The sequence below is a fragment of the Barbus barbus genome (genome assembly GCF_936440315.1).
Source record: "Barbus barbus genome assembly, chromosome: 45".
Taxonomy (NCBI): Eukaryota; Metazoa; Chordata; class Actinopteri; order Cypriniformes; family Cyprinidae; genus Barbus; species Barbus barbus.
Window position 1 is genome coordinate 2,291,899 of NC_136723.1, and position 144,179 is coordinate 2,436,077.

The window sequence follows — 144,179 nt, forward strand, 5'->3', positions numbered from 1 at the left end:
ACGAATTCCGAGTATGGGTCACCATACTTGGCAGTATGTCAATTCACTTCACTTTATTTTGTAATTAAATTACATAATTCCCTTACATGTAACTGTTACTCCCTAACACTGGTAAAGAATCATGTCTTCAAATATTAAGAAGTCTTCAAAGCAGCAGCAGCAGTCGCACTCTTAAATACCCTAACACAGCTGTGGTTATAATTGCTAAATAAAGAAAAGCAGAGATTAGTAAAGCACACACTGTTTGTAATGTTGGAAATGCAGAAATCTGACACATTGAGTTGGTCCCGCCTCTTTGAGCTGTAAAATACACATGCTCACGGGGAAGAGTTTCTGTTCAACAGTTGGCTGGAGGGAGTCCACGTTCACACTTTGACTGACTGACATCTTCACAGAGCGGAGAAATCACAGACCTAAAGGCCATCATGTCTGAGAAGAATACAAATAAAGAAGGGAAAAGTGGCGTAAAGAAAAAGGATAAGGACCCTGAGAGATCAAGCAGGTCTGACAACTCCCCGCAAGGTAAAGCGCTGCTCCGCTGAGGTGTGGGAAACGTGTCAGGTTTTGGGTGATGTGAATGGATTGACAGCTTGACTATTGAGTAGGCTTCAATTGTTTCTGAGCTCAGCTCTTTGTACTCGTGAACTGTGCTTTTAGCTGTTACAGGTGTTGCAATCCACTTTGACGTTTGTTCGCCTGTGACTCTGTCAAAGGAGAAAGGGCAGAAATGTTTGTAACCATTAACATGACCCACCGGTCTGGTGACTTCATGGAAAGGGTTTCCGTTTATCGTTCAGGCTGCTTAACTTATAGATGATTTTATAATAGTTCAGTGGTGTTCAACATTTCTCAAATCGAATGCAAATTGTACCTTTACAAATTCTATTTATTTGCATTATATTTATCTAAAAACAGTTTGAGTGAAAGGTTGAGTTGGAAAAATGTACTTAAATGTGAGAAGGTCTCAGTATTTGGTCTGTCTTTTTTACTTTAATGACAGCAGCACTGGAGCTACATGAACTACACCTGATGAGCATGTTCACCAGCATGATCTGAGATGCTCCAAAGAGACCAAAGCAACAAAAAAAAAACATTCAATATCAGGTGAAATTCTGAAATGGAATATTCCAATATTCCATTTCAGAATTTCACTGTTTATTTTCAAATTTAAATTAGATTTAAATCAGATGCTGTCATTTTTTAACCATATTGAATGTAACTGAACACACACTCTTGGTTATTGATTATTAACGCTAAGTGTGAACGTTATGTGTGATATGAATTTAAGGTTAATTTATTTTATGGCAGCTGTGGCGCAAGGGAATAGATTATTTGAATGATCTCCTGGTGAAATATTAGGCAGAAGGCTTTCATTCATGTTTCTCAGCACTGATTCGGTAATACGCTCATGTTGAAACATGCTCGTGCCAGCTTTAGATGAAACTCGCTTGTAAAATGAGTCCTGTTCGTTGAGTTTCAGCACGGTGGCAGCGTGTGTGTGTGTGTGTGTGTGTGTGTGTGTGTAAACACATGCCAGGAATTACTGAAATGTTTGGACCTTCGAGTCAACTTAAAAAATGTCTGAATGTCTCTCCGTTAGACAAAATATCAAAGCAACTTTTATTTATTGTAAGAAATCTTTGAAATCTAAACATCTGACATAAAGACAAAATTATAAAAAAATAGATCTATTGTTTAAAATAAACAATTGTTTTTTTGTGGTTAGTAGTCCCTGGTTAATGTGATTCTCTACACCTGTGGTTTTTCTGCTAGGACACCTGTGTGAGGAGAACTGACTTTATACATCACTAAAAATCACCAAAACATCAGCTGATTCAAAACACGTTGAGTCTTGAGAAAAAAAGTGATGTTGATGAAGAAAGAATATCATTTAGACATGTCTAAGAGCGGCTGAAGTGTCCAGATTGAATACTGTATATGATAGTAATGTAAATACATCTATGTAATCTTTGTAAGGTAGTTCTATTTGGTTTGGAGTTTTGATGTAAGTTTGTGTGGTATACTCCTCCAGTCAAAGGTATATCACTAATGAATTTTCCCCCCTTTAATTACAACAGTTTTATTATTGTTAGGAAAAAGTAGAGAAAATAAGATCAGGGGCTGATCTGTCTGTCTGAATCTCATATTAGATCATGGAATTCTTCTCTCGCTGTACTGGAATGTGGACCCTGATCCGACTCGATTTTGCGGCCTAAGAAACAGTGTAGGAGTTTTCCCAAAGGAAACTGTCCGTGACATAAAGAAACAGCTGGATGGGCAGCAGCCTGGACACAGAGACTGCGCCGAGTCGAGGAAACAGAGATCAGACACAAATAAAGCTGCTCAATGTTATGTGTCCATGATTTCACTATGGTAAAATATGACATGCATTTATAACGCACTTAGTGGAGCGTGTTGGTGGATGGACGCCATCTATGTGAGGAAACCCAATAGGTGTCCCAGTAGAGATTTCTTTCAGGTCTGTCTGAATTGCTGTCATCACTGTGCTATGCAAACGATTCCTGTTATTAAAAGCACCTTGTCAAGAGGAAATGTTGTAAGATAAGGCAATAGCCTCCTGCAGATGAGCAAGATTTTTGAGCTGCATAGTTTATCATTGGGAACTGGGGGCTTGGATTTATTCGGAGTTTAGTGTTACTGATGATTCACAATAAATTGAGCAGCTGTTCAGTAGAGATCGGAGTTCTTCTGTTAGATTTACCAGCCCAGAATTCAAGAATAAATAGCCAGAATATAGACAATGTATGCGGGAAATAGATGTGAACCTGTGCCATATGAGCTTCCCAGGTGAAAAACAAATGCACTTCCATAATGTACTTAAAGTGCGATATTTTCACGCACAAATTTTGTACTTAATATATAAAAAATTGTGCTTTAGTACTTTTTAAGATAGTCTTTGAGCATCTAAGTGTACCCAAATGTGCTAGTTTCAGACACCATGAACATGAAGTAAAATGTGCTTTTAACATACTAGCTCAGTATTACAAAATGTATTTAGTTACCACTTGTGGTCTATGAACTTGAACCCATCTTTCATACACTAGTAGGTTCACGTGCACTACAACTGGTAACTAAATGCATTTTTATTTATAGTTATAGCGATGTTAAAATCACATTTTAGTTCATATTCATGGTGTCTCAAAATAGCACATTTGAGTACACTTAGGCCCGGTTTCACAGACAGGGCTTAGACTAAGCCAGGATCAGGCCATAGTTCAATTAGGACATTTAAGTAAATTTAATATTTTTATAGAGCACTTTAAGTACATTTTGGAAATGCACTTGTTTTTCATCTGGGTTGTGCTGTCTGTGGGGCCGTTATTGTAATCATCCCTGTACCATTCTCACTATAATCAACACAGCAACATTAGAGGGTGAATAATCACAGAAAAAAACTCTCCAGAACATCTTCTCTCAATAAATGATAAAAAAATAATAAAAATGCTGCTTTAGTTATTACTACAGCACTGCTATCACCCCCTGCTGGTTTGGACTTATAGCTAACAGTATAACCAACAGTCAGAAACTTTGTGCTGTGACAGGAAGATGTTACAGTCTAACCCTATCTTTTAAAGAAGAAACACATGGAAATATTATTTAGTGTAGTTGTGAATCTGCCTTTGCTTAAGTCATGAATGAATGATGAATTTATATAGCGCTTTATTGTGTATTGCTGTACACCCAAAGCACTTTACAATCATGTTGGGGGTCTCTCCTCTACCACCACCGTGTGCAGTAGGGCTGTATACCTTGGAGAACCTGGCGATACGATACATACCTCGATACACAGGTCACGATTCGATACGTACCTCGATACAGAGCTGTCTCGATACGATTTGATACAATGTGACACGATTCGATACGATTCAATAAAAATACATGGGCCAGAGCCAATTAGTTAATGCTGAACACATTTACTCAACAAACAGAACTCTGCATTTTTCTTCAATTTAATGAAGACAAAAGTGCATTATAACAAAGTGCATTTTGCTTAAATATTTGCAACTAAGTGCTCTGATTAATTGTACACAAATTGTATTAATCTGGAAATTACCACAAGTCAACATTTAACTTTCCAAGGGTACAGTCTGAGCTCACACAAGCACAAAATCTTCTTCTTATTATTCTTAACTTCTTATTAAATCTTCTTATAATTCTTTTTTGTGACACCATGTACTGCCATAACATATTTCACTATGAAATCACTTAAAGGTGCCATAGAATGCATTGATACAATATTTTAAATTGTTCTCTGATATCTACACAGAAGGTATGTGGCTTAGGTAAGGGCAAAAAATCTCCAGAAACGATTTTACATGTCCATTTACAACCCTAGGATTTCTCCCTAGAATGAAACAGTCTGTTATTGGCTTATTTGGCAGGGTCATGAATAATAATGAGCTCTGCTCTGATTGGCTGTTTCACAGTACGGCTCATCAGCAAGAAGGAAGCACAGGGAGAAAAATATATATTTAAATACTTTCTCTCGCAGTTATATCGTCGGGTAATTATACTGTATATAAAACGCGGGCATCAGGGAGCCGTTATTCATATGCGAGGCATTGAAACTGCTTTTGAACGATCCATCGATCGCGTTATAGTTTCACTTTCAAGAGACGCGATCACACAAACTATGTTTACATTATGGAGCAACAGTACTTACCACACATTTCACAAGATCAGATGCTTGTCAGTGGTGCTCAGGATCTGTAAGTCATTCGCCATCATCCTCATCTCTCCTTACTGAGAGTGAAATCTTATGTACTGTAACAGGCTACCGCTAGCAAGGAGCTAACCATGTCCCTTTAGTGGCTCGCGTTATTTGCTTTCTGTGCCTTTCTGAATACAGACACCAACCCATCCCTGCACTTCACACCCCCTGCACGGCCTGGAACATAACATTTATTTTGTTATTTTCGCTGTTGTCCGCGCTTGTTTATTTACAATACCTGCAGAGCTTCTGATGGTTCGGCTTAGAACAAGGGCGGGTTTATGCAAATGTTGGGGGCGTAGTGATCCCGACTGTTGCGTCACAGTCGGTGTTATGTTCTGATTCGCCTGTTTTTCAGTGGTCTTTTTTAATCACGAGATTTACATATGAAGGAGGAAACTATGGTGTTTGAGGCTCACTGTATGTCATTTCCATGTACAGAACTGTTATTATTTAAATATGCCAGGGTAAAGACAGTTTTTCATTCTATGGCACCTTTAAATGCTACATCTTGCTTTAACATTTTCCATGAGTTTTTTTGAAACTCGCGGGCGCCGCTGCGCCCCCTAATGGCTGCGCGGAGTATTGATACTAAGGGCTAGAATATCGATACTGTATCTTTTTTTATTATATCGGTATGTATCTAAGAATCGATATTTTGAGCACACCCCTAGTGTGCAGCATCCACTTGGATGATGCGACGGCAGCCACACTACAACGGCGTCAGTGCTCTCACCACACACCAGCTACAGGTGGAGAGGAGAGAGAGTCATACAGCCAATCAAGTGTATGGGGATTATTAGGAGGCCATGATTGACAAGGGCCAGTAGAGGGAATTTGTCCAGGACACCGGGGTTACACCCCTATTCTTTACGAGAAGTGCCATGGGATTTTTAATGACCACAGAGAGTCAGGACCTCGGTTTAACGTCTCATCCGAAAGACGGTTATCATGTTATGATGTTTCTTTCTTTAAGAAAGATCCCATGACGTTTGTAGAATTTAAACAAAATAATGAAAGGATTACATGTGAAAATACCAAAACCATTGTTTTAGTCATTATAAACGTATTAATAATACATTTACAACTATATATAAAACGTGTGACAACATGAGAACGCAATTCAAACTTTGTTTAAATAAGCCTTAATTAAAGTATATTGTCTCTTTTGTGTCAGCATATATGTTTGGAATTGTCACTATATATATATATATTGAGAATTAATTCAAAAATATTTTTGTGTTTGAAATCTAGGTAACACTTTAGAATAGGGAACACTTATTAATTATTAACTACGACTTTTCCCTCAATAAACTCCTAATTTGCTGCTTATTAATAGTGCGGTAGTTGCAGAGCCGGCGCCAGCGCAGCACTGATGAGGGGGCGGCTGAGGTAACGAAAGGGGGCGATGATGTAGCACAAAGTAAAATAATAATAAAAAATAAATAAATAAAAACATATGTGGCCCATTCACGTATTTGTCAGACTGTAAACAAACCTGCCCGCACTACTACTACAACTATTAGAATACTGGGTTCACAGATAGTGTTTTGGTCACGAGACAGGTCAGTGGAAGGTATTTTATTTCATTTTTTATTTCATTTATTTATTTATTTTTTCCAGTGCAGTGTTTTATAATGATGTATTACGTGCTGAGAAACTGCTATAAAAGACGAGAGCGCAGCATTCAAATTCAAAGACATCCATAGCACCAGTGGCGGCTCCAGGAGTTTTTTGTTGGGGGTGCTAAGGGGGGCTTAACAGTTCAGAGGGGGTGCTAAATAAACTAATTAAATTTAGAAAATCTTATATATATATATATATATATATATATATATATATATATATATATATATATATATATATATATATATATATATATATATATATATATATATATATATATATATATATATACAGCAGCTTCGAAAAAGGCATATTTTACTTTTTTTTCCTGCGTGTGATATTAAACTTCTCATGTGTCACTGTCATTAGTAATATAATGCCAACTGCCAAATATGACACTTACAAAGTAATATAATTTATGAACGAATATAGAAAAAAAGAGAAAGTTGGGATTTTTTCTTCTTCTTTTTTCAATTCAATAAAAACTATTTCCACACGGGCACACAACCGCTCCGTGCTGATTTGCATGGTATCATGTGTCGATGATAGCCAGATGCAGCTTCAAAAATGGGCAATATTAAGAGGATTTATCATTTCCAATTAATGTAGGCTTGTTACATTCTTCTTACTATTTGGCATATTATTATTATTATTATTATTATTATTATTATTATTAGATTACTTTTATTATTAAATTACATGAAATTATTGCCCCACAATAATTTCTGAGGATAAAATAGGGTATTAGCTTACTCCTCATTGAAAATATTTTTTAGAAAGATTTTTTTTAAACAGGTTTGTTAATTTATACAATGAATATAGGCCTATAATTAAAATGATTAACACTGCAGTCATCAATGACAATTCAGCTTTACTTCAGGCACTGGTTTTCAAAAACAACCTGTTTAACACAAAATACGTTTCTTCTCATGTTTTTCACTACGAGCCAAAAAAATAAATATTAAGGGAATAATTTAAGACAGTTATATCTAGACTAGATTCGTCTCTCGTTTTCTCAGAGAGAATATGCGCCGGTAATGCCGTCAGTAGTTTTTTTTTATTTACTTTCACATTCTCTAGTGAATTGCACAAAGTTTGCACGTTGCTTGCTTGAGTTGCTTGACCCCTCCCCCATAATATCTTTATAGGCAACATATTAGGCACTTTTTTAGGTTTTTAATGTTTATTTTTCAATGTTAATGAGAGTGACACCGAGAGTTAAAAAACAGGAAAATCATTTGGAACTATTTGGAACTAAACAGACTGTCCTAAATATTTGCTATAGTAGCATCATATTAATGCTAGAAAGCCTATTCATTTGGCAACTGTTTTTTTAAATAAACCATTATATTTCATAAATAAATCTATTTTCACACTCATCGTGGCGCCGGCCCTGGGTAGTTGTTAAGTTTAAGTATTGGGTAGGATTAGGGATGTTGAATAAGGTCATCTAGAATAAGGCATTAATGTGCTCAATTACTACTAATAAATGTCTAATATTCTATTAATATGCATGCTAGTTAGCAACTAGTTAATCTGCATGCAAACCACTGCTAGAAAAACTTGAATTTGTGTGGAATTGAACAAGAATTGGGCTTGATTGATTAAAACCTTACAGTTTAGAGCTGTGTTTGTATGACATTCGCTCAAGTATTGTTTACAAATTCAAAAATGTGTGGCTTTCAGTTTATTAGTGTCTTCATGGGTAGTTATCACATATACTGTGCAACACAAATTATATTTATATAGCTCAGTGTTTATTCTGCTGAATGTCAAATCAAAGCATCACATTTACAGTAGCTAGACAGTTTCATGGCATCATAAAACCTCTCTGATGAGGGGACAATTATGCTTTCTTTTTTTGTCTGTGTTAGTGTTGTGGATGTGGTTTGTGGTTGAAGAGCTGTAGGGATCTATTGAAACAAATGTCTGGAATGATGTATTTCTTTACTGAGAGGACAGCAGTGTGTGTTCCAGAGAACATCTGAGTAATATTTAGCAAAAAAAGTAAGCCTATTTTCTTTTTGTATTTTTGACATGATTTCAGGACAATTAAGAAGAACTTCTCCTCAAATGCCTCTACAAAAAAATATATACTTAGAATGGGGTGAAATATTGCAAGATTCACCCTCGTGAGGGTTGATGGCTTTCTGTGAGTAATTTCTGTTTTATATTCTGTTCTTGTTTCAGCGGAACCCAAGTTAAAGGATCTGAGGAGCGTGACGGTGGAGGATGGAAAAAAGACCGTACTGAAGTGTGAGATTGTGGCGGGAAACCCAGCACCCAGCATTAAGTGGTACAAGAACGGAAAAGAACTCGCAGGAAAAAACAAACCCAAAAGCATAAAGCTTAAAAAAAAGAAACAGTAAGTTCCTATAACAGAATAATATTTAAGAAGAAACATGATTATATGTTGTTCATGCTGAATGAAGATTTTGCTTCATAAGAAAAACACATGATTAGCTCTAAGTTGTTGAGGATGAATGAAGATTTTGCTTCGAGTCAGAAATGTTAATGTTGTATTTACAGGAACAGATATCAGCCAGGTGTATTGTATGTGGGCAGGTGATTGTCAAATTTAACCCTGTGCAATGCAAACAGGCCTGTGCCAAGATACTGTAAATTAACACTATTACACTTAAATTCTCATTTTAAATTAAGTTCTTAATGATACAAGACTGTTGATTTGGGACAGCATTGGACGTTTGAGAAGCAATATAAAGAACCAACATTATGTAACTTTCTACAGGGGGAAAATATCTGAACTGTTGATCAGGAAGTCCACAGAAGCAGATGCTGGTTTATACACCTGTGAGGCAGTCAACAACCTTGGAAAAACAAATACTACAGCAAGCCTAACCATCAGGAAAAGTAAGAATGCATCCTTTTTACAAGTATTAAAATCAATGAGCAAATCATTGGTGAGGCTATAGGGACAAGAGCTACACCGGTCCACTCAGAAGGATGGCGGTAGCCTACCACACAATCTAGCTGCCAGAATATACTGGGAAAAACCTAATCAAAACTGCAAGATCATCCTAAGCGAACTACTCTCTCATATATGTAGCTTAGGAAAGTCTGATTCATGCTTATGAATCAGTTCATCCTCTCTTTCTCTCATACGGTATGCAGCTTTGTGAAGTCAGATTCATTCTGGTGATTCACCTTGTCCTAGATAGATCTTATGTAGCCTTGAAAAGTTGAAAAGCTAATTGGATTATATAACTCATTTGGCTATATAAATTAGGGAGTATTCAGGTTTTTTTACACTACCAGTCAAATGTTTTTGAAAAGTAAGGTTTTTAATATTTTTATAAAGAAGTCTGTTCTGCTCACCAAGACTGCATTTATTTGATTTTGAAATATTTTTACTATTTAAAATAACATTTCTATTTAAATATATTTTAAAATGTAATGTATTCCTGTGATTTCAAAGATTAATTTTTAGCATCATTACTTCATACACATGATCCTTCAGATATCATTCTAATATTCTGATTTGCTGCTCAAAAAAAACATTTATTATTAGTTTTATGTTGAAAATAGCTGAGTATAATTTTTTCAGGTCTCTTTGAATAGAAAGTTCAGAAGAACAGCATTTATATATAAATATTTTGTAACATTATAAATGTCTTTATAATCACTTTTGATCAATTTAAAGCATGATTGCTAAATAAAAGTATTTAATTTCTATAACCCCCCCCAAAAAATATCCTGACTCCAAGCTTTTGAATGGAAAAGTATATAATGTTACAATAGCTTTTTCATTTCAGATAAATGCTGATCTTTGGAGCTTTCTATTCATCAAACAATCCTGGAAAAAATTACTCATTTGCTTTAAATATTGATAATAATAATAAAAATAATAATAAATGTTTGTTGAGCAGTAAATCAGTATATTAGAATGATTTCTAAAGGATCATGTGACGCTGAAGACTGGAGTAATGATGCTGAAAATACAGTTTTGATCAAAGAAATAAATTATATTTTTTTAAATATAATCAAATTGAAAGCAGTTATTTTAAATAGTAAAAATATTTATTGCTGTAAATATGCTGTATTTTGGATCTAATAAATGCAGGCTTGGTGATCAGAAGAGACTTCTTTAAAAACATTGAAAATCTTACTGTTCAAACACTTTTGTCTGGTAGTGTATTCATTTACATTCTAAATGTATAGTTTCTCTTCTTTTCGATGTTTCGATGGGATTATTCATTCATTCAGAAGTCCATTTTGAAATAATTATAAATAATAAATAATATCATGGGATAGAGGCACAGAATAGGGGATTTCTGGCCTCACCACTGCAAATAAGATACTGTAAATATTAACAGGACTGCTCGGAGCTCTTTTGGCTGAATTGTAATGTGATGTATGAATCATGTTGAGCAGTGAATCACACAGTAAAGTTTTATAAAGCTTCAAAATTTCACATAATAGTTCAAACAGAGAGGTTTTATAAAAGCTAGATAAGTGGTTATTAATAAGCTGTTGTCCAGACTAGTGTTTCGTGAGCAAGAGCTTAAAGAAAGGACAAAGTTCTTCAAGTCAGGTGGTTTTCATCTGTGCAACACAAGATGAGCAGTTTTTGTAAGTTCAGGCTTGTTTAAAATCCCCTTAAAGCTTGTTTAAAATTGAAATACATTAATTCCACCCAATTTTATTTGCTTTCAGAATTTCAGTCTTATATTTATTGGCTTATTAGTATTGTTGGCTAAGTCGGTTATCACGATTACTAGTGCTCAAAGTGATGCAGTCATAGATATGAATGATATCTTTCTGAGGAGAGGTGTGCTGTGCTGTTAAATGATCAGGTGCATGACTTTCACCTGCTAGACGATAGAATGTGTGAAACACATCCCACTGACACACACTGAAGAACCCAAGCCACATCTGAAGACCTGGATATCACTGTAAGTGCGTCCCAGTTCATGTAATTGCGCCACTTTGTAGTATAAATAGCCTGAGTAGTGTGTTAACACTGAAAATTCCAGCAAGAAGAAGTGCACTCTAAACAATCAGATGATGCACTTATTTAAACAGAATGTTTGGACACTTAATGTGCTTGTTGCAGCTGTTCTTATGTAATGGAAACATGTAGTAACCATATAGCAATACACTAAACTCCACTTATGACACCATAACAACAGCATAGCAATGCCCTGGCCACCCAAGCATTGTGGTGAATTTTGCATAGGCAAACACCACTTTTCCTCAGTAAAATATGTAATCATTAAACTCATGCTGTCTGCTTTCTTGCATCCACAACTGTAATACAGCACAAATTATGATATTAATCAACTGTGGGTTGTGAGTCTAAAAACAGTAGCTCATAAATATCTTCTGAAAGCTAAATAGGGTTCCTCTAGCCCAGCTGCAACATTGCAAAAATGATCAGTTTTCTGATACCCTGTAATTCGGTTTCTTAATACCTTTTTTCAGTTAGTGAGCATGCAGTGCATTTGAATGATTGCCAAGAGAGAAAAGTATCAGCTCTTCCATGTCTCCCCTCAGACATTAGAACAGCAAGCTAATGAGTAATAACTTGAATGAGTTAGAGACACGCTGAGCTTTGTCCACTTTCAGAGCTTACAGTTGTATCCGAAGCCAGATAAACTCTGCATTCTCCAAAACCCTACAGCCATCTCCTTTCCAAAGGCTGTATGGATCTGCATTTATATTTATTGATTTGTGGGATTTTGTCTGAGTAGTTTCCCCTCAGGTTCCCCATGTAAGCGGTCCTCTCTTGTAACGTGAGACCACCGGCCACCATTAGACACTTCCTCATAGACTTCCACCAAATTCATCAAAGCTTCTCATTTGACCCATTCCAAGGAAACAGACTCTCTCCATTCCACTGATGCTTCGACTGGTATTATATTCCAGTTGATCACGAATCTTTCAGTATGTTTCTTTACCTTTTTTTTATCACAATTAAAGTTGAGGACACTGAGTTTTTGTGCTTCTTTCATTTTTTATTGGGGGGTGGGGGGGTTATATGCAAAGCTAAACATGGTTGTGACTCATCTTCTACAAGTCAAGTCACATTTATTAAGATACTCTTTATGCAATACAGATTAATGTTGTAAATTTAATCAGTTATGCTCTACAGAAGACAGTAGAGTCATTATTCTGCTCAGTGTTCTTTCAATTCAGGTCAATAACTGTCAAAGTTAATCAATTACCCTAGTGAAAAATAAATATACTAAAATGTATTTGAATGACATTTATTTTGAGCAAAGTATACTACAAGTATATTTACATGCTTAAAAAATGCCCTGCAATTATACTTTTAGTATACTAAACTGGTATACTTGAAGTCTGCTAAATTGGAACAACTAATTTTGTGCTTGATGCACTTTAACTGTGTGGAAGTAATGCTGAAGTTCAACTAAAGATATACTGAAGTATATTTGATTGTGCTGAACTATTGCACTTTAGGTATACTTTAACATTTGACAATATGATATTATTTAAAGATCATACAGTCTTATTAATAGTGTTAATAGCAGTTAAATGGATAATTTTATTGAATATTAAGGATCGGTCCCACTTTATATTAAATGGCCTTAACTACTATGTACTTACATTTAAATCGATCATTGCAAACAGTGCACTTGTTGTATACATACTAGGGATGGTAAGATTCACCGATTTGCATCGGTGCATCGGCATAAAAGCTTACGATGCGATGCATCGATTTAAATAAGCGTGCATCGGATACAGTTGGCATTTGTATCGCGATGCATCGTTTCTAACATATCTGCATCGGTAAAAACCGATTTATTCATATATAATTATTATTAGATGCGCTATTCTTTTAATATTTATAAAGCGACCAATATTTTATGTAACTTTTAGATTGATTTCTCCTTTCTGAACTGTTGCGAAAGCGCGTTCTCTCATCACCACTGCAGCTGCTACGTGATTATGACGTATCACAACAACACTACGTAGACCAGGGGTTTTCATTTTCAACCTTTTAGGACATGCGCCCCCCCAAGTTTGTCTAATTTAACTCGCGCCCCCCCCCCCCCCCCCCCCCCGCGTGCGAGCCCAAAGTGTGCGAACATCATTCACATATTGTTTGCTGCGTTTCCAGTGCGTAGCATTACTTACTTTTGTCATCTAGCAGACGCTTTTGTCCAAAGCGACTTACAAATAAGAAAAAGTAACAAACTAAAAGTTACAACTCTATAAATACTACCCACATATTTAAGAAAATAAAGAAATTAAATAAAATTGACACATGCATATAACAACATTTCAATAATAAATATATAAATGAAAAAACTAAAATAAAAAGCGATACTTCTATCCCTTGCCGGTGTCTCTGCCCGGTGAATTAAGAAACATAAACATATAACCAGCTTACCTGATTCAGTGTGATGGCTGAGCCTGTTTCTGAGATAACAACATGCCAATCCGTGGTTGGATTTCTGACATGACTAACCGTAAATCATTTTACACCATTCTCACTGTCGCCTAACAGCTGGAGTCAGATTGCCCCCTAGCGGATGGCTGAAGATTTGAAAGCTCGTATTCATAAATCTTCAAGGCAATGTCTCTGAATTAATTGATGCTCGCGCCCCCCTTGACAGGTGCTGGCGCCCCCCTGGGGGGGGGCGCGCCCCACAGGTTGAAAACCCCTGACGTAGAGCAAGAGGTGTCCTCGTTACCACCTAGAACGGATTAACATGGCAGACTCGGAACTCTTTCTTCCACCAAGTCATTTTAAATCCAGTGTTTGGAAATACGTTGGGTTTTATAAGCGAGATGGAAATCTTGACAAAACCCATGCAATTTGTAAAATATGTCACGCCGCTATAAAATATACAGGCACGACTAATTTAACAACACACTTGAAGTTACAGAACATTTCTTTATTGTTTATCCCTGAGCAGCATTCTTAAATTGTTTCACCTGTTAAATGTTTGAGCTGTTAAAAGTAACTATAGCGACAAGACAGGAAAATAATGTCTGTTTTTATTTAATCTTTTGGTTTTGTAAAAAAAACTAATCTTTTGTTTGTGAAAGAGCCATGTGTAAAAAGTCAGATGGCACTTAAGATACTTTAAGATAAGATTTCTGTCGGAACAAATAAATACAAATTAAATATCTACATATTGAATTGCACAGCATATTATTTTTCTCCATTGCATCGTATTACACTGAATCACATTGTGTTGAATCGAATCGAAATCGTATCGCACCGCATCGTAATAGCAGTGAATCGTATCGCATCGCATCGGTAGCTGCCTATATGTATCTTTAATGTATCGCATCGTTGGCTATGCATCGAGATGCGTATCGCATCGGCCTCAGTTATGGAGATGCACATCCCTAATACATACATATTTTTACATTTTATTTATATTTAAAAAAATACCTATATGTAATTACATCTGTAATTAATTTTTGTAATTACATTTATAATTACACTGTTGACTAGGGCTGAACGATATGGACAAAATTTCATATCTCGATTTTCATGCCAGATATCTCGATATCGATACGATATGACTACGGGTTCGGTGAAAACCAAGCATTTCTCAGAAAAATAAAAACATCATAATACAAAAAAATTTGGAAAGTGTAGTTTTATTTTTAAGAACTCACTGGTGGACGTCGACTCGTACGGCGTAAAGGCCCTTTCACACAGGACGCGGCATGCGCTGCGCTGCGCTATGAAACCCATTCATTTCAATGGCTTGCGCTGCGCGAGGGCGGTTAGTTGCTGCGCCGACCAAAGCGCACGCGCAGCGGAGCGCACCAGCGGCGAGCTTGCGCACGCGCCGCGGTCAAAGTTCAAAATAGTTCAACTTTTGCCGCTGCGCTCTGTGACGTTTCCCCGCGTGGCCAATAGAAACGGGGCATCCAAACAAGCGCCGAACTCAAAATGGATGAACAGCTGATTCTCTGTGTGTCTAAATTTCCAGAGCTGTACCATACAAGTTTGCGGTCGAATAGGGACCTTAGCGGTGCATTCAAGGGCACTCGTAAAACTGATGTTCGTTGTGTGACTGCCAGAGTTGTATGCAGGGCGGGGCGAGCACGGAGAGGGGAAATCTATATCGTCTATATCGTTGCTTTTTTCGATAGTAATATCTTGAAAGTTCAAAAATTTTTTTTTTTTTTTTCTACTTTTCTTCTCTTAATATTTGTATACTTTATAATTGCACTGTCCTTGGAGCGGACCTGACCTACATTTCACTGCTGGTTATACTCTGTATAATTGTGTATGTGACGAATAAAACTCTTGAATCTTGAATCTTGAAAAGTTCATATCTCGATATAGATACGATAACGATATATCGTTCAGCCCTACTGTTGACCCATCCCTTACACCTTAACCTACACTTAAACCTACCCATACCACCAAACCTGTCCCTAACCTTATTCCTATCCCACCTCAATAGCAGCAAATGTGTTTTACAATACAATATGACCACAACAAGTACATTGTACTTATTTTTTGATGTAAGTACATAGTAGTTAAGGCCACCTAATATAAAGTGTGACCTAAGTATCTCATCACAGCGGCCAGAGTGGGCTCAGGATTGACAGAACAATAATTTTGTAAATCCAATGTCATATTTAAATGCAGTTGTCACTCTCAGAACTTTGTTCACACACAGCCATAGTTCATTTCAATTCGAAGTCCTTGGTTCTCTGAAACAAGCTTTGTTTGAGCCAAACCAATACCTGCAGCAGTGGTTAAACAAGATTTACAAAACTCAAGACATTGCTCAGTTACATTACCACACAATGCTGCTGGATGTAAAAAAAAAGAGTTGGTCATTTGGCTGGGAGTTGGGAGGAAAAACACTGACATTTTCGTTATTGGATGGCAAAAAAATCACAGACTAGCACTGATAAACGCTGAAATTCCATCATGGCCCCATGTAAAACAATTATGAGTGACATTTAGGGCCAGTTTCATTTGTGTTTTGTCTCAGTGGATGTATGAGCTCTGTGGTCCGAATCAGTAAAGTCCAGCTGTACTGCAGGACAAGAAAAGATGTCATACGTGTGGAATTTGGGTCCAGTATCATTCATTAGATTCTCTGCATATGTCTGAATGCTTTTCTAAGTGGTCATCTGAACAGTTCAGGTTTTAATTACAGTGTCTAGACATGTGTAGAGGTCTGTGGAGGACCCCTGATTAACGATAGACCAAACCAGATCAGATTGAAATGCATTTTGGTGAGTGGTGCTTTCCTCTGCAAATCTCCAGCAGGCTGGAGTGCAGTGGGTGTTTGCCAAGGTCTCTCTGTACAGTCAATAGGGTGTTCTGCATCGCCTAGGGAGCTGCTGTACTGCGTTCTGGGTGGTTGCTTTTTCACCAACCCAAAGGATGAGTCAGGCCGGCTTTTAGAGAGCGTCACAATGCTGTAGGTGTGGACAGGAGTCGGTTCAGGAGGTGTTACTGCAGTGGTCTGCAGACTGTAGCGTGTAGACGAGCTCTTTGTCTGTAGTGGTCTCTGTCACGCCACAATCTTCCAACTGAAAGCCATTTGGGAAAAGCTCAGGAGTGAACACACCGCATGAATAATTACAGTATGCTGAGTGCTGCACACTGCACTGCAGCAGGATCAGGAGGGTTTGGCTCTTACAGAGACATCATTACAATGATAAATTGACTAATGCATCAGTAGTGTGACATTGAAAGGCTTTAAGATTGCAGAGCTTGGCAAGAGGATAACCATTTGTTTCATTTTTTTATATCTGTTTTGGCCTTGGACAAATAATATGCCGTATGTTCATTTCCAGAGTCAATTCCAAGTTTAGAAAAATAAATTAATAAAATCCCTGTAAATTTTCTTGGTTAATGTTGGGTGAGTTAATGATACCTGTTTCCTGTGTGAAGTGTTGTCTGATTAAAATTGTCGAGCAGTGCTAAATAACGATCAAGCGATCAAAACAATAATAAATAGGAAATACTGAAATGTACTAAAATAAAATAATGTTTTGAACTAGGGCTGTGCAAATAATCGAATGCAATAGTCAGTAAAGCCAGCTCTGTGATATTGCGTAGTTTGCCTGCGATCTACGGCTCTGAGTATTAAATGCCGCTCCATCTAAAAGCAGGTGATGGAGATTTACTACTAATCACAGAACCGGCTTTACTGACGAGATACGCATGATCATTGCATTCGATTATTTGCACAGCCCTATTTTGAACAAATAAAAAGATGAACTAAAAGAACAAAAAAATTTTTTTAAGATATGTGCAAGTCTCAATATCTTGTGCAGTTTTGTTCTCATGCAAAAAAATGAACATATACTGTTATTAAACAGTAGTTTACTGAACAAATTGCTTTTTCTTTAAATAAATTCAATAATAATTAATCTTCTTATGATAAAAATAAAAATCTACCTCAGCTTTATGCTCTAAACTATAAGCAGCCCTTTTACATTACTATAAGGTTACAATTAACAACAGAGTTCAAACTTAAATTTAATTACTCTACTATTTATCCTTAAATACAATCAACACTCAACTTAAAAAAAAAATTATGCAAACATGTAAACTGAACATTATGCAGTTTTTAAATTAACATCTTAATTATAAAAAAATTTATTAAATTTGTTGTTGACATATATTCTTTACACAGTGGCTGTCTTAACTTGTTTCATAACAGATTTATTTAAACATGCATTAAATAATTAAGACATCACTAACAGGTAAAGTAAAATATAATGAGTAGTCTATTATTTTGCTATTAATGCTCTTCACTAGACTTCACTAGATTTCTCTAGCAAATAATGAGCTGTGGACACTGATGACTTGCTGAGGTAAATGAGGTAAATGCTACATGACATTTTGTTTACAAGCTGTTTTATTGACGTCTTTCCGAGGGTGAAACGCCGATTGAGAGATTACATGAAGCATGAGATGTTCATTCATGTTTATTTCATGTTAAAACTAGTAGTAAAGAGAAAGTGATGATAGTGCTGCCGTTTGAATTGAGGCCTTTGTAAAAATATATATATCACTGTATAAAGTAACCTACTTGGTATGAAACATGAAAAGATGAAACATAAAAAGCATGGGACACCATTAGATGAGAAACAATGTAGGCTTGGATTTGATCTTATATTGAAGTTGTTTGAGAGGTGGCAAAAGTTATATTTTGCTGAATCACTTTATAACATTATTTTCTTTGGATAACATGCCCTAATGTACCAATAAGACCAGGAAGATGATTTCATGTTGTGTGAGATGGATGATCCTGCAGCTGCGGCACCAGTCGGGCGGCTGCTGGAGGTGAGGACACTAACACACGGTCAGACGTGACACAGCGTCTGACTCCAACGCCATGTCTCACTGCTCCGTGACAGCACAGGAGAATTTCTTTAAAAGCTCCCCAATGTTTGTGCATCAGCAGAGAAAGGCAGCGTTATTGAATTGCTGCCCAAGACCTTGTTCTGCGTTTGTTAATAAAACTCTTGCCTTGACGTGTTTGGCATGAAAAGCGTTTCATCTCCTAATGCACAAGTAACCCGTCACACGCCGAACCCATGCTGTTTCACTTTACTGATCAGAGATTATTCCAGGACAGAATTCACAATTGTTAGCCATTAATAATTAATTCAACTTCCTGTTAAAAGGATTTAGAATTTATCCTCATTTCACTTCATGAATACTTACAGTTAGCAGATCAGATGTTTGAATTTGTCATTGTGTTCTTAGTTTTTATTATACTGATACCATAGTAACTCTGAATACACTGGCCTTTATTATCTGAACAATATAAATTATATTTAATTATACCGTATAGACGTATGCCATGTCCCTTTTAGTATGTAGATTTTATCTATATATACTCAATATTAAAGGGGTCATGAACTCAGAAATCAAAATTCTCTTGATCTTTTGACATATAAGAGGTCGCTGTACTATAAAAACATCCTGTAAGTTTCAGAACTCAAAACTTCGGCTATGTGCACACTTGGTGTCTTTTTTGAAGCGCTCTTGTCAACTTTTTCTTGTCAAAAAAGACACCAAGTGTGAACACGCCCTCACCCGTTAGTCTAAAAACAGTAGAGCCCTGCATTTCGGCCCGGGCCCGACGGGCCCAACGACTTTTTCACGCCTCTAGGGCCGGGCTTCGGGGCAATTTCCACGTCATAGTTCAGATGCGGGCCGGGCCTCTGGCCTGTTTTGGGTTTCTCCTTATTTTTATATTGTAGACATCTATCGATTAGTGATGAAAAAAATTGCCGCGCTGGTGGAAACAACACGAGACCGTGCCGCAACTGAGAGCAGCTCGATGGTGTTTAGTGTCCCGCAGCAGCAGCGTGCTCAAGTGACTTCAGCGCAGCGGAATAGTTCTGCGTTCAAATGCACGCAATAGACTAAAGCTTGCTGCAAAACCCCAGCAAACATAAGCATGAATGTGTCTGCGGGAAATAGTAAGGGGATATTTGAATTATTTACTAATAGAGTCTGTGTCGCAAGGATGAAGTTGCTGATCCTAACTCGCCGTCTCCTCATTAGATGCGCCTTTAGAGAGAAATGCATGTTTATTGATTATGATTAAGATTATAATAAAAGAGTTTTTGTTTTTGATTTTTTTTTTATTTCGTTAAGTGATAATTTAAAGCTTTCTATAGATATATTTATCATGTCTTTGAGGCATGTATTCGCTCAGCTTCGGTTCATTTTTGTGAAGCGCTCCTGTTCAAGATGAGACGGCAGAAAGCGCATCATGTTTGTTTTCTTTGTTTTATAAAAGAACTACCTTTTGTTGGTATTGTTAGTGCACACAAATACAAGTAAACCCTTTACAGGTCCGAATGATGTATTACTCTTACCTTTATCAGAAAAATAAATAAAATGACGGCGTAGGCTATTTTAATTTGTTTCCACTGAAAAGAATCCAAGTGTTTGCGCTGGTGCCTCCATGTCCTGCAGAGCGCGCTTTAGCTTCCACTCTCCACACAAACTTAGATTTAGGCTAGCGCACATTATTATTATAGCACAGGTTTAACGTTTAATCATTGTTATATTCTTGAACTGTTTTAGTATATCTATAGATTTTATTTTAGGCAAGTCGTGATGATATGAGAAGGCTAAATTGATCAAACATATCAATGTTTGATCAATTTGGGGTGGTGATGGCGCAGTGGATAAGACACATGCCTTTGGTGTGAGAGACCCGGGTTCGAATCCACTGTGAGACACCAATGTGTCCCTGAGCAAGACACGTAACCCCTAGTTGCTCCAGAGGCGTGCGACCTCTGACATATATAGCAATTGTAAGTCGCTTTGGATAAAAGCGTCAGCTAAATGAATAAATGTAAATGTAAATGTAATGCAGTAACCTATGCGTACAAAATCCCTCTAAAGGCTTTGTGGGTAGCTTATTTTAAGGAGTAACTTTCTGAATCAAACTTGTTGTCCTACTTAACAAGTACATCTGGTGTAGATATGTAAACTAAGGGTAATAGTTGGTCTCTACGGGTGCTGTGCAGTGAGATACACTGTTTCACATCACAGCTGTGTTTGTAAACACGTAAACCTTCTTTTTATAAGGAACATGTATGACTTTTCTCTTAGTTGTTGCTGGTATGTCCAGCAGGACGTTAACATCTGTCCATACAATGAGAGTCCATTTCCTTTTCTGTGAGAGTGAGGGGTCACGGCTGTTGACCTGACCTTATGACCCTACACACATACACACACCCTCGTGTACGTTTGAATCCCAGCCTAATGGCAATGAGATGTGGGACAGCTTAACAGGCCTGAGGGGACTTAAACCCCTCCGTTTTGGCTTCATTTACCCCTGCAGGGGCTCGATGCCACGTGTTGTGAGGTCACTAATCCCAGCTCATCTGAAAATGGTGATAAGTTATCAGCCCACATCAGAGTTTGAGGGCCAGTCGAAAGTAATGTGTATGTTTGTGTGCATAAAAGAGTGAGTTTGAAGATCATCATTTAAAGATCATGTAAAAACGCAAATAGTGACGATGTCAAGGATGAGTCTGAATCTGACTAATCTGTTAAACAGATGGCCTCTGTCTGGGTTAACTCACTAGATTTTTGAGACTCTCATGTTATAAACGTGTGAATCTCATGAAACCCGTAAAGTCATATTTCACCCCAAAGTCAAAAGAAAATGTTTTACTCAAAGGATATTAAATACGTTTTTAGAAAAAAAAAAATTAATGACAGTTAAGCACATTTTAAGTCTAAAAACGCTAGTTACTGTAAATGAAAAAAAATGTATTTTGTTTATGGTAGTTTTAATTTAAGTTGATAAGATGCAGTAATAAAAAAAATTGTTGTATTACAGTAATGGAAATCTGATGATGAAATGTCATAGAAAGTAATGGGGGAAAATTCAAAAGCATTAAAGTAATGAGAATTTGTGTGTGTGTGTGGGGGGGGGGGGGGGGGGGGGCTTTATTGTCATGAAAACACAAAATGCTAAATACTCCATAAGACTGAAAAAAGAATCTTGATAAAAACACGTTTATTTTTTTTAATGACAAATATAATTTCTTGTTCTTCTTGAGAGTTTTTGAAATTGAATATGTTGAAATTCACCCAAACACAAATTTGGATGATTTAGAGGTTTAGTTTCAAGGTACGTTAATTTATTAACCTGTCTTGTCTTTGTAATATACTAGATTATGTACATGCTAATTGTAATATGTTAAATCATTCAACGATTTGTTATATTACATTTACACTTCCATATAATATTATGGCTTTAAAGATGATTCTCACTGTGTGAACAGTGAAATTAGCTTCATTTTGAGATCACTGAAGTGAATGAATCTAATGGCAGTGAAGGACTAGTAATGAACGTCTTGAACTATACATAATAGTGACAAAAGCAGTTAATTAGAAAAGCTTTTGTTCTTATATGATGTGTTTGCACAATTGAGGTGTAAAGAAGACGTCTCATTATATTAAAGCACGCTGATTTCCGGTGTGGCTGCAGTATTCCCTATGGAGTCTGTCCCTCATGCAGTATTTATTGGCCCTGAATGGGGGTTCTGGACCGCCTGCGATCTCTCGGCCCCTGAGTCAGCGTTTCTTCAGCATGTACAGGCAAATGTGATTATAGAACAGTAAAGGGCAGACTGAATGTACACCAACATCACTCAAACAAATCAATTTAGCCTTTAACAATCAGTTCTGTGATTTAAAAACAGCCATTTGATTGAATGATGCTGTGAGGAGATTGTGAAGCATTTCCATTCATGTTTTATCCTCATTTATTATCAGCACCACAGCAGCATTTTGAGAAAAGATAATACTTAAAATCTAATAACTGTGGTCGTTTAGTTTGTCAGTTTCAACATCTACCGATAGACATTTAACATGCATATGCCTATTTAAAAAAAAAAATTGCAACTACTAAATAATAATTAAAAATGGTAGGTCCCACTTTATATAAAGTGGCCTTAACTATGTAGTTGCATTTAAATTAATCATTTAGTACAAAGCACTTATTGTTTACATGTTTTACATTGTACTTTTTTTTTTAAATACCTGCATGTAATTACATTTATAATTACACTGTTGACCCATACCTTACACCTTAACCCACACTTAAACCTACCCATACCTCCAAACCTGTCCCTAACCTTACCCATATCCCACCTCAATAGCAGCAAATGTGCATTGCAATGCAATATGAGCGCAATGAATACATTGTACTTATTTTGTATGCAAGTACATAGTAGTTAAGTCACCTAAGATAAAGTGGGACCATTTAAATAAAACTTGGTAAGCCAAAGAGTGAGCAGCACCTGGAATAAGTGAAGTGAAAATTTTATTTTATTTTAAATCTCAAATCTTTAAAAAAAAGCGTTTGGACACATTATGCATCAACTCCCCATGCATATACATGGACATAATATCTGCCATCGCCCACCCTGCCTTCTAGATATCAGTATCAGCTTTTAGCCATTGAAAAAAAGCATATCACTCGACCACTAATAGAAACAATAGCATCCTATCCCCCTGAGAAATAGCCCATCAATGTGTGAGATACAACTCTATCCTCATCCACAGCAGAATCAATGCCTGAAAGATGATGAGTGAATGAGAGAGAGAAAGAGAGAGAGAGAGACTATCTCATTCGCTGCTGTTCTTCCTAATTGGATCAAGCGCAGACTTGCCCGACTCTGTGCTTAGTGTTCGCAGTGTGAGAGGATGGAGACAGTAGACCGAGCAGGAGACAGAACGTGTGTGTTGGTGTGATGGATAAAGAGAGAGAGAAAAAGGAGGGGTGGAAGCAGGGGTGTGTGTAATCCTTACTCCTATCTACTCATCCTTGCGTGCGGTTCTGTGCTCAAGTCTTTCCAAGAGTCGGTGCTTTGATCGGACATGCACCTGCTGCTGCTTTTGGATGATTCAGCCGTTTTCTGCAGAGCATGAACCGCAGCCCAGACGCTCCAGCACTGCCCCCAGGTGAGTGCAGCGCTCTCTCTGGGACTCTCTGAGGCGGGATCCACCCTCAGGCGGCCTCTGGAGCATATGCCTTATTTATAGACTTGCTGCCTTTGTTTTTCTTCCTGCTCTGTGCGAACGAACCCGGGCGACAGAAATCAGAGCCACGCAAGTCTTCCTCTTTAGTAACGAGGTTGAGCATCGTGTCGAGTCCCTTCCCCCTCACTGGTGATCTGATAATGAAAAGAAGACTTTACAAGGCAGCATGCCTGCCACAGCATTAGAGGAGTCCTGCGCAGCTGCTTCTGAGCAACCGAACCAGGGGCAGAGATGAAGTCGGAAGCGGTGGAGGACATCTCTGCCGGACTTGCATCTCAAGAGGCTTCTTCGGATCCCTTGTCTGAGTCGGCCACGAAAGAGACGCCCGAAGAAGCAGAGGAAGACGCGGTGGGGGACAGTGACGGCTCTGAGAGTGGATGCGTGCCTTTGCCTGTGGCCGCGTGCTGCGTGTGCCTCGATCTGGAGCGGGTGAGTAACTGCATCCGCTCGGAAAAAATCTGCATCTTGCCCATCCTGGCCTGCTTGCTAAGTCTGGCCCTCTGCACCGCCGGTCTCAAGTGGGTCTTTGTGGACAAGATCTTCGAATATGAGCCGCCGACCCACTTTGATCTCAAGCGCATAGGACAGGATCCTATAATCAATTCAGACTTCACTCAGAACTCTGCATCAGTCTCACCTTCCACCCCATTGACTCCGTCTGCCCCAGTACAGCCCAAGGTCTTTGTGGAAGGGGACTCCACAGCCAGACCCTTTGAGCTGCCCTCATTGAAGGTGCCCGTTTTTACGCCCACTGCAGCAGTCCACACAAACTCTGTGTCTCCAACCAGCCCCAAGAGCACCTTCAAACCCGTCCAGAATGCCACTGCAAACCAGTATCCATCTCAAACTCTGGAATCTAACGATATTGTTCCAAAGACCTGTAAGTACAATCTGTGTTCACGTCATAGTGTTCACATATGTGACCCTGGACCACAAAACCAGTCTTAAGGAGCACAGGTATATTTGTAGCAATAGCCAACAATACATTGCATGGGTCAAAATGATTGATTTTTCTTTTATGCCAAAAATCATTAGCATACTAAGTAAAGATCAGGTTCCATGATGATATTTTGTAAATTTCCTACCATACATATATCAAAACTTATTTTTTGATTAGTAATATGCATTGCTAAGATCTTCATTTGGACAAATTTAAAGGTGATTTTCTCAATATTTAGATTTTTTTTGCATCCTCAGTTTGCAGTTTTTCAAATAGTTATATCTCTGCCAAATATTGTCCTATTTTAACAACCATACATTTTAATAACCATACATCACTGGAAAGCTTATTTATTCAGCTTTCAGATGATGTAGACAACTCAATTTAAAAAAAAATTCCCTTATGGGTCCAGGGTCACATGTTTGACTGCATATGCATATTACAATTTTAGGTCTAGGTCTAGAAGTTGTATGATTAAAATGGTTACGCAAACCCCTGTCAGTACACTCTGTCCATTCATACAGGATCAAAGAACATTAATTGTTTATACATTTAAGCAATGTTTCATAGTGAGGCAAGAGCCGGATGTGAGTGCTTTTGTTAGGTCAAAGCAGGCGTGTTATATCTTGTCAGTTGTGCTGCACACTCCTGTGACTAAGCCCTGGACGCAACTAACTGAGATGGGCGTTGATAGTGACGCAGACGACCCTTTGAAGCTGCTTGATGATTGTTGTGTCAAATCTAAACACTGTTACCGGTTACCTGCCCACACGAGTTGCATCAGACCCTTGTCACGGCACATATCATGCATGATAATGCAGCAGTGCTGCAGTGAGAGGAGGGCACTTCCTGTTGGCTCTGCTCCGTTTCAAGGTCAGAGTCTCCACAAAGACTAGCAGATACCCTTCCAGAGCAAGATGATCGTCAGTAATACTATACGCTCTCCACCGTGACGTTGAGAGCTTGAAGAATTATAACAGCTGGAGGACTGCCAGACTTCCACTCTCGGATCTCGGATCTCCCTCCCTTCATTTAATTTTTTTTTTCTCTCCTGCTTTTTTTCTTGTAGCTCTGCCACTTTTAGCAGCGTGCCAGTGATGCACCGTCATCCTGCAAGAAGTTTCCTGAAGTCAGTCTGATAATGATGCTGCGCATGTATCTGCAGGTCACAGCTCATTATCATGCAGATATTATTGCTTTATCTCAGCCGAGCCCTTCAGTTCTCTGAGAGTGACATTTTCACTTTAATCCATTTGAAGGATTGGATGATCTCACCTTATCTGTCAAAGTTTAAGACGACTGCTTGTGATAAATACTGAGCAATTACAGAATCAAATCTCCCAGGCGTCTGTTAGGAAATCTCAAGTAAACCCCAAAACACAAAAAAAACTTGCACTTTACATATAATTGAGAAATATTTATAATAGAGAATGCACCTTAGTCAGGCTGAACATCATATTTATTTTGATGTGAATGAAAACAGAGCTGGACTACTATACCTTTATTGATTTTTTTTGTGTGTCTGCTGCACAAATTTCTTCTTCAATGTACACAACAATCCAACCCACTGTCCCTCACAGCTTCATTCTTGTTAAATTATGATTATTCTGACCAGACCATTTCTGCGCAGACCAGATGTGATCAATGACGCGATCTTCAACCTCACTTCACCTCAGAATTTTGCCCCATTTAGCTGCAGATGCACACTTTGCTGGAAGAAAGTGCTGCTGGGAAGCTCAAAGACCCTCCCTCTGCGAGCACTGTGATCAATCGTCCAGGCCTGAAATGGAAATGCGATCGGTTGTGTTCGAAATTTCAGTCTGAATCAATAACAGACAGCAGATCAGCTGACTAACAAGTAAGCTGTGATTCTGAGCCTGATAGAATACATGGCAGATTTTGTCAGATGAAAGAACAGGACAGAAATATTACGAGAGACATATGCATCATGGGCACATTCTGTATATGTGATTGCATTAGTACTTTAGTGTACTAGTAATTTACATTTACATTATCACTCAAAGCCTGTGATTCTATCAATCACAGGTAACACTGAGCACTGATCTCTCTGTAAGAGCCTATATGATTGATGTGAGGAGAGAATAAGCAGATAGCTGGTTTTACACTCTTAAAAATAAAGGTGCTTAAACGGTTCTTCACAGCGGTGCCATAGAAGAACCATTTTTGGTTCCACAAAGAACCATTCAGTCAAAGGTTCTTTAAAGAACCATCTCTTTCTTACCTTTTTATGATCCGAAGAACTTCTTTTGCCACAAATAACCTTTAGTGAAACAGAAAGGTTCTTCAGATGTTAAAGGTTCTTTATAGAACCATTTAGGCAAAAAGGTTCTTCTATGGCATCGTGTAACTTGAAAATAGTGAATTTTGTAAATGTCATGTGCCAAACTGCAGTTGTTTACCTGTTGTTTTTTAGAGTATGCTAATGACTGTAATGGTTGTAAATAGTAGAGATACATATGTGGACCAGCCCAGTAACCCTGATTCACTGTATTATAATTAATGTCAGTTTTGTGTTGTGTGGAAATTTGAGGTTGCTGATTGGTTGTTTGGAGATTAATTAAGTTCTTGGTGTTTTTTTAAGGTTCTTTAGATCAGTTTGTTGGTATCTGGGTTCTTCCAGTTCATAGATGATTCTCTACAGAACTTGAGAATAAAAAAGTTGTTTGTGACTGTAAGTCGATGGCCTCACAGCTTCATCAGTCTGCTTGTCGTGTCCTTGAGCTCAGGGACAGTTCAACCTTTCATGTAGTTCAACATCAGAGCTCACTACTGAGCTGTTTTATAGATATAGGCAGCAGTATCCGTCTTGGATCTAGAATATTTTGAGATGCTTTGCACGAACAACCTGACTCATATCTTACTGCAGTATTTCAGTGGGAGTAAAGCCAAGAATCAAACTTGGACTTTTTTTTTTTACAATGCTGAGTATATTGATGTCCTGTGTGGTAACAGCACTATAGTAGCAAATCTTTCCTGTGGAAGATTAGTGTTATAGATTAAACGACTGGGTCCTCTGTCATTTCTTTGTGGATCTACGTTTTTACTAAATGTAAGGAAATTCAGGTGTAGCCTTCAAACAATAAATCTGTGCTCTTCTGTGATATAGGATTCATGAACCAGCTTATGCGAACACAGTGAAATGGTACGTAGCACTAAGTACATGACAGTAAACATAAATAAGCCATAGGTCTCTATCCCGTAAAACATGCTGCTGATAAATGCACAGCACTGTGAACTCATTAAATAATGTATAAATAACTTCCCATGGACTTCTGAGCTGATGGCATTATCGATCAGTGATGCACGCCTCACCAACCTTTTAAAAGGTCTTCCTCATGATGTCACAGAAACATTTCACATGTTCATTGCCATCAGGATCTAAAAACACAGTGTAGATGAGTTATTACTTAAGCAAGCAAAATTAAGAAGCTTCTTTACTGTGATTTTGTTCTCAATCTTTCTTGAGCATTTCATATTTGGAATCCACTTACTGTTGTTTCCACTTTATCCTTTTTAATTAACGAATAATCTGTGAAGCTGTTCATTTCATTATTGGGTCTGTTCTCTTGCAGCTTTAATTCAGCATAATGAGGTTCACGCAGAGTTCATGCCCCGCTTTCAGTAGATGAGTTCCTCCCATCACAGCGCCTTTTACCTCTAATAATGAAGGTCCTGTCCTATGGATTGTTTTTCATCGTAGCTAGTTGGCAAAGGTTTTACCTTCTTAATTGCAGCCGCCATTGTAAATGTCCAATTGACCATGTGATGAAAATACCAGTAGTATGTTTCTTCAAATAGCAAACTCACTATCATAGCACTTTTGAACTGATTCAAGGATCTATTTTACATAAACACATACGTAACACAAACTTAGTCCTTAAATTCAAAATGTTGACTTGTACTACTTTTATCACAGAATTTGTGGTTTCTCGCTAATAACAAACCATTAACTATGACTTTTGCCTCAGTAGACTCCTAATTAGCTGTTTATTAATAGTAAAATGTGCAGTAGTTGTTAAATTGAGGTATTGGGTAGGATTAGGGATGTAGAATATGCTCATGCAGAATATGTGCTTTATAAACACTAATAAACAGCCAGTATGTTATTAATAGGCATGCTAATAAACTACTAGTTAATAGTGAGAATTGGTCCCTATACTAAAGTGTTAGCGGATTTGTAGACCCAAATTATGCAAATATATTAACATGACTGAATGTAGGAAAATTTGTTTACAAAATGTCATGCTCTCAATAGCTCACAGCATAAAACAGAAGCACCACACTAGTATATTAGGTGCAATCCAAAAGCTAAACCCAAACTAAATGCAAAACCTGTGCACCAAATGTGAATTAACAATGAGCATAATGATAATGTGCAAGCATGCATCATCTTTTATTAGCCGTCACTCAGGCATTTTCTGTCCCATGAGGCCCATCTGCACGTGGACTTGAAGCTCATAAAGTCTCACACAACACCAAAGGACACAGCAAAAATGGGTTTCAAACAACAGAATGGCTTATTTTTCTTCATCAAGCTCGTCGCATAATCTCAGAGGAGCTGTGTTTGTCCTTATATGAAGGTAAAGTTAGGTTAATCAGGGCAATGCACATATTATTGATCACAGCATGTTCACCCTTCCATTACTGTACCAAATCCAAATCTAAATCCAAACAGTGTATGGAGATGTGATTGTGAAATGGAGCCATGGGGTTGATGAATTCATTATTGTAATGGAGAGAGACCAGCTGAGGCAAACATCTCTGATTTAATTATGCTGGAATGAAGTGACATCTGGCAGTTATGAGGAAGGTAACGGTGCCGTTCTGAACAGAATCCTCTAATGGTCCGACATGTTCGATCCAGTGACTCAGCACATAAATAATGGTCTTATTTATGCTAGACATCCATCCTTAAAGTCATTTGAGTCAACAGCTTCTGTCTCACAAATGTCTTTGCATTAGATTTTGGGTGAAAGTTTTTAATCTACATCAGTTTTTCCTGGCAAAATTTGAGCAGCACACTGAATTGATTGTTAGATGTGATTTGTCTCAGACACACAGACAGATAGTCTGTTCGCTGACTGATGCATACTGCTCACAAAACGGGTCAATTACATGGGGTGGGCATGAAGGAAAACATTTTAGGGCGATACAAATTTCCTGGTTTGATAATGAAAACAAACAGAATGAGATTCTTGAAAAGAAAACCCTTTTAAGTACTTTGGCATAATGTTTATTCAATTTTAATAGGAGTAAGAGAATAATATTTCACAATACATCATGTGGTGCAACTAACATGCAGAATAAAAAACATAAAACAAGTGTCTCAAGATCAGTGTTAGCACAGGATGTACAGCTCCCCAAAACAATAATTCATAATGATTTTTACTTTGAAAAATATATATATTTTTATTATTGTTATTATTAGAAAATAAAGTTTAAGATGCGCACACAAATATATTCAAGTTGTAAGGAAATGGTTTTGGATAGTCACACCACATGACCTTTTAAATGTAATATTTTCTTAAAAATTGTACAAAAAAGTTTTTCAAAGCCATATTAAACCAGTACATATGAAGAGTTTGAACTAGGCGGAGATTTGACTAAAATATTTTTCTTCATCATAAAGTGGTGGCCTAGTGGATAGAGAGTTAGACTTGTAACCCGAAGGTTGTGGGTTCGAGTCTCAGGTCCGGCAGGGATTGTAGGTGGGGGGAGTGAATGTACAGCGCTCTCTCCACCCTCAATACCACGACTGAGGTGAGACCCTTGAGCAAGGCACCGAACCCCCAACTGCTCCCCGGGCGCCGCAGCATTGGCTGCCCACTGCTCCGGGTATATGTTCACTACTGAGTGTACACTTGGATGGGTTAAATGCAGAGCACAAATTCTGAGTATGGGTCACACACCACTTCCCTTCCTGGACAAGGATCACACAGTGATTTTGGGTGATTTCTGTTCAGTAACTACATGTTTGATGTCATGAGCATTTAGATCATTTAGTTTCTCAGTGATATTGAGATGTTTGATAATGGATTTCACAGCGCAATCGCGTCATGTACATTTTTCAGTGCACATGATTTCTGCTTTGCCTTGTCTTATGGAGCCTTTGCTATCTGCAGAGGAAAATAATTCAGTCCATGTGCTATTTGGCCTTCTGCAGGCCCTGGATTGATTGCAGGAAATTTTCATGAAACGTCATGAATATTCAGATATCACAAGTGTCTTCATGACCTTGTTTGGTGGGCGGTAACAGGGTTTGAATGGAATGCCAAAGGCATTGTGGGTACAGCGAATATATGATACACTCCTGAGAACAGACCTCCCTTGAGTCTCTGCTGCATAATGATATTGGTGAGATGCACATCAGTCTTATATTACAATGCACATGGACAAGGTCAGCGAGACAGGAAACACTACGCCAGCAGTCGCTCATGATGGCGACTGTTCATTTCATTGCATATTATTTAGAAAAAAATAAAGTTCATGGAGCAGAAATAGTGTTTGCTAACAGAGAGATGTTAAAAATAAATGTGTGCATTCTGACTGTCCCACATCGTCTGCTACACCTGTGAATCAGTGTGTGTCTGTGGAGAGCTGAGCTGGGTTTACCTAATGATCACCTTCAGAGTCTCATTAACACCACACACACACACACACTGAGTATCCTGGCCATGTATGTATTGTGCCAAAGAGTGGCATGCGTGTGAGAGTTTTCTGTGTTTGTTCGTCTGTCCGCTCTGGAGATCGTGTGGAAATCACATTCCCCTCCGAGCAGCGTCTGATTTCCCAGCCGTACACATAACACATGTCTTTCTGTTTGTTTTTCCTCTTCTGAGAGTATAAGCAGCATAATGAGCATAGACAAAAACACATCATGCTTCTCTCCTGATTACTGCATGATGAACTTTGATGTGTGTTCTTCGTATGCTTTAAAGACACCTCATTTCTAACACTTATTATACAATGACCACAAAAATATTTGGACAGTCACAGTTAGATACACTACCCACACAGTTACCCAGACTTTACAAAGAAAATATTTGACAAAAATATATATACAAAACAATAGACAAAATGTCACTTTTCAGTTTGTTAAACATGTGTGAACTTCCTACAGCCACTAAAAATCCACAAAACTTCATTAAAATTCAAGTTTACTACAAATACTTGTCCGTATTTGGCAGTACACTTTAACCATGTTTCAAAGAAAAGAAAAGTAAAATATAATACCTTTTTAATTTGATTTAACATGCAATTAAGTATCCATAAACATTGCTTTGCACAATTCTTGTAAAGTGCGTTGTTTCTGTGATAACTATTCTTTTTATAATGCTTGATTTGGTGCAGTGTTTGGAGCAACACCAACATATATTTATAAACAACCAGACTTTTTTTTAGTTGCTGGTCCAAACTCTAATGAGCCCTAATGAGCAGAAAACCTGACAAAAAGCACACTGCATACTTCCATCTGAAATTGGCGATTAGTGCTGAAACTGAACTGCTGATGATCTGCCTTAAATATCCACAGCTGCTCGCTGAATAAAAAAAAAAAATTATATATATATATATATATATATATATATATATATATATATATATATATATATATATATATATATATATATATATATATATATATACACACATATTCACTCTTTTAAGCATGTAAAGTATGATACGATGAAAAGTACTGTAAAAATGAGCCTTTTCAATTCCAGAAGAAAAACAAGAATAAGTGCATTACAAAAAATAAGTGCTTGTAGTAATTATTTATGCTGCAAGCTAAATTTGGGCAGGTGTGTGTTTTGTCAAGGTGAGATTGTAAGTGAGATTGCTGCTGTCATTGTCATGTTGCAGGACATGATGCTGTGTTTGTTTGTCCATTCTCCTTCAACAGCTCACAGTGAAGATCTGAAACCCAACAGAGAACAACACACACACACACTGGCCACAATGACCTGCTCAATGTCACTCAGTATGTCTACACACATAATGTTCATTGACTGAGTTTAAAAATATGACACAAGCTCCAGTTTCCTGTAAAAAAAAAAACAAACAGAAACATTATGTGCCCATATTTTATTTTCTTTGGGAATCAGCACTTCTGGGTGTTGTTTTTGCTCATTGTCATGGTTGACTTACTGAATTTAATTGCCGTTCCTGAGTAGATGTGTGTAATTGCATTAGTATCAGAAAGTAAGCTAGAAGAGCACATGCTTTACTATTGGGGCTTACAGAACAAAAGTCTCCCGTTTTCATATACTTTTTATATAATGAAGAAACAACGGGCTGTTTGCATATATTTCACTCCTCAGATAAATCACATTGTATTTCAGACATCAGCATTGATATAGTGTCTTGTTACATTGGGTCATTTGTTACCACAATATAGTCCATTCTTTCCTTGGATTGTCTGAAATGTTCAGCAATGACAGAGACACTGGATTGTTATGTCGCATCGGTATGTCGATCACTAAATCTGGCTGAACTTGTTTCATTACATTATGGGATGAGTTTTCTTCCTAGAATTTGTTGTGTGCCAGTTTGTGCCCAAAAAACAAACTATTTTAGGTAGCCATAAGGCTTAAGGAATCATGGGTAGATGCTCTTCAGAACCTACTTGAGTATTCTCAACCTTCACATAATTTAAATAATCAATTTGGCCATTACAACCATTAAAACATTAAAACATTTAGCCAGAGTCATTATATTTTGTTCTGTTTTACTGTGTTTGATTGGCTGCAATGCAGACTAGTTGCATCACCAGTCTAACAGACAAATGTGCAAGCAATAAGCAGTGACGCCTTCTTACCAGCTTTGCAGCAAATCAGTTGTGCCTATACTGGGCGAACATTGCTTACCTATTTAAAATTCACAGAATAACCTGCTTTTATGCATGTTTAAGAGTCTTAAAAGCAGCGTAAAATCAACCTGTCTCAGAATCCCACAGCAGGTTCAGATCTGTAGCATTGATCAGAAATGAGCATCAAGCATTTATCAGAAATGAGTTTGTGCAAAATAGAGTAAGTATTATTAGTTAAATATTTCTTTCCCGATTCATCTTGTGCTGACGACTTTACAGTCTGTGAAATGGAAAGCTGTTAACAGAAGTGTAGCTGGTGTGAAGACTTTTCTTTAACATTTCTCTCTGTCTAGGCCAGTTAGATGAGGTACGATCTAGATATGGTCTCCTGTAGATCAGGATGCCTGCGGCTTTACAAAAATCATCCATTAGACCAGCAAGTTCATGCACATGTGATTTAAGATGTACCTTTTACAGATTACTCATCTTTTCACTGTTTGTCACTATTATAATAGTGAAGCCATTAACAGAAACCGGTGGTCAAGTGAGACTTATGACCTGTTTCCACAGTACTATCATCAGTCTGTCCTTCTGCACAGCCCAGGTGCGACTAATTATTTTGAAGATGTTGGAAACAAAAGGGTTTTCCTCACACCATCTGTCTCATAATCCCAGTGGTGTGCATGCTAAGGCATAATTAACTGGTCATATGACTAAAAAACAGACATTTCCCCAACTCTTTTAGATATGACCTTACATGCTCTCTATATGTTGCCTTCATCTTATGAGTACTTTATCTTGTGCTGTTCAGACCTGACATTATTAGTGCTCAAGTAGAGTATCACTGTATTGTATTTTGTTAAGTCAAGTCAAGTCACCTTTATTTATATAGCGCTTTTAACAATACAGATTGTGTTAAAGCAACTTTACAATATCAGAATAGGAAAATAGTGTCAATAATGTAAAATGACAAGATTAAACACTACATTTTCAGTTAAAGACATTTCATTATTGAATTCAGTGATGTCATCGTTCAGCTCAGTTCAGTTTAAATAGTGTCTGTGCAATCATGTAGACGGATATCTTTGGAAAATAAGTGTCCCCAACAAAGCAAGCCAGAGGCGACAGCGGCAAGGAACCAAAACTCCATCAGTGACAGAATGGAGAAAAAAACCTTTGGCGAAACCAGGCTCAGTCGGGGGGCCAGTTCTCCTCTGGCCAAACGAACCAGCAGTTCAATTCTAACTGCAGCAAAGTCAGATTTTGTAAAGGACTCATCTGGTTCCCGTGGTCTTGTCCCGATGGCCGTCTAGGTGACAAGGTCTTCAATGGGCATCTGTCTCTGGGGCTCATCTAGGTGTCCTGTCTCCGCTGTTGTTCAGGGCTGTAGAGGTCATCTTTAGGTGCTGATCCACCATCTGATCTGGATACGGACCGGATCGGGTGGCAATGGTGACCTCGGAATAAGAAAGAAACAGACTAATATTAGCGTAGATGCCATTCTTCTAACAATGTAACAAGTACATAGGGTGTTTTGGGAAGTGTTCCCGGTTCTAGTTGACCTAATTAATGCAGCCTTAACAATCCTTTAACGGATTTGAATTATAGAAATGCGATAGTGTATTATGTGTAAGCCAGGTTAAAGAGATGGGCCTTTAATCTAGATTTAAACTGACAGAGTGTGTCTGCTTCTCAAACAGTGTTAGGTAGATTGTTCCAGAGTTTGGGCGCTAAATAGGAAAAGGTTCTGCCGCCCACAGTTGATTTTGATATTCTAGGTATTATCAAATGGCCAGAGTTTTGAGATCGCAGCGGACGTGAAGGACTATAATGTGATAAGAGCTCGCTCAAGTACTGAAGAGCTAAACCATTCAGGGCTTTATAGGTAATTAGCAAGATCTTAAAATGTATACGATGTTTAATAGGGAGCCAGTGCAATGTTGACAGAACCGGGCTAATGTGGTCATACTTCCTGGTTCTAGTAAGAACTCTAGCTGCTGCATTTTGAACCAGCTGGAGTTTGTTTATTAAACGTGCAGAGCAACCACCCAATAAAGCATTACAATAATCTAGCCTCGAGGTCATAAATGCATGACTTAACATTTCTGCATTTGACTTTGAGAGCATAGGTCGTAATTTAGATATATTTTTAAGATAAAAAAATGCAGTTTTACAAATGCTAGATATGTGGCTGTCAAATGAAAGATTGCTATCAAATAGCATGCCTAGGTTCCTAACTGATGATGAAGAATCGACAGAGCAGCCATCAAGTGTTAGATAGTGTTCTAGGTTATTACATGTGGGGGTTTTAGGTCCGATAATTAACACCTGTTTTTTCAGAATTTAGCAGTAAGAAATTACTCATCATCCAGTTTTTTATATCGACTATGCATTCCGTTAGTTTTTCAATTTGGTGTGTTTCACCGGGGCGCGAAGAAATATAGAGCTGAGTATCATCAGCATAACAGTAAAAGCTAACACCATGTTTCCTGATAATATCTCCCAAGGGTAACATGTAAAGTGTGAACAGTAACGGCCCTAGTACTGAGCCTTGAGGTACTCCATACTGCACTTGTGATCGATATGACACCTCTTCATTCACTGCTACGAATTGATGGCGGTCAGATAAGTACTAATGCCAACAAAGTTTTCTAGTCTATTCAAAAGAAGGTGTTTTCTCCTGGTGGACAATAAAAGAGTTAAACAATCCCTCAGACTTATACTGAAGGAAGGACATGAGCCAGATCACAGAGACTTGAGGTTGAATAGTCTATGAGACTGCAAATAAAGAAATCAGACTCTTTGCTTCTGCTCTGCTTCTGCTTTTGATATTCCTCCCTCTGGTCTATTCTGGTCAGAGTATTGTCATTTTTTCATTAATTAAATTAATATTATGCTATAATTATGGGTCTAATGTTTATAAATGGCATGTCAAAAGGTTTAGCTATTTCCATCCTCAACAGAAGGCAAGATGATCTTCTCTTTCATGAGCCCAAAACAGATTTTACAGACTTATGTGCAGCATTGCAAGCAGCCAAGTAATGCGTGCATGAAACTCCAACTTATTCTGGACTAAGATAATACAAATTTGTCGGGATAGATAAAATTATTTCAGAATCGAAAGTTTGAAAGTTTATCATAATACCTCATGAGCCCAATATTTAACAGCCAATATGTTAATAATAGTCATGCTAATAAGCAACTAATTAACAGTGAGAATTGGTCCCTAAACTAAAGTGTTACCAACATCCCTAATGATTTTCATAAAGTGTTCTATAGATTTATCCTAAGGATTATTATGGTCTGGAGCACATCAGACAGCCCTTTCCAAGTAGGCACCTTGGTCATTACATAGATAAGGAGTTTTGCTAAATATTAACTAGTAAAGTGACACTGCCTTTTAAAGAATGTGGATATGATTATTACTAATACTAATACTCTCAGGAGTATGCTGAGAAATTAGAGACTAAAATGATGTGCCAGTGAAAGTACAGTTGTGTTTTCTCTAACATCTGTAATCTTAATCAGCAGGACGCTGAAGTCTGTTTAACAACTGTCTGAACTCTTCATTCAGTTTTTTGTTTAAATGTAAAAAATATCTACACTGAAAAAAGTGCATATGCCTTGTCGTTATAATAAAGAACATTTAATACTTGATCCAACTTAATAAATGTACTTTTTTGTCTTGTCTTTGAGCTAAAATAAAATATTTAGTTATCTGGAAGTAAAACTAAGTTTTGTTGGTGTAATTTACACTATTTGTTTCAAACCAAATGACAAGTTTGCATTCTGTAAAAGCCACGTGATCACTGACATCATCAAAGTTCGGTTTGAGAATTGTTCCCAGCATGCTTTGCTATGGGACTTAATGAGGAGAGTAAAAATGTATGTATATACACACCGCACAAGAATGTCTTGGCATTTTGCAGCCCGAAGGTGTGTTCTCTACACACATTACACAAGAGCGCTCTGAAGCACACATTCATTTCCTGCTGGTTATGTTGAGTGAAACACGTAGTTATAGATCAACAGAAATCTCATCGCATTGCCGTTATGTGAAATGAATCAGGTAAACGCTGAGAGATTGGAGGGATGTTTGATATGATCTTCCTGCCACACCAGAACCAACATTTGAAGAACAACTTCAGCTTTGAGTTCTGCTAGTTTAGGCTTTCTCTGGTGTTTAAGCAATAGTGTGTCATGATTGAGAGTACACTGAAAAAAATAACTTGAAAGATTTACTTTTTAAAAAATCTTAACAATTTGCACTAACACATTTTAGATCAATTTTACTGCTACTGCTCTGTACAATCTACTTACTATTGAACTTAACATTCATTAAGAAATGTAATAAATAGTACATAATTATATATAATTTCACATATAGTATTAAATAAAATCTACTTACCTGAATTATGTAAATTTAACGAAGAAAATTAGCTTTGCCAGTAAAAGTTTGAGTAATTTTTATTTAGTTAAAGCCTACTTGGCAATACTTTGATTTTACTTATTAATATAGAACCTAGCTAAACATTTCTTAGAAGTAAATAATACAATAGATATCATGTAGACACCATATCTATATATTTAATAACGCAGCACTCGTCTGAACAGAGACTTACTTGGTACACAATACACGATGATGGTAACATTCTGTGGTTCATTTTTGAGTATGGATGTCATTTTGAGTAGAAAATAAACTCCAGATGTAACAAAATCACAAGTTACTAAATCTAACAACAAAAGCAATGATAAAACAGTGTAAATACAGCTGGAAAACAGGACAAAAAAAATCTATCTCATTAATTAATTATTCCTGCCCCAGTGCATGATGGGAACACCAGTATCAGAAAAAACTAAGCAAACCCCACACAATACCTACTTTAATATGTACTGTGTATTCTAAAACTACTATGTTTTAGTAGTCTAAGCCTGACTTTCTTTCTTCTGTTATACAGAAAGGGAAAATTTAGAATAATGTTATGATTGCTCTTTTCCAGAACAATACAATTTAATGCTTGAAAGCTTAGGGCACTGGTGCTTTTATTTTATAGAGCTTCTTTTTGAAGCTCGAATGCTCTAGTCCCCATTTTATTGTAAATGCAATAAGAATAGATAGCATGAACTATGTTACCCTGTAGCTGATCTATGTTTCATTTGTGCTTAAATATTGAGCTTATGTCCTCTGCTAACATGCTGTGTGGCACGTGATCTAGTGTACGGTTTCAAGTGACCTGATTCCAGGACTTTAAGTGAACAGAAGTACTGTATATTGCAGATGTTGTATCATACAACTTTTAAAGAGGAAAGACAGCCTGTGCCTTGGACACACAGCACTCACTGAGTCACCGATAAACCTGCAGTATGATTCAGCAGTCTGTTAATATGTTTTTACATATTAGATTAAAACCCATCTGAAAGAACAAAATATACTTCAGTAAACCTATGCTCAGATGGATTTTTCTCCCTGTGTATTTGAGTAAAGGACACAGGAAAATGCTGGTCCAGCAGTTGCATTAGGAGAGGTGGCACATTTGCACTGCAGCATGATGCAGTGTCTGTGCAAAGCCGGCGTCTTTGGTTTCTTCCCACCAGCAAAAAAAAAATGAAATGGAACCAAATCGATCCAGCAGTGCCCCTCAAAGTGCTCACGCAGAGAGAGAGACCCTGAGCGCTGCTGCATTGCAGTGGATGTGCTGCAGTGGCCCTGCACTGCTATTTTTAGGGAGCATTTATTTTGAGACTCGCTGCGTCTTACAGGTATTCTCACAGACATTAACTCCACTACATGGGACTAAACCTGCAAACTTTGCATTGGGGTAGTTGACATGAAATACATTTTGGAACTTGAAATGTCCTGTGTGACAATTTTCTAATCAGTTTATTGTTATTATACATGAGCACATAATAATTAAAGGCACATGAAATATTTGTATTTTCAAATGTCGATTTGTCATAATGCAGGACCCTTTTACTAGCAGAAGTGAAAAGGTGAATACGTTTCTAAAAATATACACTCTCCTTTTTACAATAGTTTCAATTTGTTTACTGTTTTTATTACTTTATTAATTGCGACTCCTTGACTCTGATGCTTGACTCAAGTTACAGCTGAATTAATTTAATGTTCTATAACTGGACAGCTATGCTATATTAATTTTAGTGTTATTTTATATACTATTGTAGTATATTAACATTTTGAGTTGGCTTTTATTTTTATTTATAGCTTGCATTTTAGTTTTGCTATGTGCTTTTGTCATTTTATTAGTTTTTGGATTGTTATTTTTAATTTCAATTTTAGCACTTATACTTATTTCAGACTTTTTAGAGCTGCTTTACAGCACAATTGAATTGTGTTTTCATCATTAAATCACTGTTTTCTTGTTTATCCCTGTAAAGCTGCTTTGCAATAATCTATATTGTATAAAGTGCTATATAAATAAAAGCTTGACTTGAATTTTTATATTCATATTAGTTTTAAACTAAAATCTCGATGGAAAGTCAAGTTATATGTCAACTCCATTTCAGCCACCACTTCTACAGTCACCACTTAACTAAACCTTGGGAATTTTCCTGGTAATTTCCATTTTATGACCAGGTCAGTGTTCATTAACATGTCAAAAGACTCAAGTACAAGCATGAAGGTTGCACAGCAATGCAATTGTCCCTCTTCTCCTTTGCTCATCACTCAGGTTCAGACTCTCACTCATCAACGCCAGACTTTGGCTGCATTGAGATGTGCTCATACGTGAGTTGAATGATTTGGCTCATGTCTCTCACCTTGAAAAGACTCAAATGCACTCCTGCTGTTTTGCTGACAGATCCACTTTACAGAGGAGCCCGTCACTGTGAGCGCAGAATGCCAAAATGCCAATAATGCATGAATAGTGTCTATTTAAAATCTTGTCATTCTACTTACAGTCTTTTGATTCTGCGTTTTCTTTCATGCGGTGATGGTCAGTCGTATGCAAATGCACGTCACTTTCCCGTCCTCAGAAAACACAGAACGTTGTTGTGATGTGACGGATGATAAAATGTGCCTGATCACTAATGCTGCAGGTTTAATGGGAGTGAAAAACGGCAATTAGATTAACGGGACAAAAGCAATCTGTTACGCTGTCAATTATTCATGCAGCGCTGGTTGTCTCAAACATCAGCAGTTCGGATGGTAAAGATTAAATTACATTGAGCTCAAAGGCAGAATGTCTTCTGCTTCACTGGTCACCTGATGGGGTCTGTGACCTACGAAGCTAACTCGATTATCTGTCAGGAAGAAGGCTGAGTTTTATTCTAATCTGCTCATCTTCATACCAGCAGCCTCGAAATATCCCCAGCCTTCAGTGGCTGCTGTCCTTTATCGACAGTGAAGAGGGGATGTGACGGGACGGCCGGATGTGGCCATGCGCTCCGGCACGTAAATGAGAGTAACTTGATGTCAGAGCTGGTCAGAGAAGGCTATCGATATTTCCTGGTGGAATCAGTTTGGTCCTAAAAGCAGAAAATAGAACCATTAGTATGTGAAATCATGAAGTAACTTCAGGAGGTTCTCGGTCAGTCACGCAAGGAATCGGTGGATCTCACGGTTGGGTTGTCATCAGTCCCTTCCTAGTAATGGTGACAGATCCAGAAGGTTTGCAGGTGTGTGTGTGTGTGTGTGTGTGTCACAGAAGGCCTGTTGTCCAGAACATGTGTGCTCTTTTTTTCCCTTGTGAAAAAGAAGTACAATTTAGCATACTGTTAAAAAAAAGTACTAACACTGTGAGCTGAATGTAATTTTTTGGGAAACTTAGTTACGTGTTACTTAGAATTAAAAGAAAATGTAGTATAGTTTATATTTGTATTAAATGCAAATAAATGTATTGTCTTTGAAATATGGTTAAAATATAAAGCCAAATTTTCCTCCCTAGTGAAAAATAAATATACTAAAAAGTATTTGAAATACATTTATTTCATGCTAAGGCTACTACAAATACATTTATATATTTATATACTTAATAACAATACTCTTCAATTGCACTTTTATTATACTAAACTGGTTTACTTAAAGTCTTAATTTAAATTGACTTAATTTTGTGCTTAATACACTTTAGTAATGCGAAAGTAGAAGTCCAACTGAAGAAGTATATTCACTATAGAATATATAGAAGTATAGATTTCTATATATTAAATATATAGAAGTATAGATTTGAACTATACTTAGTATGAAATAAATGTATTTTAAATATTACTTTTTTTACTTGGGTATTGTGATGTATATCCGAATTAAACGGATTCCCACATAAGAAAACAATGTAGGGTGGGACCTGACTGTGTCTGTCAGGAATTGATTGGATGGTTTGATCGCATGTCGTCTGCTGTTGCTGGAGGGAAGCCCCCGTGCTGGTGCCAGCATCATCAGAGAAGAGATGTTGTTGCAAGGAGAGGGAAAATTATCTTGAAAAAAGATTACAAGAAAATATGAATTTTTATATACACCGCCATTCAAAAGTTTGGGATCGGTAAGATTTGTATTGTTTTTAAAGAAGTTTGTTATGCTCATCAAGGCTGCATTTATTTGATCAAAAATACCGAAAAAATTTTAATATTCTGAAATATGATTGCAATTTAAAATACCAGTTTTCTATTTTAATATACTTTAAAATATAATTTATTTCTGTGATCTTACTGATCCCAAATTTTTGAAAGGCAGTGTATATGTAAATATATATATATATATATATATTCATTCATATATATATTATAAGAAACACTGCCATGTTCCACAAAAAAAGTAAGAATTGTCCATTTAGATTTTATGGTGACTTTAAAAGTGCCATGAAAAGTCATGAAAGTGTTCGCTATACACTTAAGCGACCTTTTTTCATATATTATCTAAAAGTACAGTTTTTAAAAATATACTTTTAATATTTGAAGTGGGCTATAAGTACACATTCAATACAGTTAAGAGGGTCGGCCAGATTGTGACGACTTTGATTATTCAGTGCTGCATTGATGACGCATTAGAGACGCAATGCCAGATGTGACGTCTGCGGTGAGCACGTGAGCTGGTGTAGAGGTGCTCAGTTAAAAATGTTGATGAGCAGGGACTTTGCAGACCGGTGTGGCTGGAAGAAGTGCAGAGGAAGGCAGTAGATCCAAAGAGCTCAGGGAAACACTTTGTCATCCCAGTGGTTGTCGACTCACAGGAGTAATGCGCTTTCATATATCCAGATATTATCGAAATGTTACAGGTACGGAGTGATATTATTTGATGCTTTTCAGATTTCTAGAATTGGTATAAAATATCTGTGATTGCCTGAGTTGTTTTCGTTTAAAATCGTCACATGCTTAAAACTAAACATTGCATGATATTGCTGCTTTGTAAATGGATATATTTGAGCAGAAACATAATTATTTGAATGTTGCTCGTCTTTGACTCTGTGTAGGCTTGCAATGAAGTAGCTGTTTGGTTGAGAAATATTATCATACCTGTTCACTCACATTTTTTTTTTAAGTGAAATGTGATGAGTTTGCATTTATTTCGGTCTCAACAGTCTGATGTTCATTGATGGCCTTCTCCTACTCGTCTTATATTTAGCAGATATTTTGTGAAGGTCATTTGAATCAGACACCCATACTGTGCATGTCATGATCTAAAGCTCAGACGCTTGATCTTAGATTAGTGAAGCTCTAAACTAATCATGCTGTGCATTGAAGCTCTAACATAACTTGCTGTGCATAGAACTTCTAACACATTAAAAACTATGTTTCTGCATTGCAAATAACATTTCATTTCATATGTTAGAAACATATTTCATGTGGGCAAGCTTTACTCTTAGCATTGCATAAACCAACTTTCTCTCACTTGAAAAGAAGCTTTTCAGCATCTGTGGCCTTGCTTTCTCTTTATTTGCTTAGTTGCACTAAACACAGCATTAGTGTTCTTAGAAGCTCTAAACTAGTGATTCTGTGCATTGAAGCTCTAACATGACTTGCTGCACCTCATCATTGATTTTCTGCAGTAAAACTGTTCCCTGCTCAGTGCACTTATGTGTTGTGTTGATCTGTGCAGCGGCCACCAGCACCACTCCCCCAGCCAAAACCTCCAGTCATGTGACGCGCTGCAGCGAGAGCGAGAGGAACTACTGCGTGAACGGCGGCGAATGCTTCACGCTGGAGGTCACACCCGGCAACATCAGACGCCTCTGCAGGTACAGCTGCTCATCTGCACGTCTTTAACACTGAGAGATTCAGTCTGCCAGTTGCAGAGCCATTCTACTGTGAACGTGTTTTTCTCAAGTCATTTTAGTTGAGGTTTGATTCTCAAGTAGTGGCGTTTCCTCCAAGGACATGAGAGAGGTAATTCTTCCTCAAATAATTAAATGAGAAAATATCCACAGTACAAAAAAAAACAATGCCAATATATCACTCTTTAAATAAAAGGTCCTGTCCACCAGCTATGTAAGTTGCAGTGGGAGGCACTGTCTCTCTTGCTTCCTTTGAGCTCATTGTGTTTTAAACAAAAAAGCTAAGTATTAAGGGTTTGGTGGGTGATAATTGCAACATAGGCTCATTGGAAATGCGTGCCTCTACCTACATTTCTGCAAAACTAAAAAAACGTACCTATACACACGAATCGCTGCACTCCCACAACTTTTATTCCTTTTCACACATATTGCAGGTCTACAGTTTCGATTAATAAAGCCTAATTGTCGCATGCTTACTTGAGCAATATTATGTTATGAATTCAAAACAATTTTAATAACATGCTGCGAGATTTGAAAACTGATACTTTTGAACGTTGTCGTCACATATGCATGACTTTTCTAATTCAGTTGGTTTGCTCGGTAGCTCATGTGATACGGCGTTGCACTTCAGTGATGAAGCGTATGAACCCTGTTAAACTACGGTTCGAGCAAAACAGCTCAAATCCACATATGGCAATACACATACGTTTTTTATCACTTTTGCATTTGTTAACACTATCGGGTAGGTTTAGGGTGGGGTTTGGTGTAGGGGATATTTCCAACACGATAGAGCATTAACTTTTAGCGACACGTATCGGATATTCGAATTATGAACCACTGAAATACATACCTGAAGCAACATAACAAAAACATGCCAGGGTTACGTATGGAACCCACGTTTTAGCGCCACTCACTGGACGTGTCATTTTAAAACTGCCACGAAACGTTTTGTAAGGTAGTTAATAATGGTGTTGCAGAAATGTATTTAGAGGCACGTATTTCAAGTTCAAGTTCATTTTATTTGTATAGCACATTTACAACAGCCACCAGGCTGACCAAAGTGCTTTACAGATTATACCACCTACACAGAAAACAGACCCGACAAAAATTTAATACAACCCGTTTAAAAATGAAAAATGGCCATATCACAGTAGTCAATACACTAAGGAAAACAAATACGTTTTTAGCAGGGACTTAAAAACAGAGGCAGGGCATTCCAAAGTCGAGGCCCTGCCACTGCAAATGCACGCTCACCTCTACACTTAAGCCTAACGTGAGGGACTACCAACAAAGCCTGGCCACAGGATCGTAGGCTTCTGGACGGAGTGTAGAGATGCAGAAGTTCAGAGAGGTAGACAGGGGCTAGGTCGGGTAGGAATTTATATACAAAGAGGAACATTTTAAAGTCTATTCTCTGACAAACCGGCAACCAGTGTAAGGATTTAAGAACTGGGGTGATGTGTTCATGTTTACGACACTTTAAAAGAAGTCTGGCCGCAGCATTTTGAACAAGCTGAAGACGTGCAATTTGACACTTAGATATACCGCAGTATAAAGAATTGCAGTAATCTAGACGAGACGTAACAAAAGCGTGAACAGCCATTTCTAGAGTTTTTGGAGTGAAAAAATATTTAATTTTAGACGGTAAGCGAAGCTAATAAAAACTGGATCCGATAACAGAAGAGATATGTTTATCAAATTTTAAATGCTGGTCAACAAGAACTCCTAGGTTCAGAACCCGTGAGGATCTAAAAACGGATAAACTTTCTAACTCAGGGCTTATACACTGAGAGTTCTCATTGAGCCCGAAAACAATTACCTCGGTCTCGTCTTCATTTAGGTATTTCGAATGAGCCTGGGTTGGGTAATTGAGAACAAATGGGGAAAAGTCATTTGAGAGGAGGCGATGCCTCCAAACCGCTATGATTGGCCTTTTACACTGTTCATGCAATAAATCCTACCTCTGAATAGATTGTTCTGAATAAGGCTGGGCGATAATGCAAAAAAATTCAAATCTCTTTTCTCTATTTTTAACTAGTAAACTTGAAAATGTAACTACAACATGATTCAAGTAACTTTTTCTTTATTAAACCTCTAGTTAAGAAAATTCTATTCCAAGTGCAGCACACATGAAGTTGTTAACAGAATGCAGATGTTAAACAAATCACTTGTTTAATATATTTGCAGAAAAGATGCATGAACTACAACTACATCTTGCACAAACTTGTCTTATTATGTTCAGAAATAATACAAGGAAAATGCTTTAAAAAAAATCTCAAAAGTCAAGGTAGACACCAGTAGACTATTATTAACTATAAATGTTCTGTAAAAACAATGAACAGCAGCTTTCAGTCTGTCACCATGATGCAAGCATGAAACATCAGACATACAGTAGAAGTTCTTTACAGGTTTTTTATTATATTGCGCTGCTTTTCCCTTGTTTTTCTATGTAAACTAGGTGTTTGACTCATGCATGGAACAGCATTTTAAAAATGCGGTGCTTAATTTAAAAGAGGTTCACTCCTATCTTTGCATCTTTGTCAACACAAAAGCACATTCTGTGTGAATGGCACCGAAATATACGCTACTTATGCTCCTTCACAGAGCGGTTAATCACGTGCGGTTGGATCATTCTTTTCTCTTATATTATCATTGGCATATTAACAAAGTGTCTAATTCTAATGTAATGTTTCTCATTACTCGATTTCTAAAAATTTAAAAAACATTAAATTCGAATTAACCAATAAAATCGGAAAAATCGCCCAGCCATAGTTCTGAATGAGTAAATGTAATGCTTTTAATGGGAAGACTTGAAGTCTACTTACAAAGTAAACAACTTATATATCACTGCTTTATCACGTCAAAATAAAACTTGCAAGGATGGCAAATTTAAAGGTACATCTATGTGTCTGTGACCATTTTGAAACCTGCCGTGTTTACTGAGCTTTGATGACTGCTGATACGAAAATATTCTGACTATTAAAACTAACAGATGAACATCAATTGGCAAATAAAAATAGACATGAAATCTGAAAGTTGCTATAGTTACTATTTCGGAATAAGTGTAAAAATGCTTAAAATACTTGATGAGAGATATTCTTAGTTTTGATTAATAAAACATTTGTTATATAACAATACAAATTAAAATGGTTTTGTCTGTTGGTTTTTTGAAAGTTTAGGCAACATTTATTTATTTAACCTGAAAGATGTGGTAACATTGGAATTAATTTACATTGGATTCAACTAAAACATTAAAGGCAGTGAGGATTTTGCCTCCTCATTTCAGATCACATACTGCTAGAGAAGGTTTTTTGCGTGCATGACTCTCTGGGGTATTCATGCTCTTACTGTCCAATTCGGTGAATAAGCACAAACCCGAGTGCTGAAGTCATCAGTAAGCACTGCAGTCAAGAGGAGCTTCTCTCTGTCTCTCTCTTTACTGTAAATGCAGTAGCAGTCAGACGGCAGCGCTCCTCGGGGACTGTAGATCTCTTTCCATTTCTGCCATCCATCAGGGGCCACGTGACCCTTAACAAACACATGGAATTAGTGCCAAGTCAAAGTATCACTAGTAGTGATTTGATCAGACTAAGTAAGTATTAATGTTCAGTGTGTGCTCCAGACATGAGGGGTGTGCTGGCACTTTACTAAGTGATCAGACACACTACTTACTGGATGATAAAACAGGAGAAAAAGTCCCACGAAGAGTCCTCTTCCTGTCTAGCACAGATGCACATTGAAGGAGAAAACCAAGCCATATCTAGAGACCAGAAGATCACAGGTGGACTTTTTTCATGTTGGACTGTTAAAATGCACTCAGAAATTCATGAAAATCACCTAGCAACCACCCCAGCCCATCATCAAAGCAACTTTTGGATGTCCAACCCTATTCACACTGTCCTCGGGGGAAGCCAAACATCTAGTTGTTAATGTGTCCTCTCATTGGCTTCTTATTATGTAAAGGCACCGATATACTCAGTCTTTTTTGTTCTTCACTCAAGGATACAAAGAACATCCTCCTGACCATCACGCTGCAAGGAGTCGCCTTTAAATGAATAGGCAAATATTAGGGGTGTAACGGTACACAAAAAAAGATGTTTTGGTACATTTTCTGTACAGCAGGGGGAAAGCAATACATAAAATTGCTTCTTTTTTCCCTTTTTATCAAATAGTGGTTTACTGAACAAATAATGGCTACATACAACTAGGGAGCCCTGTTACTTGCACAGTACTATAATATTATTATTAGATATAATTAACACTCAAATAAAATATTTCTATACTTCTAAATCTAGTAAACTTATGTTCCTACTCCAAATCCGTGCTGCCTTGAACTGAGTCACCTATTTCTTACATGCCACATCAAAAAAAAAGCATCAAAACGGCATTTTTTGTTTGAATTTACAGATTAAATGTGTACCAAACTGAAAGACCAATACCAAAAAATGTGTGTACGAATACATTTACTGTTACACCCCTAGCAAATACACAGTAAGATTATTAATGTTTCTTATGCTCAAGGCTGTATTTTTTTTTTAACAAGAATACAGAAAAAACTGTAATTTTGTGAAATATTATTGCAAGTTAAAATAACTATTTTCTATTTTAGTATACTTCAAAATGTAATTTATTCCTGTGATCAAAGATGAATTTTCAGCATCATTACTCCAGTCTTCGGTGTCACAAGATCCTTCAGAAATCATCAATATGATGATTTATTATCAGTGTTGGACACAGTTGTGCTGCTTAATGTTTATGGGACCTGTAATGTTTTTTCAGGATTCTTTGATAAACAAAACGTTAAAAAGAACAGTGTTTATTCAACATAGACATTTTGTGTTACAATGTACACTATTATTCAGAAGTTTGGGGTCAGTAAATTATTTCTTTATTTTTTAAAGAAATTAATAGTTTCAGCAAGGATGTGTTAAATGGATAAAAAGTGAAGAAAAGAATAAAAGAAAAAAGTATCACGGGTTCCAAAAAATATGAAGCATCACAACAGTTCCAACACTGATAATAAATCAGCATATTAGAATGATTTCTGAAGGATCATGTGACACTGAAGTAAAATTATATTTTAAAGTATATTAAAACAGGAAACCAAGATTGGATATTGCAATAATATTTAACAATATTACAGTTTTTTCTGTATTTTTGATCAAATAAATACAGCCTTGATGAGCATAAGAGACTCCATTAAAAACATAAAAAATCTTACTGATCCCAAAGTTTTGAATGGCAGTGTATGTGCTGCACACTTTCCTCTCAATAGCTAAATAAACGCTGAACAAAAATGATGACGGTGAGATGAGCCAGAGAAGATTTCCACACTGAAGATGATGGAGCCCCAGAGCACACTATTAAGTAGTTCGAAGGTTTTTATCAGCTGGAGCAAACTTTTTCAGAAAGTTTGTTTTTGGAAAGCTGTTTCGAGCTCCCGAAATGAACTTTATTTTGGCCTGATTTTGTTTGAAATTACAACATACCAGTTCGATCTGTGATTTCATCTGAAGTACATGGAGGCCTTCACTCTCTCTGTTGAGAAAGGCAGCTGCTCCAGCTGTTCAGCTCCGTTCAGACGCACAGCTGGAGCTCTGTGTTTTTGAGCTCTGTCAGTGTCATCAGAGAGCAGCCGGTCAGCTGAATGATCAAGACTGGAACAATCTTAGCCCTGGATCTTTAGAGATTAAAATGAATAAATACTAACCAGAAAATAAGCAAAATGGTCATATTAATGTAGCAGCTTCTTTAAGTGACTGTCTACTGCTTTACAAACAATAATAATAATGCAACTTCTTGATAATTACATCATGCCATTTGTGTGCTTAATTTATGAAAGTGGTATATTTAATCTAAATGTGTAAATATAAAGCATTCTGTTAACTTCATCGCTCTCGCACATAATTACGCCGTTTACGCTTTATAAATGCTGATATGTTCGTGACAAGGTTTATCCACCTTTTTCCTGCGCCCCATGACGCTTTGTGCTAATTATGGGAGTAACTTCCGTTTACACTGTAAACAATCAGCAAAAGTTTGCTTTATGAATACAATAATAAGCATTTTCAAAAACTGGATGCAATGAGGTGACATTATTTGACTCACTCTTCAACCATCGATCATTAAAATGACATTTAACAGTGTAAAAGCATTAAAAAATTACTTTCAATATAGCATGAATAACTCCTAAAGATCCTCCTTCTATCCGCAGCAATATTACGGACGTGTTAAATATCATTATAGTAATATACACTCACTGGCCACTTTATTAGGTACACATTGCTAGTCCCGGGTTGGACCCCCTTTTGCCATCAGAACTGCCTTAATTCTTCGTGGCATAGATTCAACAAGGTGTTGGAAACATTCCTCAGAGATTTTGGTCCATATTGACATGATAGCATCACGCAGTTGCTGCAGATTTGTCGGCTGCACATCCATGATGCGAATCTCCCGTTCCACCACATCCCAAAGGTGCTCTATTGGATTGAAATCTGGTGACTGTGGAGGCCATTTGAGTAAAGTGAACTCATTGTCATGTTCAAGAAACCAGTCTGAGATGGAAGTAGCCATCAGAAGATGGGTACACTGTAGTCATAAAGGGATGGACATGGTCAGCAACTATACTCAGGTAGGCAGTGGTGTTTAAACAGTGCTCAATTGGTACTAAGGGGCCCAAAGTGTGCCAAGAAAATATCCCCCACACCATTACACCACCACCAGCAGCCTGAACCGTTCAGACAAGGCAGGATGGATCCATGCTTTCATGTTCTTTACGCCAAATTCTGACCGTACCATCTGAATGTCGCAGCAGAAATCGAGACTCATCAGACCAGGCAACGTTTTTCCAATCTTCTATTGTCCAATTTTGATGAGCCTGTGTGAATTGTAGCCTCTGTTTCCTGTTCTTAGCTGACCGGAGCGGCACCCGGTGTGGTCTTCTGCTGCTGTAGCCCATCTGCTTCAGGGTTCGACGTGTTGTGTGTTCAGAGATGGTATTCTGCATTCCTTGGTTGTAACGAGTGGTTATTTGAGTTACTGTTACCTTTCTATCATCTCTAACCAGTCTGCCCATTCTCCTCTGACCTCTGACATCAACAAGGCATTTTCATCCACACAACTTGGAAAACATGAAACACATCATTTCATCACTGGATATTTTCTCTTTTTCGGACCATTCTCTGTAAACCCTAGAGATGGTTGTGAGTGAAAATCCCAGTAGATCAGCAGTTTTTGAAATACTCAGACCAGCCCGTCAGGCACCAACAACCATTCCACGTTCAAAGTCTCTTAAATCCCCTTTCTTCCCCGTTCTGATGCTCGGTTTGAACTTCAAGTCGTCTTCACCACATCTAGATGCCTAAATGCATTGAGTTGCTGCCATGTGATTGGCTGATTAGCAATTTGTGTTACCAAGCAATTGAACAGGTGTACCTGATAAAGTGGCAGTGAGTGTATGTCTATATTTCGTAACAATTACATTTTACAGCATCCGTGTGAAAACAAACCTGGAAAGAGACGTGAGGATTTGGGGAGAAAAATAAAAGATTCTCAGTGCATTCCAGGGAATTATTCAAGGTTAATATCACAAATTAACTTGGGAGAGTAGACCACAAATGCACAAGATATGTTATTTTTTTTATTTTACTTAAATGCAAAGGAAACATGAAAATAATCAGAAGGAAAATAATGCAGCGGGCTGAAAAGAGCTATAGATATCGTTGTTATATCACGTCACATTAATATATCAAACGTAACGTTAAACAGCCCATATTCAGTCAAAATGACAGATAAGGATTATTTGTAGCGCAATCTTATGATCTGAAATTATTTGTTGCTGTCTTTGTAAGTGGAACTTCCCCAAACCGGAAGTGCGTCCCATAATTTTAAAACGCAGTAGGCTCATTAGGAAAAAGGTGGATAGATCAGGTGCAAATATATTTTGTGTTACATGAATGAATTCAATTGTGAAGAACGACTGGAGATGGACTGGAGATGATTTTACTTTGTGTTTTAAGCCATCTGCATGATGTATTTTTTTTTCAACGGCTTTCAAAAAGTCCCACCCGCAAAGGGCGCCGATGCCTGTGAGAGTGTTTGTGTGTTGTTGTGTAATGTTGTGTTGTGCTGTGTTCATCCTGTTTCTAACCCAGGTGCCTTCCCGGATACACAGGGAACCGCTGTCAATCCACAGACCCTGTGAGAGTCGTAGACCCCAAACGTATGTGCAGTCAGTGAACATCCCCTTCACCCCCAAACACTCACGCCATCGCCGCTGTTTCCACGCTGCCTCGCCACCTCCGCCACTCACAAAACAGTCTCTCTGTCACATTTAAACTGTGATTGGCTCTTGGGAGCGGAGACGTTTGCGAGACGTTCAGCGGGCAACACTGGAGACAAGCGTGTGTGCGGGGGACTTTTGGGTGTCAAACTCACTTCCTGTCTTCCTCTCTTTTCTCTCTGTGACTTCTGTCTTTCCCTCTCAGGTGCCCCAATGAGTTTACTGGTGATCGCTGCCAAAACTACGTAATGGCCAGCTTCTACAGTACGTCTATTTCCTCTTCCTGTCTGTGCTTGGATTGGAGCATGCTCAGTCAGCGCTTCCTCCTGTTGCTTTGTTTTTGTGTTCTCGATGGACGGGTCGTCAGATCAGACAGTGATCTAGTTATTTTGGGATTCTGTTTATGTTTTCCTTTACTTCTCTTTGCATGTTTATTGTTTATTAATCTAGTTTTGTTCTGTTGGATGCTAGTTAGCTGACAGTAGTTAGACAGGGTCGACATTCATTGATCTGGACACGTTAGATATTAGGGGTTTCTCTGCTTCACATCATCTTAGACTTAGACAGGAACAGACGAATCGAGCTCTGTCTGCGGACAAAATCACCGCAACTGGCTCACGATATGTTATGAACAGTGACTTTACTCTCAGCTCATCAACATGTTTTTTGAGCTAGTTGGATAAATACATCCTGTAAAACGAATAAGGGTCCTTCTCAAGAAACCGTGAACATTTGTGCTTTTTCTTTTAAAAAATACTGCTGAATTTTTTTAAATGTTTGGTTTGGAACAGTGTTGTTTTTGTTTACTATAAACAAAACCTATTACAAATAATTTTAATTTGTTAAGCTGAAATAAAATTAAATAGAAATATTAGATGAAAAACTTAAATGTAATGTTTAATTTGTTTAAATTACTAAAACTAAATATGAAATTAAAATAAATTAAAGCTCAATAGAAATATTTTCATAATTAAAAATATCAAATGCACATAAATTATTACAAAACTCGAACTAAAATGAAAATATAAAATAAAATAAGATTATTATTATTATTATTATTATACTATATTATTAAAAACAAAAATAGTATATACATAAAACTAAAATAACACTGGTTTAGAATTCCAATATTTTATAATTAATAATTGAAATATTAAGAAAAAAAAATTATCAAATGTATAAAATAGTATACGTTCAGTGCCCTGTGCACAAATTGCACTTTTCTCTGAGAATGACTCTATTAAAGTGGCCTACCACAGTAAAAAAGATCTGAAGGACCCCTTCTCAAACCCATCAGTACACCATGAACACTGTGAACCTTGCTCAAAAGAGACTTTAAATAGGACTTTTAAGGAGGTATTATGGAGCAGACAGAACATCTCCATCGATTTATTTACATTGCTAAAAATAAGGCAAAATTTACTGGAGATCTGCAGACAATCTATTCTCAGCTATTAATAGTGTTTGCTAATGTGTCCTTCATAGCATGACCTCCATCAGATGCTCTGGCTCAGTGTCCAGAGAGGTTTTATCACTGATAAACGACATGCAGGAACAATCAGAGATATCAGTCAATGGCTGAAACAACACTTAATTATTAGCTCAGCATTACAGTCAAACAATTGATAAGCAAGGGAGATTATTTTAAATTATATTTAAAATTGAAAAAAGTCATTTTACATTTTTGGCATTGTAATATCACTCCAGTTTATGGCTGGAGGGCCATTTTTATGCATTCTGTGTTTATAGCTAAGAATGACATTATTTTTTGTGTCATTTGATCGGAAATCCTTATGTGCATTTCTGAGAACCTAATTTTTTATTTCAAATGATATTTCTGGAATCAATTTGCTAGCATTATTGCTTTAAAATTTTGACTGGCTCAGGTATCAGCAGCAGCAGGTTTTCTTCTGGACGTTACAGATAGTTTAGGTGACCGCGATGTGCATGTGTTTAACAGCATGTTTCTCTAAAACATGTGCTGGCGTCGTGATGACATGAATAACCGAGCCTGACTTTGTCAGTAGTGAAATGTGGAGGGTCGGTCTCAATAATGATGTGAGCGCAGTGACATCTGCATGTGCATGTCCTTGTGTCATGATGACAACCAACCATACGAGTCTGTATATAGAGATGCACATCGCTATATACGTGTGACAAACCATCCATGTATCTCTTAATGAACTCTAAAAGCATTAAATGATGCATATTCATGGTGGGTTTAAAGTCAAACAGAATAGGCTTGAATGATTCCTTTTCCAATGTGTTGTGTGTCTGTGTGATGTACCATGCTGTACTCTACATGCTGAGATGATTCCAGTGGTTTGAGGTGGTGTTTGTGTGCAGTCAGTCAGATTTGACATCACCGCTCAACTGTTTTCTGTTTGTTTGTGTTTTGCTTTCTTTTCATCACCTTGTCTGCCTTGGCAGAACATCTTGGGATTGAATTTATGGGTATGAATCATTCTTTCCTCCTAGTTTGCAGATTCGTAGGTCTAGAAGCTTGAGCCTGTTTCCTTCAACTTCAGCTGGTTTCCTTTTGCTCATGAAGGGATCAAACAGCCATAACAAGATGATTGGAGATTGATATCATTATTACTCTTTATTATATTAATACACCGGACTTCAGATGGCTGCTCAGAGCCACTCTGCAGGTTTCTAGGGTTTTAGGCAAGAAAGTGGATAGCCGCTCCAAAGCATATGATGTGCAGGGGGGCATTAGGTAGGAAGGATGTTGTTAATTATTCATGAAGACCTCTGATATCTCCTATTCAAAGCAGATATGTAAGGCTCTCTCTCAAACTCACACACACACACACACACACACACACACAGAGGCAGCTAAAATAATTCACACACAGTTCAGCTGTGCAGAAGAGAAGCCGTACTGCAGTAGTTATGCTGTGTTTAGATCCCTTCAGCTTTGCTTTGCCCTCCATTCATGCATCCCTGTCTTCAGCATGACATTGCATTCCTCACTTTCTTCCATGTTTTCTCCCATTTTTCTGTTTCCTCCTCAGTGTTTTATCAATGTCTGTTTGTAGTGATTGCCATTGTGTTGTGTGCTTCAAGAATATGCTATACTTAGAGATTAAAGGTCTAAATCAAATAGGTGGTAGTGTTTACTCACATTCCTCAATAATGTTTATTGTGACAGGAACTTACAGTATTCTGTGCCATAAAGACCCTGTGAAGTCAAAAATAATCAAAATGATATTTTTTGCAGAGAAAATGGCCCAAAAATATTGATGACACAATATTTCACTCAGGGGTGTGTACAGATTTTTGTCCAATCAAATGCTCTTTGGAATAAGAATGCCACGCCCCCTTATACAGGGCTGTCTAAACCTGTTCCTGCAGAATTAGGGTGTGTTCACACTTGTATTTTGGTTCTCTTGGTTCGAAAATGATACATTTGGTCCTGGTCCGGTTAGTGTTCACACTGGCATTTTTGACAGCAAACCTAAAGATAACAAACCTAAAGGTTGAGTTGAATTACATATTTTGTAACAGAACTTACCAAATAATAGGTATGATCGATTTAAAGCGGCGCTGCGCAGACAGATCAGTGTATGATATCAAAGTACACCCATTCACTGATCGGTCTGCTCAGCGCCGCTTTAAGTTGAATACACCTAACGCCGGACTAATCGCACTCATTGTGTGTACATATGATTTGATTTCTTTACCACCTTCAAACTCACACAGAGCTCATAAAAGGCACTTTACCTCCTCGTTGCTCCACATTTGCCCTCCACATTTGCGTTCACATTTACTCGAACCGCATTAACATAGCAATCGCACCAGAGCTCGTTATAATCGAACCAAACATGACAAGTGTAAACACACTTAAAGTCCAGTAGAGTTCCTGAAGACCTTGGGCCCTGTCATACACCGTGCGACAAGGTGCAATGCAAGTGTGTTTTGCTAGTTTCAGCCCGCAGTTATCATGTTCACGTCCTGCGCCACGTTGTTTAAATAGCAAATGCATTTGCGTCCATTTGTGCTCCCATGGGTGTGCTGGTCTGAAAACGAGGTGTGTTCAAGCGCATTGTTGGCATGTTGCTATTTTGAGGCAACTGAAATAGACTGTGCCATTGACCAACTAAAACCTGGTCTAAAGTCAATGGCGCAGTATTTTTTTTGTTATTTAAAGAGCGCATTAGTAATATGCACCTCTGGGCAGGTCTCACTCTGCTTATTGCACACACAGGGCAGCACACAAACATGCCAAATATTACAAATTAAAGCATTACAATGTAAAAGATTGTGTAGGCTAAATAAATATAAAAATGCCTACATGTCATGATGGATAGTCATTGCATTTATCAGAATTGCTACCTATTTGCTCGTGCGTGAGCCGCTCCGTTTCCTCTCTGGAGACGCGTTCAGTCTTTGCTCTTGCAAAATCTGGCGTGTAAATAGCGAATCCGCCATGGCGCAAACACAACTGACTCTTAAAGGGAATGGGAGATGAGACTCTGATTGATTTATTCCACGTTGTGCCCAAAACACACCCATTACTCTTTAAGAGAATAGGGACAATCCTTTTAGACCATACGCCAGGAGCGCCTACCGTTTTTCCCGGCGTTAAACTAGCAAAAGTGGATTCGGACCTGCGCTGTGCACTTTAGACCATGCGCTTAGATTGTTCAAATTGGGCCCCTTGATCAGATGTGTTCAGTTAGGGTTAGAGCTAAATTCTGCAGCAAAGTGGCCCTCCACAAGCAGGATTGCACACCCCTTGACTATTGCAAGCTGCAAATGGATGTCATGTAAACTAAACCCAATTTATAAGAAATTTGCTATGACCCATGTCAAACTGTACTGTATGTCCACACAGGAAAGAAAAATATGCTTGTTAAATAATTTCACCGGGTCTTTTCAGCCATTCAGTTGTGTTACCAAACTGTGAGTTTACACCACTACCAGTTCATGACTTTTTATTAAAGCCTTTAGCATCCATATCTATTGAACATTCACAATAATACAAATCAAAACAGACTAACAAATGAACAATATTGAAAAAAAGAACACAACTTGCTGAAGGCTTCAATAAATTCAGTCTGTCAGTGTTGTGATTAAACCTCATAATGAAATGAGTGAAATGCATGACTGAGTGTTGAAGACATCTCAGAGGCCTCGGGCCCTGCAGAGTTTGCATTTCATGTAATTGTGATGACATGATGACTCTGAACTGACCTTGAATTAACACGTCCCATTGTCTCCTCCCCTCCCCTCTCAGCAAAACTACATCCTGAGATCAATAAGCATCTGTAGCAGTAAACTCTGTCTAATGAAACGCTCCAGCGTCACTGGAAACATACATGTGTGCTAGCTTCTGTTCTTACTTGGAAATCTGTTGACATAGTTATTATTATGCAAATATTCCAAGTAAGAATGTGACAGATGTGTGATGTGTGTGTGTTTCACCTGGAAGCTTCAAAAGCAGTCTGTCCTCTCTTCCAGAAGCTGAGGAGCTCTATCAGAAACGCGTTTTGACTATAACAGGCATCTGCATCGCTCTTCTAGTTGTTGGCATCATGTGTGTGGTGGCTTACTGCAAAACAAAGTAATTCACTTTTTGAAATGTCTTAGTTTGTACTAATGTTTCACTCAAAAACTAAAATGAACCATATAAATTATTGATAGTCGTTGAATGCGATCTCTTGCAGTCTAAGAGCTGTTCGTGTTTTTGCACATGTAGGAAACAGAGGAAAAAGCTGCATGATCGTGTGCGGCAGAGTTTGCGAGAGCGAAACGCTGCAGCCAAAGGCCCTCAGCACCCTCACCCTCCACCTGAAAACCTGCAGCTGGTCAATGTGAGTACCGTTACCGGAAACATTTTTAATCCTCTGCACTGCAGTTTGAAGATAAGAAGTTGTCAGAAAAAAAACTGATGCCATTTATGTTAAGATTAGTGGTCACCAAGTATTGTAACAAGCACCTAAAAACATCAACTTAAATTTATTTTGGTCCTCACTGACAACTTTTCACAATAAATAAAACTAAAATTATGCATAATAACCAAAAAAGGTGTCCGCCGAAGCCTTTGCTTATTATGTCTACCTTTGTACTGTACATATATTTTATACATATTTATCTGACGAGCTTCACTTTTTCACTGGATTTGATAAAACAAGATAAACAAAAGTGACATAAGACATTTCCCAAAATGTACATACATAATTACAAAAATACACATTCCAGATATTATTTCAATAGTTTAAGTATTGAAATAACATATTAAGTACAAATTATTCATATAGAGTCCTTTAATTATTTATCATATTATTTTTAAACATTTTCTTAAATTTGAAAAGTGAAATATATCATTTTCATTTTAATCACAGACACTTAATTTTTGTATTAGTTCTTGCATTATATACTTGTATTAGTAATTATATACTTATATACTTGCATTATATACTTGTATTTATTGTAATACTTGTATTAGTATTTGTATTTTTTTAAACATACTTATTCCTCTTATTTTATACTGACTTTCTCTTTTTTCAAACAGCCTCTGGATACAATTTTAAAAACCAATATTAAATGATGTAAAAAACAGTTAAAGTTGTTGTTAAACAAAGAAAACAGTGGTACTACAATCGACTTTTGTCTGATTTCAGCATTACATGCCGAAAAATAGCATCCCTCCTCATGTGCACGTGACGGACAAAGAAGTGGAAACATCTCTCTCTACAAACGAGTTTACTTCATTAACACATCCGTCCACTGCTGTCACTCACTCCTCCATCCAGTGGTACAGTACAATCCCACATAACAACAGCATACACACAAGATTACTAGCTGGACAAATCAAATGTCACTCAAACCATGCCCTATTTATTTGTATAGCGTTTCTTACAATAGCAAAAAGCAGCTTTACAGGAAGTTATGTTGTAACATTATATTTATACTGTAGTGTCTTTAATGTCTTTAAACTCATTGATCATTAGCTCCTATGGTTTTTGACATTGTTCTGTAGAATTGTGTGTATATACAGTATATATATATATGAATGCATATTCAATGCCGTTCAAAAGTTTGAGATCAGTAAGATTTTTAATGTTTTTTAAAGATGTTTCTTCTGCTCATTAATGATGCATTTATTTGATCAAAAATACAGAACAAACTGTAATATTGTAAAATATTATTACAATTTAAAATAATGGTTATATATTTTAATATACTGTAAAATATAATTTATTCACGTGATGCAGCGCTGAATTTTCAGCATCATTACGCCAGTCTTCAGTGTCACATGATCCTTCAGAAATCTTTCTAATATGCTGATTTATTATCAGTGTTGGAAACAGTTATGCTGCTTAATATTTTTTTGGAACTTGTGATACTTTTTTCAGGATTCTTTGCTGAATAAAAAGAACAGCATTTATTCAAAATATAAATATTTTCTAACAATATAAATCTTTAGCATCTCTTTTTATTAATTTAACACATCCTTGCTGAAAAAAAAAAGTAATTTATTTGGAAAAAATAAATTATTTGGTTTATTTGGACCCCAAACATTTGAAAGGTAGTGTATCGGTAGAAATCTTACAAAAGATCCACGAGGGACAGTCGCTGTTTAAAGATGAAGAATCGCTGTGAATGAACAACATGACTAGATGATGCGTGGCTTTGCCTTTGGCTTCTCACAGCTGGAGTAATGGGAAAGCAGAGAGCGTGGCTTCTGACAGTCACGCAGTCCTGGTCAAGCCATCGGTGGAGAACTGCCGGCATGGTACGCCCGGTCACAGGGGGCGTCTGAATGCTACCGGAGGAGTCCATCAGTTCAACGATCACCTGAAGAGCTCCAGAGAAACCCAGGGCTCCTGCAGAGACTCCCCCTACAGCGAGAGGTACCGTTCACTGCAGGATCCCATCTCTCCTCACTGATGATTGTGAATAAATATCCTGTCTTACATAATGAGCAGAGTTCTGTCATGACAACTCTCGGAGGGTTTACTATGGTAATGTACATGACAATGTTAATGTGTTTGGTCTTGGCGGACCTACAGATCTGCTACACTGCTGCGGCAGAGCAAGTATCAAGACTTGCTACTGCCAATACATCCACAACACGCTGCTGTGAGCATGTAAGAAATACTGCTGCTGCACATATAACATATATGAATAGCCCCCATAGAGCATACACGAATCCCCTCGTAGTAGATAGAGCCCTGCATGGGCCTCAAATTTAGGCCCTAGCCTGGCCCGTGTCTGACAGCTTATCAGAATTACCGGCCTGAGCCCGGCCATTTTTTACTGGCCATTTTTTTCAGTGGAAACAACTTAAAATACGCCATAATTTTTGCTCAGAAAGGTAAGAGTAATATATCATTCGGAACTGTAAAGGGTCTACTTTTATTTGTGCACACTCACAATATCAACAAAACATTGTGCTTTTATTAAATAAAGAAAACAAACATGATGCGCTTTCTATCGTCTCGGTCTTCAACAGGAGCACTTCACAAAAATGAACCGAAAGTCAGCAAATACATGCCTCACAGACATGACCAATATATCTATAGAAAGCTTTAAATTACTACTTAACGAAATAAAACAAATCGAAGACAAAAACTCTCATCATAATCATAGTATTTGAATGTTGAGCAGCAAGCTCATTGGCTGCTGATATAAAAATGAACCAATCAGCTGCGCCATGTGATAATGATATCATTATGTCCGATTGAGTTTGACCTATCGGACTGCACCATCTAAAGTTTCATGACAGAACTCTGGATTTAGGGAGGCACTAAGAAAAAGAAGCGACACACCTAACTTAACTACATTTTTGTGTAACAAGTAGTGTGACAAATTGACTTGTTTTTTTCACATTACATTGTGCATGCAGCCTTACTGGCATGTGAACTGAGGTAGTGATCAAATTCTCCTGAGATGTTCTGTCCCTCACGTTTCACTGGTAAGTCCGAATAATTTTAGTGAAACAGCTTATTCAGATGATTCAAGTAAGCAAATAGATTTAAAACAAACAAACAAAACATTTAAAGTTGGCCCCGTCAGTTATATTAGTACTTCACTCATTCAGAAAATAAAGTATTTTCACTTGTCCATGTTATGCTCCGTCTCACAGTCAGTGCATGTGACACAGTACGGTCCAATGACATCCACAAACACATCATTTGCTCATAGCCTGATTTTTCTGTAAACGACGACACATTTTTTATCTGACACACCTATTTCCATTTCAGTCTCTACTAACAAGTGAATGACATTGATGTACAAGCACCAAACACTGATTGTTGATTGGTTCTTCAAATCACTGATTGGTTCTTCAAATCTTATTGGTTAATCACAATGTTGTTCCAGGTTCAACAAAAATGTTGATCCAGGAACATGTCGCACTTGGTAAAATCAGGTTCTGCGGGATGGCTGTGATTTTGCCAAGACATGTTCCTGGATCAACAACTTTTGTTGATCCTGGCTCAACATTACTGTCCAAAAATATAGACTTAACCCAATCCCTACCCCTAAACCTAACCCTACCCATAATTTATTCCTAAAATCAGAGGGAAATGATAGCTGATTAACAAGAGTGTAGAAGCACCTAACCCCGGTCGTAAGCCTAAAACTGATATTTCCTGAAAAGTTATGTCTCAATTCTGATTGTTTGATTGGAATGTTGTTCCAGGATCAACAAAGGATGTTGATACAGAAACATGTTGTACTTGGTGAAATCATGTTCACCTTCTGTAAGGTGTAATCTGCAACCTGTAATATTTCCAATAGATACAGTAAAGTGAGCCTTTGTTTCTTCCACAAGGTATGTTTCGGCCATGACTACCCCCAGCCGTCTGTCCCCCGTGGGGCTCCTCTCTCCGGTGACGCCCTCCTCGCCTCCCTCCGAGATGTCGGCTCCTCTATCCAGCCTGGCGACCTCCGTTCCCTCCATGGCTGCGAGTCCCTCAGGGGAGGAGGAGCGCCCCCTGCTGTTCCGGACCCCGCCGATCCTGCGTGACAAATCCAGTTCGAATCAGTCAGGCCATAATCTCCGCAACTCGGCTCACTACAATCACGGCCTGGAGCTGCCCAGCCCTCCGGCCAGCCCTCTGCACTCTGTGGAGCAGGAAGAGAGTTCACAGCAGAACCAAAGCACAGCCGCAGCATTCGCCCCGAACAGCTCAAGAACTCAGCCGAGCGCCCCGATGGCACCGGAGCCGGTCAGCGGCAGTAACTCAGAGAGCAGCAGCTCGGAGAGCGAGACCGAGGACGAGCGGGTGGAAGAGGACACGCCGTTTCTGGGCTTACAGAGCCCTCTGGTCGCTGGATCGGTTGTTCTGGACGGGCTGGAGGGCAGCAGAACTAACCCCGCGCTGCACCTCTCGCCGCAACACGACCTGCAGAGCAGACTGACGGCCGTCATGGTCAACCAAGATCCTATAGCTGTGTGAAAGATGCATTGAAGAAAAAAATCACCACTAAACCTTTATTTTCTATAATTAAGTATTGCAAAAAGAAAAACTTCAACTTTTATTTTAGTGATGTAGTGAAACAAAGACTTTTATATATGTGTACGACGTGTTTGTGTCATGGAAAAAAAGTGCCATTCACATGTAGCTGAGGTCTCGGTATTTCAATGGCAGAACAGAAAAAATATAATCTATGGTGCCTTTTCATTTAAATTTGAAGAAAAAAGGATTGCATCATGACACTGGGCCATATATTCATGACTTGAAGGCAACAAAAGAAATTCTATGTGTGACCGAAAAAAAAAAAAAAAATTCCACCAGCACTCCGTCGGAATTCTTGCAATCGGATTAAAGTGTAAAAAAGCATCATGCACTCTTAAAAATAAACGTGCTTTATTGGCATCAATGGTTCTATAAAGAACATGCATGGAACCTTTCAAATGCACAAAAGGTTCTTTATAGTCAAAAAAGATCTTTAAAATGTTCTTCAAAATGGTTCTTTTAGGAACCAAAAATGGTTCTTCTATGGCATCACTGCAAAAACACCCTTTTGGAGCCTTTATTTTTAAGAGTGTGGTCTTGTAACCCCACGGCTTTCCTGTCGACCCGCTCTCTCTCTTATTTAACACACCTGAGTCATGAAGTGAACTGTGTCAGATAAGAGAGACATACAAAACAAGCTGCTCTGTGGGTCACTAGGACTAACCGTACTGTGGCAAAAAAAATTTTTTTTTTAATTACGTTAATAATTATTTATGCATTTTGATTTAAAATATCAAGTGTGGCTTCTGCAAACTGAAAACAAGACCATTCGAAAGCTATAGAAATTAAGAGTAAATGCTAAAAAAAATACAAGAAGCAAATCATGTACAATCAGCTGGTAATCAAACATAATCACTTTATTATGTTTTATTTTATGGTTGTCATGTATAGCAGACATTACTTCTATGAGACAGCTGATTGTTTTTCTTTCATATTAATGCAGAATGACTGAATATATGGCTCACTTTGTCGATAGTGCTCATTGGCTTCTCGAGCAATGCATTGTGGGAAAATTACAGCACCACTTTTATGATACTGACATCTTTTTATTTCTTATTAGTTATTGTCCAAATCATTTTTTAACATTTGTCCTTTGCTATCCATGTAGAATGTTACATTATATTCAAAGTGTTCCTTTGTGTCATGTTATTTTTTATCCTGTTTATGTGTATATGTATGATCATTTAAAGAACAAATCACCTGTTGTACAGTATTTTGCTATGTTTGCATCACCAGATTACTACAGTAACTTATGTATTCACAAGGTTTTACTGAAAATAGCCTCTAATAGTCTATTCAGCTTGCTAAACAGAAGGAACTGGTTACACAAACAACACTTTTTAACCTAGAGCTCACTATAAAGCTCACGGCTCTAGTGCGTGAAGGCCTTTTCCTCTAAGTTTTCATTTAAATTAAATGTGGCCCATTTTATTGTATTTATTTTCTTTATTTATTTGTTATTTATTTATTTATTGTCTGGGCCTTATGGAATCTCGCATCTATAAATCTATATTTTAATAGCAATGATAATAAGAGATATTTGCAGTCTTTGGGTACATCAACAATTGTTTTTTGTTGTTTTTTTTCTCATCACTCCATAACATATGTGTGTTGTTTTGCCATTTAGGCCTAGACTCTGTTATTCAAACTCACATTCAAAAACAATAAATGTTCACCATGACAAATATCCATGAACCTGATTATACAATTAAAATGAGCCGAACTGCGTCTGGGACACTTGAAAACAGCCTTTGTTATGTTGCTTTTAACACAAGCCTTTATGTAACGATTCAGGTCACCTTGAGATATTTGATTTTGGATATGATTCAACATGCAGACAGATCACCTCTTCCATCATCAAACTTGGTTTTGTTTTCAGAAATGGCTGATCATTTGCAGAAATATTCAAATCAATGTATGTACGTGAGGTCTAAATGCATCAGTGTTCCAGCATAGCAGATTTTGGCTTATTGTTTGATCTCCACAATGCCAGTGAAGATAAAGGAGCATACGCTCAGATTTGATCTTAGAGTGTGCGCACGCTTAAATCCATGCCAGCCCTCATAGTATTGCAGGTTTTTTCAAGTATAAGCTGTTCTAAATTATGATGATTGTTGATATTTTATGTTAATGCTATTAATTAGGAGGCGTTTACAAGGCAGATAGCTGAAACCATTCAATTGCGTGCAAGTTCAAGATCATTCGCGATTCATAGATTTCACATCTGATTAAAGCATTAAAGCATGCGTACGCTCAGATTTGATTGTAGAGTGTGCGTACGCTAAAATCCATGCCAGCGCTCATATTTGTAAAAACTGTCTTTGACGTGGAAAAGTGCTTAGCGTCATGTCAAGGTCTGAGCAGACATACGCACTTTTTATTGTCGGAGTACTGCAGGTTTTTAGAAATGTAAGCTGTTCTTGGGTAGTTGACAAATAAAAATTTGACCTTGTCCTATGGTGTGACACAGCAAAAATGTGGAAAAAAAACTTAACATAAATAACATGAGAAAAAATGTATCTTCATTCTTAGAGTTAGAAATAGCATGAGAGAGGTTTATATTCAATGTTAGAGTTTTTTTGTTCTGTTTTTTTTACATTTTTCCGTCCCACCATAGGACACATTGATACGTCAACTACCCTCTTGCAGCTCGCTGTTCTAAAATAAAGAATATGCATGATGACTGGTGATCCTTTACATGTTAATGGCATTAATTACCAATGACATTATGATTTTTGGATCACGTGTCATTTAAGGTGTGGTTATGAGTACATCACGTGAGAAAAACTGGTGGGCTCTCTCTAACTTGTAGAACCTCATTCTGTATCATCAACACAAGACACAAGTGTAATAAAATAGATTTTATTAGCAAAAGATAGACAAGAGTAATCAACAACTACTAAATGAATACCATGAATGAAAAAGAATAAAGTGCATAAGATGCATAAAATGCAGGTGATTGTGTTGGGCGTTGCTATGTCAAAGCTATGTTATCTGGAAAGATAAACTGTTGCTACTCTGAAAGAAATATGGTGAAAACCTTATTATGCATCAAACAAATACATGAAAGATTATTTGTTATCAACTGCAATCAGCTATATAAGATCTAACGTAAATTAGAAAATAATATACTGATAATATAAAATAATGCCAAGGTCTCTGGAAGAGGATTGAATAAGTGATATTTAAGTTTTCTGCGATCGAGTGAGCAGTCCGGTGGTGGTGACTTCATCCACTGTTGTGCTGGTAGCAAGCAGGAATACGTTTCTACAGCCTTGAACACGAAGAGCTGGAGGATGCTGATCTCCTGGAGCACCAAAGGGTCCTAAAATCTGGAACACGTAGATGTGGCTCTGGAGTAGGTGCAGAAGGTCCTTAGCCTGGAACATGCAAGCAAAAGTAATTAGCTTAACCTTGTTGCAAATGTCTGTGTATCTTCTGCCTCTCTGGGCTAGAGACTCAGAACTTGGTCAGTCCGCTTTGTCTCTCTAGGATGGAGACTCAGGACGTGCTGTATCTGTTGTTGTCTCACTGGGCGAAGACTCTGAACGTAGAATATCTCTCTCCTCACAGGCCTTTCATTGTCCTTTCCTTCACTCAGAAAGGAGGTGTTTCTGTCAGTGTCTCTCCCTTTTGGGACTCAGACTCAGAACGTTTGTTGATCTGTTAGTGTCTTTCTCCTTACAGGACTGAGACTCAGAACATGGATGATCTGTTTCTATCTCCCACCACGCAGGCCGGAAACTCAGAACAAGGAGTGTCTCGGAGGTACCTTTATCTCTTTCCGATAAGGAGGGGATTGCAATCTGGCGCTTCCCCATTTCCGAGCTGTGATTGGCTGTTTCAATCAGAGCAGGGGACACGGTGTGGCCCACCCTTCTTTCCTCCTGGGGAACTTATTTGCATAGTCCAAACACATTTAGAAAAAGTATTCACTAAAGTTTTAACGGTGCATTTTTCACTTACCAAACCACAACCAGAATACATTTGGCAATGTTACGAACACAATAAGTCCAAACATGATGGAAGAAGATTTAACTTTTTTTTGGCTAAATACTGATAATGTCAAATCGCACATTGTTAAAACAACAATTACGATATTATCGCACACCGTGCACCACTGTCTTTTTGGCTAATTTGTGTAAAACTTTTTGCTAAACTGTCAAAGCTTCATTTTAACCACCAATGCAACGATGCAAGTATTTAGTTTAGCTCTACATGCTTGCGAAGGGATGATGTCAAGATTTTATAATCTGCTAGTTTGGTCTCCCTAGACAAACACAGTTTAGACTGAATAATAGAGCATAAACATGGCCAAGGGTTCACTTCATTTCCTTCGAGTTCAACTTCAGCAGAATACGACTGGGTTTGGTTTTCAGCTGGGTCTGCATCATTAACGCCTGTCTTGTCCGTCTGCATCTTTCTTGTGATTTTTGCTTCAGTTTGTTCTCCTGCCCATTATTTACTGCAGCAGTTTCCAGGGAGCGATTTTTATTTATTTTTTTACTCAGTAATTAATGCGTTTTAAAATGTAGTGAAGTACAATACTTCAAACAAAATGTACTTAAGTAAAAGTAAAATTACAGATTTTAAAAATTACTTTAAAAAGTAGAAGTACACAAAAAAGCTACTCAATTAAATTCATTATTTTAAACCTCTGATGGGTTGTTATCAATTATATATTCGTGGGAGGTCGTGGCCTAATGGTTAGAGAGTCGGACTTGTAATCCAAAGATTGCGGGTTCGAGTCTCGGTCCTGCAGGGATTGTAGGTGGGGGGAGTGAATGTCCAGCGCTCTCTCCACCCTCAATACCACGACTGAGGTGCCCTTGAGCAAGACACCGAACCCCCAACTGCTCCCCGGGCACCGCAGCATAAATGGCTGCCCACTGCTCCGGGTGTGTGTTCATGGCGTGTGTTCACTGCTGTGTGTGTGTGTGTGTGTGTGTGTGTGTGTGTGTGTGTGTGTGTGTGTGTGTGTGTGTGCACGTTGGATGGGTTAAATGCAGAGCACGAATTCCGAGTATGGGTCACCATACTTGGCTGAATGTCACTTCACTTCATCTTTAGGAATTAACTGTAGTCCAATAAATAGTCCAATAAAATGATTTGTTCGCCCGCAGTACGGACAGTTTTAATCGTCTATTGACTCTAAGGAAGATGATTTCTTTGGCCACGAAAAATAATTTCCTTACTGATACATTGCTAACAAAACCGGAACGTTAAAGTGACCTTCTGTGAGCAGCAGACACAGACAACCAAGCGGGAATACATATGGATGTTTATTAAACTACACTACAGTGGAATATGTAACATTGAACTAAACACAAACATACACACATTAAACATAGATGACAACGCAAGGAAGGCATGGAGAGAGAGAGAGAGAGAGAGAGAGAGCGCTCGCGCACAAGAGAGTAAAGTGTAATGGCAGGATTTACACATCAGCTAAACACAACCTGTTAAGAACCATCAGAGAATCACATCACCTTAATTAAAAGGGGTCGAAGCCTAGAAGCGCATCTAACTAGTTAACAAGCAGTTACTTGCACTGGTTTTGTTGGTGCTGAGTAAAGTGTCCTGGTGCATGTATAATGTGTAGATTCTTGATGAATTCCTTGAGGAGTGAAAGCTTCATCATTCCAGCCATGGGTTGATTGGTCCGAAGTGAATCGACAAAGTTACTGGACTTAAAACTCCCCCCGGAAGGGGAGCCGCGAGATTTCCAAGGTGATAAGTGTGTCTCCAGGGCATACAGATTCCTTTATAGTGCAGAAACAACCATTTTTCTATTGTTCTCTATAGGGAAACAAAACTGTGAGTGGGTCAGGCATCAAATAAATCAGTGCCAGCGTAATATTAGTTGCTACATTACAGAGATGGGCACTCGAGTTAGTGACTCGGACTCGAGTCACATTTTTTATAGACTTCAGATTTGACTCAGACTCGACCTGAAATGACTCCAGACTTGACTCGACTCGAGGAAAAGGACTCACGAATATTTTAAAAGCAACTAGAGTCTTTTATCCTTAAATACTTATATAACTGATTTTCAAAAGGCAGACCGCATCCACAACCCGGCATCCATCCGGACTGCGAGCCGTAACAGCAGCACCATTTCAAGTGAGCGGCGCGGATCACATAACATTTATGTGCAAATATCTTTCAGTGCTATATACTCTAGTATTTTTATCTAAAGCCAAACGCACTTAATTCAAGCCCTTTCATCTCTGTGCGCTTTCTCTCTTTCTCTCCAGACGCACACCGATGCCAAGTTTAAGGCTGCGGATGACGCGGGTATTTTAATAACAACAGAAACTATGCTATCCATTTATCTCTCAATAATCTATGACTCTGACTGTTCAAACCAGCTGTGACAAGACGTTTCTGATCTACATTTAGCATTTCAAAAGAATCATGTAATTATAAATAAATATAATTGATAGAACTTAAACTTTGAAAAGATGAGAACGTTTTGATTATTGTAGACATTTTTAGTAGATAATGCTTATAATAGGCTATATTTAAATAGTATAGATTTCAGGAGGAAAACCCTGAACAGAAATGTATCTAAATGTAAAAGCACAATACATGTAAAAAAAAATAATATATATCTCACAGTAGTGAGTACACCCCTCACATTTAAAATTTTTTTTATTATATCTTTTCATGTGACAACACTGAAGAAATGACACTTTGCTACAGTGTAAAGTAGTGAGTGTACAGCTTGTATAACAGTGTAAATTTGCTGTCCCCTCAAAATAACTCAACAGACAGCCATTAATGTCTAAACCGCTGGCCACAAAAGTGAGTACACAAAAGTGAGTACATTGAGTACAAAGTGAAAATGTCCAAATCGGGCCCAAAGTGTCAATATTTTGTGTGGCCACCATTATTTTCCAGCACTGCCTTAACCCTCTTGGGCATGGAGTTCACCAGAGCTTCACAGGTTGCCACTGGAGTTCTCTTCCACTCCTCCATGACAACATCATGGAGCTGGTGGATGTTAGAGACCTTGGGCTGTTCCACCTTCCGTTTGAGGATGCCCCACACATGCTCAATAGGGTTTAGGTCTTGGCCAGTCCATCACCTTTACCCTCAGCTTCTTTAGCAAGGCAGTGGTCATCTTGGAGGTGTGTATGGGGTCGTTATCATGTTGGAAAACTGTGGCCCAGTCTCTGCTTCAGTATGTCACAGTACATGTTGGCATTAATGGTTCCCTCAATGAACTGTAGCTCCCCAGTATTTGCACTCATGCAGCCCCAGACCATGACACTCCCACCACCATGCTTGGCTGTAGGCAAGACACACTTGTCTTTGTACTCCTCACCTGGTTGCCGCCACACACGCTTGACACCATCTGAACCAAATAAGTTAACCTTGGTCTCATCAGACCACAGGACATGGTTCCAGTAATCCATGTACTTAGTCTGCTTGTCTTCAGCAAACTGTTTGCAGGCTTTCTTGTGCATCATCTTTAGAAGAGGCTTCCTTCTGGGATCACAGCCATGCAGACCAATTTGATGCAGTGTGCAGCGTATGGTCTGAGCATTCACAGGCTGACCCCCCACCCCCTTCAACCTCTGCAGCAATGCTGGCAGCACTCATATGTCTATTTCCCAAACACAACCTCTGGATATGACGCTGAGCACATGCACTCAACTTCTTTGGTCGACCATGGCGAGGCCTGTTCTGAGTGGAACCTGTCTTGTTAAACTACTGTATGGTCTTGGCCTCCGTGCTGCAGCTCAGTTTCAGGGTCTTGGCAGTCTTCTTATAGCCTTCGCCATCTTTATGTAGAGCAACAATTCTTTTTTCAGATCCTCAGAGAGTTCTTTGCCATGAGGTGCCATGTTGAACTTCCAGTGACCAGTATGAGAGTGTGAGAGTGATAACACCAAATTTAACACACCTGCTCCCCATTCACACCTGAGACCTTGTAACACTAATGAGTCACATGACACCGGGGAGAGAAAATGGCTAATTGGGCCCATTTTGGACATTTTCACTTAGGGGTGTACTCACTTTTGTGGCCAGCGGTTTAGACATTAATGGCTGTGTGTTGAGTTATTTTGAGGGGACAGCAAATTTACACTGAAGAAATGACACTTTGCTATAATGTAAAGTAGTGAGTGTACAGTATAACAGTGTTGTCACTTGAAAAGATATTCACACAATTTATTATCTGTAATACCATTATAGCCACTGGATAGAAACAATCTGTAACAATCCCTAGTTGCTAAGAAATTGTCATCATACATAAATTAATTTTTATTACATTTGGATTTGGATACATGTTTAGATATTATCATTGGCTACTTTTTTGTCTTTACCTGATTTTTGTTCAATTGTTTTGTTGTTGTTGTTATTTCAGTTATTGCATTATTTCAGTCAAACCTATAAAACCCCTTGCTACCCCAAACTACATATAAAAGCCTGATCAGTGGCATAAAAGTAATCAGAATGCATCTACTTGTTCCTTTGTTACTCATTGACGTGTGAACGTCCCCTTTAAAGGGATAGTTCACCCAAAAATGAAAATTAGTCCAAGATTAACTCACCCTCAGGGCATCCTAGGCGTGTCTGACATTCCTCTTTCAGACGAACACATTCGGAGTTATATTCGACATTGTTCTGTCTGTTCCAACCTGTATAATGAGCCTTTTTCACACTTCCGCATTTCTGGCTTCCGGATTGGCGCTTGCAGGGTAAAAGTTTTTCTGGTGACAACAGCTTGTTAAATACTTAACAAGAATGAATTCAAGAATCAAAGTCTTTTTTTACAAATTAGATCCTATGAAAATGCTTGAACTGCCAGTACTGTACTCTACAAAGCGCAAACATTTCACAATTGACTGTTTGGTCAGCTCGGGTCATCACAAATACAAGTTTGTTTAATTCTTAACGGCAGTTATAATTCAGTTAAAGTTAGCTTTGCCATTCTGTCCTTTGCTGGCCGTACATTTCGACTCTCCACATGATTTTTTTCGCTATTATTATTATTATTGTAATGTTGTATTTTCCACTTGCTCTCCTTTGCATTATTAATGTGATGGAGTAAATGTACATTGTAATGTGCCCTGGGAAATATATATTAAACAAGAGATGACTCGGATTCATGACTTTATTCCAATTCTATCTGTATTATGTTGTTGTGTTGAGTTTAATATGCTTCAACCAAACTGAGAATTGTTTAATGTATTCTTGGAAAAATGTGCTTCTGGTCATAAATGTTGTCATTTTCAAGTAATGTATCATAATGTGGTGATTCGAGGGAAATGACTGAGTAAATTGAGATAATACGCTCAAATGTACCAGAGATCAAAGACTATTTAAAAAAGGGACTTGGGAGTCTTTATAGATTATATAACAACAACTTGGAAAACAGACCAAACAGAATAGGTAAGAAGCATTATTTGAGAAAAGGGCACACTGATATAATAGGTGCAGACCTGTAACGGAACTAACTTTACGTTCCGATCAAAACATCAAACAGGTTCTCCCCACTCAGTGACACTGAGAAACCTGATGAAGGTGCTCTAGTTATTGGCGATTCTATTGTACGGAACGTGAAAATAGAGACACCAGCCACCATAGTCCATTGTTTACTGGGATCCAGAGCGCCTGAAATCTTGGCAAATTTAAAAGTGCTGACTAATGCTAAACGTAAATTCAGTAAGATTGTTATTCATGTCGGCGCTAATGATGTTCGACTTCGCCAGTCGGAGATCACTAAAAATAATGTTAAAGAGGTGTGTGAATTTGCAAGTACAATGTCAGACACTGTAATATGCTCTGACCCCCTCCCTGCTTACCGGGGTGATGAGATTCATAGCAGACTGTCGTCACTCAAGACCAGAAGTCATAGATCCTCTTTTAGCTATTATTAATTTGTCATTGTCATAAGGATATGTCCCCAAAACCTTCAAATTGGCTGTAATTAAGCCTCTCATTAAAAAACCACAACTTGAACCCAAAGATCTAGTTAATTACAGACCGATCTCAAATCTCCCTTTTCTGTCAAAGATACTAGAAAAGGTAGTATCCTCACAATTATATTCCTTCTTAGAGAAAAATGGTATCTGTGAGGAATTCCAGTCAGGATTTAGACTGTATCATAGTACTGCGACTGCTCTCATTAGAGTTCCAAATGACCTGCTCTTATCATCTGATCGTGGTTGCATCTCTCTATTAGTGCTACTGGATCTTAGCGCTACGTTCGACACTATCGACCACTACATTCTTTTGAATAGACTAGAACACTTTGTTGGCATTAGTGGAAGTACCTTAGCATGGTTCAAATCATACTTATCTGACCGCCATCAGTTCGTAGCAGTGAATGAAGAGGTGTCATATCGATCACAAGTGCGGTACGGAGTACCTCAAGGCTCAGTACTAGGGCCGTTACTGTTCACGCTTTACATGTTACCCTTGGGAGATATTATCAGGAGACATGGTGTTAGCTTTCACTGTTATGCTGATGATACTCAGCTCTATATTTCTTTGTGGTCCGGTGAAACACACCAAATTGAGAAACTAACGGAATGCATAGTCGATATAAAAAACTGGATGACGAATAATTACTTACTGCTAAATTCTGAAAAAACAGAAGTGTTAATTATCGGACCTAAAAACCCCACATGTAATAACCTAGAACACTGTCTAACACTTAGTCTTCTGATAGAAAAATAGAATATTATCAACATCTCTCGCTTATATATATCTATATATCTACATACAGTGACAAAATACTGAATACATGGCACATCAACAACATAGAATGTATGTTTGTGTCTCCATCTAGTGTCGAGACGGCTGCTCTGTCGATTCTTCGTCATCAGTTAGGAAACTAGATGTGCTGTTTGATAGCAATCTTTCATTTGAAAGCCATGTTTCTAGCATCTGTAAAACTGCGTTTTTCCATCTCAAAAACATATCTAAATTGCGACCTATGCTCTCAACGTCAAATACAGAAATGCTAATTCATGCGTTTATTACCTCAAGGTTAGACTATTGTAATGCTATTGGGCTATTGGGTGGCTGTTCTGCATGCTTGATCAACAAACTACAGCTGGTCCAAAATGCAGCAGCTAGAGTTCTTACTAGAACCAGGAAGTATGACCACATTAGCCCAGTTCTGTCAACACTGCACTGGCTCCCTATCAAACATCGTATAGATTTTAAAATCTTGTTAATTACTTCTAAAGCCCTCAGTACCTGAGCGAGCTCTTATCACATTATAGTCCTCCACGTCTGCTGCGTTCTCAAAACTCTGGCCATTTGATAATACCTAGAATATCAAAATCGACTGCGGGCGGGAGATCGTTTTCCTATTTAGCACCCAAACTCTGGAACAATCTACCTAACACTGTTCGGGAGGCAGACACACTCTGTCAGTTTAAATCTAGATTAAAGACACGTTTCTTTAACCTGGCTTTGCTTTCTCCTCTGTGCATCCGCATTCGTCACTCTCTCCCCAGATCTTACATTCGCCTTTTGTTACGCCTACGTCATACGCTAGACCGCCTTGTTGTGAACACGCCTGCTTGAGGGGGGAGGCCAAGATGGCGTTGTTGCAGGACAGGTTTGCAGGAGCTCTTGAAAACTTTGCTCAGACCCGGGTTTTTTTGGAGCAGTTCATGCTCAGAACTAACTGGAAAGATGTAGTTTGTATTGTGAGTTGAATAGCCTCGTTTAGTTATCTTTTTTTCCTTTGCATTTTTTTGCTGTTTGAGCTTTGATTGAGCTGATTTTTATTGAGCTAATAATAACCCACGTGCTTTTGCTATAAATTTCACCACTTTAAACAGCACCTTTAAAGTAAATTGGATAAAAAACTGTATCAATAAGCCCTCATCTATATGGAATCTGATCCCTAATGTTGTTTTTCCAAACTAGGTGTTTTAACTTTCTTAGTAATCTGTAACTATATCATCCCTGTCAAATTATCTCTTTTTCATAGGCAAATGTTATTAGCTTGGTCCCTCCTTTTTAAACACAATTTTACACCTCATTCGTATCTAATCTGGAATAACAAGAATCTACTGTATAAACACAAATCTCTCTTTTTTTGAAAATTGTTTTAAAAATGGTATTATTTTTGTGTCTCAACTTTTCAATCAAAATGGTTCAATCTGTAATTACTCTGAGTTTTTAGCTAAGCATGAATTCCTGTTAGTCCGAAAGAGATTGCAATTGTTGCTGATGCAGTGCCACGTGGAGTTCTCATGCTTTTTAGAGCTCTTTCTTTTCCAATCTCATGTCACTCAGTGGATCTTTGTAAAACATTTGTTGGAAAACAGTGCCTTTCGTCATCCAAGTCAAAAATCAATAAGAAAATTCGAGTTTTGTTTCAGATGGAGTCTATTTCTGTGCCTTATGTAATCTCGTATTGGAATGGTTTAATAAGTGATATTCCCTGGAAGAAAGTTTGGTCATTACCTCACAAATATTTCATTACTAACAAAATGAGAGAAATTACATTTAAGTTGATTCATAGAATTTACCCGGATAAGTGCTCTCTTAAAAGACTTAAGTACTTTAATACCAACTGTTCTTTCTGTTTAGAAAACAATGAAACCTCTTTACATTTATTCTGGAATTGCTCTTACACAACATCATTTTAGTGTGACATTCTTGACTTTATTAAATGTTATGTGAATCTTAATTTTGAGTTTACTTATAGCAATGTCATTTTTGGCTTTCATGAATGTGAAAAAAAAGTGAATCTTATTTTATAAAACTTATTTTCCTTTTAGCTAAATATCATATTCATAAATGTAAATGTTCTAAATGTAAACCTTTTTTTTATGATTCAAACTTGAAATGAAAACTTATTTTGATTCTATTGAGTTCTTTACGAACTTGAAAGCCATAAGAACAATGACTTTGTGGAAGGGCTTGGCACTTCCTTTGGACTGAAAGACTGAATGTCCCCGAGTGATTGTTGGATTGTTGTTTTGACGAGGACAATTGTTATTGTTTTTTTGTTTGTTTGTTTGTTTTTTGTTGTTGTTGTTTTTTTCTTTAAGCATTCAATAATAGAAGACAAATTAGTAAAAAAATAAAAATAAAATGTGCGCCTGCTTGAGAGACAGGAAGCTGCACATTTCAGTTTACAAAGTTTTAAGAATCTACATTTTTCTGGGTCTATATGGGACTACAGAGGTTGTGAGGGAAATTAATCATCGCACAAATTAAATCAATGTACCTTCTTTTTTCAGTTTAGTGTTCGGTTTAGAATTTAGTTTTATTCTGCAAGTGCCAATGCTGTTTTCCATTTGCCTGCTTTGCTTGCCATAAATGAACCTGCGTGAGGATGCGTTTTTGTAATAACAGTGGTTAAACAGGCTTGTTTCTCTCACAACCACTTATAATCAGAAGCACGTACTTAGAGCATCTGTGCTCAGGGCCAGCCTGCTGGACAAAGTAGGGAAGTTTAGAGTGTCCACTGAGGAAGAACAGCTTTGAAGGTCTAATGAAGTCCCCTGACCTACAATTCCCTAAATTATAGACATTACTGTTGTATCTTCTCTTTCGGTGACAGACATCTTTTGGTCTCTTGTTGTTTATGCCTTCTCAAGACCCCTTCCACAGCCAGGAAAGGGGCTGTGTCTTTATCCACTTTAATGGACGTCTCTGCTATTTTATGACTTGCTCTTATCATCTGATCATGGTTGCATCTTTCCATTAGAATTAATAGACCTTAGTGCAGCCTTTAATACCATTAACCACAACATTCTTTTGTATAGGCTCGAAAATTACATTGGCATTGTGGAATTGCATCGGCATGGTTCAAATCGTACTTCCCATTATCAGCTTGTAGTAATAAGTTAAGCGGTGTCATATCATTTACATGTTCGGTATGGAGTACTGCAAGGCTCAGTTCTCGGACCGTTGCTTTTCACCCTGTACATGCTACCACTGGGTGATACCATTGAGAAAAATGGAGTCAGTTTTAACTGTTACACTGATGATACTTAGCTCTATATTTCTGTGAGGCCAGACGAAGCGTACCATGGTTACTATAGTTAAACTATGGTAACCACAAATTAACCATGGTTTTGCTACACTAACCATAGTGTATGACCAAATGATATTTGTAGTAAAACTGTGGTTATGCACATGGTAGTCAATACGGCAAAATCTATAATTGCTACACTTTTAATATAATAAAACCATGGTTCATTTTCGTAAGGGTGGTAACCAAACAGTTGATGGATTTTTTTCTACTTCAAAATTTCATCTTTTATTCAGTGTATAATTGGGATTGCTTTTAATTGGAATTGTTTGAGGTCATGGCCATTGAGTCATCATGTGTCTGGATATATATTGCACTCATCACAGAAAACAGCACTCCATTCATTCTACTTGACCATTTCAACATCCAGATTGATGTTCCAATCCCACCTCAACAACTCACGTTTCCTTTGCCATCACTGCTCCGCTGACTGTGCTTCCTATTCCCACTGTCTAATCTTTGGTAATCTTTGCATCAGTCAAACATTCCTTCAAGCTGGATATCTACTCATCAGAACTTCATAACTGAATTACATGTAAAAACTCGCCAACAGTTAAAACTCGTAGCTCCAGAATGATGATTTCTGGACTAAACAAAGAAAAGTATTTGATGATTCATACTGTCTGCATTGTTCGGCTCTGTAGATATAACAAGTACTCACTTGTACTTGAAAAATGTTTGCAATTCCAGTAGCTTTTGGGTATCTAGAATATTTTAGTCTAAAATGTTACACTAGAGTGGTATCAGAAGACTATGTAAATCATCTGCAGACTGATGATTGTGTATCAGTGACTCACTGCTGTATAAGTCTTAAAACATTAAACATTTGAATTCATAATTTTGCTCCATTTTGTGTCAGATTTATCTTCCTGTATGAAAATACTGCAATGAATTAAAATAAATGTGTGATTTCAACCATAAAATAACATAACACAGATACAGTACTTAAATTTCATAAGTACTTTTGTAACCTACTATAACTTATAACTATACTAATCAACTTTCTATCGAAATTGAAGCTTACTGAATGTGAACTTAATTGTTAAACAGACAGTATCTACCACAAATTTAATCAAAGTATAATTTTCTAAACAGTAGAGCCAAATCCTTATTCTATTTTGACAGCCTATAAAAAAGGTAGTCTCTCTGCAGTAACATGAACATGATATAAAAATATATAACTTACTGCTGATAGAAAAATAGAATATTATCAACATCTCTCGCTTATATATATCTATATATCTACATGCAGTGACAAAATACTGAAAACATGGCACATCAACAACATAGATTGTATGTTTGTGTCTCCATCTAGTGTTGAGACGGTTGAAGAAGCACTACACAGAAGAAAACGGCAATAAAAGAGGGGATTTCATTTGAAAGACAGGATCCTATGAATTATATCCATACTACAAGGTGTAAAATTGTCATTTATTTCAAGTTTATTAGGCAACATCTACTGAACACTGACTACATGGATGAAAAACATTTGAATGCAAAGAAACTGCTTAGGAAACAAATATTAAAAATTGTGTTTATGTTTATGTTTTCTGTATTTTTGCTATACTGTAACTGAATTTATGAAAGTTTCCGGGGAAAAAATTAATTAAACATCTTTCATGTTTTTATTACAGAGTTACACAACAATCTGTGTGGAAAAAAGTGATTGCCTCTTATGAACTGGTAATAAAAAAAAATACAAATCCTCCTTTATTATTATTAATTATTTACTTAACATAAATGGCATAAAAACATAACCATAAAGTGCCAAAAGTGCATTTCAGTGTGTTTAAAGTAAGAAATGACAAGGGTGTCCAATCCTGATTAAAAAAAAAAAAGTTCTGTAGACATTTTTGGTCTTCAAAACACTTTAAAATAAATACCATGTTAACATTAGTCAACTACAGGTCCTTTTCAAAAAATTAGCATATTGTGATAAAGTTCATTATTTTCTGTAATGTACTGATAAACATTAGACTTTCATATATTTTAGATTCATTACAACACAACTGAAGTAGTTCAAGCCTTTTATTGTTTTAATATTGATGATTTTGGCATACAGCTCATGAAAACCCAAAATTCCTATCTCAAAAAATTTGCATATTTCATCCGACCAATAAAAGAAGTGTTTTTAATACAAAAAAAAAAGTCAACCTTCAAATAATTATGTTCAGTTATGCACTCAATACTTGGTCGGGAATCCTTTTGCAGAAATGACTGCTTCAATGCGGCGTGGCATGGAGGCAATCAGCCTGTGGCACTGCTGAGGTGTTATGGAGGCCCAGGATGCTTCGATAGCGGCCTTAAGCTCATCCAGAGTGTTGGGTCTTGCGTCTCTCAACTTTCTCTTCACAATATCCCACAGATTCTCTATGGGGTTCAGGTCAGGAGAGTTGGCAGGCCAATTGAGCACAGTAATACCATGGTCAGTAAACCATTTACCAGTGGTTTTGGCACTGTGAGCAGGTGCCAGGTCGTGCTGAAAAATGAAATCTTCATCTCCATAAAGCTTTTCAGCAGATGGAAGCATGAAGTGCTCCAAAATCTCCTGATAGCTAGCTGCATTGACCCTGCCCTTGATAAAACACAGTGGACCAACACCAGCAGCACTGACTGTGGGTACTTGACACTGGACTTCAGGCATTTTGGCATTTCCCTCTCCCCAGTCTTCCTCCAGACTCTGGCACCTTGATTTCCGAATGACATGCAAAATTTGCTTTCATCCGAAAAAAGTACTTTGGACCACTGAGCAACAGTCCAGTGCTGCTTCTCTGTAGCCCAGGTCAGGCGCTTCTGCCGCTGTTTCTGGTTCAAAAGTGGCTTGACCTGGGGAATGCGGCACCTGTAGCCCATTTCCTGCACACGCCTGTACACGGTGGCTCTGGATGTTTCTACTCCAGACTCAGTCCACTGCTTCCGCAGGTCCCCCAAGGTCTGGAATCGGTCCTTCTCCACAATCTTCCTCAGGGTCCGGTCACCTCTTCTCGTTGTGCTGCGTTTTCTGCCACACTTTTTCCTTCCCATAGACTTCCCACTGAGGTGCCTTGATACAGCACTCTGGGAACAGCCTATTCGTTCAGAAATTTCTTTCTGTGTCTTACCCTCTTGCTTGAGGGTGTCAATGATGGCCTTCTGGACAGCAGTCAGGTCGGCAGTCTTACCCATGATTGCGGTTTTGAGTAATGAACCAGGCTGGGAGTTTTTAAAAGCCTCAGGAATCTTTTGCAGGTGTTTAGAGTTAATTAGTTGATTCAGATGATTAGGTTAATAGCTCGTTTAGAGAACCTTTTCATGATATGCTAATTTTTTGAGATAGGAATTTTGGGTTTTCATGAGCTGTATGCCAAAATCATCAATATTAAAACAATAAAAGGCTTGAACTACTTCAGTTGTGTTGTAATGAATCTAAAATATATGAAAGTCTAATGTTTATCAGTACATTACAGAAAATAATGAACTTTATCACAATATGCTAATTTTTTGAAAAGGACCTGTATATTAATGAACATGAACAAAAAACTGTATCTGTTAATATTATTTAATATTACTCAATGAACAGTTGTTGTTTTTTAGTTTGTTTATATTAACAAATCGTCACCTTGAAATTATAAGGCTCTATCTGTATTTTTTTTTTTTTTTTTTATCAAAATTACATTGTCTGTTTGTTTTTTTGGCGGGGGGGGGGGGCTGATGTATGAAAGAGTCTTGTTCTCCATATCACTATATGAAATGCAAAAACTTTGAAGCTCATTATCTCAAAACTGTTCAGAATGCAGATACAACCTTATAATTCCATAGTGACACAATTTGAACAAAGATTAAAAATACAGTAACAAATGTAATCATCATTGTTAATGCATTAACTAACAATAAACTAATGGGACCTCATTGTCAAGTGTTACCGGCCTGTTGCATAGGATATTAAGGCTAGATATTAGGTTATATACTATAAAAACACGTTAATGCATATCCTGAGCATTGCACTGACTGTATAAGAGAAAATGTCATGTCCACATAAAGATTATGTTTCCACATAACATGAAAATAGCCCTATGAATTACACATCACTTTTGATGTTGTTTTCCTCTTGAAATGCAGCCCACAGGTCTACCATCCACATAAACATAATAACTGCATTTCAGTTATCAGTTTCCTTCAGTCAGTAAACACTTCTCTCCAGAACTGCGTGACCGTAAAGTTTCTGTTCCTGTGAAGCAGCAGTCCCAGCGTTCTCACCGCAAACTCAAACAGTTTTGGAGGCGGGCATGTGTGGTGGCTTTCTTCAGCTCGCCAGACTTTAGACGGCAGTTTCTGTCACAGACCGAATAAAAGAGGAGCAGTTAACAATATCGGTAACACTTTAGATTAGGGAACACTATTAACTAGTTGCGTATTAGTATGCATATTACTAGCATACTGGCTGTTTATTAGTACTTATTACTAATAGTAATACTAGCTACATGTAATGGAATTATGTAATTGATTTACAAAAAATATGTGTAATTAAATTACAGTTACTTATGAAAATGTTAATGATTACAAAGGGGATTAAATCTGAATATTTTTACATACATACAGATTTAATTTCTTTCCAAAATTACATTGACTTCTCTAAAATATGACACCAATGTTTCAGGAGTTTAGGACACAGAACATGCTTATTCTGTTTTATTTCATATTTGGGTTTATGCATGTTTATTTTTTAAGATGAACTTTTATCCAAGGCATTGCATAGTTATGACAGGAAACACTGGCATCTAACAAAGATTTGATTTCAGAAACAGCATCATAGCTATTAAACTATATCTTGTTATGATTTTAAATCTGTAAACTCAGATTTAAACTCTGTTTAAATCTTTTAACCTTAACCTTAAACCTTTAACCTTAAATCTGTATTTAGAATGATCTGAAAGTAAGTTTGATTTTGTGTTGGCTGTGCTTCCAAATTAAAATATAATAATCTTAATTCAAGGATTTTGAAAGTCTGACAGTAATCAGTGTTGAGGTTAACCCTGCCTGCTTTACATGTTTGAAAATGATTAACAGTTGAAAACATTAGAAATTTAGAAAAGCAATCAAATGTAATCAGTTACATTACTTTAGTATTAAAATAGTTACACTACTTATTACATATGATGCAATTTCAAGTTTTCGTTTCTCTTTGGAGTGTTACAAGCTGTTCGTGCATAGATAAGATCCCTAAAGTAGCAAAGACTAAAGTCTCAAAACCAAAGAGATATTCTTTATCAAAGTTAAGCCTTGTCCACGCCTTCCTAAAACGCCTCATTTAAACACGCCCCCACATGTCTACGTCACGATGTGGGAAGATTTTCATAACACCGCCCAAATGTTAACGCAATGAAAGGAGGAGGAACTATTATTCTGGCTGTAGTATTGTTGCTGCCGCCGACGCCATGTCCTGGAGACGCTGTGTTTCGTCGTGAAAGTGAAACTTTGTTTGGGTTTCCAAAAGACACAACTAGAAATCAGTGGTTAAGTTGTATCTACAACACTGTTCCAGAACAGTTTAACCCAAATACTCAGATGTGTGCAGCGCATTTTACGGAGGACTATTTCCTGAAGCTGGAAGAGTAGCCTACAATGCTGGCTCGCACAAAGGCTGCTTCTATAAAGTGGGGCAATTCCAACTTAGCAAGGACAGTCTGGCGCTTCAGACTCACAGCCTGTAAGTATGTTTTCTTATTTAAAGAATTTGCCACTGATGATTCAAACGCGAGTTTTGAGCAGTGTAGAGTAGCGCTTGTTGTTTGTCGTTTCTCTGATCACAAATGCAGACGTCTAATGTTTACACGTGCGATGTAATGCGATGCGTAAAAAGACAGTATAAGTCATTATAATCAGTAATTATCTCCCCACTGGATGCAACAAATGCCTGGTTTATAATGGGTTTTATTGTTTTTGTGTCGACGCACCAGGACACGGCATCACAATACTGTAAGACTGTAACATTTACGTCTCAGGCTTGAGGTATTCGGCCAATCACAACGCACTGGATAGCTGGCCAATCAGAGCACGCCTCGCTTCTCAGAATGATGAGCTTAGTAAAAATCGGCGCATTTCAGAAAGACGGAGCATAGAGGAGCAAAAATATTGTACAGTATGTGGAAAATGTGTTTTTTTAACATTAAACCACATAAACACATTGCATTACACCAAATACACAAAACAATGTTCTTTTTTAGCAACGTCATATCACCCCTTTAAATAGGACTTGTAATCTGTAATCTATTACTCTTCCCAACACTGCTTATAAAGCACATATTAATGTCTTATTCTGAATGACCATATCCTAGATCACCTAACCCACCCAATACCTAACATAACTACAACAACTACCTTAATTACTATCAATAAGCAGTAATTAGAGGAGTTTATTGAGGGAAACCTCTTAGTTAATAGTGAATGTGTGTTCCCTAATCTAAAGTGTTACCATAAGAGAATGGGAAGTCTAGTGAAATCCTCTCAAAATCATCATTTCATTACCTTTTCCTGCCGGCTGATATTCTCCCAGACTATGTTGCACACCATGCAGCATCAATAAAGTTATCCTGACCAATATCCTGAACACCTGAACATTTTATTATTAGCCGTTTCAACACATAGATGTTTTACCAGCTAAGAAGTTCAGCACTTTTATAGTTTCATCCCTCTATCTGATGTGAGCATAAGTATTGGAGCAGTTGCCTCACAGGTCTTTCTAAGTGATCAGCTGTGTCCTGTTGCATTAATTCTTCAGATATTAAAAGCAGGGAATGTGTCGTATCAGTTATATACATTACTTCTGTATTCTGATGACACACACAAACCAGGATGAAGACGAGGGAGCTGAGTTTGAGAGAAAAACAAGCAATTTGGATGTTAAAAGAAAAGAGGAAGTCAGTTAGAGCTCTAGCAAAAACAAAGGGCATGGAGAAATCAAGAGTTTGGAGACCACCAGCGACACCAGCAACCAACAACGACCTGATCGGCTGAGAAAACAACAGTAGTTGATGACAGACAAATCATAAAAGCTGTGAAAATGAATCCTAAAAGACGTGTCTGTAAAATCACTAACAACTTCCAGAAAGCTGGGGTGATGCTCTGACAATCTACTGTCCTCAGGAGACTTTGACACAGAATTACAGATGCTACACAGCAAGATGCAAACCTCTGACCAGCACCAAACATAGAAAGACAAGATTAGAGTTTGCAAAAAAGCACAAAGGTGAGCCAGAAGAGTTTTGGAACTGTGTTTATGGACCGATGAGACAAAGATGAACCTTTATCTAAGTGATGGGAAAGCAAAAATGTGGAGAAAAAAAGTGAACTGCAATGATCCCAAGCATACAGCCTCATCTGTAAAGCATGGTGGAGGTGGTGTCATGGCATGGGCATGCATGGCTGTCTCTGGAACAGGCCCTCTCAACTTTACTGATGACTTAATGTCTGATAACAGTAGCAGAATGAATACAAAACCATCTTGCCTACCAATATTCAAGAAAATGCCACCAGATTCACTGGGAAGTGCTGCATATTGCACCAGGACAATGACCCAAAACACCCTGCCAGTTCAGTCAAGGAATTTATAAGAGCAAAGAAATGGAAAGTCTTAGATTGCCCAAATCAATCTCCAGATTTAAATCTGATTGAACATGAATTTCAGCAGCTGAAGAGGAGAGTAAAGGCAGAAACTCCCCAAAACAAGCAACAATTGGGATTGGCTGCATTAAAGGCTGGGAAAAGTATTTCAAAGGATGAGAGCAAGAGTCTGGTGATGTCTATGGGTCACAGACTCACTGCTGTGATTGTGTGCAAGGGATCTGCAACTAAATAATAGCTTTTAATCTTTTATATCTGCCTTATGTTCAACTGTCCCAATACTTATGCTCACATCAATGAGTGGGATGAACTCTAAAAGTGCTGAACTTCTTAGCTGGTAAAACATCTATGTGTTGAAACGGCTAATAATAAAATGTGACATTCTGTAGTTTTGTCTCATATTCATCTTTTAATCATATTTGCAAATGTCTTGACTCCACAGCCAGCAGAGCAATTTTGTCTTTACTGTTCCAATACTTATGGAGGGCACTGTATGAAGGAGCTAGCAATGCGATGCTATACGATTCACCCCTATTAAGATGCAGTGTGATTCGATTTCGATTCAATTCAACACAATACGATTCGATGCAATGCGATGCAATGGAAAAAATATGATCACTTTTATTTCTTTGGTTCAGACAGACAGCAAATCATAAATTAACTTATGTGTCTTCTGACTTCTAACGCCTCGAGGCCTGTTTCATAAAACAAGTTTACCAAATAGGCCAGGCTAATTTTAGTTAGTCTGACTCACTGTCAAATTATTTGGTTCCATAAAGCAAATTTAGCTCCGTCTGTTTAGCGCGCAGCCCACTCCTGACAGCAAAATGGATATATTTGCATGACTTTCTACCATTTACAGATGAAAAATATACTCGTGACATGTCAGTTATGCAATAAGGAAAACAAAACGTCTCAAATGCATTAAACAGCACAAATATATTCGCTGTTTGCCATGCTGGATCGATTTGATCCATGATCGACATTAAGGGCTTCTTAAGAATAAGCCTGCACAAATTAGTTAGATTGTGTGAATTTACATTGTCGTTTATAACCGCTTTAGCCCCGATTGATTTGTTAGGTTATGAAATATGTTAGAAACGATGCATCGCGATATAAATGCCAACTAGTATCCGCTGCACGCTGTTTAAACTGATGCATCGCATCCTTAACTTTTTTTGCCGATGCACCGAGTGAATCGGGCAATCTTCCCATCCCTAGTACAGAACCAAATCAAAATTTAAATAGGCATACAAGTCTGGTTTAATTTGAGCCAACGCTTACGTAAATGGATGCCACCTTATTGGGACAATGAAGTCCTCCCTACTCCTACCCTAACCCTACCCAACTTTCTGAATATTTCCTTAATTTTTATTGAAAATAATTGCCATTGCCATGTGATATTGAAATGATTTGAAATTAGATTTTAAAAGGGAGAAAATTAATTCGGCGAAAGGCAGATTCGATCGCATCAAAAAGCACACGCCTAACCATCTACGCCACTGAGACTGTTGTTAGATGATTGTAATGTTTTGTAATGTTGACTACCCAAATCACATGTTGGTGGGTGGAGTTTTCTATTATTTTATCATTGCTGTTTAGTCTTATGATTCTGTGGTTTCAAGGAATATTTGTCTTCACGAGTAAAAGAGATAAGAAAATGCCTCCATTTCAAGGTTTTTAACGTCATATGCTTTGGTACTGTATAATAATGTAACACTTGTTGTATTTGTGCAGGTCAGACAAAGTCTAAAGATTGAAACATACACAACTAAGACCATTCAATAAACTCTGCTTATTTTTCATCCCTTCATCTCCTGCTTTCTGCTCTTCCCTGGCATCTTCTGTCTGCCTCTTGCGCTGACAAATGACTCTTAATACAGTTTTTTTTGAGTATCACACAAAATCCAGTAAAACATAACAAAAGGATATTCCGGAGTAGGATCTAATATTCCTGATGTGGAGACAAAATCTAACATTAATGATTACATTATTAAATACAATTTTTGTCATGTATTTTGGAATCAGTATTGGACTACAGTTTGTAAGTAATTTACCTACCACTCTCAGTACATTATGTTTTGATGCCTAAATTCATTTGTAGCATTTAAAACAACTAATATTAGTGTGGTGTATTTTATTTTTCTATGTAGACAAAACTGTATACAATTTTAATATTGAATTTGGAACAATTGGACTCACCATAGAAAAGGAAAGCTTTTGTGTGTGGATGGGAATGATAAGACTTGTTAACAGTGAAGAAACATCTGTTTCAGCCGCACTCTCCGAGACGCCCCAGTTCTCCGGTCAGAGGAGACCACCACACAATGGCAGGGTCCTGGAGCTCTGAGCCATGAGGAATCGTCTCAGAGGCCTGTCTCTGTGTTAACTGCTGTCTGAGTGCCTTCTGCTCAAACTCTCCAAGCTGTTCGATAACCTGCAAACACGGACAAGCCTGTGAATACATGACCACTGATACTGCACACATGAAGGATGGATTTACTGAGGAAGGTTTGGTCAAGACAAACATATGTGACCCTGGACCACATATATATATTTATAACAATAGCCAAAAATACACTGTATGGGTCAAAATGATCAATTTTTCTTTTAAGCCAAAAATCTTTAGGATATTAAAATCATGTTCTATGGAGATATTTTTTCAATTTCCTACCGTAAACATATCAAAACTTAATTTTTGATTAGTAATATGCATTGCTAAGAACTTCATTTGAACAAATTTAAGGGAGATTTTCTCAATATTTAGATTTTTTTGCACCCTCAGATTCCAGATTTTCAAATAGTTGTATCTCAGCCAAATATTGTCCTATCCTAACAAACCATACCTCAATGGAAAGATTATTTATTCATGATGCATAAATCTCAGTTTAAAAAACTGACCCTTATGACTGGTTTTGTGATCGAGGGTCACATATGAGTCGGCTGTTCTTCAAAAAAAAAAAAAATGCTAATATATGAGAGAGTGTCCACGGCGCTGAAACATGAGAGAGTGTCCACGGTGCTGAAACATGCTAATATATGAGAGAGTGTCCACGGCGCTGAAACATGCTAATATATGACAGAGTGTCCACGGCGCTGAAACATGCTAATATATGAGAGAGTGTCCACGACGCTGAAACATGCTAATATATGACAGAGTGTCCACGGCGCTGAAACATGCTAATATATGAGAGAGTGTCCACGACGCTGAAACATGATATATGAGAGAGTGTCCATGGCGCTGAAACATGCTAATATATGAGAGAGTGTCCACGGCGCTGAAACATGCTAATATATGAGAGAGTGCCCACGGCGCTGAAACATGCTAATATATGAGAGAGTGTCCACGGCGCTGAAACATGCTAATATATGAGAGAGTGCCCATGGCGCTGAAACATGCTAATATATGAGAGAGTGTCCACGGCGCTGAAACATGCTAATATATGAGAGAGTGTCCACGATGCTGAAACATGCTAATATATGAGAGAGTGTCCACGGCGCTGAAACATGAGAGAGTGTCCACAGTGCTGAAACATGCTAATATATGAGAGAGTGTCCACGGCGCTGAAACATGCTAATATATGAGAGCGTGTCCACGGCGCTGAAACATGCTAATATATGACAGAGTGTCCACGGCGCTGAAACATGCTAATATATGACAGAGTGTCCACAGCGCTGAATCATGCTAATATATGAGAGAGTGTCCACGACGCTGAAACATGCTAATATATGAGAGAGTGTCCACGGCACTGAAACATGCTAATATATGAGAGAGTGTCCACGGCGCTGAAACATGCTAATATATGAGAGAATGTCCACGACGCTGAAACATGCTAATATATGAGAGAGTGTCCACGGCGCTGAAACATGCTAATATATGAGAGAGTGTCCACGACGCTGAAACGCTGAAACATGCTAATATATGAGAGAGTGTCCACGACGCTGAAACATGCTAATATATGAGAGAGTGCCCACGGCGCTGAAACATGAGAGAGTGTCCACGGTGCTGAAACATGCTAATATATGAGAGAGTGTCCACGGCGCTGAAACATGCTAATACATGAGAGCGTGTCCACGGCGCTGAAACATGCTAATATATGACAGAGTGTCCACGGCGCTGAAACATGCTAATATATGAGAGAGTGTCCACGACGCTGAAACATGCTAATATATGAGAGAGTGTCCACGGCGCTGAAACATGCTAATATATGAGAGAGTGTCCACGGCGCTGAAACATGCTAATATATGAGAGAGTGTCCACGACGCTGAAACATGCTAATATATGAGAGAGTGTCCACGACGCTGAAACATGCTAATATATGACAGAGTGTCCACGGCGCTGAAACATGCTAATATATGAGAGAGTGTCCACGGCGCTGAAACATGCTAATATATGAGACAGTGTCCACGGCGCTGAAACATGCTAATATATGAGAGAGTGTCCACGGCGCTGAAACATGCTAATATATGAGAGAGTGCCCACGGCGCTGAAATATGCTAATATATGACAGAGTGACCACAGCGCTGAAACATGCTAATATATGAGAGAGTGTCCACGACGCTGAAACATGCTAATATATGAGAGAGTGTCCACGGCGCTGAAACATGCTAATATATGAGAGAGTGTCCACGGCGCTGAAACATGCTAATATATGAGACAGTGTCCACGGCGCTGAAACATGCTAATATATGAGAGAGTGTCCACGGCGCTGAAACATGCTAATATATGAGAGAGTGCCCACGGCGCTGAAATATGCTAATATATGACAGAGTGACCACAGCGCTGAAACATGCTAATATATGAGAGAGTGTCCACGATGCTGAAACGCTGAAACATGCTAATATATGAGACAGTGTCCACGGCGCTGAAACATGCTAATATATGAGAGAGTGTCCACGGCGCTGAAACATGCTAATATATGAGAGAGTGTCCACGGTGCTGAAACATGCTAATATATGAGAGAGTGTCCACGGCGCTGAAACATGCTAATATATGAGAGAGTGCCCACGGCGCTGAAATATGCTAATATATGAGAGAGTGTCCACAACACTGAAACATGCTAATATATGAGAGAGTGTCCACGGCGCTGAAACAAGCTAATATATGAGAGAGTGTCCACGACGCTGAAACATGCTAATATATGAGAGAGTGTCCACGACGCTGAAACATGAGAGAGTATCCACGGCGCTGAAACATGCTAATATATGAGAGAGTGTCCACGACGCTGAAACATGCTAATATATGAGAGAGTGTCCACGGCGCTGAAACATGCTAATATATGAGAGAGTGTCCACGATGCTGAAACGCTGAAACATGCTAATATATGAGAGAGTGTCCACGGCGCTGAAGCACGAGAGAGTGTCCACGGCGCTGAAACATGCTAATATATGACAGAGTGTCCATGGCGCTGAAACATGCTAATATATGAGAGAGTGTCCACGATGCTGAAACGCTGAAACATGCTAATATATGAGAGAGTGTCCACGGCGCTGAAACATGCTAATATATGAGAGAGTGTCCACGGCGCTGAAACATGCTAATATATGAGAGAGTGTCCACGGTGCTGAAACATGCTAATATATGAGAGAGTGTCCACGGCACTGAAACATGCTAATATATGAGAGAGTGTCCACGATGCTGAAACGCTGAAACATGCTAATATATGAGAGAGTGTCCATGGCGCTGAAACATGCTAATATATGAGAGAGTGTCCACGGCGCTGAAACATGCTAATATATGAGAGAGTGTCCACGACGCTGAAACATGCTAATATATGAGAGAGTGCCCACGGCGCTGAAATATGCTAATATATGAGAGAGTGCCCACGGCGCTGAAAGATGCTAATATATGAGAGTGTCCACGGCGCTGAAACATGCTAATATATGAGAGAGTGTCCACGACGCTGAAACATGCTAATATATGAGTGTCCACGGCGCTGAAACATGCTAATATATGACAGAGTGACCACGGCGCTGAAACATGCTAATATATGAGAGAGTGTCCACGACGCTGAAACATGCTAATATATGAGAGAGTGTCCACGGCGCTGAAACATGCTAATATATGAGAGAGTGTCCACGATGCTGAAACGCTGAAACATGCTAATATATGAGAGAGTGTCCACGATGCTGAAACGCTGAAACATGCTAATATATGAGAGAGTGTCCACGGCGCTGAAACATGCTAATATATGAGAGAGTGTCCACGGCGCTGAAACATGCTAATATATGAGAGAGTGTCCACGGCGCTGAAACATGCTAATATATGAGAGAGTGCCCACAGCGCTGAAATATGCTAATATATGAGAGAGTGTCCACAACGCTGAAACATGCTAATATATGAGAGAGTGTCCACGGCGCTGAAACAAGCTAATATATGAGAGAGTGTCCACGACGCTGAAACATGAGAGAGTATCCACGGCGCTGAAACATGCTAATATATGAGAGAGTGTCCACGGCGCTGAAACATGCTAATATATGACAGAGTGTCCACGGCGCTGAAACATGCTAATATATGAGAGAGTGTCCACGACGCTGAAACATGCTAATATATGAGAGAGTGTCCACGGCGCTGAAACATGCTAATATATGAGAGAGTGTCCACGATGCTGAAACGCTGAAACATGCTAATATATGAGAGAGTGTCCACGGCGCTGAAACACGAGAGAGTGTCCACGACGCTGAAACATGCTAATATATGACAGAGTGTCCATGGCGCTGAAACATGCTAATATATGAGAGAGTGTCCACGATGCTGAAACGCTGAAACATGCTAATATATGAGACAGTGTCCACGGCGCTGAAACATGCTAATATATGAGAGAGTGTCCACGGTGCTGAAACATGCTAATATATGAGAGAGTGTCCACGGTGCTGAAACATGCTAATATATGAGAGAGTGTCCACGGCGCTGAAACATGCTAATATATGAGAGAGTTGATATTTTACCTGAAATGTCATGATTAAAAACACAAACGCAGACGCGCAGAAACAAAAAGCACAAAGTTTTTTCACAGAGACTGGCCACGTCAAACCCGCATCATTAAAACCAAGAACACTTCCAGACTATTTATTGTGATGGTGTTTTTTCGCATATTTGCGATCTGTGATGCATGATTTATTCCTGTAAATATATTGATCTCATAGCTGCAGTCTGAATATTCTAGCATCACTTCCGTTCCGCGTCCCTTTAAACCACACACACTTCCTCTGCGAAGCGAAGCTAGGATATTCTACCACAGAAACACACACTCTTTAAACAAATGTTTCTTGCTGTTTGCTATGCATCATTCTCGTAGTGAATAAAAGAGGTGGCAAATGTTTAAAAATTGTTAGTAAGATGTATAATGTATGCATTTTTTCATCAAATTAACCCCAACATAATCAGCACACATTACTCTAAATATGAATCTCCATCATAAACTTGGTCTGAGCACCTATATTTCACTACTACACCTTGTATAAATGGTTTTTGATGTCTGTCTGATTAATAGGCTATTTATATTTGTTAAAGTGATGTTAATGTGAAATACTGTTCTGTTAAATGTGTTTTTGGCCAGCTGAAAAGGCAAAGACAGAATCCATTTTCATCTGAAAGGTACAATTATTCTATGTATGGGCATTTTAATAAATATATATTTCATTGCCCATATTTAACTGAGGGTATGTCAAAACAGCAACACTATGCACTCAGATTTAATCATTTTACTCATATAGGTTTTCATAAATAGCAATTAGATCTGAAATGTACATCTAACTGTGAGAATTATTGAAAAATAAAAGCACAAATTACAATAAGGACACATACACACTACAGATTCATTCAGAGTGATAGCAGATTTGACATCTTTCTTTGTAAGGCCATAGAAAACCTATGAAAACACAACGGGTCTGTCAGTGGTGGTTTGGTTTAAATTGTCTTTGGTCGATAATTTAGCAGATTCACATTTAAATGCAATTGTTACACCTGAAACTCTGCATTGTGTACATGGCCTAAGTATTAAATTAAAAAACAATAATAGTAATAACATGCCACTGAGTGCCAATTCTAGAAGGCCCATTTGACATCACAAATCTGAAAATACTAAATTATTACATTGAGATGCGTTATGTCTGCTACAACAACACAAAGTTCATTTGAATATGAATTGAATGTCAAAAAAGGGGAACTGTCCATAAGATGCGCACTGCTTGTGTGTTTTGTGCTTTAATAGATGAAGTTCACCAGGACAACCGTGAGTCATACCTGCTTGCTGCCATGGCAACAACAAAAATACTTTGAGTGGCCGTTCTCCTTTAATGTTTCAGAGGAGAAATCCTTCTCTTACAGCATCCTCTCATAGAGTGCATCACTAACACATTGCTTCACACTAAACTGTCAAATACAAAATCAATTTTCATAGTAATGCCTTAGATGTTTTTAATGTTACAACTGACTGTTGTTTAATATCAGTGTGTTGTTGTTTTAAACTATAGCCTAACAGACTGTCAGACAAATTCCTGTACATTCACATTTATTCATTTAGCAGACTCAACGGATTTAGCAGATTCAATAGATCAAATTGATTAGAATAGAACATTTCATGAATGATCAAGAAAGGTCAATAAAGCACATTTTGTACACAGATTTTTATTTAGTGAGTTTTGGTTTGTGGGCTGAAACTGTAAAGGCAAAGCACAGCACTAATTGCTCACTATTACATGATTTACAGATTTCCAAACAAAGACTAATAACAGCATCTCTCATCTAATGTCTGCATCTCATTGGCTCTCACTCAGCCCACTACTGATTCATGAATGATGCTGTTCGACTTTGAACAATCCACAGATGAGCCGTTTATACAGTTCCCACTGTCACCCTTAACTTGTGATGCTGAACAAAGATGAGAGGAAATAAAACTAGATTTATTAGTCAAGTCTCCTTTACAACAGTAAACACTCAATTTTCAGTTAAAGTCAGTTCATCATTGATTCAGAGATGCCATTGTCCAGCTCAGTTCAGTTTAAATATTATCTGTGCAATCGAGTTTATATGGCTGGAAATGAAATGTCCCCATTTAACATTAACATTTAAGGGTGTTTCCAAAGCTTGTGTGTTGTAGGGATCTGAATGAATTGCATATGTCAGAGGACAATTTCAAATGAATGTGAAGATCACTTTAACGGCAAAATTTTATGTAAAGCATTTATCTAAAGGACCTTTTCAACTTTTTATCAACGATTTCTGTGTGGCCTATTAACATGTGATGCATTTGAATTCTAATGTGCAAAGTTTTGTAGGACTAAAACTAAAACCAAAAAAACTTAATCATGTAATATTTTTGCACAAATTATAATATACAGTGGTACTATATAATAATGCAATGCAAAAATACTACACAGATTACACAAATTGACATAATAATTAAGACAACATATTAGAAGAAGTAAATAAATGTAATAGAATACATTTTTGGGCCTCAGGTGCTTCTGAGCTGGTGTCTGGTTATATGAGAATACGCCGTCTGTTTGATTACTTACACTATACTTTACTCCACCACAACATTAAAGTGTTTATATATTACATTATTGTATTATCTTAAAAGAGACTCCATTTGAAATGGACAGCAATATATTTAATTATGTCTGGCAGCCTGACAAATATGGCTTATTGGGGTAAAAGTTGAAACACTTAATGATCTGATTTTATGTATTTATTTGATTTATTTATTTATCCTCTTTTTTTTGCACTAATGATATGAAACTGTTCTGTCAGTACACCGTAATTATATAAATGAACAAGATCTATGCGTTTATTTCCATTCAAACTGATGGAAACTGACAGAACTAGAAGAGTTCTCATCATCCTCACTATCACAGCATTCATCTTTCATTTGAAACGGCTGATAGTTCTGCATCCAGAGCATAAGACATTAATGAAACTAAGCATGTTTGCTCAGAATGAATTGTTCTCCGTGTATGTACAAAAACTTTTTCGGAGGTCCTGGACATCTTGTTTAGATAAATGGCATCATGGATTTGATCATTTGATTTGACCTCTGCTAGAAATCTTATAATGGGCCATGGTTGGATCGTCCATCAAGACAATGATCCAAAAACAAGCATCAAAATCAACAGCAAAATGGGTAACTGAACACAAAACAGAGGTTCTGCTATCACATCCCAGTTCCCTGACCTGAACCCTGTAGGAGGCTGAGGAGAAGCACCAGCATGGAGCTGGGAATCTGAAGGATGTGAAGAGATTGAGTGTAGAAGAATGAACTCTGATCTCCAGCCGCATCAGCCTGCATGTGAGAGAAGAGCCTGTTGCAAAAAATATTGAATAAAAGGCCAACTTGTATTGGAGAAAAACCTTTATTTCGTAACATGTTTTACTTCAATGAAAGGGTGGATTTTTGTGAATTGAATGTGAATGTTTTTGAATGTAAATGCTGTTCTTTTTTTTCCATCACAGAATTGAACTTCTTGAGCAGCAAATCAGAATGATTTCTGAAGGATCATGTGACACTGAAGACTGGAGCAATGATGCTGACAATTCAGTTTTGATCACAGAAATTACATTTTGATTTTTAAAAAATGCAGCCTCAGTGAGCAAAGACACTTTTCCCCCAAAAAATAAATAAAATAAAAAAATCTTACCAACCTAGAACTTTTGAACGGTTCTGTATATAAACAAGCACAGTTCTCATGCCTATTTCCATCTGTGTACGTCCATGTTATTTATTAACAAATGTGTCAGAGGATTGTATAGCATTGCATATGCTGTTCAAAAGCTTGAGCACAAATGCATTATGATGTGAATGAGTAAAAGTGTAAACCAAACTAACAGTTATCTGAGAAACCTCACGAGAAAGAGCATGTAAAATATTATTCTCTGGAACGTATATGTGCAAGTTTATGGCTGCTGCTAATTATAACTACAGCAAATGCATGGTTTGGATTTGGTTGCTAGTGGCAACATGTGTAGGTGGCCACACATTTATACACTGAAGAAAGACACAAGAGTCTAATTACTGATAGCACAATTGGGCACTTAAACGAAGACCAGTGCTCTGCTTGACTTTGGTCATGGGTCTGCTGTTGACACACATTAAAACTGCCTTGATTTAATGGACACATACTGTTACTTAGCATCTTACAAGGCACATATGATTAGAATTCATTTATAACATCATTCACTTTGATTGCATGAATGACAATCCTAAATAAGACACTAAACATGACAGCAGACAATCAGAGCATTAAGAGATATGTTATGTAGCCTACTATGTAAATGTGATGTCATTCATACAGTTGTGAAACTGAAATACATGTGGACAAAAACCAGAACCGTATGTACAGACATTTAGTGGCTTTCCAACACATAAATGTCAAAGTGCTTGTGGAATGAAGTAAACCCACACAGATGTCCTTCCTGACATCACATGCTTCCTGTCCATTAGCTCCTTATCCGTCCTCGACTCCGTCTCCATCATCTGAAGAGCATCTCAGCAATCTGGTTTCTAAGCAACCGTTTCCAATCAGGTTTCATAAAACTCTCGCTCGCCTGTTTGAAGAAAGCGTGAAGCTGTTCTGACCGCACCAGGTGATGCAAAAGCCAAGATTAATGCTTCATTTCATTCAAATCTTTTGATTCTTCTTGTTAATGAGGAACATGATGATGACTCACTTTAAGTGCCTTTTAAAGTTGAAGCTGAAAGCGTATGAGATTCCTCCTCAAGATCTTCCTTTAGTCGCTGTTCTTCTCCTTTTGTACCTTCTGTTCAGCCCTCTGCTTTTGTTTCATGGTCTGTCTTCAGTTTGTTCAGATTAATTATGCTTCCAAATCACAATAATCTTTCATAATAACTGTAATGTACAATTAGATTATTAAGCATATTTTGGCATAAGAAAATACTGTGACTGCGAATGATACACTGAATGGGTTTACAGTGAATGATATTCTACATCTGCTGTGCTTACTGAGAAAACTCAATGGTAACGCCAAAGCTCTCAAAAAACAGAACTCAATTAGTCTTTTCTGTCATATTCATTGTTCGAGTTTGATACGACTTCATAATAAAGTACTGAATTATTTTCAGTGCCACATTTACTGAAAGCAAACACTGACATCAAACTACAGATTTGTTCTCTAATCATTACATAAGCGTTCAGCTGTTGACAAATACTCACTGTAGAAAAGGAATTGCTGAGAAAAATTCGGCACAACCTTTCAGATTGTCTTAAAAATGTTCTTAAGCAATACTACTTTTTGTTCATTTGAATTTTTGGTAACACTTTAGTATAGGGACCAATTCTCACTATAACTAGTTGCCTATTAACATATTGGCTGTTTATTACTTATAAAGCACATATTCTGCATGAGCATATTCTACATCCCCAATCCCACCCAATACCTAAACTTAACAACTACTGCACTAAATATTAATAAGCAGCAAATTAGCAGTTTACTAAAGCAAAAGTCATGCTTAATGGTTTGTTAATGGCGAGAATTGGACCTTAAAATAAAGTGTTTACTGAATTTGTTAATTCACTAAATGCGAAATGCCTTATTCAGCCTACTAATTCATCAAGGCAACCACATATATATTAAGTATAGCTGTACACTGACCTGTAAACCTCCAGAACGGTGGCAATCTAGTATCAGAGCCTCTGGCCATTATGACTCAAGCAGAATCAAACATTACAGGAGTAAGGAAGCAGAAGAAAAGATCTTACACAAATCAATGTTGTTTGCAGATGAGATTTTGTTGCTATCTTGTGACCTTCTCAAATCTTTACCTCCATTAATGAGTACAGCTGTATTCAAGTGTGTCAGGTTACAAAATAAATTGGGGAAAATCTAAAACATGTTATGCCCATGTGTGACCCGATTTGGCTTTAAATGGGTTCCAAGAGTTTGAACGAAATAATGATGTTAAACTATGAACCGTTGCTGACAAAGATAAACAGTAATGTAGATAAATGCCTCTTTGTGGGGCAAAGTTAATGGTGTCAAAATGGTCACTGTGTTGCAGTTCAATTATATAACTATGAAAAAAACTATGATTAAAAGATCAAAATCATCAAGGACTTTCTGTGGGCAGGAAAAAGGCCACAGATTAAAATAAAAAAACTCTGCTCCCCGAGGGATGGGGAGGCCTTGGATTACCGGACATAAGGATGTATAATCTTTCTTTTGAAAAGGCCAAATTGGTTAATCACTGGGGTGAGACAGACTCGGGATGGATTGGATTAAAACAGAACAGAAACTGGCATCACCATTTCATCCCATATTCTCTCACAATGCGGAGTGATACTCAAATCCAGTGACGATACATTCAAGATATGTATGGAGCAAAATTCATAAACTGGACATCACATTATAGACAGTCATATGCATCGCTGTGGAACAACCTGGAAATCTGTAGGCAAAGCAGTAGGGTTTTGGAAACAACAGCAACTCAAAGGAGTGACTGTAGTTAATGTTTTATATGAGAATTACATTTTTATGTCATACTCTGAATTGCTAAAAAATACATAATATTATGCAGTGTGTCAAGAACAAATGTGTCAGTCTATATGGGAATCCTGTGCATGCTTATCTACAGCTGCCATGTGTGTTACAAATCAATGCACTGTGTAACTTTAGTCACTTGTAACAATCTGAAACCATATGGCAGAGGAACTTGGGAACTAATATTTGTGATAATGGTAAAAGCATACGCAAAGCTAGAGGAAAATTCATTACATACATATTATTATACATTATTATGCCTTCTTGGAGATAAATCAGTGCTACCCAACATAGCAAAAAATGCATTTATTCTAAGATAGGTTGTATTAAGGCTGCCGGGATGATTTTACGCAACTGGAAATTTTGGTGCCCCAGAACACCAGAACTGAACGACTGGATTGATGGGATGGTTGAGCTGCATGCTGGGAACTCACAAACCCACATTTCAGCAATATTGCTCAATATCAAATTGTTCAATCAGACAACTGTGTTAGACAAGGTGAGACGAAATTTGATTTAAATGGGTTTTTATGTACTTTCAAGTACAGTAATTCACAAATCCTAGTATTTGTGACAAAAAAGGTCCCATAAACTGGAAAATATGTTTTTTTTTAAACAGTATGCAACTGGGTGTTAAAAAAACATTTATCAAAGTTCATAACAAGAGTTATTTGTCTCCCATATCTTTCTACCTCCTCTATTTCTTTATCTGTTCTCCTATTCCCTCTCTTCTTCTTCTACCCACTCGCTCCTCCTCAGCCTCCAGTGTTGGGCAAACTACTCAAAAAATGTAAACAGCTTAGGCAGAAAAAGATGTTTAAAAAAAAGAAAAGAAACCTCAATCCAAATACAACAGGTGCGTGAAAAATCAACATTACACCTCCTGTGTCTTAACTGTTACATTCTCTACATCCTCAAACACTTCCGAAGTAACCTGGTGGTCTGTCGATTTGTGTTACCCTGTCAGATTTTGCTACCTCCCATTAAAACAGTAGGTAGTACAAATCGACAACAAAAAATGCTACCTGTCAAATTATGGTTTATTAACGTCTACACTACCCCAACCCTAAACCTACCCTTACAGTAATGCAAATACAGTAATTATGAATTGTTCAAGGTTGTGGCTAGAAAGGATACAGCTATGGCCGGAAACCAACAATAAATACATTTTTCTACCTATTAGATTGTTTTAATAATGTCTACACCTACCCCAACCCTACCCCTTACAGTAATGTAAATACAGTAATTATCATTGTTCAGCGTGAGAAAAATGACGCAATATTGATGTGAGCAGTAAACCCTGGTAGGAAAAACTGATGGGTAGGATAAAATGTTAGGACACCGGCAGGCTTTGCTCCAAACATGATGCCAAACGGCTGAACTGTAGCCATGCATTTCAGTGAGTATGCACGCAATGTTGTGTACAGCAGCTTATATCATTCTCTTAATGTACATGTAGAGGATCTGCTGCTTTTTTGTTCTTTATTTCTCAGCCACATGGCCATGCAAGTTCCTGTTTTTCATCAAAATCCCGAAGAAATGTCTATTGTTCAGATCCATACAGTAGCCTCTGTCTACGTGATTGTTTGAAACTCTACTTTGCCAAAACGCTAGTTGTCAGGAGCAAAGTATAAACAGGTGATGTTGGTTGACTTTCATGTATACAAATGTGACCTTCTCTGTCCAAAGAGTGGTGTGTAATCAGGCTTCCATTAGGAGCAATCAGGCTCTATTACATTCATTTCCAGTGGATGTTCCGCAGCTACACATTTTTTCTGGTTACAAAGTGGTTACTGATCACAGCTGTTCACGTGCTGCAAAAGTTGGATCTCCAAAAGGTGCCATTGTCTTATTTGAAGGCAAAATATATATATATATTTTAATGTTGTCCACCGAAATCATGGACTTACTTTAAAAATGTTTTGCAGAAAAGTAGCTCATCATGATCATGCCTTTTGAGTTGAATATATATATAAACTGTGTTCTTACAGGTTTCTGAAGCAGGGATGAGCAAGACTATTTGACTAAATGGTACTGTTGCGGTTTATTGACATCAGAAATACTGTTTTACAAAGGCTACGTCTGAATTGCTGTCATGTAAAAGTTCCAATTGAAGTTTCCAATTTTGAAAAGCAAACCATTGATTTCACCTCAGACCTTCCATGTGTTTTCTCCGTGTGCCTGCATCTACACACAAGATGAAAACATTATGACAAGTACTCAACAGTTGCTGTGCCAGTGTCGTAATGATCAGAATAGCATTATATAGTTGCTAGTACATGTCAAGCTTTTCATGCGAACATAAACTTTCATATAAACAACACCTGCTAATTTAACATGTGTTGATTTACGATATGTTGGCTTTTGTTTGAAGAATTATGTTTATAATACGCTTGAACTTAGGTTCTGCACAGATTCAGCTGATTTTAATAAATATTCCTATAATAGCTAACACTGATTAAGGCAAGAACAGCATATAGTGCATGATCCATTTTTTAGGTGTTTGGCTGTTTTATTCATACAGAACGCTCTTTTTGGTCAACTTTGAGCTGATCAACTTTCAGAAGATGTGTGGATTAAAAATGAGAGCAGATGCAATGAACGATTAAATACAGTATTTTATTCACTGAAGCCAGCATTGTGTCCCTGAGCGTAAGACACGCTCATGCCAAGAGATCACAACCAACACATCCAGTCTTCTGAACACAGGGCAACAGGCATGTTTAACAACATTTACAGATTTAAAGGAGTAGTACAGGATCACAGCTAAAAAAGGTATTCACTAGATCTGAGTTTGGACACCAAACGGTCCAATGATGGCTAAGGCGCATTAAAACCAGCTGCTCTCCTTCAGTACTCACACAATTGCATTTTGAGAGGAGACAATACCTTACAGGGTTTGCCAAAGTAAACGCACAAAGATGACAAGGCTGGAGGAAAAACTGACAAGTCGTTATGTTTACAATCAAGTTCAGTCGAGTTGTGGCATACATCACATGAGCAGTCTGCACTCAGAGGAGATTCACAAACAAAGTGAGTGTTCCAGTCGAAATATTAGAAATACATTTCAAACCTCGTAACTGCTTGTAATTATGCAAGCCTCGCTTCTGAATGATTTTTCATTAGAGCTGTTGTTGTTGTTTTTATTTTGAGTGCCCTTATCTTTTACGTATACACTTCTTCTGACTTTTTTTTCTTCTATCATTTTCTGCATCCTATGTAAAATAATAACAAATGTAATTACTATTTTAAAGTACTCAGTCTGTGTAGGACGTGCGCTGTTAAAGGGTTAGTGCCAGAGTTACATGTCACAGGAAACTATTTGGTCTGGAAAAGCGGCGAACATCAAACATGAAACATAAAAGCACATAAAGGAAGAGTCCATCTCTTCATATTACCATTCATACCGATGACAGTTTTGTAGTATTCATTACTAAGTGTGTACTGTATATGCTGCTGAAAAATAATGCAGCTTTTGTTCTAAAAGTAGCAATAAATAAATAAAAATAAACATTATATAAGTGCTTCTGTGTTCAGAACTGGACAAGAGAAATAATACGTCCTGTGATTTCACAATGACAAAAAATACAATGCAGATATGAACAAATTCTTTCTATTTGTCAAATTCTAACAAAATAAAGTGTCCCTAAATATATATTACAAGTAAACAAAATGTCATAACAGACTGAAGGGACTCAAACTAATATCTGTAAATGTGAAAAGCTTTTTATATAGATTCCTTTAAAACCTTCAAAAGTTCAAATAAGTAAATAGATCTGGCTTTGTTGGTGTGTCGAACGTTCATATAGTGTTCACGTCGGGTTTTTATTCTGTAATGAAAATGACATCTTAGATTCAAAGTCAGCATCTGAAACGCTCTCAGTTCCTCTAGAAACCTCTGTATTCAAACAACCTAAACATGACGGCAGAAATACAGGAGCACAGACAAACTAACACGACTTTAATGTACCTTCGGCTCTGTACCTTCAATAAAACCAACCACAGATTTGGTTACGCTTGAAAAACCTGTATAATGAAGTAACATATCACTACCCTTTATAAAGCTCTCTAAAAGAGTCAAAAGAACTAATAAAGTGCACTAGAAATACTACTGTCATCTTTACAACAATAATGTTCTGAACTAAGAATTAAAAATTCAAATATAGAAGTATATAAAATACACAAAAGGAGCATTGGCATTTACACTACTGAAAAAGCAGAAGTATACTCTTTACTTCAACAAACAGATAAAAAAATAAATGGCACAAACTGCGCAGCCGATGACTTTAACGCGAACGTCATCTAATCCTGCAGTCTGAAATGCCGTAACTCAGCAAGTACCTCGAAATCATTATTAGAAAATAATCTATAGAGTTTCGGTCCATTGCTGCGACATGCTGGTACGATGCATTAACACACGCGCGTGTGAGAGTATATGTTACACTGAGAATTCGGTGGTTTGTTAGTAGGTGGTTAGTACATGGAAAACGAAAGGCATCGTGATAGATCCTGCATCATATCCATGCACTGAAATCCTGAAGGATCCTAAAAATGACCCCTCTCTCTGTGTCAGATCAGATCCACCGTTTATTCGTCTATTAAAATAACAGTTAACGCTCCGAGTGAGACTATATCTACTGCCTAGAATGTGTAAGTGGACATTTCCACTTGAAGAAAATACTTCTCTTGAAGGAAAAGCAAATTAGGGGAACAGCACGATCAAGAGACGCTCATGTTCTCAGAACGAATACAGCGGCACTTTATTTTACAGTCCTCTTACTATAGTAACACACTCTTAAAAATACAGGTTTTTGCAAGTGATGGCATAGAAGAACCATATTTGGTTCCCCAAAGAACCTTTCAGTGAACAGTTCCTAAAAGAACCATTTTGAAGAACATTTTAAAAATCTAAAAGAACCTTTTCTGCATTTGAAAGGTTCCATGGATGTTCAAGGTCCTTCATAGAACCATTGATGCCAATAAAGAACCTTTATTTTTAAGAGTGTAACTGGGTAATAATAGGGATAGTTCACCCAAAAATGAAAATTCTGTCATTAATTACTCATCCTCATGTTGCTCCAAACCCATAAGACCTTCGTTCATCTTCGGAACACAAATTAAGATATTTGTGATGAAATCCGAGAGCTCTCTGACCCTCCATAGACAGCAAGGGTCCTAACACGATCAAGGTTCAGAAACATAGCAAGGACATCAGTAAAATAATCCATGTGACATCAAGGGTTCAACCATTATTTTACGAAGCTATGAGAATACTTTTTGTGCGCAAAGAAAACAAAAACAACGACTTTATTCAACAATTTGTCTCCTCCCTATAGCGCCATTTTGGCGAGTATCCAAAATGCATCAAAAATATCTGAAGATGAACGAATGACAAGAGGCTGAGTAATTAATGACAGAATTGTCATTTTTGGGTGAACTAACCCTTTAACACTGAATCTAGCCCTAATACCTAACCTTAACCCATGCAGTTACCTAACATTACTCAGACATTTCCACAAACGTGCGTACTGTAAAATAAAGTGCAAGCACAAGATCTTTACACGCTAATGAATAAAAAAAGAAAACCACACTATTTGCTCCACAAGCACCGGCTGGTCAAGGGAGACCTAGAGATTTACAACTTCCAACCAATTGATCAATTTACATTTTACACAAATGTTTTCTGTCGGCAGATAAATAAATTACATCAAAATACAGTCACGCGTGATATACAATGGCTCTCTGGCAGGAAGCAGGACACTGCCTATGTGACCTTGGGTGTTTCGGGCCGGTAGTCCTTCCGCTCGGACGTGTTGCGCTTGACTTTAGCGGCGGCCGGCTGGGACTCCTGGTTGAGAGATGGGCTGGACTGAGACTTCTTCAGCGCTGCGTCACCGTCCCGGGCCGTCAAGAGCTCTTTCACACCCTCTTTCAGGAGCTTGACGTACATCTCGTAACGGCTCTCCTTCAGAAAGAATTCAGAAAATCCATTAGACTCCATTATAATGTCATCAGCCACCGCATAACGCTATCAATAGCTCTGCTCACAGCCCTCGCTCTTACTGTACTCTCAACGCAGCATCTTAAGCCAACGGCACCTTGTGAGTGGCTCATTTAAGGCAAAAACACTGGCCAATTGTGCGATTTTGGGCTATTTTGCTTCCATAACATGGAAAAATACACCCCAAAAAACATCCAAAATACACAATTAAGTGTTTAATTTATTTGCATCTGTTGATTTTAATTATATACGTATCTTTAAAGGCTGAACGTCAGCAGCACTTACATACACCAAACCTTTCAGTTGTATTCCCATCTTTACTCTGAAGGTTTTTACAGAGGGGTTTGGTCACATACAGTATATCGCCTCTCCACTCTCTAAACACCTTTAACTCTAGCATGTCCACAAAACTAAATAACTAAATAAGAAATGGGTTGCATCCAGTTTCAGATTTCTGTTCTGGAAATGTATCCAAATGAGTGCATATTTTATTTAATAATGCTTAATTTGCATATTTAAAAGTATAATTTTTTAGATAACTTGTAATACACAACAATTCTCTTAACCCTATTGACCTGTGGTGTCTTGCCTTGAAGTACACAAAGCACTCCTCAGGTGAAGTGCAAAAAAAACACTCAAATAAAGCTAGTCATGACTCAACACACTAGAAAGCAAAAACACACATTTTCAATTCTATGGACTATTCTTTGTTCATAATTTTCAGTACTGAATAAAATCTATTTATAATGCATTATAATTTTTCTCTGTCTCCACCATTTTACTGATCTTGTTGAAGTTGATTCTGAGATTGACTTATCTAGGAAGGATATTTATTAGGGATGCACCGATACCACTTTTTCCAGTACTTGCCTGATACCGATACTTGAATTTTTGGTACTTGCCGATACCGAGTGCCGATACCGATATTTTGATTGTATTTTTACATTTTATAAATATTGGTAAAGAAAACAAATGAGTATGTAAAATGTTAGTTGATTAACTTCATTTATCAAATAGATAGTCAAACCAAAATTTATTCAGACACCTTCAACATTTCTCACATTTTATTCGCTATAGTTTAGAAAATGCTAATAAAATATTACAAGAACTCCAAGTTAAACTGTGTCAGAACAAATTTAGCTTGATAATACCTTTCTATCAATCAATCAAAATTATTCAGACAGCTGTTGGTATGACAATATTTACACAACTATCAATACTTTGTCGGGCCACCCTTAGCCTTAATGTATAATTTGTCACAGTTTACTTTATTTTGCTATCCTCAGTTACTTAAATTAACTATAGTGTCCTGCACCCACTAGTAAAAAAAATTAAAAATTATATCTGGTCTCTGAATAATTTTTGGTTTGACTGTATATTCTTCGGTTATTTTTCACACTTAATTATGCCCATTAAAATGTAATTTACAATTTTTTGTTACTTTCACTGTTAATTTTTTTAATTTATTTGCTCTATGGGACATCATCTTAAATAGCATTAGAGCTGCTCCATTGCAGCGGCTCAGTGCTGTAACCACGCTTTTTGCTGTAATTATGCAGGGAACCACTCATTATAAATCAATCATTTTCAGATATAGATTTTATTTTTTTTTCCATCTGAAACATGCTGCGATTTAGATTTCAAAGCCATATAATTGCAGAAACACGCATGAAGCAAGGAAAACACGCACAGCGCGCGCACTTATGTGTACTGGAGCAGATGAAAGGGACAAGTACAGAACAGCCTAACGCATTTCACACAGGCTGATAGTTTCACTTGTGTTTCACTCGTGTTCAATGCTTAAGGTTAAAAATAAATGATGTTTAAAGTGAATGAATGCCCCTATATGTTGTCATATATTTACGATTTAGTTTTAATTCAAATGATGCGTGCTGAGCGAACATCAATAAAGATCACACCACAGAAGTGCGCGCGCTCTCTCTATCTCTCTCTCCCTACTGTTAAGTAACTTGTGCATTGTTTTACTTACTCGTTTTTGACATTTCCGACCGAAGTACAAACTTTCCAGTGATATCTGTGAGAAAGGGATATTCACTCGACAAGCTCGCGCATCTGCGCCGCCGCGCACTGGATCCACTCAGCGTGTTTTGCTTATCAGCTTGCTCACATCAGTTATACAGGCATTAATACTGAATGTTTAACATTATATTCATTGCATGAACATTTTTAGACATCCTTAATCTCTAATAACTACATTCTGCTGTCTGTTTTTCTGTTGTTGGTGTTTCTTTGTCTGAATATGGCACTGATCGGGAAGTCGTGGCCTAATGGTTAGAGAGTCGGACTCGTAATCGAAAGGTTGCGGGTTCGAGTCCCCGGCCGGCAGGGATTGTAGGTGGGGGGAGTGAATGTCCAACGCTCTCTCCACCCTCAATACCACGACTGAGGTGTCCTTGAGCAAGGCACCGAACCCCCAACTGCTCCCTGGGCGCTGCAGCATGGCTGCCCACTGCTCCGAGTGTATGTTCACGGTGTGTGTGTGTGTGTGTGTGTGTGTGTGTGTGTGCATTTGTTCACTACTCACTGCTGTGTGTGTGCACTTGGATGGGTTAAACGCAGAGCACCAATTTCGAGTATGGGTCACCATACTTGACAATACGTCACGACTTTGATCACATGCGTGGTATTGGCGTTTAGTATCGGGGCATTTTAATGAATACGAGTACGAGTACATGAGCTCAGTATCGACCCGATACCAGTATCGGTATCGGTGCATCCCTAATATTTATGATGCTGGATATTAAGGATTTGGCCAAAGCCTAAGGTTTTGAACAGCCCTTGTGTCGGGTGTACACCCGTGATGCCTAAAGATGTTGCTAATCTCTGAATACTATAAAAAATTAACTCACAAGTGCTAAATGTAAGATTAAATAAATCTTATATTGTCACATTATGCTGATTATGGGATTGATTTCTGAAGGTGGTCCTTACAGTTTAAAGGAGAGATCTGAAAGTTCATCCAAAAGATTTTTTCAAATTTGCGGAAGATTTTGTCACCCGTAGATGAAGATCTAAGATGTAGATGAGTTTGTTTCTTTACCTGGAGAAAGCAATATTATGCATAGACGACTCATATTTTTAGTTATAAATCATCTTAATGGGTTTGTTTCTTACAAACACACAGCCTTTGTCTTCTCCAGATACTAACTGTGTGTGAGTGGTGTGGATTATTGTGATGTTTTTATCAGCTGTTTGGACTCTCATTCTGACGGCACCCATTCACTGCAGAGCATCCATTGCTGAGACACTGATGCAATGCTACATTTCTACAAATCTTATGAAGAACCAAACTCATCCTAATCTTGGATGAGCTGAGGGTGAGACAATGTTTAGCAAATAGCTTTAAAGATCCACATACAGCAGGCTCTAAAACACACTAACTGGACTATTGATCATGTTTGTCAGGCCAAAGGGCTTTAAAAGCTTTTTTTTATCCACAAAGGGTGTTTGCTTTATCAAGTGTAGCTGAAAGTGCATTAGAGCTGATGTGTGTTATGCAGATGTGTGATCGCTACAGTTTATTAGGAAGGGTTAATACACTGAAATCAGTGAGTTTATCAGAATTACACATTATAATGGTGCTGTCCAACAGAACTAAACTAAGATTGCTTTAACCAATTACTTAATTTCACTGGATTAACCATAATAGAGTAATAACACATTTTTTGTGAAAGTGTATTCATTAGTTTCTCGGTTTTGTATTTATCACACACATTGCTCCTCCGATAAAAACAAACAAAAAAAACAGATGAACCCATTTCCCATACATTTTTTGTTAGATCATTTTGATAAAATAAAAGTGTAAAAACCAAAGCTGTGTCCGAAATCGTTCACTCATTCACTAATGCCTATGTAGTGTGTGGCAGTTAAGTGCACTATATCAGAAGGAGATGAAGTGAATGGATTCGGACAGTGACGTGTACACTGCACGTGAGACTTGGCTGTTGAAAAAACATCTTCGTCACATTATATTTATATTATATGTACCTCATTTTAGAAAATAATATTAACAGCAATAACACTTAAAATGACTTTATATTGTAATGAGAACAAGCATTTACAAAGCATCATTTAATGTTGAAGCAAAACTATGTGTGATAAGAGTGCCGTTTTATTCCCTTCCTCTGACCTTAACCATCAATCAAAGCCAGAAAATAAAACTGCTTCAGCAAATGCATTTCCATCAATTCTAGGCAAGTTCATCCCTGACAGTCTAGATGAGGAACGTCAAACGGCTCCCTGTGTGTCGAGGGGGAAAAATACGGCCAAGATAAACCTGAGCAAACGATCTGCTTAATTGTGTTTCTCTTGCATCTAGGGCTGGGTATCATTCAAAAATGTTCAATATGAATACTGATACCTTGACTTCGATACCGGTTCCTGAACGATACTTTTTCCGATACCAATTTTATGAAATCACTTTTAACAAGATTACATTATCTAAAAAAAAAACTTCAGTTTTAATTTACAGCTTGTTGATATTTATACAGACTCGAAGCCTCATCTCCTGAGCCACTGCACAAAGGAACAAATTATATCCAACACAATAAATCAGTGCAAATCATTTTAATAAAGCTCAAATAGACTTCAGTTTACACCCTGCATTTACACTAGTGCGTGTTTGTTTTAAAACGCATAGCTCAGACAGAATCATCATTTCTATTCATTTTCCAGATTTACTGATGAGCATTAGCAGCTTCCAGCGCTGTCTGCCTGTGTTCTCTCTTCCACGATCGCTGTTCTGACTCAAGAGGTAATAACATATTTCAGCAAACATTACATGGCCAAAACACACATTAGATCGCAATATTACAAACACTCTATGGCGGTTTAAAGTGAGTGCTGAGTAAAAGCAGAATATAAATCTTATTTATGGTCTTATGTAGCATGATGCTACAGTGTGCATGAATGGTCACGTAACGCACACTTTCGGTCGTGAACGGAGATCTGCATATGATCAGAACTCCACGCAGCTCCTGCACTACTCTCCATTGGAATCCGGTCTGTCGCTTGCAGTGGAAAGCCAGTGTTTTAAAACGCTAGTATGATGAGGATCGTTTTCATTTTAAAACAAAAACGCAGTGTAAACATAGCCTTACATCTAAGGGTGCTGGGACGAATTCACACTATTGGCTTATTGGCTCACTGATGTTGATGAGATTAACCCCTTAGGTATCGAAATTTGGTACCGAATGACTTTTGATACTCAACAGCCGTGTTTCCACTGTTGGGCAAAAAGCAGGCGTGCTAGTGCGTGCCAGGGCCAGTCGCGTTTCCACTGTCACTTCCGGGGCTTGATCGTGCCTCGTCGGTGCTTCCTTGAGGCCAATGGCCAGGGTTTTTTGGTCCGACGAAAACCTTGGGCCAAAGCAGGCCAGCTGGGTCTCGAGGAGTGGTTATGAACAAAGGCAGAGTTTCTCCACGTCTGAGAATAATATTAGCTCAAAACTCACTTTCAGACAGCAGCGAGTGTTTGAAATAACTTAATTGTGATCATCATACAAGGCAGAAATATTTATAAGCGATACAAAAGACTATGCACGCTAGCCATTAACGTTACTATAGTAAACATGGTAAATACAACCGCTTGAAGAAATCAGACGTCAGCTTCTCACTCTATATAACAATTGTGTATTTATTTAGTAACATATTTTATCAGTCATAAATCTCGTCTCGAGACTATAGTACCAAGATGGCGCCGAGCATGGCAGCCGTGTTGCGAGCTCCAAGAAAACTCTGCAGTTTTTCTTATGTTTCTTATGTTTTATTTGTTATTTTGTTGTTTCACGTGTTAGATGTTGTCAGTATAACTGTCTACGATAGACACACGCTTTTGAACATTGGTTCCTTCGTCGCGCAACGCAAACCGGACTTTGAGTTCCTGAACGCCGGCGCCTTGTTTACAGACACCGCATCAGAGCCCTTTGTCTGGGCTGCACGATCGCGACCGAGGAAACGCCGCCGGAAAAGGGGGAAGAGAGCCGGCGTCCTTGTCAGACTCAGACGCCGTCCCCTCCGACCTCCTCTCCCAACTATTTTGCTGGCTAACGTTCAGTCACTGGACAACAAACTCTGTGAACTGCGGGCACGCATCTCATACCAACGGGAAACAAGGGACTGCTGCATTATTTGCCTCACAGAAACCTGGATGTCTGCAGTGGTTCCAGACTCAGCCATCGAGCTTACGGGGTTCTCCGTGCACCGCTCGGACAGAACGAAAGAGCTCACAGGGAAAAGCAGAGGTGGGGGCGTCTGTTTATTTATCAACAACTCGTGGTGTGATGAACGGAACCTACACTCTATTAAATCCTCCTGCTCCCCTGATCTGGAATTTCATATGCTTCTGTGTCGACCATTCTGGCTACCGAGGGAATTTACAGCGATCATAATCACAGCTGTTTACATTCCCCCTCAAGCCAACACAGACCAGGCACTCAAGGAACTGTACGGGAATATAAGTGAGCAGGAAACCGCGTACCCAGATGCAGCGTTTATTGTTACGGGGGACTTCAACAAAGCCAACTTCAGAACAATAGCTCCAAAATACTTCCAACACATCACCATCAACACGCGTGGTGATCGTGTACTTGACCACTGCTACTCTCCATTCCGGGACGCCTACAAATCGCTCCCCCGCCCACCTTTCGGCAAATCGGACCACTCTTCCGTTCTGCTCCTGCCTGCTTATAGGCAGAAACTGAAACGAGAAGCACCCGCCCTCAGGACAATTCAATGCTGGTCGGACCAATCAGACGCTATACTACAGGACTGTTTTGATCACGTGGACTGGGACATGTTCCGGGCAGCGTCTGATGACGACATAGAGGCGTACTCAGATACTGTAACGTGTTTCATCAGGAAGTGTGTAGAGGATGTAGTACCGACAAAAACAATCCGCATCTACCCCAACCAAAAACCGTGGATTAACAGCGATGTTCGAGCAGCCTTGTCAGCGCGGACATCTGCCTTTAAATCCGGAAACTCTGACGATCACAAACAAGCCAGTTATGATCTCAGGAAATCAATCAAAGCTGCCAAACGACAATATAAAAACAAAGTTGAAGAACAATTCAAAACCAACAACGCAAGAAGCATGTGGCAGGGTATCAATAACATCACAGATTTCAGAGGGAATAAACCAGCTACTGTGAACATTGCCGCCTCTGTACCGGACGAACTTAATCACTTTTATGCTCGTTTCGAGGCTCACAACACCGCCCACACAGAGCGCGCTCCCGCGGCTGTAGCAGAAGAGGCGAGCGCACTTTCCTTTTCTGTCGCAGATGTAACCCGATCCTTCCGACGGGTGAACATCCGCAAGGCTGTGGGTCCCGATGGCATCCCAGGCCGTGTGCTCCGAGCATGCGCATTCCAACTGGCCGGGGTTTTCACAGACATTTTTAACCTTTCCCTCTCTCTGTCTGTGGTTCCCGCATGCTTCAAAAAATCCACCATTGTGCCCATACCAAAGAAAAATAAAATCACATGCTTGAATGACTGGAGGCCCATTGCTCTGACACCCATCTTCAGCAAATGCTTTGAGAAACTCATCAGAGACTACATCTGCTCTGTGCTGCCTGACTCACTGGATCCCCTACAATTCGCATATCGCAGAAACCGTTCCACAGACGACGCTATTGCCTTCACCCTGCACACTGCTCTCTCCCACCTGGAAAATAAGAACACCTATGTGAGAATGCTGTTTGTGGACTACAGCTCAGCATTCAATACCATAGTGCCTGCCACACTGGTTGAGAAGCTCCAGACTCTGGGACTAAACGGATCTCTGTGCAGCTGGATCCTGGACTTCCTGACAGGCAGATGTCAGGTGGTCAGAATGGGCAACAACACTTCATCCCCGCTGACCCTCAACACTGGTGCTCCTCAGGGCTGCGTCCTCAGCCCACTCCTGTACTCCCTGTACACACATGACTGTACAGCAACACACAGCTCCAACGTCATCGTCAAATTTGCTGACGACACAACGGTGATAGGCCTGATCACTGACAACGATGAGACGGCCTACAGAGAGGAGGTGAGAACCCTGACTAAGTGGTGTCAAGAGAACCACCTCTCACTCAACATCGACAAGACCAAGGAGCTGGTGGTGGATTTCAGGAGACAGAGCAGAGAACACACACCCATCACCATCGACATGACACCTGTGGAGCGAGTAAACAGCTTCAAATTCCTCGGTGTTCACATCACTGAGGATCTCACATGGTCCGCTCATACAGATGCAGTGCTGAAGAAGACACACCAACGCCTCTTCTTCCTGAGACGGCTGAGGAAGTTTGGAATGAGCCCCAGCATCCTCAGATCATTCTACACCTGCACTGTGGAGAGCATCCTGACAGGCTGCATCACCGCCTGGTTTGGAAACAGCACTGCTGGCAACCGCAAAGCTCTGCAAAGGGTCGTGCGAACTGCCCGTCACATTGTTGGAGGTGAGCTTCCCTCCCTCCAGGACATCTACACCAGGCGGTGTATAAAGAAAGCCCGGAGGATCATCAATGACTCCAGCCACCCGTCCCACAGACTGCTCTCTCTGCTGCCCTCAGGAAGACGTCTCCGCAGCATCCGATCCCGCACTAGCCGACTGAGGGATAGCTTTTTTCCTCAGGCTATCAGGCTAATGAACAGTAAAAACTAATACACCCTACAGCACACTCCCACTTTACAATATACCACGCACTGCACTTTAATTCCAATACAGTTCAAACTGGACTACCAGTACACTACTGCACTAATACAACAATCTTTTTGCCAGCACTGGATACCATCCAATGCACATCCATGACATTTGCACACCCGGTTTATATATAATCTGCTGCATCTTCGCATATTACTGTGTGTATATAACGTAGAATGTGTACTACATACTGTGTATAATGTGTATCGGTAACTGTATGTCTGTCTAATAGTACACTATGTGTACTGAGTATATGTATGTGTATATTACACATTGTCATCTGTATAAGTCTGTACGTATGTATGGTAATGTCTATATGTAAATTGTTTATATGTAAATTGTCTATATGTAAATTGTTTCTGCAGTGTCTGGAGCACGCTCTCAAGAATTTCACTCACGAAGGCACACGTGCTGTGGTGATGTGACAATAAAAGTGATTTGATTTGATTTGATTTATAGCTCTGCGTATGTCATAAAAATATATAGCCTAATGGTTTTTGTTCGGGAGCTCCCTCTGCTACTCAAGTCGTATTTTTTATGGAAAAATATAGAAATGATTATTCTTTTTTTAGTTTTCTGATAACTTCTCTATGGTGAAATGATGGGGTTGCGTGATGCTGTTCCAGAGAGGCGTGTAAAGGGCGGGTTTTAGTGAAGCGCAGCGGAGCTTCTGAGCCGACGGTGGAAACGCAGTGTGATGTTGGGCTCAGTGCTACAGGTCCGAGGCTATTAGCCCCGCCCAGCCCGTTTAAAGCACTGGCTCGCACTGGCCCGACAGTGGAAAAGTGGCTAATGGTATCGAGGCAATTCGGTCGGTGCCTAAGAAGTATCGAACTCAATACCCAGCCCTACTTGCATCATAAAAGGCAACGGCGTCTACCTCAAATTCCAGGTAGTGCTCCTTCAAGCGGTACTCATCGATCTCTTTGGCTTTGACCTTCTTATCTGGAGGGTAGGATCTGTGCTCGGCTAATTCTGTAGAGACGTGCTTCAGCTTGGCCTCGTGGGACTTGAGCTGCTCTTCCTGTAACACAACAGCCACATCAAATGACCAGCAATCATCAAAGGCTTCACATGGACAACAGCATATGACTGGACTCTTCAGACGCACCTGAGACATGCGGGTGGTGGTCGCCGGCAGCAGCGGGCGGCTGAATTTCTTCTGCGAGCCGATGGCAGCGGGGAAGGACGGGGCGGAAAACATGGCCGCCACCGAGTTGACTACTCTAATCCAGGACTCCATTTCCTCAGGGCTCCTACAGAGAAGAGACGGCACATGTTCATATGAAGAAGGCCACGCTACAGTCATGCAAACTCACAGGATGAGACCAGTCAGCCTTACAAAGAAATAAAAGGTCTGCGGGCAGACCAATGGAAGAGATAAACGAGCTTTAATTGAGCTTGAACTGAAGCATGAAATTAGACTTGGAGTTCAGGGAAGGTCTCTGCAGCTGTCTCTTACTGGGCCTGGAAGAGGAACACTCTCCAGTCAGCAGTCTTGAGTTTGAGGACATTGGGCTTCTTCTCGTAGTCCATCGCCTTGATGGCGAGAGCATGATGCACGCTGATGGCGTTCTTCAGATCGTCCTCTGACAGGGCCTTCTCCGGCTTATACTCATCCTGCAGGAGCAAGCACACACACAACAAATGATGAACACCGACAGGGATGGACATCCAAGGAGTTTAATAAATCTGCTTCAGATTCTTGTTTCCTAAAGATTCTTTTGCCTCATCTACCAACACAATCTGAGAAGTCCTTAGACATCTTCAAGAAATGGCTAAAAACTAGTGCTGTCAAGCGATTAATCACGATTAATTGCATCCAATATAAAATTGTTTGTTTACATATATATGTGTGTGTACTGTGTATATTTATTATGTATATATAAATATACACACAAGCTGTATATATTTAGAAAATATTTCCATGTACACATTTATATTCATATAATTGATATTTATAAATGTATAAACTTAACATATTTTTCTTAAATGTATACATGTATGTGTGTGTATTTATACATCCATAATAAATATAGACAGTATACACACATATATAATGTAAACAAAAACATTTATTTTGGATTAATGGTTTGACAGCACTAGTAAAACACATCTCTTCCATCTTCATTTGACCCTCTAGCGCTCTCCATTCAAATTATATTCTATTTGTTTTCTTTTTTATTTAAAAACCCTCGAAAACCTTAAACAGACCTTAAAAAAGAGCCTCTAACACTAGCGTTTCCTATTCTTTTTCTATTATTTTGACTGGTTTTATTTTTATTTAAAGAAAAAAAGACACTAACGCTAGTGTTTCCTATTCTTTCTACTTGTTTTCTGTTTATTTATTATAAAAAAAACACCTTTTTACTGCGTTAGACCAACCAAGACCAAACAGCACTCACATATTATTGCTTTTTTGTTGGTTTTGATTGCTTCTGTTGTCCTCATTTGGATAAAAACACCTGCTAAATGACTAAATGTAAATGTAATCTCAAAACACAATAGAAAGTTGTGATGTTTATTATTGATTTTTGTATGATCAATGAGATCACTGCATTATTGCATTGAAATAGAATCCCATATTGTTTCTAAGTGATGTGTGGATGCCAAACAGCACCAAGCTGAGCCTGTTAATTGTGTATTTGAGTGAACGAGCAATATAAGCTGACTGTAGTGGTGCTCTCAGAGCGACTCACCCTGATCAAACATATAAAACAGGGTATACTCTACCACTGAACGGGAACTCAACATTTTGGAGGCTCAAATTTTCAATACACATTTATTGTGGTCAAAAGAATTTATGATAACAGTATTATTGCGATATCTGTAGGTATTTTGAAAAATAAATAAACAGATAATGCTATCAGTCAACGTAATCTTCAAATGTTGTGTTTTCTCTCTTTCCATCAAAGAATCACACTCACAACATGGATATAGGCTGGTGGAAAATGTTTTATGTGCTTATGTTTTATATAGAGTTTGTAAGGAGTTATCATGGACATCTGTATATGTGATATATACACTACCAGTTAAAAGTTTTTGAACAGTAAGATTTTTAATGTGTTTAAAGAACTATATTCTGCTCACCAAGTCTGCATTTATTCAATCAAAAATACAGCAAAAGCAGTAATATTGTGAAATATTTTTGCTTTTTAAAATAACTGCTTTCTATTTGAATATATTTTAAAATGTAATATATTCCTGAGATCTAAGCTGAATTTTCAGCATCTTTACTCCAGTCTTCAGTGTCACATGATCCTTCAGAAATCATTCTAATATACTGATTTACTGCTCAAACTTTTTTTATTATTATTATTATCAATATTTAAAACAGTTTTTCAAGATTCTTTGATGAATAGAAAGATCCAATCAGTCACAGCACAAAAATATATGCACAGGTAGGGCCTGCTTTCGGTGACTTTCGCATGACTGCACAGCAAAGCAACTAATGCAAGTTGAAACGAAGCACATAAATAAACTATTATAATGGAGAACGGGGGAGCTGGAGCGCTTCTTTCCTTGATGGGCTCTGAAAAGGTTTGTCAGACCTGAAATAAATATGTGAATGTGATTACCTCTCACATCAGAATCTCCTGGAGGAGAAACAGAATTATTATTGATGTTTGTGGGAAATGATGGAAATTTGATTAATCAGCAGTGCGAGGGGAAAAATTAAAGAGCGAATAAACAAACCTTCTGCAAATAGAGGATCATGCCTTTGAGAACAGCATAGAAGGTTTTCCAGCCTCGTTTCCCTCTCGGTGCTAGAGAACACAAATAAAATAAATATCATGAAATCATTTATCATGTTAGTTTTTTCCATTCACTAACAGTTCATAGTGACCAAGACTGTTAAACTAAAAAGGACAAATAAAAACATATGATTATAGGTATCATAACTTCTTCCAAGTCTTCTGAAGGCATTTGCTTTGTGTGAGGAACATACCCAAATTTAAGAAGCAACAGCAGCATGGATTAGGTTTGTAGAGCTTTATGGAGCTCAACAGATCCTGAGCATCCTACCAAACATCTCTTGATTTCCAGTGAAGACATGAAGGTGAGCAAATGATAGGGCTGCTCGATTATGGCAAAAATCATAATCACGTTTATTTTGTATAACAACTATAGTGATATAAACAAATTACTTTACCCAATACTGCACTAAGTTTTCTACAACTATAGGGTATATATGCTTCAATACACTACAGTTTACTGCGGTAAAAACTGAAGCATGCTTCGGATTTCTTTTTAAGTGTGCATATACTCGCACTGGACTGAACTTTTCCGGTAATGTAAATGTTCTTTGCTTTTAGAATAACTGAGGAAATGTAAGCATTATAATTAGTAACTTACAATGTTTCTGTCTGACAATATGAAACCTGAGCATATCGCCCAACACTAGTAAATGATGACTTTTTTTGGTGAACTGTTACTTTGTTCCTGTACGTTCCCTACTGTTGTGTTAAACATTTCACCAGCCTGTTCCACCGCTGAAGGGCATTACTTACATTTCTCCTGTCAAATGATTCCCTTGGTAGCGTCTCTGTAGAACAGCTTTATTTACGGCGGTGCTATAGGAGCTTGGGGAAGCATCCAATCCTTCACACCCCATACAGACGGAGTTCTCAGTAGTGCGCTGATGGCACCTCCGGGACCCTGGCCTGAATGCTCTCAGCATGTGATGTAGCAGATCACTAAAGCCCTGCTGTTTTTATCCCGACTGTAACTCGCCCATGGACACGCTTATTAGACCGCACTGGCATGCCTGGTATTGGACACTACTAAACTCATATTGGCACGTCTTCTGCCAGAGCTGGACCGTAAAGCACACAGCAGCGGAGGAAGGTATCCACTTCATTTTTACCCCGTTAAGATATATTCAAGCATCTGTTCAGACGTGTGCGCTCAGTACTTTTTTTATGTTTTTGAAAGAAGTCTCCTTTGCTCACCAAGGCTGCATTTATTTTATCATGAAATATTATCATTTCAAATAGCAGTTTTCTATGCGAATATATGTTATAATGTAATTTATTTCTGTGAATTTACAGCATCATTACTCCAGTCACATGATCTTTCAGATATACTGATATGCTACTCAAGAAACGTTTCTGATTATTATCAATGTTGAAAACTAAGTATTTTTGTGGAAACTGTGATTTAAGATTTTTTTTTTAAATAGAAAGTTAAAAAACCATTTGAAATAATAATAATAAATATCTTTACTGCCACTTTTGAGCAATTTAATGCATCCTTGCTGAATAAAACTATGAATTTGTTTATGAAAACTATGACTTTTGAATGGTAGTAGTGCATATAACAAAACCAAAACCCTTTATAGCATCCTTTTAAACTTTCCTATCATATCATTTTTGATCATATTAACTGTCAGCATGAGCTGTAATCGGTGCGTCTCTTCAAACAGACACAACAGCTCAGCGGGTTTTCTAGTGACTCTAGAACCTCATTAGGAAGGAAAAATAAGTGGACATAATATATGAGAGACTACGGCCAAAATCCCATTTCACCATGTGTGCTTGCCAAAGCACTGAATCACACCTGCTTTATCCTCGTTCACATTACACAGCATTTATTTAATGCTCTTTCCCATCATTCCCTGCACACCCAGACGCTTCAGTTATAAAGAGCCATAAATATAACGTGCTTATGAAAAAGACTTTTTAATTACACAAAGAATTAATAAATCAAAATGCTTCCAAAAAAGTAAAAGTCCTGCTAATAAGAAATCTTGAGTTGAAAAATGCTTTTTCTTATTTATGTTTTCAATTTGAATAAAAAAATTAATAATTTCAGCTTTGAGTATGAAATCAAATTAAGCAATATTTTTCACTCCTGTTTTAAAATCATGCTGCGCAACTGCTGGATCATATACATTTTACCCTCAAAACGAGCAGGTGTTGCATGACATGATAGCTTCAGATGAAATCTTACTTTTCTTCCCGTCCATGTCAGCGTGGATTTTGCGGGTCAGGAAGCCAGTTTTGTAGACAGCGGCGTTGGGGTCATGGGCAATGTCCAGGAACGGGTTACTGCTGCTGCTGATGCGACTGATGCTCTTAGAGTGATGGTTCTTATCCGCCAGCTCAGACAGAGACTTCTTCAGCTCATCTCCATCACTACAACACACACACATATCCCATCAACCTTCATGCATGACACATGTAGTGAAAGTCCTGAACAGGTTTGAGCTGTGGAAACTGATGTGTGGGAGAGTCTGCAGGAATCCCCACACAAACCACTGACTCATAATGCACATCTGTTATTATGTGGCCGCCTGACACTGAAAATAAAAAGCAGGACAAATCTGTAGATTTCATCTTAAATGTCATTTGTTAATCTCTTTTGCACGACAGCTACGATCCATGCATCTGGATCAATCACATCGATATCTGATTTGGTACAGTATGCACACTCCAGTTTATAGAAAGTGTGTATCCAGCCAACAGGTACAAAGCCAATGTACTATTCCTGCTCTATTTGCTGCTATCCCATATGGCAGTTAGTGTTTCACAGTCACACAGTCTATTACTGCTCATGTATGGCTGGCAGGGCTCCTACAAACTAGGTAGGGTGTCTTGGCAGGCATTTACACTAGTTTTTTATATAACCAGACACCTGTCTATTACATGCAATCTGGATTACGTTATCAGATTCCAAAATTTAAGTAATTAGATTATACTTCGTTTTAATTTTGCAAATTTTTAAAGAAATATACTTACATTTACATTTAGTCATTAAGCAGACACTTTTATCCAAAGTGACTTACAAATGAGGACAATAGCAGCAATCAAAACCAACAAAAGAGCAATGTAACGAGTCTCAGTTAGCCTAACACAGTACACGTAGCAAGGTTTTTTATATAATAAATAAAAACAAAATAAGTAGCTAGAATAGAAATAGAATAGAGAGTACTAGAGTTAGAGGGTTAAAATGAAGTACAATATGGTACACAACAATCATATTCAAATCTGTTAAATGCAAGATAGCTCAAAAGTAATCTAAAATTAATCAAAACGTAGTCAGAATACATTACAAAATAAGTAATCTGACAGATTACATGACCACACTTTATTTTAAGGTCCAATTCTCACTATTAACTAACCATTAACTATTACTTTTGACCCAATAAACTCCTAATTGGCTGCTTATTAATAGTTAAGGTGGTAACACTTTATTTTAGGGTTTCTTAACTAGTTGGTTATTAGCATGGATATTACTACAATATTAGACATGTATTAGTAGTAATTAAGCACATATTAATGCCTTATTCTACATCCCTAATCCTACCCAATACCTAAACTTAACAACTACCTTACTAACTATTAATAACCAGCAAATTAGGAGTTTATTGAGGGAAAAGTCGTAGGTAATAAGTGTTCCCTATTCTAAAGTGTTACCGTTAAGGTATTTGTTAAAGGATCTAGAATATGCTCATGCAGAATAAGGTATTAGCATGTGCTTTATAAACATTAATAAACTGCCAATAATAACTGGCATGCCAATAAGCAACTAATTGAGCTAAAGTGTTAGCAATAACATAACTGCAATATTGTATTATAGATAGCACCTTATTTACAAAAGTCAGCTATGTGCCTGCTGCAATGAACACTGTACTGCTTTACTGTATATTGCTGTTTATACTGTATTTGTTTTATCAAACATTTACAGCCTTGGTGAGCAGAAGAGATTAGTGCATGTGCTGACTTTAGATCTGTTCCTCACACACCTCTCTCTTTTGTACAGCAGGTGGAAAGAGTGTTTGATTAAAGACGAACAGTTGCAATGACCATCAGAGGTCACAACATTAACGGGTCATTTGAAGTGGGTCTGTAACTTGACACATGCCACTAAACTTCATGTCCGCACACTTCAATACTGTGTCATATTAACAGCTGAGAAGATGCTTGATGGATTTTGGACAAAGATTATAGTTTTCTGAAATGCAAACACTCAGCCGGACTCTGTCCTGAAGGTTGGAGCTTCTGTCAGTCATGGAAAACAACGAACGTTGCTAGGAAACTAACAAACCCAATAGCAGCCATTTACCTCGGCTTCCTGTAATATGTTTGAAGCTTGAGACCACTATTTGCTTTGTGACATTAGTCCAGTGTCAGGACGCATGCTCAAAGACTCCCTTTATGTAAAGAAGGATCTATTGAAAAAAACTAAAAAAATGAATAAATACTGAAATAGGCAACAAGTCAAGATAGTCAGAACTGGCAGACAGGCTCAGAGCAGTGTCTCTTTTGTCTTGGTATATACAGTAAGTGACCCTTTTAGAAGTTCCCATCCACTTACTCAAGCTGAATCACACCATTAACAGGCAGATGAGATTTACCTACCCATCAACATATTTAAAATCAGAAAACAATTAATTTCACCCTCATTTCAGCTGACTATTTCATTCTCCCTCTCTATATATAGCACTCAGTCTCCACAAAACCCTATAAAACCCAGATAAATGATGATGGAGGCAGAGTATTTCAGCAAGAGGAGAAATAAACAGAGCTAGCTATAAATGACTGTTTCTGTATGCATATGACTAAGAAAACGACTGCCATTAATGTTAACTGACTGCACTTTTCCAAATTTAAATAAAACGTCTCATAAAACAGGGCTGCAGACTTCTGCACAACAGACACAGAGCGATACTTGGCATATCCAACCACAGCCAGATCAGAAGTGATGACAAACAATTAAAACGCAGATTGGAACAGACGATACAAGTGTTATTTCATGGGCACCAATCCATGATTAAAATGAAATAAAGCTGCAAGCAGCAAACTTTTCTAAATGAGCCAGTTATTTACAGCTATTGACCAGAGGAAACTACAGAGCCGAGTAGTAGAGACTTCGAAACAAGCTTTGTGGTATGATGCACTTTTAATAATTACAGTCAATGATATAAAGTACACTCTGATTTACACCGGATAGGACCAGACCACATAATTAACCAAAACTACCAAAAACCACTGGGTGACAACAATCTCATGGTTCGGATCATATTACGGTTTTTGAGCCACAGATTGGATCATTTTTTGGATCAGCAAGAAAAGAACAAATATTTCAGTGTAACTTTGCTTTCCATTTATAACTTAAAGCTAATACTTCTTCAATACCACAGCAAACACTACTAGCCTAACTAAGAAAGTTCAATCATGATTAAAGAGACGAGTGAACAGCCAGTAAAAATAAGAACAAATACACAAATTACAAGCACAGATAAATACAACAGAACAATGTTACAAATAAAATAAGGTCGGTAGTATTCAGGTACAGAAATGCAATAATTAAGTGTAAATTAACACTGCATAGTGTTCACTGTGTAAATGAAATATAAATGAATCTTTGTGAAAGCTGTGTTTTGTTGTTTGATGAGCATTAATGACAGCAGCAGGTATTTATAGGTTGCTGCCCCTATAAGAGCTGATGCACAGAACCAATATAATGATCCACATCAGATTTCTTTCTCAGCCTTTCTCGTTCACTTAAGACACAACCGATTGCATTTACCAGAATGATTGTCGAGATTGGTATGTTGTCATAATTTATGTGCATATGTGTCCGTTCAAACGCAAGGAGATACGAAAGAGGGTTCAGTTGGGAGTTCACATGCAGTGAAACAAATAGTTTAAAATCGTCTGCTTGTGTAAACACGTACAATTGATAAACTTTCACCATATTATGGTCAGATTTTGCCATTAATCTGCAGAGCACATGTGCCGATCCGTAGGGCTTGGTCCGTACAGATCACGAATCAACTACGATCCGTTGAACCACTATGACATCTATTTCTAGGTCCCCATGAAATCGGTTTTATTTTTTCCCAAATTCCATTTTTTCTGTTTTAATGATTCTGGACTCCTTTAATTGTAATCAATCACTTTAATTCAATTATGTTATTTTTATGACTGGATCCTGCGATCGCTAAAATCATAGGGCCCTATATTTCACATTTAAAGACTGAATAACTGGAACCTTCAATACCACAGAAATGAAAGTTGCACCAAACACTTCTGTCCACTTTATCTCAAGACAATATCTATACATGTAATGAAATGACTCGGATGTTTAAATATGTTCCCAAAACTCACAAGACTTGTAAACAAAGACTGCATGCTATGTTTGTTTGTAGGCAACAGGGGTGTCAGTAGGAGTTATGGGCCTTATGACTGTATACTGCTCTTGGCCCCTCTACAGATCCACTGGGACGGCTGGTGGAGTGAGACTGGATCTATATGCGCTATGATTGGGCCCTGTCTACTCCAGCCCTTAAAATTATCCTAACGTTCACCCCAGTGCTCCTGGTTGGGAGGTTATGTTGCCAGTTATTGTCCAGCTCTCAAGTCTGTGGACATATGTTGGAAATATACGCACTATTTTGGTGAAAAAGGGGAAAGCGGCTCTCATAGCATGGTTACGAGGTCACTTCAATGCAAAAACACTGCCAAGATACAGCGCCATCTGTCTTCACAGTCAACTTCATTAGTGAATTAGCTTGGAACATTGGGCTATAGAAATCTACAGGAACCACTCTCACGACTTGACATCTGACTCACCTTATTTCAATTTTTAATGAGATTTCTTAGCCAGTAGGTGGCGTTGTCCCCAAACTGTTCGGGCAGTTTCAGCGTAAGATGGCAATAATATATACCAAGTATCAATCTCAATATGCTAAAGCACTGTTAAGCACAGCTTTGCTTCTTGTTGTAACGATCGGCCTTATTGAAGATGTTACAATTGTTGTTGTCTCATCTTTTTAAAACACTTATTTTATCTCACACAGTTTAATCTGACCCCATTTTAAACCCATGTAATTCGACCGATAAGGGCGATCGTTACAGTTTTTCACGAGGTCATTTCTGCGGTTTTGAAAACCTAAATGCAAATCGGTAACTTCTGCTAGATTTGCATTAAAGAACATTTGTGAAGATTTTGTTTTTAATCCAAGGTTAGCAAAACAGAATCTAAACCAAATGTGCCAAATTTTTAAATTTCTACAACTGTTCAAAAACAGATTTAAAGGGACAGTTTACCCAAATATTACTCACTTCAAATTCAGTGGGCTCCAAAACAATGCTGGACACCACTGACTTCCACTGAATTAATAAATAATTATTATTTTTTTTATATATCTTTAAATGTCTAGTTCCACAGAGTGTTCAAACCTGCTATCATATTATCAGTCCATATGACCCAATGCTCTGGTATCGTCTAGAAGACTGGAATAGAGCAGAATGTGGACTGTTTTATGGGTCCTTTCTGTTGGTCATATACAGCATTTGTCCTTTTGCAGGAGCTTGACATCTATCATTTTAAGGAATAGAGCTCCAATTGTGGAAAAGAGTATACTAATTATCTTGATGATGTAAAATACAGTAAACAGTACTGTGAAATGTTACAATTTAAATATAGCTGCCTTCTATGCGAATATATAGTAAAATGTATTTTATTCCTGAGATCTAAGCTGTATTTTCAGCATCATTACTCCAGTCTTCAGTGTCACATGATCTTCAGAAATCATTCTGATATACTGATTTGCTGCTCAAGAAACATTTCTGATTATTATCAATGTTGAAAACTGTCGTGCTGCTTCATATTTTTGTGGAAAATGTGATACCATTCAGTCTTGGGTAAGATTAAAAAATATAAATTTATATTATTCTTCAACAAGGTTGCATTAAATTGATTTAAAGTGACAGTAAAGATATTTACACTTATTACGAAGAACTTATATTTCAAATAAATTATGTACTTTAACTGAGAACCATTATATCAATAATAAAAACCATTATTAATAATTGATCACAAATAATAACTGCTAATTAAGCAGCAAATTAAGCAGCAATAAAATTATTTCTGAAGGGACACTGAAGACTGGAGTAATGATGCTTTGATTACAGAAATAAATTACATTTGAAAATATCCTAAATAGAAAACCATTTTAAGTGTAATATTTCATAATTTTATTGTTTTTACTGTATTTTTGATCAAATAAATTCAATCTTCTTTCAAATAAATAAATAAAAGCCTTAATTATTTAAAACTTTTAACCACCAGTGTGTATATAAAATAATTAGGGCCGGGACTCGATTAAAAAAATTAATCTAATTAATTAGAGGCTTTGTAATTAATTAATCGAAATTAATCGCATTTTAATCGCATATAAATATTTGACCTGAGAACAGTGAGAAGTAAGTTTTTTTATATGGATTTTTACATTTCCCATCCCGTCCATGTTCACTGCGGTTTGTTTTTGGCTGTTTCTCAATATGCGTTCTTCAGCTATTTTTTTTTTTTTTTTTTTGGATTCTTGCTGAATTTTTCTCTGGGTTTTTTTTTTTTTTTTTTTTTTTTTATTATGAAAATCAAAAAATGTACAAGCAAAATAGGCTTTAACTGAACAAACTTAAGACATAGAAAAAAATCACAATTTCAGATACAAGGCAGACACAACTAAGTTATATACATTGTACATCATTAACATCAATAATTAAATATGATTTAGAAATAAACTAAATAAATAAATAAAACAAATAAATAAAAAGAAAATACAGAAGGGGTTACAATATATTATGAGTCACTAAATTGGTTGAAAAAATTAGCTAATGTAATAGCTTTATTACTTTCAAGTGTATGTAGAGAAGAAGCAATAATTCTAAGCTCATTTATGAAATGAGGTATGCGTTCTTCAGCGATCTTGCGTCCTTGTGTTCTCGTTCTACGTCATCATTAACCGTCGAAGTTCAGTTCCAATTCTCAAGAACGCAAGCATAGATATATATAGAATGACAACGCAAGTACAGAGGATGCATGAAAGTACCCGGATATGTTCTTGAAACTGAGGATGCATCGAGTGCAGACTTGAGAGAATCGAGCCGTTAGAAATCCCAGAAAACGCTGTGGGTGGCCGGTGTACGGAAACCTGTAAGCTTTAAAGTCGCTCTCACAAATACTTAACGGCTCTTCAAGTTGAAAGTAAACATTTATCGTTTTGTTTTGGTTAATTTTAATAAAGTTATAAGACCCGGAGAAAGTCTGCATTTTTATTGGCATATTAAAATGAATCTGAACAGTAAAACATATAACGCTGTAAAATAAAACAATACAATTATATGAAAGTAATATCTATAATAGTATGAAATGTTTTAATAAGTTATGACATTTTGTAATATTTATTGTTCATTGGCCGTTTCTTATGCTGAGACTATGCGGTCAGTTAAGCAGGACATCTCAGTTCTCATAAGTGTGCGTTCTGTGTTCTCGCGTCCTTCCGAGTTCGTTCTTCCAAGGAAGCCTGGCAAGACCGGTCTCCACGAGAACGCAAGTCCGTTCTTTGCGTTCTTGGAATTCTGAACGCTAGTTGGTGCTCCAGTATAATCGGTCCGCCGAAACTCATCCAGTGAGAAACGTTCCGTGGTGCAAAAATAAGTGCGATTAAAATGCGTTAAAAAAAATTAACGCGTTATTTTTGTGTAATTAATTAATCTAAATTAACGCGATAAAGTCCCGGCCCTAAAAATAATGCATGTGAATTAATAAGCAAATTCTATTTTTATTAGGCCTATAATATAAATCACTTTCCTATGCACAGCACTCGAGAGCAAAAGTCTTCAGATTTACAGTGTTCGAATCTAGAGTAAGATTGAGAATGATTTTTAAACATTTTTAAACATTTTCTTATACACGTGAAATCACGGAAGAAAGCGAAATTAACTCTTATCTCATGCATAGAGTTCATGTCTGCTGAAAACTGCTATGTTGTGTAGGCTACATTGTGACGAATTACGTAATGGCATTAAAATCGGAGAAATGTGAAAAGGCAAGTAGTAGTTTGGATTCCTGAAAATTAATGTCTGTTGCTTAACATTTTTTGTTTTATGGTAAACGGTTGGCAAATATTGCTGAATTGACTCGTCAAGTTTAACTGCTTACATCTTGCCTCAGCTTGCATTCAAGCTGAGCAGCTCAGCGTCTGAACAGTAAATCTTCTACACTTTGATTGGCTATTTCAAACATGTTGACATTGATGAGCGCTTCTGAGCCGCTGCACTGATCCGGAGCACGCTAAATTAATTAGAATTTTTGAATCAAGTCAAATTATGATTAACTAATGCCTACACCTACCACAACCCTAAACCTACCCATACAGTAATGGGATATATTCAAATATGATATTAATTCATATTTAATCAGCAATAACTACTGTATACTAGATGTTACAGCAAGAGATTAGCTTGAGGTTCAGGATGATTAGCTGGGCTCAGGCAGGGTGAGATGTGGTTTGAGGTTGGTGCAGAGAGTTGGCCAGGGCTTGCTGTAATTTAGCACAATGGGACGGTGTCTGGCTCTATGACTGTTATCAGAGAAGCACATTGTCAGTCTAATGTCATGTTTTCAAGATCATAATTACAGCTCATGTCTCAAAATGCCACCAATCTAATCATTTGACTTAAAGGCACACTATCACACTTTTGTGTGTGGCGGGAACCAAAGCCGAGATAGAAATAAAACCATCATTTGATGGAAGGAAGATGAACGGAAACTTGATGCTTTAAAGGTGATGGTGTATGATCTGTGGGACAGTGAATATTGCATGTGCTCATGGGAATGCTGGCTTGAATCCAGCCTGATCCTAATTCCCTGCTTTTCTCTAGAATTTCCTGTTTATTCTTTTTATTTCTGTTCTAAAAAAGAGCAATGGTGGTGGTGAATGCAGAAGTACTTACACTGCCCATTCCAGCTTCTCGTTCTTGATGGAGTTATATAACGACTGCATGGGAAAAACAGAAAAAAGACAAAGATTTAGTATGGTATGCATTTAGTTTAATAGAATTCATGTTCACCTGAAGCACAATTTATTTATTTAACCTCCTCAAATAACAGTTCTTTAAATGTGAGGTCTGAGCCGTGTAACTAACTTCATCGCTGTGGAAAACGCACCAGATCATCTCACTGAAGTCAATGACCATAGAATCATGAGTTGTGATGAAACGCTGTCTCTTGTGGACTAATGAAGCTGTCTCATGCAGTGCCATCAGTAAAATTCATTGTGAAAATGTCACACAATTTATTTGCACTATTTATGCAAATGCACACCCAGATTCCTGCGTGAAGTGTGAGCGAAAGGTCAAACCAAACATCAAAATGCTGCAGAAATCTCATTTGTTAGCATGAATATTACACACAGACCACATGCAGGTGTTCAGAAGCACACTATACATCCACACAGCTGTCATATGACAAAAAGGGCTTCACTACATTCGTGAGCATGCAAGATAAAACAGACAGGCATACTCTCAGCTGTCACCTGATACACTTTTCACGTGAAGCAATGTCACCGTAACACTGATGTGACCCACGGCAGACACTGAAGCGGCTGAGATCTCATAACACTAAACACGTGAAGCTGCTGCATGATACACGATGGGTCCCGGCCCGTACGCTTGTGGCTGTGTTAATACAAATACGAGAAAATTTGATGATACCACTCTGTGCTTTCTGACTGACAGATGCTGCTTTTGAACGCCTGTATGTCTAAGTGCACATGTGATCTGTGTGAACATGAGAATGATCAAATGCCCATCGTGGTGCGATTTCAGTGCCACTTTTGTCTTAAATAAACATAAACTGGCAGGCAAAATCAGCAAAATGTCATGATATTAAATCTTTGCTATTAGATATATCTGCTAACATTAATCAAGCAATAAAACTGCATAGAAACAGAAGACATTCTGCTCTTAGTTTATTTCTTTGTTCTCTATGATGGTTTATTTGATTAATTACATGACAAATCTAAAGCAGTGTTTACTTCACTAACGAATACTTGAAATGACATTCCATTGTTTTAATTAAAATAATCTGTTAAGATTATTATTTCACTTTTTGAATGGAGTGTGTTCAATAGTAGATTTGTGTTTGCTGAGGTAATTAATTTGGAACAAAGAAACATGAAATTCCTGTTTTTGCTGTGTGTTGCTCTGCAGCTGTATGTCAAACGGTGATGTGCATGTGGCCTAGTGGATAATAATCTAGTCTGGTAACTGGAATGCCTTATGTTGCAAAGAGTAGTGTATATTGTCCTGTAGGGGTGGATTTTCATAGTCGCATCGGAATTTTCGAATCTTGCCGATAGTTGACTGATAGTTAAATCATATGTTTGGGGGCGGAGCAAAATACCAAGAGTCAAGTCAAACATTCGACAGTCATAATTACTGATGTTAACACACAGGGAAAATGTGTTACGGACGCCTCGCAGATACAAAAATAATGTTTTATGTTTCAATTAAAAGATAGCATTAAACGCCAGCGAAACCTATAATTCACAAACATTTTTAGAATAGTGTTTATATAATAGTGCATTATAATGTTATGTATATGACAGTTATTAATGTTCTGCATTTCTGTTTTGAGCTGTGCGCGCTGAAGATGACCAGTAGAATGAAGCATTTGATAGCAGGTTTTTAATTCATTATAATCAGTAATTATGTCCCCACTGGATGCAACAAATGCCTGGTTTATAATGGATTTTATTGTTTTTGTGTCGACGCGTCAGGACACGGCATCACAATACTGTAAGATTGTAAGACTGTAACATTTACGTCTCACGCTTGAGGTATTCGGCCAATCACAACGCACTGGATAGCTGGCCACGACTTAACATTTCTGCGCGGCTCTGAATGAACTCTTGTTGTGGACGTGTTCTTCATACAACAATGTGCAGAAACACGGCAAACTCTAAAAATTCATAGCGTCTTATTATAATAGTGTTCTCATTACAATGTTATGTGTATATGACAGTCCCAGTCATAGTTAATAATATTCTGCATTGTTGTTTGTCCTGCTCACACTGCGCACTGAGATAATCACCGTAGTACTACAATGAAGCGCTTTACTGCAGCACAACTCAACCAAATGCATCTTATACAAGATCAAAAATATATACACGATATAATATATACAAACCGGCTGAAATGTTTTGAAATCACTTGCACCCTACCTCAGAGGTCCCCAACCACCGCGTCGCAAGATTTTTTTTTAAACCGTAACCGGTCCGTGGTGTAAAAAGTTGGAGACCCCTGCCCTGCCTGATCGAAAAAATCCAGTCTTTCAGTCTGCCTGTGTCAATCTGAGTCTTGTTAAAGATTTAAACCCCTGCCGCCAAGATCCTCTGTCGATCACGGATTATGGAAAGTGAAACTTAAATCTATAGAGGTGGTTGGATTTATTCACGCACATTAAAATATTTATTTAAAGCTTCTTTCAGTTCAGATTCTTATTAACAGCATTATCTTAATAGGCTGTATATTAACTTATTGGGAGAAAACCGGTAGTTCTGTGAAACCAGACATTGAGAACCCCCATATAGCCAAAATGGCATGATCATAACACCCCGCAAATATTCGACTGTGAGATTGGGAGTCGAACCAGGCTCCTCCTTCCAAAGCATCGAATCGTCGACTATTCGGGGTCACCCCCCCTACTGTACTGTAAGGGACATTAAATAAGATTCTATAGGCAAAACAGTAATTAGTAATCATGAATACAAGAGCTTACGATACTTAAAATTATAAAAATAAGTAGCCTGATTATCTGAAGAGTGTGTGTAAACAATGTGGTGCTTTCAAAACACTGACCAATAGCACTGACGGAATTGAAACCTGTTTGAAAACATTATTTAGTTTTTTCTATGTAATGATACTAGTCACGTAAAAATGTAATTCAACTGACAAAAACAGCCCTGATGTGATGCAAAAATTGTATGTGATGTAAACCACACATTCTTAAAAAAAAAAAAAAAAAAAAATCAGTTGGAGTCAATAGCCTCGTGGGCAGCGCTCCAACATATATTACAGCTTGCTTGTGCTTCGTCTGAGTCCCGGTTCATCTTCGTTTCCCATGTCATCGCCCTCTCACTGTATCCCACATCGCTTACTGAATAAATAAAAGAATAAAAGGCAAAAAATGCAATAAATTAAAAATACACATTAAATTAAAAACTATATGCAAAAATAAAAATCTATAAATATAAATCTCTCTTAAATAAAAATAAAATGAATAATATTCTAATATTTCTGTGTGCATTTTATATATGTGTAAATAATAATCTGAATAAGTTATTACTCCAATGTGCACATATTCCAACTCATATCACTTAAGCCTTTATATCCAGCCAAATCATAAGCTTGCTTTAAATGAATCGCAACCGATGCAAAAAAAATGTTTTATAAGCATCCACTGTCATTTACTGCATGTGTAGCAATTTTCCCATTTTATTTGACTCAAACAGAGAAGTGTCAATGTTCATAGGTGTACAAACACAAAGCCATGTTTCTCTCACATGAGATGTGTGTTTACGGCACAACAGGAAACACACAGGTGTGAAAGAGGGAGCGAGGCTATAACGCTGGCATAAACAATGTCTGTGAATCACAAATCAAACACAGTGGCCAATAAAAGACTGACAGACGCCGTTAACCTGGGTCAAGGTGATGCATTAATTCTGTCCCAATAACAGCATGCATTGCATTCAGTAACTGGAGCAAACAACAAAAAAGCCATCATCAAACAATCCATCACTTAAAGAAGCCTGCCAGCTTCAGGTAAAGACATAAAACCGATGTAAGGACACAGACATGTCTCATCTACAGGGAAATGCAGCATTTTGTTGAGTGCAAGTATTGCGCCCAGTGCTGCAGGCGCCACACCAGAGCGGCACTTAACAGCGTTACATGAAGAGCTTTAGTCTGCATGCGAGATCATGTCAGCAATGACATCCCACAACAATCCAAGAACACCACAATGCCAAAGAAAAATCATCTCCATTCCAGGCACACAAACACCACAGCAAATGTCAGGCTCATACCTTCTCCTTTTTGGGCAGCCCAGTGTTGAATTCAGCAGAACTGGACACTTTGAGAGACTTGGATCGGTGCTGGGGCTGACGCCTGACCGAATCCTCCCTGCCGTACTTGACAGAGCTGCCGGCCCGCATGCGGACCTTCCCGGTCCCCTGAACGCTGTTTACCCCGATCATCTCCTCCGATTAAAGCCCTTTCGCACACACACGGCACCAGAGAGGAGAGCAGCTTGATCCGGTGGGACGTGTGAGGAGGCGGCGAAAGGAGAAGCGTGAAAGCGGACAGACGAGCAACGCAGAACAGAGCACAAACGTCCCAGCCTTCAACACACGAGCGGCGTTGCTCTCTCCCACATCGCTCGCTGGAGTGTTTGGATACAGAGCGATAGTTTCCCTGGAAGCAACACGTCACAGTGACTGGTAGAGTCAGGGAGAGACACACACAGAGAGAGAGAGAAGAGGACAGGAGCTGCTCCTCCCATTCTGAAGCCAGCCAATGTTGAGATCGATTCATTTATATTTCAAACAGCCAATGTGAGCTGCCCACCGGACTCACTCACATCTGCACACAGAACACAGGCCATCCTGGGCAACTCAAAGGATCATAACCTGAATATTACCAGCATGAGCTGTAGATGAGCTCTCCAAATCACACTTTAGCAAACAACAATGCAGCACTGCCTCTGAGGCATGCATACGGTAATACTGGAGTTTATTGGAGAAACGGCCAAATAAGATTCCAGTTTTGAACGCAATAAGACTTTGGTGCACAACTCTCGCTGTCTTGAGGTGGTTTATGATAATAACAGCTCTGGAATAATGATTCTTTCAAACATGCCTGGCTCTAGGCAGTAATTCAAAGATCTCCTGTGAGAAATCCATCACCTCAGTATGATTTCAACTGGAATCAATAATTCAAAGTGTTCAAAGCGCATAAAAATGCTCCATAAACATATATTTAATTGTGCTTGCTTTTCCACCAGTATCAACATTCAGGTCACCTTGCCTTCATCTAGCACTTTAGCATCATTTTTTGTAGATCTCAGAATGAAAATGTCTCATTATAACGCTGTGAAGCACTTATTGTATTTTTAATGAGTTGGCGTGTCAAAATAGTATATAAAATCAAGTGTCTGCCATTTATTGGTTATTGTGCATAACAAAAATGATTGCCCAGAATTTTCTCAGAACTCATTTCAGAGTTATAGCTGTGAAATGCATCAATACTATGCATACAGTATTATCTTTGGTCGAAAAGCATTTCTGACCATGAAGTGAAAAAGTTTTAATATAATTTGGGGAGAAAACAATATTTAAGGGCAGTTATCTGAATAAGTTTTTTCTACATCAACGTATCATTATTTATCACTGATGTACCCTGCTTGTTCTGGTCTCATGTTCTGTTCTTGTCCAGAATGGTCAGAATAAGCTACAATGTGAACCAGACATCATGCCAACAGTCAAAAGTCTGCCAGATTGTTTTATATTTGACTTCATGAATGATAATTCAAGCAGGGTTTTCGTGTGAATTGCTATATGTGAAGCATCTTACATGCAGGAATCTGGTTGAGCTTCAACAGAGAATTTTATCTGCATAAAGTTTAGTTACAGCAGGAAAACATCATACTGGAATGAAGCAGAAAGTAAAAAGCAGCATTTGGAAGCAGTCTTTGATGTTCACACATGCTTTTTAGGAATAACCAAGTCTCTCTAGGCTGTGAGACACATTACGTGAACATGGGGTGCAAATAAGTATCCTCATCCAGGGACCTGTTACAATTTTTGATGCAAATTTATGTCGGCATGAAGTTATTTGAAAGACAAGCTTCAAAATTACTGGACAATTTTGGTTTTGTCACGTTTCATTTTTCCCCCACTCATAATATAATATATGGTTTCCCGCATCAAAAATGTTGCAATTTAGTTTTTCCTGATCATTGTCTGCCCTCTCTGACCCTTACAATTACACAGACTGCTTTTGCTGGTGTACTTCCAAGACTTCTACATGTAAATGAAATCAGTCATGACTGGATAACCCTTTGCATGTTGCAATGAGAACGACACATAATCAAGGGTTTCTGTCAGGTCAAGAACGGTATAAAATAAGCACCGGTCACTAGTCAAACAGGGCTTAAAACATTTGACATTTTTGGCCCTTAATATTCCTGTACTATTGGCTGAAAATTTGGGAGAAAATTAAAAAGGGATTCTTTGAAGAAAAATGGAAGTTCAGGGAGAGAAGAATGAGTTTTTTTTTTTTTTACTTCACCTGGATGCATTAAAAAAAAAAAAACTTTCACCAAGAATGGAAGACATTATCAGACCGGCATGCAGGTGTAGAGCCCATGCAGATTGCCAGGAACAAATTTATCACATCCCTGTTTACGACAAAAGGCAGCTAATATAAGGTTAGCATATTTTTAGGTTACAGATCACACTATGTGAGCACTAGCTAGCTAGAGTGCGATGTTGTAATGTTTACCTGTAAAAATGTTTTCTGTTAGATAAAGCTGATGAACAGAAAGACAAAATCCTTCTACTTGATGCCGGACTACTGTCTTGACAGTGTGGTGGAGGAACAAGAAATGCTTTATGCATGCACTTGTAGGGCAGGAGAGTGAGTAGCATAAGCCAATGTCACGAACAAAAGCTACAGTATCTGTTATGATGGATGGTGTCTGCAGTCAAGCGAGGGCCAAAGAATGGAGGAGTCAATAGTGCTGTACCCAGGCTGAGGATCATGGGTTTATTCTGCATGTCCACGGACAGGATCTTTCATGCAACAATGTTGCCAAAAACAGCACTTGGAAGAAGTGGAAGAAGAGATTAGTCCCCTTTCAACAATGAAATTTGAAGTCTGCATTCAAATTATGTACAGCAGCCAAAACCCACTCATGCCCACCAGAGTAGGTGGCACATGGTGGCTGGCTCATCTTCTGAGAGCATTACACCAGTTCCTCAGAGGAGCAGGTAGGCTGTGGATCTGTAAAGATAAACCTGCAGGATTACTGTTTATTACACTTTATTTGATGTGTAGCATATGCATTTATTTCATCAGTCACATTCTACCACAGAAAACAAGGCACACTCTTGACAAATAAGGGACAGCCATAGAAGAACTTTCAGTGAACAGTGAACAATGTTTTCTGAGTTTGAAGACCCGGGGGTCGCTGAAGGTTTGCAAGGGGTGTTGCAGAGGAGTGGATTTGTATTTTCATTTCATTTTCTGCTGTTTTTGTTCAAACCAATGCAAAAATCAGACTGAATTTTCATGCATTGTTGTAAAGTTTAACAGGTTGATGGAAAATAAGTGAATGTGCAGTTTAAAAATCCAAACAATTTGGACAATAAGGTATCTAGAATTATTAATAGAGCAGATAAAACTAGGGCTGTAATCAACCAAAGAAAATCTTGGTCGACTGAAGTCCTGAAACTTTCGACTAAAAATTACGTTGTGGAGAAAAAAAAAAAAACGTACGTTACATTAATACGCACTGTGCTCAGTACTTGGTAGCCTTGTTGTCTGCCTAAATTAATTATAAATAAACATAAAAAACTAATAGGCTATTTGCAGTATATTAAATCGTTTTTGACCTAATTATTTTGCACTGAAATGAGTCTGACACACGAGTCTGTCGTCTCTGACAGCGGTGCATCACGTGCACCTGCGCAATATCATAGCCTGTGATTTCTGAAAACAGTACTATGTTGTCAACTAGTGATATCACAAGAACTTTTGAGGAATGTGCAACATGATTTAGAAAATTATTTTTGTCATATGTTATAAGTATAACTGTCAGACACTATCATTTCAGCCGCTCTGCGCAGCTCGCACAGAGCGAGGCTGAACATAAGAGCTCAGCTTCGCGGCTGAGACACGAATAGACTTAAAGCTTTTACTCTTAATAAACACAAAAGGCGCGTCCACTTTAATAAAAAAGAATATTTATTAAACAAACAAGAGCAGAAACCAAATAAAGTGCATAACTGAAAAATAAAGCATCTTAGGCTCAAAACTAACACAAACAGTGGGCACAGCGCAATTGCGCATTACAAATAAAAAATAAAAAAAAATAAAAAAAGTGCCCAAATCCAATAAATAATACTAGAAATAAATTTGCAGTTTGCACAATAATAAAAGGGAACCATACAAGTAGGCTACTACAACATGTTAATCATCCAAATTTTAAACGAAACCAAATAAAGTGAATACAACAACAAGGTAGCTGCACTCAGAACAAATACAAAAATAAATAAATCAAATGCCCAAATCCACAAGTATTTAAAATTAATAAATGTGTAAAATTATAAAATGTTATTAATGTCCAAAACGAAATAAAGTGCAAAAAATAAATAAAGCATAGGCTCAAAACTAAAACAAACAGTGTGCACAGCGCAATTGCGCGTTAGGCTACAACAAATAAAAATAAAGTGCCCAAATCCAATAATACTTTAAATAAATGTGCAAAATTATAACATTTGATTAATGTCCAAAACGAAATAATGTAAAAACAATTAAATAAACAAATGGCTACTCACTCACAGAGAGTACAATCAGTCTCCATTCCACACTTTTTTGTGTTGTGTGCGAGAAACACAAGCATATCCACGTTCTTTGGAAGGAGACAGCTTCTTGCTTTATTGACAATAAATCCTGCCTTGGAGAAAATGCGTTCAGAAGGCGTGGATGTTGCAGGGATACAGAGCAGTCGCTTTGCAACTCGGGCCAGGTTCGGGTATCTGTCTTGGTTTTTTTTCCACCACCCCAATGGTCCGGAGTCGATTTTGGTTCTGTCCTGAAGATAGTTTTTCATTTCTTCTGTCACTGCGCTTCTCCCACCTGATTCTCTAGAAACCAGATCACCCTCATCTTCGCACAACAGCATAGCAATCTCCTTCTCTTTGTCGTTTTTCTGCTTTTTTGACACATGTTGCTCCTCACTTCCAGGTTCGCCTGTGCTGAGTGCGCTCAGTCGTTCTGCCAGCTGTGCAACTACTGTATAGGCCTCGTCTCGTTTGGCATCATCCAGAAAAGACAGCTGCTTAAAACGAGGGTCTACTACTGCAGCTGTGATGTATACACTGTTAGTCATCATCATTCGGTTTTTAAACTCCCACCTACTGTCAATTTCTTCGACCAGCTTGCTTTTCATTTTTTTGGCAATGGGGCTATCATCATCCGCGATGGCTAGGTGACGTTTCTTCAAGTTTGCCAGCATGGGTACTGTTGCAGACAGGGACGCGTTGTCCTCTTCAGACAGCAGCTCAGTCAGGGTTGTCATCGGTTTCAGCACATTTTTAATGTCCTCTATCGCATTCCAGTGTGCTGTGGTAAGGTCCAGTGTACTGCTGTCGCTCTTCTTAGTAAAGTTTGGGTCAGACAGCACTGCGGTAATGGGCCAGCGTTGCTCCAGCAGTCGCTCCAACATCGAAAATGTTGAGTTCCAACGTGTAGACACATCCTGAATTAGTTCATGCTGAGGGACATTTTGCTGTTCCTGCTTCTGTTTTAGCCCAGTTTTTGCTTTGTGCCCCTTTTTGAAATGTCCCACCAGATGACGTGATGCAGCCACGGCACGACAAATTGGATCTTGTTTGAGTGCAGAGTTAATGCAGAGCTGCACCTGACACCCTGCATCTCTGGCCATTTATGTGATTCCTTTAGTGTTTCCACACAGAGTGCCATATTAGCCGCATTGTCACATACAACAGAAACTCTCTTTGGTTCTTGAATTCTAAAGGTATCAGCAACTTCAGATAGTCGCGCAGCAATGTTTATTCCCGTGTGCGCCTCTTCTATTTGTTTTGTCTCAAGCACAAGACTTTGTGCTTTCCAGTCTCCATCAATGAAATGGGCAGTCACTGTCATATAGGACTCCATTCTAAGAGATGTCCACATATCTGTGGTCAAGCTCAGTGCCTCGCTGTGTTGTATTAACTCGGAAACTTTCTCTTTGAGTCCCTCATATTTTGCGGTTACTGCATGCATGATTGTGTGGCGTGCTGGCACTGTATATCCAGGTTCCAAAACTTTTAACAAGTTCTTAAAACCTTGGCCCTCCACAACAGCAATGGGCCTCATATCCTGAGCAATAAAGTTAACAATTCCTTCCGTGATATTATTTTTCCGTTTGGATGATAAAGGAGGCTTAAAATCCAGCGTGGTCTGGGTTTGTCTGGGGGATTCTACCGTCATTACGGATGTGTGCGCCTGCAGTTATAAAACGATTATTACACTAAAATATTGAAATATGCCAATTCTGATATGTTCATGTAGCCTACTCAAAAACAGACAGGGCAACCTAACGCAGACAAGTTAGCTTACCGCTTTCAGATGATACGTCATGTTTGTCGTCGAGCTGTGGAAGGCAAACTGTTACTTGCAAACTTTGCATTCAACCTTTTTCCCGTTATTAAGTTTAACAAAATGCTGCCACACTGTCGATTTTTTTGTTGACATGTTAGAATAGGACTGATGTATATTGATATGTGTTCCAAAGTCCACTAGCTTATTATTAAATAAATAATATTCAGCATCAAACCTTTTAAAGCCTACTTATCTGTCTCTCTTCTCCAGTGGGTTGGGCTAATCCAAAAAAAGTGAAAACAATGGGGGTGTTCTGAAAACAGACTGTTACCTGTGAAACAGGGGTGCTCTGAAAACACCCCTATTAGCAATTAGTGCTTTCCACCTGATGAAATGAGCGCGGCCAAACTGATTAAATGAGCGCGGCAAAAAATCGACCAATCAGAATTTTGGTCGAACCAGACCGTATCGACCAATTAATCGACTAATCGACTGGGACGTTACAGCCCTAGATAAAACACCTACAATCATAATTTTGATTCATATCCCTTTTCTTAAAAACGGTCTAAAGTCTGAAATGTGAAGTTTTCCAATTACCGTTATCGTTTTATGACATTCTATCATTTAAAATCTGGCCATCTTTGTTAATGTCATTATTTCAATGTTTCTGCTGTTGTTGCACTTATTACAAACTTAACAACTGATTTTTAATTTAACTTTCATTACATTTTTATTATTATTTCTTTCGAAATTTAAAATTTGAATGGTAAAATAGGGGTCCCTTGCAAAACAAAATTGGGAACCACTGATCTAACAAACATTTTTCTAATCTTAAGAATCTTTTGCACAGTGGAAAGATTCCATGGATGATTAGGGTTTTTTATGGAAATATAGATGCCAGTAAAGAACATTTATTTTTATGAGTGTAAAAGGTAGGGGTGGCACGGTACATGTAATCGTACCGAACCGTCGCGGTACGGACATCTCGGTTGAGGCCTTACGCCATACGTATCCCTTCTAGCCTTAGAGTTGTGCACTTGAAAACAAAGCCCACTAGACAGTGACCATGTGCTGATTCTGACACGTCTCTCACATAGACTGACAAAGGAGTATACTTTAAAAGCTTGCGCACACAACTGTTTGCAAAATGGGGCTTTGTGCTCGTGTATCCTACCTCTCTCATTCGACACAAATCCAAATATTCCATAATATTTCCATATTTGCGATGTAATGTATCTGAATGCTAAACTATTATTTATTAAGTAAATGATAGGCTTTGTACTTCAGTCACGTTCCAACGGTGACACAGAGGCGGGTTTTCATTATATATATATAATAATAATAATAATATTTAGTATTTTCCCATCTAGGTGGAAATTTTTTTAATTTGCACTAGTCTGTTCAAAATAAATGAAAAGAAACTGAGCATAGTAGATTCCTTTTTTTCCCCTGTTGTACCGAAATCGTATTGAACCGTGACCCCTAAACCGAGGTACGTAACAAACCGTGACATCTGTGTACCATGCCACCCCTAGTAAAAGGCCTTTATAGCAATGACAGAAAGGTACACCTGAAATGTTCTACATGAGTGTAGCCAAACTATGCTACAGTTTACATCCCCAGAGCTGTGCTACTCAAGGACAAGGCACGAGTGTGAGAAAATACGAATCAATTGTGGCATTTTACTTCTTTTATGTAGAAAACAGCAGAGGCAACCAACAGTTTGAAGGGCATTGTCACAAAAAGAAGTGCTGCATCACTCAAGACTGTAACGATCGAACAGCTTGTGCAGATCATGAACAGCAGGTAGTGATGTCAGTTCTGGAGCGATGCTCACAACAATAGCACCGTAGGTAAGCATCATGACACTTCTTACTATAGACACACATGCGGCACAGCTATGTTACGGAGGGACAATGTGTTTGTGATTGTTTTGTGACTATTAACTCTTTAAGGTCCTAACTCAGTAACTTTACTGAAGCACCAGAGTATTCTGCAGAATGCCTTCTGTTTTTGCCTGTGTTCGAATTAGTGTTGCTTTCGTCAACGAAAATTGTGACTAAATATCGTCGTCAACGAACCTTTATCACGTGACGAAAACGAGACGCAACGTAAATGCTGGTCATAATTAAATATATAATGCAATATTGTTGACAAATAAAAATGAGACAATGTGTTTTGCAAAATAAAAACTATGCTAAAATGTCTCTTCATTTTCGCTGACTAAAACGAGACGAAACGAAATGTTATAATATTATTTCGTCTCGTTTAGTTGCGTTATTGTTATTATTATTATTATTTTGCAGTACTTCTGTTTCCTGTGTCTCTTCTGGGGCTGCATCAGGTTGCACTGCGCAGACGCAGGCGACGTCACTTCCTCAAGCCCCACTCGCGGCATTATTTAGAAGACGACAACAAATATGTTAACATGTTTGGTTGGTAAAACAAATGTTGTAAATTCAAATCAGAGCGTCTTCCTTGTCTGGCATGGATGTATTCTTAAGTCTATAAGGTAACAATAATATAATAAGATAACCTTGTTTGAAATGGGTTTGGCTGAAAGAAAATTTTGGTTTCGTCTGTACTACTAGCGCAGTGGTGGACCGTCAGGGGAAGCAGGGCCTTCTCTGCTGGCCCTATAAAAAACTAAATTGTGTGAGAAATGTTTTTATTGATTATTTAGGTATCATTTTCATTTGTGTAATGTCCACTAAATTGCCTATGATTAGTTTAGTTGAGGTTGAACTGGAATATCCTACATAAAAAAAGTCAGAGGCCAGCTCTACTGATAGTGCTACCCTTTTGTTGAAAGATGTCACATTTGATTTGTTACGAGCATTAGTGACAGAGTCAAATTTTGACGTTCAATGACAGCCCGCCCTCTGGGTCCAGCTACGTGCCCAGTGCTACCCCCAGTGTTAGACCGCTCCTTTATTCAGGGATTTCTAAGGTACGAACATGAAAGTAAACGAAAAGAAAATGACAGCTGCAGTCATCGGCGCCTACACCAGATCTTGTTGCCGATCTACTAAAATAGTCTTTCAAGGCGCTCTTTTGCAGACAAAAGAGAATAACTGAGAAAGGAAGACCTACACCCAAAGTGAATTCGGTAACAAAGGCCAGCAAAGGTTTTCTGCGCCATTTCAATGGTTGCAACTATGAGTGCTATCAGTGGCTAACAGCTAGCACTGAGCACAAGTTATTTTGTTGGCTGTGTTTACTTTTAAATCCGAGTAAAGTGGCATGGAATGACAGACCCATGGACTTTATTTACAAGTGACAGGTGAGTGCTTTATTATTTGATGAGTATTGTATCATGCACATTGTTATGGAGGTGTATGGGAAATTTACTCTGCATTTAACCCACCCCAATCTAGCCTACTATTAAAATAGTTGATCAGCCGTCATTGTTTGTTGAGAGCCTGTGTGCAGCATAATATGTGCATTATATGCATATAGCTGCGTTAGCTGTAACAGAGATGTGTAAGATGTTTACAGTTGAAGTTGAGCTTTGTCATTCTGCTACATGTGGGGACACACAGTGGAACGAAATGTCGTGCCTCGCAGGACCACGGTGCTACATATATACAGACATACAACAATGAAGTAAAAAAACACTATAAACATATACACAACTAACCTTATGTCACAGTGCACACACGATGGGAGGAAACAGGAACACGTAGACGAGGACATAACTTCAAATAATAGTCTTTACTGATGACATCAAGGCAGGGCAAGACACAGACAGGAACACCGGGGGTAACGAGTAGACCAGACGAAAGCAAACTGAACTGACAGGACTATAAATACACAGGTAAATCATAGATAACGACAAACACGGCTGGACAAGCCTTAACTAATAATCACATCAGACAAGGACAGGAAACAACCCAAATATGGAAACAAGAGGCGGGAACACAAGATACACACGACAGAGGACTGACACCTTGCTTACTGAAGGCCCTGACTAAAACCCCACGGTATGCCACTGCTGCTAGGTACTTCAACTATATTGACTGGGTTAAATACAATTACTAAAAAGAGACTAAAATGCAATTTTCATTGACTAAAACTAGACTAAATGTCATCAGTTTTTGTCGACTAAAACTAGACGAAAATAGTCATGGATAATTCTGACTAAAATAAGACTAAAATGCTCAGACTTTTAGTTGGCTGAAACTTGACTAGACTAAAATGAGTATGAACGTGACTAAAACTAATATAAACTAAAATGACAGCTTCACACAAAGACTAGACTAAAACTAAAATTAAAACAGGCCGCCAAAAACAACACTAGTTCGAATACAGGCTGTATCTTGATGTTAAAATAAATTTTATAATACATGCATGCATGCTGGTAAATTGTGTGCATTTTCTGTCCTGTGCCTTTTTAATTGGATTTTTAACGGGACTGGGACGTGATCCAGAGTTCAAGGCCTCATGAGCACAACAGCTCTTCATGTGTCAGAAGCAATGCACCACCCCAGTACAGACGTACAGCGAATAAACTACATTTAAATCAATACAATACAAGCCGTTTGTGTTGCTGGAAGCAATCGGCAGTTTTTAATAACTTGACATTTAAAACGACATTGCAAGTTCCTGTTTGAAATTGTAACATTTCCACAGGTATTTTAGATATGGCAAAAATATAAATATATTTACTAGCCTCAGTGGCAGGTGAAGGAAAAAGGTCAAATATAGTTTTTACTGCCTTGTTTTTCAGCTGCATTACACTAAAATGAGTCACAAGTAGGGCTGTGCGCTAAATGGATAACGATAATTATCGCAATTTAATTTTCCTCGATAAAACGATATGAAGAGTTCGATAAATGTCCGATATAATGTTTATGCGCCAAAAGCAGAATGAAACTGCACGACTCATTTGAAATGTGCCACACGGACCGGTTATCCACTCGGACCAAAGTTAGTAGAAATACTGTCATGAATTAAATGTATTAAAGAAGTAATGGAATATAATTACAGTACTGTTTTGTGATTAAGCTATAGGATGTACATTTAGCCCATCAACAGTGTCCCTTTAAAAAAAAAAAAAAAAAAAAATTTTTTTACAGAAGATGTTACTGATTTTGATAATGAATAATAATTTGCATCCGCATCCTAATTAAAGCTACTACTACTACTACTATCAAATGTGCATTTCTAAGAGACAAAAAAAAATTATTTAGAGATTAGAGATTAATTATTATTAATATTATCAGGCAACACAAACTGGTTTCTTGATTTGAAACAATATCACATGCAGAAACTACTAAATAAATTTTTCTATTAAGATATTTATTTTGTTAAGGAAAATTAATCGTCTGGTTTCTACAATTTATACTTTGGAGCAAAAATCTGGCCTTAAACTTGAAAGAAATAAAGATTTGATATCATGATAATTAGCAACATCGACTAATATGAAATGTAATACTAATGTGAATTTTTCGTCCATATCTCCCAGCCCTAGTCACAAGCATAAGAACCTTACTGATTCCTGTGACGCGATCCCTTTATATGAGCGGGATGACAGCTGAAACAACCGCACATCAAAGTTATCAGTTATCGTCAGATTTTGTTTTTGTTATCTAGTGCAAAAGACAGAGCATTTTCAAACACATCTGATGAAGGTTTTATTAATATTATTCTCAGCAGGTTTGTCATCAGGTTGCTTAAGACGGCATGGTCACTTGCCAGACAATATGCCTTAATGTGAGGAGAGAGCCAATGGGCTGATGCATCATCAGGGCCATCTGTTCCCTACAGTGAGCTGGAGAGAGCGTGTGGCTCCTCAAGCAACCAGCATCCACTGCTTTACAGCCAACTGCATTCATGGCACCTTTACAAAATGGAAGAAGCTAATCTTACTGATTTGCTTTGGTGTGTCTTTGTGGCTAAATAATAACATTAATAATAAAAATAACAATAATGCTTCACACCTTGCACAATGACTTCTAACGGTTACATTAAAGACTAAGTTAATTAGAAACTAACCGGAAACAAACGCACCTAATTTTATATTTAAAAAAAAACTTTTTAGGAAGGTAATATATATATGTATGGATAGGCTTAATAGGGTCATGTTTTCAACTGAATGCATTGTTGCACTTTCACAGAAAGTTACACAGTTATTTGGCCAGTCTCGGTATTATTTCACTTGCTCAAAGCCAACTGTTTGTCATATTTAGTGCTTGGCAAGAGTAAATTTTAGACTGTGGTAGTACTGACAGCATTCATGTCAGCTCATTACAGGCGTGTTCATACTGATACTGATCTATTGCGACAAAGCAACTGAACGCCATTGAGCTTAACAAGAGTCGGAGGTGACATGAGCAACAACGACCTCTGGCAATGCAATAACTTTCTAACGAGCAGTGAAGTGGCGATGGTGACCATCAACAGTGTCCCTTTAAGCAGGGGTTTTCAAACTGTGGGTCACAGAGTGGGACAAGGTGGGTCGCACAAAGTCACTTGGCTGCAGCTACATTTGCATTTCAATGACACACACACTCACAGTTCAGTCTAGGGCTGCACGATATAGC

The 144,179-nt window shown here is 38.0% G+C and overlaps 3 protein-coding genes across 6 annotated transcripts in view; 2 read left to right on the top strand and 1 right to left on the bottom strand.

Annotated features, from left to right (window-relative positions):
• The first annotated feature begins 313 nt into the window (after positions 1-313).
• LOC306863969 (pro-neuregulin-1, membrane-bound isoform-like) lies at positions 314-64,359 on the top strand. Of its 2 annotated transcripts, none has more exons than XM_079407601.1 (10): positions 314-522; positions 8,549-8,723; positions 9,108-9,229; positions 43,686-43,824; positions 52,014-52,081; positions 57,611-57,713; positions 57,849-57,963; positions 58,774-58,907; positions 59,806-60,006; positions 61,932-64,359. In XM_079407601.1, exons 1-10 carry the CDS (start codon positions 426-428, stop codon positions 62,557-62,559), a joined length of 1,782 nt encoding a protein of 593 aa, XP_079263727.1. In that variant the 5' UTR covers positions 314-425; the 3' UTR covers positions 62,560-64,359. The 2 variants fall into 2 exon arrangements, with proteins under 2 accessions (XP_079263727.1, XP_079263728.1); XM_079407602.1 differs by lacking the exon at positions 52,014-52,081 and adding an exon at positions 52,347-52,405.
• On the top strand, positions 23,678-24,818 carry LOC306863978 (uncharacterized protein; the record flags this gene model as incomplete). Its single annotated transcript, XM_079407612.1, has 1 exon — positions 23,678-24,818. Exon 1 carries the CDS (start codon positions 24,102-24,104, stop codon positions 24,816-24,818), a length of 717 nt encoding a protein of 238 aa, XP_079263738.1. The 5' UTR covers positions 23,678-24,101.
• A 35,974-nt stretch (positions 64,360-100,333) lies between the features above and the next one.
• Positions 100,334-144,179, bottom strand: part of LOC306864157 (PH and SEC7 domain-containing protein 3-like) — a 152,320-nt gene continuing 108,474 nt past the window's right edge. For all 3 annotated transcript variants that reach the window (XM_079407905.1, XM_079407906.1, XM_079407907.1), the window contains 7 exons: positions 127,198-127,241; positions 118,400-118,584; positions 116,144-116,214; positions 113,910-114,067; positions 113,559-113,703; positions 113,328-113,471; positions 100,334-103,698 (listed from right to left, as the gene is read on the bottom strand). In XM_079407905.1, coding sequence (XP_079264031.1) covers positions 103,498-103,698; positions 113,328-113,471; positions 113,559-113,703; positions 113,910-114,067; positions 116,144-116,214; positions 118,400-118,584; positions 127,198-127,241 — 948 coding nt within the window. In that variant the 3' untranslated portion in view covers positions 100,334-103,497. The remainder of the gene's footprint in view (positions 103,699-113,327; positions 113,472-113,558; positions 113,704-113,909; positions 114,068-116,143; positions 116,215-118,399; positions 118,585-127,197; positions 127,242-144,179) is intronic.

Excerpts from the sequence above, each read along its gene's own strand:
- LOC306863969 (XM_079407601.1), top strand. The coding sequence starts at position 426 with ATGTCTGAGAAGAATACAAATAAAGAAGGGAAAAGTGGCGTAAAGAAA. Across the intron at positions 9,230-43,685 it reads AAGCCTAACCATCAGGAAAA|CGGCCACCAGCACCACTCCC; the intron begins GTAAGAATGCAT and ends TGATCTGTGCAG. Across the intron at positions 57,964-58,773 it reads AAAACCTGCAGCTGGTCAAT|CATTACATGCCGAAAAATAG; the intron begins GTGAGTACCGTT and ends GTCTGATTTCAG.